General features: G+C 49.9%; 2 protein-coding genes across 8 annotated transcripts in view; both read right to left on the bottom strand.

The window, feature by feature from the left end:
- The window catches only part of RANBP3 (RAN binding protein 3), a 52598-nt gene extending 25061 nt beyond the window's left edge, over positions 1 to 27537 (bottom strand). For 2 of the 6 annotated variants that reach the window (XM_021705437.2, XM_021705438.2), the window contains exons 1-2: positions 27447 to 27484; positions 8084 to 8139 (exon numbers count right to left, since the gene is read on the bottom strand). In XM_021705437.2, coding sequence (XP_021561112.1) covers positions 8084 to 8139; positions 27447 to 27468 — 78 coding nt within the window. In that variant the 5' untranslated portion in view covers positions 27469 to 27484. Of the gene's footprint in view, positions 1 to 2594; positions 2784 to 8083; positions 8140 to 27446 lie in introns of all 6 variants that reach the window. The other 4 variants (XM_044916043.1, XM_021705434.1, XM_021705435.1 and 1 more) reach the window with 4 other exon arrangements.
- Positions 27538 to 39583: 12046 nt separating this feature from the next.
- On the bottom strand, positions 39584 to 129322 carry RFX2 (regulatory factor X2). 2 transcript variants are annotated; one of them, XM_021705569.2, is made up of 18 exons: positions 129170 to 129322; positions 80531 to 80643; positions 78717 to 78806; positions 76627 to 76697; positions 74842 to 75103; positions 62585 to 62659; positions 55471 to 55652; positions 53574 to 53693; positions 50985 to 51100; positions 49723 to 49841; positions 49207 to 49319; positions 48626 to 48780; positions 47293 to 47390; positions 46081 to 46230; positions 45014 to 45222; positions 43022 to 43175; positions 41930 to 41972; positions 39584 to 41374 (listed from the first exon to the last, which is right to left on the bottom strand). In XM_021705569.2, exons 2-18 carry the CDS (start codon positions 80633 to 80635, stop codon positions 41262 to 41264), a joined length of 2175 nt encoding a protein of 724 aa, XP_021561244.1. In that variant the 5' UTR covers positions 80636 to 80643; positions 129170 to 129322; the 3' UTR covers positions 39584 to 41261. The 2 variants fall into 2 exon arrangements, with proteins under 2 accessions (XP_021561244.1, XP_021561245.1); XM_021705570.1 differs by lacking the exon at positions 39584 to 41374 and adding an exon at positions 41465 to 41577.
- Positions 129323 to 143217: the final 13895 nt, after the last annotated feature.

Raw genomic sequence — 143217 nt, 5'->3', positions numbered from 1 at the left:
GAATGTTGGGTGGGAGCAGAATAAGGGTCAAATCCCGTGCAGACACTGGAAGATGAGGGAAGCTGTCCAGCCAGGGGTCTGGTTCCAGAACCTGTCTAAGCTTCCTGGTGGGTCTAATAAACACATTTCAGGCTCCACAGGGCTTTGGCTCTGAGCTTCAGTCCAGGGGACTTAAGCCAGGCTTGGAGTAAGCACTAAGGGCTGCCTGCTTTCTCCGGATCAGAGAACTTAATCTGGATGTGGTTTGGTCTTCTCCAAGCTGTCTTCTGAGAGCCAGTAAGTCTGATATATAGAGGCTTGTTCCCGGTACTGAGTCTTCGATGGCCAGAGTCTGGGGAGACTGAAAGACGAGCAGGCCCTTTGTAAGCAACAATTCAGCGAGCCACTATTTATTATAAAGAACTCGCAGCTTTACATACCCTCGAGGGATCATGCATTTAAGAACAGATTAAACGTGATGGGCGAGACTGGCTGGGTAAGGGTGGGCAGTTTCCTGAATTCCAGTGTGGTACCGGGAAAGATCCAAATCTGTTTGTCTGCAAAAGCAGTGAGTCCTAGCTAACCAAAGAACCACCTGAGCCCAAGAGGAAGCTGGGATCCATCTGCCTTGATTTATGCCCTAACTGACCTAAAAAAACGTTTACTTTGCCTTGAACACGCCCAATCACTAAAGAAAGCCAGGTAATGAATGGCAGCCAGAGGTGACAAGCTGGAGTCTTCTGTGCTAGCCCTGGTTGGCTCAGAGCTGTCACCAAATGATGCGACAGTGGCCCTGCTGGGACTTCTGATGGAACTAGGGATTCCTATAGTTACAAGTGCTAAAACGAAACGGCACATGTGTGTGTCACGTGCGTGGCCTTCGCTGTTCTGCTGGTACACTCATCAACGGCTCCCCCAAGTCTTGACTTCCTCCCACAGTGACCCACAACCCATCCTGAGGTTCCCTGCTGTTAACACTTGACCTTGCAGGGCCGGGCCGGGGATGGTTTGAATTTCTTGGGATTAGAGCCTCTGACCCAAAGTCCACAAGAACTGAGACATCAAGTCCCACTGGCCAGGCCTCAGAAATCCACATCTGGCCTGGCCACAAGCAGAAGGTGAGACCCCCCTAGGTGCCTCTGGAGGAGCAGCTGCTGTGCCTCAACCTCTGTGACCTACCCACTTGCTAGTCTCAACTGAAAACCCTCAGCCCCTTCAGTTAGAGGCTGCTCTGTAAGCTTGCTGTTCAAACCAGGCAGCCGCGAAAGGCCCTGGAGCCTCTTGGGCAGATCCACATGAAGGTCATCTTTACTGGGAACTCAGGGAACTGAGAGCATGATTTCCTGTGCTTGCGAAGGCTGAAGGCACAATAACTCATAATACCCGACTCAGAAGAAGGTTCCAGGAGCTGCTTGGCTCCCAACCGAAAAAGTGATCACATCCTCATTCTTACTCTGTCAGCTCTAGTGCTCTCATGAGGGCTGCGCCCCCAGAACACTTTGGTGTGAGTGCCTTCTGGCTGGAATCTTTACTGGGCCCACAAACCCACTTGTGTGCCATGAGGGACTGCCTCCTGTCACTCCCACCTGGCACGTGGTAAAGACTGTTCCTTCTTTTCCCACCACACACTGACTCCTCCCCAAATGTTAAAATTGGCCTCCAACCTCACCTTTGCTGAATATCACTTCTTCCTGTGTGTCCCAGGGTTTAGTGGCTGTAACTGAATTTTAATGATTTCCTTAAGAACACAGGGGCCTGGTGATGTGACACATGGGATCACTAAAGTCTGGGATTGTGACGCCCTGGATGGCTGCCCAGTGCTTGGTGTGCAGAGCAGGGTCCCTTGCTTCCTTGTTTGAGAGCCATTTTACCCTGCCACGAGAATGGGGGGGGGCTTAGGTACCCACATGGAGTTTTCAATCCTGAATGTAGGATGATGTTTACCTTTCCCATTTTATCAACCTCCAAACACTCAAGACATTCCTTGTTCTCGAGAGTTCACAATCTTCTCCACCTATAATCTTCAAAAGCCTTCTCAATACAAAGAGAAAGGGCTCAAGGGGTTCCCTCTGGATTCAAAGGAAGAGTCTTTTCTTCTTCCTGCTTTGATTGAAGACAAGCGGTTCACAGCCTAACCACAGTCCAAACACAATCGGTCTTGCAAGGCAGTCTGCCTTAGACACCTCCTCTTCCTCTGGACCAAGGAAATCGGGGCTTCTGGGTGTTTCTAAGACCCTGAGCCTGAATGCCCAATCAGGGAGAGGAGAAAGAAAAATGGAAGGACGGAGAGGGGGTCGAATTTGATTTGGAAGGTTCTACCCCATTCTTCAATCCCTCTTTTGACCCCTCATGTCTCTTCCAGGAAACAGGATTAGCTTCTCACTATGGGTGTATACAAATTCCCCCACTCAGAAAGTCTCAGTGTAAAAGGGGACTCAATCTTTCCTGACTTTTTGGCAGCAAGAATTAAAGGGAGCTGCAGAGATCATGAGCACCTTTTCAGTTCTCATCAGCTGCTTGTGGTTTAGGGTCTGAATCGGAGGCACCCGAAGGGAAAGGGGCCGATCTGGGTTGGGCCCCCCAGGCTGTGGAGTGCTGGGTAGAGGTGGACTTACCCCTGCCAGTTCTCGCGGGAAAGGAAGAAGCTGGGCTTCAGGAGTGCTGGCTGAAGCGCTAGCGGGGGCAGGAGGCTCTAGGGCATGCTCACCAGCTGACTCGGGGTGACCCGTGCCATGGTGGGGGGCCTCAGCCTCCCCCCGAGGCTCCTCTCCCGAATCCGACAAGTCTTTTTGCTCTGCAGAGGACTGGGAGCAAAAAAGACAATTTTCCTTCAATGTAAATAAAGGCTGCAACGTGGGACAGGGGGTGGGCAGGGATCAAAGGGCTGGAGACGCTCAGACTTCAGCCGCTCCCGCCTAGGAGGACGAGCCAAGAAAGCTGGTACATGCTTTTGTTTTGCTCAACAGAACTGGCCCTCCAGAATGAAAGAATGGAAAATGAACGTGGACTTGGCTGAGGTTTAATTTTGCAGGAGGCCTGGGCCCCCATTTTCAAAACAGGCAGCATGGAGCTATAGAGCTTATAGGCTGTGAGTGAGGAACAACACTCTTGGTGGCCAAAATGGGGGCAGAGCCTCTACTGGAGGGGAACAGGGGCGACTATGTCTGATCATCCCTAGAGGTTAATGACCCATCTCTGCAAGAATACTGATGAGGGAAGTTGGCCCTCAGCACCATTTCTGTCCACTACGGTGGGGAAGGCAGGCCTGGAATAGTATACAGCTACAAAACGGGGTGTAAGAGGGTTCACAGGCTTCTGCATTCTGCTAGAGTGCTTCCAGCACCTTTCAATTCGTTCTGCTTAAACCTGAGATCAAGGAAAGGCTTTCTCGCCTCAGTGAGTGCAGATGTGTGGTGACCAAACCAGCTGGCAGAGACACGGAGAGCTGGTTTTGTATCACATGGGTAGGAGTTCAGTTGGCCTAGGATTCTCCCATGTTCACCCCAAACACCTTGGCAAGGGTGTATTTAGAAAATAGCCAGGGCAAGAGAAAGCTGGTTCTGGAAGTCTTTGTCCTTAAAAGTACAACACCCCTGGCATCCTTCGAGGTGGTTCCTGGGACTCTAGAGGGGCTCCCGTGGACAAAGAGCTCTGTGGCCAAGACTCTCTTCTTGAGGAATGGGTTACAAAGCTGGTGTCATGGAACAGATGGGCTCTGGTCCCCAAATCTCCTGCTTGGCATTGTTCACAACACGGAGCCATTTTTATCGCTTTGTGAACTAAGTGGCTACCCTGTCTTTCCACAGACCTGGCCACGTTTCTTCTGAGTGTGAAGTGACTAAAATCTCTTTAGATAGGGCTTGGGGGCTAGTTCTTAAAGCCTGATGGATGAAAGGAACTCCGTAAAGAGAATTTAAGAGAACTTTCAAACATGCTGAGGAAGGCAAAAGAAACAAAATGTTAACTCATCCATACATCTAAAAAATCACCAAAATTGATTCTTCCTATCCAGGGGAGATCCACACACACACAAAGGCCTTCCTTCTCAAGCTGTTCCTCAAACCTGCTCAGGACATAAAGGTTGGTCCACGCGCCAACACCTGATAAGAGAAAATTAAACCCAGAGCTCTGTGGAAAATGGTCTATCTCCAATTGGAACCACATAGGACTTTCTTTTTTTAACCTCTGCTTTCAGAGCATAAGTGTTCAAGTGCCCTGGAGGCACTGAACTGGAAATGAAGCCTAAACTGAAGGACCAAAAAGAAACATATGCCATCCCAGTATTTTCTACTTGGGTCTGAGTGTTTTTGCTGGACAAGAAAAGTGAGCTCTAGAGAACCAAGATAGGACCTGTAGTTCTTCAACGTGTTTGTTAAAATTGGACATCAAGATTTTCGTAGCCTCTGACATCATCCTAAAATACACATGGCTGACAAAACCCAAAAACAAACACGTGCACACAGGATGGGCTTGTTACAGCAACAGTAAGCTTCAAAAGTAGGTCTGAACATACTGTGACAGCACTTTCAGGGACACTTTACTTCCTGCTCAACAGCATTTCTGCAACAGCTTTCTTTCTCCCAAACAGACATCACCCGGCAAGGGAGACCTCAAAGCCTCACCTGTTCAGATGAATAAACTTTTGGAAGATGAAGTATCTGAAAGAAACAGTCGTCAGAGTCAATGAGACCACCACCTTCTAAGAAGACTCGAAATCTCTTCACATCAAAAAGAAAAAAACTGTCTCCATGCAAGGCAGTTAAGAAAAAAAAGATTCATTTTTGCCACTAAAACCAGAAATGCGTAAATGCAAGCAATTTATGAGGAGCGCCCTCTTGAGGAAGTGTGAGAACATGGAAGGAAGGACAGACCACTGTCAGCCGGGCTCTGGCCTGGATTTTAGGCGTCAGGACTGGAGTTGAAGCCGACAACCGCTTTCTCCAACCGGAAACCCGGAACAACAAGGGGTTTGACAACATGTCCTGAGACCAAGCGATGCCACTGGTGGGCCACCGCCACCAATCTGTAGCCTGCTGTAAATGCCACTTGGGCCCTGGAGGGGAAGGACAGAAAACGCCATGTGGCTTTGCTACTGAACAAAACAAAACAAAAAACGCCTGGGCTAACAGCTTCATTTTTTTCTTTTCGATTTCAAATCTTTTTACCTCAATCATGATTCAGTAATAACAGCGGGGCCTGTGGAGTGCTCTCCTTGTCAGGGGGGACACGAGCTCTGAAGCGCAGCCCACTGGGTGGTTTAGAGATTGTTCACTGAAAGGGAAGTCAGTGGTCCCACAGCTGATGATGGGACTTCTTGATCCTCGTGGATCGAGAAATGGCTCAAAAAAGAGCTAGAAGGGACGTTTTGGTGACAGTTAAGACAACATAATTATGGACTATATATATATGTTGAAGGACATTTCTGACTTCGCGATCATTTTCACAGGAGTGACAATAGCAGTGGGGCCACAGAGAGGAATGGCCCTAGTCCCGGGTGCCGCCTACAGCAGGATCTAGGGGAGAAACATCAGATGGGCGCCACTTATAGTCGGGCACTTCTGGCATTTACGACAAAGATGTTGCTGGCGAAGCCAGGTGAGGGACACCGAAGTGTCCACGGTACCATTCTTTCAACTTCTCTGAGGACTTGAATGAAGTTGAAGAGAAAAGGAGCGACCGGCCGTAGCAACCCATGTAGCCTGTTCCCCACTCTGCCTCTGCAGTGTGAGGGGCAGCCGGGCAGGAGGTCGGTGAGAGAGACGGGACCTGAAAGAGGCTCAAACTCCCGTTTCTGTCCGAAGTACCACAGCTGCTCCCTGCAGCTCTGCCTGCCTGTCTCCCTTGAAATGGGAAGCCACGGACTTGGCTGTCTCAGCTACGCGGCTTGCTCCCTGCCTTCCTTCCGAACTGTCCTAAGCAGCAAAGAAAGGAAGATTCCATCTCCACCCGCAGCCCAGAAAGCTGCCCTCGCGGACAGTTACAGAGGCTCCTCCTTTGTAAACACACAGAGGTTCCCTGTGTCCTGCTGGTAATGTTGTCCCAGAGGCATGACAGGAACGGAGAGCTGAACCCTGAAGAGCTGGATATCAGTTATTTTTAGAAGCCCATTTAGAGTTGGCTCTGAGTCAATATTTTGATAAGAACTACATTTGCACATTTTAAGATGACGATGAGCAGTTTCCTAGCTACTCTTCTGATTCAACTTCACCCCAACCTTCTGGAGGTAATACATGCAAGTTAGCCTTTGAATTACAAGGCAACAGACAAGAACCACCTCAACTGTGAAAACAGTACTGAAAAATTCGGCCAAACAAATATTACATTTTAGTGTTTCATCCTGCTGGTCGTCCGAAAGTCTTAGGTTTAAAGAATTATCAATTCCTATTACTTGTTTTAAGTCTGGGGTTGGAAAACTTTTTCTGTGAAAGGTCAGCTACTAAATATTTTTGACTTTGTGGGCCATGTCTCCATCCAAATTACTTCACTCTGCTGTCACAGTGGGAAAGTAGCCTCAGCTACTGGGAACAGGGTGGGCAGGGCTGTGTGCCAATAAAACTTTATTTATAAAAACAGGTGGTGATGGCAGGTCTTAGTTTGCTGACCCCTTTAAAAGTGGTTCAAACGATAATAATAAAATTCAAAATTCTAGAAAATCCTGAATCAACTTTGATATCTAAAACAGAAATTGAACACAGGCATTTCTAAAAGCTAGCAGAAATGCATCAGCTCCTTCACAGTGACTGAAGCTCCAAAAGACAAATGATAAAAATACATGTAATTAAGTTACATGTATTGGTCAGGGCCCATGGAAGAGGAGACCGCAGAGGCTGATGTGTCCTGAAAATACCACCTGGAAAACCAAAACAAAATAGAAAGAATGTTTCCTTGGCTGTTGTGATTCTTTCTTTAGCAAAAGAATTAACAATGGGAAAGTTTAATGTGAGGGTAAGCCTAGGAGATCAGCCCCGGCTCACACAGAAGGTACGCTGAAAGGGGGTATGTGTTGGGCAGCCATTTCTTCCTCCTGACCTCCCCCCCCGGCTCCCCGCACACACACATGCTCTCTTCCTGGCACAGTACTGGAACGCAGTCCAGGACAGCGTGGGCCACACAGAAGTCTGGCCTCTTCTCTGACCGAGGGATGGGCTCTAGGAGCAGCAGTTGGGCTGCCAGGAGTCCCAAATTTGCCAGACCAGCAGCCCCCAACCTCAGAGCTGGCCACCCTGCCGGGGGACTGGGAATCTACCAGAGCATTCTCTCAAATGCTGTTCTTATCAACAAGATGCAAACGGATTTCAAAACACACCGAATCCAGCGCGGCACTTTGGTCCCTCACTCTGAAATCTTGCAATGGGTAAGATTGGGGCAGAGGTTGGAGAGACTGTCCATTTGTTGGACAAACAGAATCCTCATAAAAGCTTGGGAAGCATCAATCACAGAACATCAACTAACTTTGGACACAATCCCGACCTTCCACACTGATTTGTCAGGACAGACACAAAATCAACGACTTCTAGGTAAACGGCAGCACCTGACATCGGAATGTTACTGCCACACCGATCAGGGCTTGAACAAGCTGCCAGCTCACTGCTAGGAGTTAGGCAAAGTATTTCCAACGTCAGGGCAACCAAGACATTTAAAATCCAAGAGGGGGAAGCAACGAGTAACGAAGATGGATGGTAATACATAATGTAATCCAACTAGTAATTACTCTAAATGCATTTATGCCAAGTTGGTTGGGGGTCAGAATATCTCCCTAAAATCTTTAAAGATCCTGTCTTCCCTCTTAACCACCATTATTCTCCCTCCTTCCTTCTACCTTTTCTCTCCTACTCTTTCTAATGTACACTATTTCTAAAATGAAGCATTAGGAATTAGAAAGTATCTTTCTGCCACTGTTAAAAGCAAGGTTTCTGAGCCCTTTCCACACACACCCGTCTTAACCTCTCACCATGGTAACTTAAAGCCACAGGACCTTTTCTCTTCAAGCTCCGCGTGGAGGCTTAAAAGATAGAAGCACCCTTGGCCATGTAACCTGGGAGAGCCCTCTGGGAGAAAACAAATTAGAGTAAACATGTGAAGAGAGAACATACCGGCCCCTTACCTTTTGTCCTTTATCCTTCTGAAACACAAAGACGGGCGGAGCAATGGCAGGTTTTTCTGCAAAAAGAAAAACTGGTTTTTTTCCCCCAACATTATAGTCATACAGTAAACAAAGCTACTTTTGTTTGTAATAGGTTAAAAACAAAAAACAAACCCAATATAAAACTAGTAACTCCAAAGAACATCAAATCACTTAGAAAACGGTTTCTTGAAGTGGCTGCGTGGGCGTGTTGTTTGTGAAAATCTGACACCTAATGTTAGGGTATGTGCACTCTTCTGTGTGCATATTATACACCAAGAAAAAGGTTTCAAGACTCACTTAGAACAGCCATGTCCGTGACTGGGCGGGGAAGGGGGGGAGTGCGGGGGGCTGCGGGGCATCAAAGGCGCTGCCACCATTCGGATTCGGCACCACCAACTGTGGCCTTGCAGGAACGAGGCACAGAGATGTCAGATGGGGCATGTCCCCAATTTCAAACTCTGGAGACTAGTTTAGGTTTTTTGAACTTCTAGGCCAGCGGGGGCTTGGGGATAACCAGACTGCAACCTCTGCCCACAGAGCTCATGCTCTTTGGAGAGCTTACCCTGGTTGAGTCACCTGACATTCCACCTGGATCTCGAAGCGAGATTACCCATTAAAAAAAAAGAATTTAAGGAGTTGAGAAAAATCTGAGTCCATCTTACACAGTGGTTGTTGAAGAAACTCTTTGGAATGTTCTGTCACGTGACAAGCCCAGGGTGGTGCCACCTGTTATTCCCAGGCAGCCCCATTTGTCTCCTATCCAGGGGCAGCCAAATCTACAGCCCTCTGCCACTTGCCCCTGGGTGGAGGGCAGCTCGGGGAGCCCCTGCTGCCAGCTGGGGGATTCTGGAGGAGGATGACCTTCACCTGGGGGAAGGCCCAGATGCTGCCTGCCTCACTGCCTTGAGGTTGGGTGTGGTGGTTCTGGGTCCATGCATGAATCCTATGGGGTGCGCCCAGGGCCCCCTTCAGCATTCAAAGTCCTGAGAGCAGACAGTGGATGGGAAGCAAGGGGGATCACAAATTTGGGGAGCACTGCACCGCTCTGCTGTCATGGAGCCCTCAGTCCTGGGAAGCCAAGATTACCAGGAACCTGCACTTGCACACAGCTTTACCCAGCAGGACTGCTCCGTGGGAGGGGAGAGGATCTTTGGTTTGTGAGTGCACTCGTGTGGGGAGCTGGTCAGAGCGGCTAGTCTAGAGTCAGGGAAATGTCCCTGAGAAGAGGTGGCTGCTGAAGTCCAAAGAAAAGAGCCCAGAAGGGAGCGGCAGGTGTGAAAATACAGCTTGTAAAAGTGACAGGGATCCTGGGGGCAGATGATCACCATGCTAAGGATTCAGGGAAGTGCTGTAGAAGGAGCTGGGTTCAGGTTCAAAGAGAGAACAGCCTGGAGAAGGGGGCAATATGGACAGACCAGTTAGGAGGGAATGGCGATCACCCACAATAAAGCCGGGGAGGGGAGGAGGTCCGAGGAGAAAGAGGGCCAAGACTGAGACAATCAAAAGGACACGGTGCCACTCCCATCACACCAAATTCCCACTCCTTGGAGAAGTAGAACAGATACCGGTCTTGACTTTGGGGCAACAGCCCACTGATGGTAGCCATTCCCTCCGCTGTGCACACGGAAGCCATGCCGCACCTGAGTCCCTGAGTCTGATTCACTGTGATAGTCCTCACCACGCACAACCCAAGGCAAACACTGGGGTAAATGACCTGTATGAGACCAAAGCACTACAAGGGAGGAGGGTGGGGGGCGGAAGGCTTGCCGACGAGGCCTCCGTGGTTCCCTAAGCAGCCCTCTCCCCGCACCGGGGCTGGTGCTGTTTGTCACCCCCAGATGAAGGAGGGAATGAAAGTGCCTGTGCCAGACAATAAATGACAGCAAAGGGGTGCAGGAGGGACTCTGGACAGCAGCGGCTGATCCACACCATTTCTGCCTCGGGGAATCCCAGAGAGCTTCCAGCCCTACCCCTCACCCCATGAGCCCAGCATCCGGGGCTATAGATCCAGGCCTGAAGCTTACTTCTGTGTTCGACTCCCAGCCAGCTGCAAAGAGTGAAGGCACACGGGAAGGAGCTGGGAGTTTGGGCCAGCCCAGCATCCTTCCAGCCCCCCATTTCTTTAGGGGACCATCTCTCCTTTGCCCCTGGCTCTAGGTCTGAAAGGAGAGTACTTCGTACTCCTGCCCCAGGGGACACCATGGCATGTGAGTAAGGCCAGGCCGCTGACAGTGAATGAGACTCAGGTCTAGGACTTTCGTTGGAGCTCCTGGGGAAGAGGGTGCTCTGTTTCTGCTGGGGCAGCAGGGCTGGTGGGAGGTAACCCTGGGGTTGGGAGCAGTCACGTCACCAAAAGGGACCTTGGAGCAGAGTCAATCCAGTGGGAAGCAGAGCTGCAGATGGAGGAGGAAACTGAATCCTGGAGACACTGCTCAAAGCTAACCCCACCCCCACTGACTTTTCAGTTAAGCCAACAAATGCTGATTTTTGCTTAAGCCTGTCTTAACTGTTTCTGTCCTTTCTCGAACAAACTCCAGCTTGAGAGGTGAGGCCTAGCCACTGTAGACTTAATTAGACACACACTATACTCTGTAGAAGAAACCTTGCCTGGCCTCACAGTGAAGCAGAGACACTTTCTCTCACAGGAGGTACCACCACCAGATACACTAGGGATTTATGGGTTTATGCCGTCTCCCCTACTACGACATCAAATCCATGAGATCGGAGAACGCCTCGTTTCCCTGGCTGCCCCGTGGTCCAAGAACAGTACTTGGCATCAATAAATACTGGACGGAGGGAGGAGTAAGGGCAAGGAGGTATTGGAGAAATGGATGGAAGGCCACTGAAAAAGGACGAGAACAGAGGGAGAACCATTTGGATGGTAGGGGAACAGCTTTCTTGTGTCGGCTGATCTGCAGGCTCCCAGAAGGGGCTGCAGAGATTCGGGCAAACCTGAGAAGCCCGGGCTGCCTCTGGGTCCCTGGGGCAGGACAAAGACACAGGGCAGGGTCCAGGCCGGAGCTGGGAAAATCCCATCTGCTGGAAAAACAGTGACACTGCATGTGGGCACGGTGCTCAGCTGGGGGCAGACGGGAGGCCACGGAAGGGACATGGGGTCCGAGCTCTGAAAGCAGCTTCCCGAAGAACTGGAATTCTGGGTGAGACCCACGCAGAGACTCCCTCACTAACTCCTGCCTGTAGGCCACCACTACTGTAGTTAAGACCCTCCTTTCTCCACCTCTATTCTCATTCTCTTCAATCCAGCCTCCGCACAGCAGCCAGAACCATTGGTGTGAGACCCACACTTAAAACTCAGCACCGCTCCCCAAGACTAGGGTCGGAGCTCCTTCCAACAGGCCACCTTGGCCTGACCCCTATGGTGGCACCGAAAGGCCCGCTGCCCCCTGCACGCCCCGTGCTTCTGTCATACTTCTGGCCTTCTGCCCGGAACACATTCTCACCTTCTCTTCTGTGGCCAACACTCATTCAGGTACGGGCACCGTATCCTTCAGGAAGCTCCCAGTTTGAGCTACATACCTGCCCCCGGTGCCCCCAGGGCATGCTCTTGGCTTCCTCCCCACCATGGGTCACAACGAGGCTACCTGTCAGGGAGGCTGAGAGACCACGGATCCGGCATCAAAACAGCTCTGCGCCCCAGCCCAGCAGCCAGTGCACACCACAAAGAACCATCCAATAAATGTTTGAACTAAACCCCCTCTGCAGGTCCTCACACATGTACACTAGCTGCTGTGTACTCACATAAATATTTACTAAGCCCTTATTCTGTGCAAGGCTCTACAGGAAAAATGGGGAACAGGAGTCAGGGGCAGAAAACCTTGGGGTCAAACACCTGATAAAAAGCGATGGGTGTGTCTGTGCACATGGCCTGGAGCTTGTGGGGGGTTATTTGTTCATCTCCTTGCTGGCAGCATCTACCCCTGGATCATGAGCCCCAGAAGAGCGCAGCCTCTGTTATGTTGACCGTGGTACCTTCAGAGCCGCACACATAATGGACGCTCAACAAGAAGTCAGAGCCGATGAAATGTCGCTAGGACCGGTGAGGTCAGGACCCACCAGGACCCTCACTCATGGATGGTTTGGCGGTTATGACAAACCCAAACACCACACTAACTAAAATGTAGCAATGAGCTTCCGTCAGTTCTCCACCAAAGACACAAAGCACCAGGGTCACACAGATTTAATTTCCGCTGGGCTCCAGGAGGACCGAAGTTCATGAGCTGCAAATTAGCACTGACATTACAAAAGGACAACTCGAGCGCACCCCATTCCGAGGAGGATTGCTCCACACTCGCCCCAGAAGCCTTAGCCGGCGTTCTTAACTGGCTCCTATCAAACTGCTTCTGGTTGTCACTGGACAAGCAGACTTTGCTCAGCCAGCTGAAACCCAAGTTTGGGGAATGAGCAGGGGACAGAGCACTGAGGCTTCTGTAACTTGCCTGAATTCCCAGCCCAGTCTGTCTGTCACAAGTGAAGGGAAAACTACCACCAGAGATTTCTAGAGAGACCCCCAACTATTTGATCCAGATTCTGTCAACCACGTGTTTTGTTTTGTTCCTATAAAATGCTCTCTGATTGAATCAGTTTGTGAAAAAGCAGCCCTCCTGGGGCACTGGCTCAAGACATCTGCACAGTGAGGATTAAGAAAATCAACAATAAAGAAACCTGTTTAACCAAATGTTCTCCAAAGTTATTTGACTAGGGAACCCCTCTTTCCTCATCCCTGACATGAGGCCTGAGAACTGTATTCTGTGCAAGACGGTGGCCAACGCTGGTGTGTGATGTGGGGTGGGATTCAGAGCCAAGTGGCCTCAAACTACAACCGGCCTCTAGGTGGCTCGTGGGAGGTGCTTCACCCTCATCCCAGCTCTCCATGGTGCTGCACGCCAAGTCCAAGGTGGCTGCTGCTACATCCAAAGCCTCCCTCACCCTCCTCCACATGCCCCTGCTCAGCTCACACACTCCAGACAACACCTAGCCTGAGCCCCAGTGTGATCCCAGGTGCTGATCAGGCCGCAGGCAGGAAAAGTCCCCCAACCCTCAGGCAAATAGCAGGGGTGAGGACACTGGCCAGAGGCTGAAAGGAGTGAGCCCCCATGACATCTGGCCCACAGGGCCTGCTCTCCCTCCTGTCCCCTGCCACCCTCCACCCAACTGTGAGGTACAGATGCAAAATGGGACAGTCCAGCTGTAATCCCTAAGGCCAGGGACTGTCCTGGATCTCGTCTTTGCAGTCCTGATGATAACACAGATAGGCAAGCCCAGTCACAGAAAGGCTGCAGATTTCGGCTCTTGTTTCAAACCTCTGCCAGATGTCTGGGATTTCTCCACACATACCCCTTAACCCATCCTCATGCAGGCCCTGCTCCTGGAGGCACTGATGACACAGGCCTGACTGAAAGGCACTTTACACCCAGTGGAGCCTGGGAACCACTCTCCCAGCTGCCTATCTTGCTATGCTTATAGATTCAATCATAACATTAATTTGGCCCACTGTGTGCCAGGCCTCATGCTGGCCTCTCGGGTGTGGTGGTGACATGGAGAGACATGTCCCCTGCCTGCCAAGAGCTGACATTACTTTTTAGTTGGACGTTGCAACACGGGAGAAGTACAAGAGGGACTCAGAGTGCAGAGCAGGGGCGTCCAACCTGGTGAGGCAGTGGAAAAGGAGTGGATCCAGGAAGGCTTCTCGAGGGAGGTGCCACCTAAGCAGAAGGACAGCAGCATTTAGCCAGGTGACCAGGAATGGGAAGAACAGGCAGCAGAAAGCAAGGCGCCCTGGAAGAACTCAAAGATGGCCAAGGTGGCACCTGCTGTGTGCCTGCAACTTTACTAATGCTTGAACGTACCAGCTGACTCCAGACCCTCGAGGACAGGCAGGAAAACAGACCACCCAGGCCCAGGGCCATAGGAACAGAGTGCGCCCCCTCCCTTCGCTGGATCCAAGGTCTGTACATTTATACCTGCAAGGTCTAGTGTAGAAGCTCCTGGAAGGTAAGCACCAATCACTCAGGCAGTTCCTTTCTTGAGGAAATGAGTTAAAGATGGCTCCAAAGAAGGCAGGGGTCCCTGATATGCAGGCTCCCTCCTGACCCGAGGGACCACTTACATTCTCCCTATAGGGAACGTAAGTCTCTGGGCAGAAGCGGGGGGCTCCAAGGAGGAAGGCCCTTCTCCTAAAGCAGAACTGAGCTGGGGCCCCAGGACACAGAGAAAGTCCTCAGATGCCTTGGGTACAGGTGTGGGAAGTCCCAAAAAGGCCTCACCCAAAAGTAACATCCATAATTTGGTATATGATGTCTGTGTTAGGGGGAGAGCCCATAAAATACCTCCTTAAATAGTGGTAAGGAGGCTCAAAAGGAGAAGGAGAGTTTTAAACAGTCCCACACTTGAGAGAACTAAAACACTAGGCTTCCCGGACCACCCCTATAAGTAGGCCAGGGACGAGGACTCAGGGTTTTGTGTCTTTTTTGCCCTGAGACTGATTGGTGGCAAAATCCTAAAAAGCAAAGGACCTATGTGTCTATCTCTGAGGCAGCAAGAATGGAGGAAGGAAAGGGGCACTGCAAGAATGTTTTACACGGAAGCCAGTGTAAGAAGAACCCCTTGGGGGCAGGGTGGGTGATGGCAGCTGACCAGATGTGAGGACAGGAGGTGGAGTCCCTGCTGCAAGCAAGGGAAGGAGAGCAAGGAACTGGCCTGGACCCCAGAGGGGGCCCCGGGATAGAGGAGAATGCTTCTCGACCTCCAGGATAACAGAGGTCTTGGGATCCTGGCTTTAGACTCATCCCAGCCTGTGTCATGTGACTGACAGCAAGGACATTCCCAAATGGGGTTTCCCAAAACTGCCCGATGGTTTCTTACCTGGGCCAGCAGTCAGCGAGTATGTATTTATGGGCTGGGTAGGCACTCCATGCTTTATATGCCTCATCTCCCTGACTTTTCGCAATCACTTTTGGAGAGAGGTCATACCAACGTCCTTATTTTACAGAAAAGGAAACAAGAGACTCAGAGGGTGAGTGACTTGTCCAAGGTGGGGCCAGGTCTCCACTGCATCTGAGCTACGCTGCCATCCACGTACAAGTGCCAGAAGGGGAACTTAGGACTCCAGCTTGCTTCCTTCTCCCATTTTCTGCCCAGCTGGGCCTTGAAGCTAAGATCTAGACACTCTTTTCTTCTGAGAAGTAACATCAGGAAAAAAGCAGCTGTCAGTTATCATTCCAGAAAAGCACAAAGGACACTAGAGGGTGAATGATGATGAGTTTTGGGGTGGGCCTGAGGCTGTCAAGTCATGTGACCCTCTACCTCCGAGAAGGGTGCAATTAGGCCAACAGCGGATCCTTAGGATTGTCAAGGACAGAATGAAGACACATCCCAAGATGTGGACGTTCTATGGTGAAACAACATGTGTTGTCTCCATCTTTCAAAGTTTTAACCACACAATGTCCTGCAGAACATAATCAGAATCTAGGCTGAACACACACACATTCTCTCCACGCTGTGGAAGGAGTAAAAAGTACACAAATACTACGGGCAGGCCTGCCCTGCAACAAGCTCGGACACTCCCAGTGGCTGCCTCCAACCTTTGTCTCTCAGGATTGCCCGTTAAACTAAACAGAAGAAACTATGTAGGCTCAGGAAAACACACAGAGAAGCAAATCTGGAATATCTTGGCTTGTTCTGTTTATTCCCCTCCTAAATGATTACTCAAACACCTGCCAGGAAACAGCCCCCATCTGGAAAGCCACTTGGAATTCCTGACCAAAATGTCAGCAAGGTACTTGTGTAAAATGAGCTTTAATCCTGGGCTGATGTGTCTTAATCTTCTTATCTGTGCAAAAAGTATGGAAAGCATCTTGGCAACACAAATAACAGTCTGTTAAGACGTGACAACTGCTTTAATCCTACAACACTTACTATCTCAACCCTTCAAGTCATTTCTTTTCTCAGGAATTATTATAAACAGTTCTATGCAGCAACACAAAGGTGAATGTGTCATTGATGTGTCAAATGTATTCGCAAACTAATTCTCTGGTAAAGAATGGAAGTGATCTCAAACATGCTGTTGCTAGGTGATGCCTCTCTTGATCTTAGTGTCCTGAATGCTCAATGGACACCCAACCCCGCTAGTAGAGGTGGTGGGCCCCTTAATTCCTTTTTCGGTACTCGAGTATGTTTTCCCCCAGGCAACTCTCAACTGCTCTCAGGGAGATTATAGGGGGCATAGTTTTGGAGATGATGGTATCTTTTATTTTACGCACTTCTTTCTGGAATGCTCTTCATCCTGTCATTACCTTTACCTACTGAAATCCAAGCCACTTTTCAGTGCTCTAACTGCTGTGTCCCTATACCTCAAACAAGAGGAGCAACAAGCAACTCACATTTGCTGAATGGTCTTTACTAGAACCAGCGGTAGTTGCTTTGGACGCCCAGTCTCATCACATCCCTGTGACGTACATATTATTTATCATCTCTGATCTGTGAATCATGAAACGAGACAGAGAGGCCTTGGACAGATGGTGCTTTGCTTGAAGTCACAAAGCTGATAAGTGGCAGAGCTGGGACCAGGACCCTAAGTCTGACTTCTGAGCTGGGTGCCTCAGGTCCCCTGAGGTCCCACTAAAGGCCAAGTCCCATTCTGCCTTCTTTATTTCTACACAAATCGGCCCCACAGTCAAATCCTCCTATCCCTGCCCCCCCACCCCACCCTGGCTCCACTCGCCCAGACTATAAGCAGCTGTGACAGAACCTGCGCTTTGGGCACCTTTGTGCCTTGAATCCAAGAGAAACCCCACAAACTTGTTAAATAAATCCTACAAAGTCAGCAATTTCACCTGAAAGTAAGAAATTCACGGAGCCAGCTTTGCAGCACTTTTATGTTCTGCCACTAGGTGGCGCGACCTGGGCAGAGCCAAGAGGTGAAATCAAAGGGACTGACGACTGGGGGAAAGTTCCAGGAAAGACAACGGAAATCAACCCCCCCCCCCCCCCCCCCCCCCGCCCCAGGAAGGAAATCTCAAGGACCACAGAACTTCCGCTGAGGCAGCAGACCAAAACTGAGGAAACGTGGGCTCTGGTTTTTATGGGCATTCAAACTGGCCTCAAGCACTTATGGCTGGGATGCTGGGCGACTCAAGGAACCTTCCCTGTTCCCTGATAGTCCAACAGGAATGGTGCTACACCCCAGGCAGTTCTAGGGAGGATTAAATGAAATGATGCAAAGTGTTTGGGAGGTGGCTAGCACACAGCAGGAATTCCACCTGGGCATTATTATCATTATTATAATTGTACCCAGAAGACTGCAAAAATACTGATGCCACCTTAAAGCATCAGTCTTGGATTCAAGGACTATCTCCAACCCCTAGGTCCCCAACAATGGTAAGTGCCTCAAAATTTGGCCCCGTCTAAAGCTGCCCAGATGCCGGGACAACTCACATGCTCAGTTGCTCAGAATCCCTCAAGCCTGATCTGATGGAAGGCCAACCAGTTAAGCCCCGCTTGCAGATGCACGATTTACTGAGCACCTACCATGTGCCAGGCACTGTGTCTGGCACTGGAGACAGGATGAAAGATACACAGAGATAGGTGCCATAAGGAAGATAAAGCAGGGTGATGGGAAAGAGTACGGAGAGAAGGGCACTGCAGAGTGAGTGGGTGGGTATGGCCACTCTAAGGTGTCATTTGAATCTCAGACATAAAGGAGTAAGGCAGGTGAAGGCAGAGTATAGTGTGCAGAGAGAATCCCAAGTATGAAAGTCCTATGGACAGAAAGAACCTAGAGGCTAACATGGGGGAAAGCAGGAGGTGAGGTTGGGGCCGTGAAAGTCCATCTTACTCTCTCAGGGGCAGATGTGGTCAACTAAAACAAGTCCCGCTCGTCTGGCAATAAAAGCCCACAACAGCGGGGGACCTCCAAAGGTGCTGATAAGGACTGATCCAGGCCCTGGACTGTCAGACACCCAGTGGCCACCACCATCAATGCTACAAGACATCCTTTCCCTTCTGAGTAAAGAGTAGACTGTTTCCTCACACTCCCGACCTGAGAAAGCCAAACTCTCGAGAACCATGTGCCCCACTCTCGCTCTGCTATTTCAAACGTGACACAGGCCTTCATTCTGGGCCAGCGAATTCCCGAGATTCTGTGTGGCAAACCTGGGGGAGTTTAACTAAAGCAAAAGCACTTTAGACTTACTGCGCAAAGCAAGGCCTGCCTTCTACGTGTGCGCAGAGGCACCCCTACTGTCTCTGCAAATACCTATTTCTCTTTGAGAGTGACAGCCAGGTACAGGGCCCAACATGGGTCAGTTTTCCGGAGGAGAACGAGTGCCCATGAAGTCAGTGCTGCTGATCCACTAGAACGGATAAGCATGGGCTCCCAGGCTCTATGGCTGGAAGCAGGCGCACTGTACCAGTTGACTCCCTGCTTACGTGGCCTTTGGCTCCAGCCCCTGTGACATGGAATGGCCTGGACCCAGAGTTTCTCTGAAGGTCCTTACATTGAACCTGAGACAGTGCTGAAGGTCATGGAAACACTGTTCCTCCATCGCAGGGATATGAAGTCCACAATGCCTTCTTATCTGCCAAAAGGCCACAGTGGAAACAGGAGGCTGGGAGGGTGAGCCCTAAATTCCAGCTGGCAAATAATCTATTCCTGGATAGTTTTACTTAATCTCATAACCCAGTGCTTCTCCCCCAGGGGTGATTCTGCCCCTTGGGGACACTAGGCAATGTCTAGAGATATTTTCAGTGATCACAATGCAGAGGAACTGCTAATGGCATCTAGTGGATGGAGACCAGAGATGCTGATCAACATCCTACAGTGCACAGGAGGGTCCCCTAACCAACCTTAAATGTTAATGATGCTGCAGTTGAGAAACTCTGCATTAATTACTTGGAAAAAGACTGAGTTAGATGCCTTACTCACATTATACACCAAAATAAGTTCCCAGTGGGTCAGCCAGTACAAACTGGGGTGACCCCCTAGCTTCTGTGAGTCACCTCTTCTCTCCCTCCCCACACTTTGTGTATTTAAATGTGTGTAGCATCCTAGGACCACAGGTCAGATGATCAGGGAATGTAGTCTCTTGGGGGGTCAATGGACTCTCCTAACCCAGGGGTTCTTAAATTCAGGTGATTCCACCCCTGAGGGAACATCTGGCAATGCCTGGAGACATTTTTCCTTGTCATGACTGGGGGAGGGGGGTGGCACTGGTATCCTGTGGGTAGAGGCCAGGGATGCCACTAAACATCCTACGATGCACAGGACAGCCCCCACCAGCCCCGATGTCAGTAACGCTGAGGTGGAGAAACACAGCTATAATCCAGAAGAAGCTTTTTCTCCACTGAGACATCCAATCAGAAGAGTAACATCCACTAGTAACTGACAGTATATCTGCACATGCCAGTGGGTCAATTATCCGACAAATGTTCTCTCTGAACATGACTTTCAGACGTGATTAGCGTCCTCCCCATTCTACAGATGCAGGAACAGAGGTCCAACATCCTGCCCAAGATCCTGGACAAGTAAGTGGCAGAGGTAAGACACAAACCAAGGACAATCAATCCAGGCATTTCCAACTGCGCCCCAAGTAGTCAACCGGAGCCTGCCAGTCAGTCCCAGGTTAAAACTCCCGCAGGCTAGAGAGATGGGGATGAAACCCGCGCCGATCTCACTACAGGCTCCACTCAGGCTCCTCACAATGGGGCTCCACTATCACATGCCAGCAGTTCTCAAACTGCTTGGTCTCGAGACCGCTTTCCACACTTGTAAATTATTGAGACTCTCCAAGAGCTTTTGTAACTGTTGGCTACAGCTGTTGATACTTAGCAGGTTAGAAATTAAAACTAAGAAAATACCAAAATGTTAACTTATTTAGGATAATAATAGCAAAGGCTTAGCTAAACAATAAATTTTATGAAAAATAACTTTTTAAAAAACAAAAAAAATTAGTGAGAATAGTGGCATTATTTTGCATTTTGACAAATCTCTTTAATGTCTGGCTTAAAACAAGACAGCTAGAGTCACTTATCTGCTTCTGCAGTCCATCTGTTGCTATATCACACTATTACAACCTTTGGATAAAACTCCACTGTCCATTCACAAGAGAATGGGAGTGAAAAGGGCAAACAATGTCTTTGTATTGTTATGAAAACAGTTTTAAACTTGCAGTCTCCTTGAAAAGGTCTTGGGGACTCCCAGGGTCCCCTGGACCATCCTGGAGAACTGCTGCCCTATGCTGCTGAGGCCTAGCAGTCGGAGGACAGCGAATCCTGAATCCATTACAGACTGTCAGAAGCTTTTCGCTGAGGTTCTCTGCTAACGTGCAGAGACAGCTGCGTCTAAGAGGTGGTACAACAGGGCTGAAACCCAAATGCCAACCAAGGTCAGGCAGGCACTGGAAAAGAAGGAAGTGGGCCAGGTCCCAAACTACTCAGGGTGTCCTGGAGGGCACACAATCTATCTTTTTATTTTATTTTGAGCATTCCAAGTCTTTTTATTTATTTGCAGACACATCTTACATATTTGTGACCAGTATGTCTACAATTTCCATCTAATATTCTCTCTTATGCATTTCATGTGTTGGCTGTATCTTCAACATTATAATTTGGGGCACACAGTCTATCTTAAGGGCAGCAGCTGCTCCTCCATTCCTGGAGACTTGTTACTGCACAAGACCACTGGAAGAGGCTGGTTCCAGCTTTCCAAGAGAAATCAGAAACCTAGATTATTTCCCCCCCTGAAATCTCAGAATTCTTAAGTGTTGGTTCCTAATTAAAAACAAACAAAAATCCCTAAATGGGCCAAATTAAACACATCTGCTCGCCCCTGAAGCAAGTTTGCAACTTCGGCCTGTGGTTTTTGACTCTGGCTTCATGTCGTAAAACATCTGTGGAGCTTTTTAAAACTACAGACACTGGGGACCTCCTGCCACCATCACTGATGGGGTGGCCCAGGCGTCACTTTTTATTTTCCTCAACAGGCTCCTTAAACAAGTATGGAATGCATTCAGGGCTAAGACTCACGACAAGTACTAGGCAATAGCACCGAATGTCAAGATTGCCAAGGATGAAGCAAACTGTGGACAGGCAGGGGGCTTTTCTCTTGAGGCCCTATGCTATATGGTTTTCTACCAAGTCGTACAAAGTCCCACCGACCATGAACAAGACTCCATGGGACCCAGGAAGGATAATGTGCATAGGTGGCAAAAACAAATCCCCTTCAAACAAAACAAAGAACTCCTGCTGCTTGCTGCCACCTCCATCAGCTCCACTAGATCCTGAACAGATAACGCTGCAAACCCACCTGCCTCCAGATTGCTTCCAAGTACCATGGAGAGCTACCAAGGCTGGGCCAAGTTAACACCAGCCACCTCTGCTGCCTGCCTTAACTCGGGGTTTTCAGAACAGAAGGAAGGCCCTTCTCAGATCCCCCAAATGGCCCTCATCTCCCTCATCTTCATAATAGAAGAAAGGCCCTTCTCAGATCCCCCAAATGGCCCTCATCTCCTCTGAGGAGATGAGGCCTCTACCCTGGCCTATTCTCAGTGCCCGAACTCACTAACTAGGCTGGAATTGAATTGGTACCTAAAATGCCCCCTTTGCCACTCCTACACACTGTCAGTCTTCCAAATGCCATCTGAGCTCGGCTGCTCTAACCTCAATTCGTTCCTATTGCTTCCACTCACTCTCACTCCCCCACAGTATAGTATAAAGACACCAGATCCCCACTAGCCCTGACACCCAATGAATGTGCGACGGTAACAGGACTGCTGGGGTAATCCCATTTTCCAGTTAACCAAGAGGCAGGCCGAAGACATGGTCCAAAAGTTTTGCAGAACTACGACCTTTTCGGTCTACACAACAGAACCAAAACTTAAATTTTCTTCAAAATGTGTAAAGATTCTACAGCCTCGGAGGTAGCATGACACCACCCAGCTACCACCAGGCCCATCTGCTACAGATGTAAGAGGCACCACAGGGTCACATGTACACATTCTGATCTCAGAACAAATCCCAGAGTTAATGTTTACTGTAACTTCATGACAAATTTTAAAACAGTGGTCTCTCACTCATCCTAAAAATTAAGTTTATGGCAGGGGATGGTGAGAATTTAGTGATTTGAGGATTCCAACCAATTCATTTGTATCTCATTCTCTCAGGCATTAAGTTTTAAGTCAACAAGTAAGGTGAAAACTGAGAAAAGCCAAACCACCCTTGAAAATCTCTAGAGTGACATTTGGTCAGGCTAGATGGGAGGTTTTCAACTTTGGGTAACTTTGCGCTCCCCCCCCAACCCCAGGAACACTGGGCAATGTCTGTAGACATTCTTGCATTTTTTTACTTTATTTTTATTTTTTAAAGATTTTATTTATTCATTTGAGACACAGAGATACAGAGAGAGAGCATGAGCAGGGGGAGAGGCAGAGGGAGAGGGAGAAGCAGGCTTCCCGCTGAGCCAGGAGCCCGATGTGGGGCTGGATCCCAGGACCCTGGTATCATGCCCCGAGCCGAAGGCAGACGCTTAACCATCTGAGTCACCCAGGTGCCCCATGCAGACATTCTTGGTTGTCATGACTGGGGGAGGGAGGAGGGTGCTGTTGGCATCTAGAGGGAAGAGATCAGAGAAGCTGATCAACATCCTACAAGGCACGGGGCAGTACACATGCCGAAGAATTACCTGGCCACAAACGTCTATAGTGTCAAGGCTGAGAACCCTGGGCGAGGTTATCATGTGAAAGGCAAGACAGAACCCAGGAGGGCTGACAGCTCAGCTCCAGGCGGCTTCCCATCATGGCTCACCCCAGGGCCATCTCATCAGTGGGCTAGATTCACCTGCACTATGCATAATCATTTCTTGTGCTCTCTCTCTCCTGAACACTTAATGCCAAACCAGTCCACGATGAGTCCACCGTAGTAAAAAATAGCTACCATTTACTGACTGTTTATTACTGTGTGTGTAGATAGGTATTAAACAATTCATATGCATTAATTCATCCAATGCTCACAGCAGCCATGAAATACCCATGATTATCATGATTCTCATTTCACTGGTGAGGAAACCGAGGCTCAAAGGCATTAAGAAATTTGCTCATAGTCATTCAGAGAGTACATGACAGAGTCAAAACACAAACCCAGTTCTCTGCATGGCAAAGCCTGTGCCCTGCCATTACTTTACACCAGTGGGTCTTTCCCCAGGGGTGGTTCTCCTCACCCCCTGCCCCGGGACATGCTGCAACGTCTGAGGACATTTTTAGTTATCATGACCCCTGGGGTAGGGGTGCAGGGGAGGGTGTGTGCTGCTGGGATACAGTGGGTAGAGTTAGGGACAGTGCTACGCTGCTAACATCCTACAATGCATAGGACAGCCCTCACAACAGAATTATCTGGCTCAAAATGTCAGTAGGGCCAAAGCTGAGAACACTGCTTTATACCATGTCCACAGGCCAGCAAGGATTTATATGTACGTGGTTATCTTTAAACACTGGGATCTGGAATCCAAGATATCCTATAGCTCAAATACACTTTATCTTTTCCAGACACAAAACTCTGCATTCAAATCCTGACATCCATCTATGATGCAGAGTAACTTCAGGGATAGGATGATTAATGAATTAGAGATATATCAATAGCAAAATGCCAAGCAGAAGAGAATATCCCTGGACACAAGTGTAAAACACACACACACACACACACACTCTCTCTCTCTCTCTCTCCTAGAAGAGAAGCATTCCAACTGGACTTTAAAAGTCACAGACTATAGGAGTACCAAGAAAGGGCTGTGGGAGTTGCTGTCACCATCCCTGAAGAGATCACCATGGCAACGAAGGCCAACAAGATGCTGTATTAGATACACAATTGGAAACGTTTCTTTGTGAACAAGCACAGCACACCTAACCTGCACTACTCAAGCCAATGGTTCTCAATCCTGGCTGCACATCTGAATCGCCCATGCTGCTTTCTCACTGTACAGATGCCCAGGGCCCACTCGACATCTCACAGAATTGGAATGGGTAGGGTGTGGGGATTGAGCCTTTGTGGTTTTAAGAAAGCTCCCCTGGTGATTCTGATGCCCAGCCCAGGTGCACAGTCATTGCCTCAGACTCAGAGAGAGGTGGCAATGGCCCAGGGAAGGGAGACAAAAGGGTCGGAGGTGAAGATGGACCAGCTTGGAATACTACTTGGAATACCACTCTGGAAAAACAGAAGCTAAGAGGGCATTTGACTGGAGCTTAAACAGCAGGAGGAAAAGCACACATATGGGGCAGTCCCTAAAGCTTCAAAATGCATAGGCAAGAAAGCCCTAGTTTACATAGCAGATAATAAATTAAACATCTCAGCACGCTGTACAAGCCAAAAAGCCACTAAGATTTATGTCCTGAGGACAACTATGCCAGAACTAGTGTCAGAGGCAAAAGTACTGAGTGAGTGTGGCATTTATTAGGCAAAAACTTTAAGTATAAACCATTCCATTTCTCTATTTTATACTTACCGTTCAATTAAGCAATCAAAAGCTCATGTGTCAGCCCATATGGTAGAAATGGTATCCCTGGAAAACAGGAATCCATAATTTTCCCTTTGTGCTCAAAAGTATACCTCACAATAAGGGTCCTCAGTGATGAATTCATTCATTCATTCCACAAACATTTCTTGGATACCTACTCTGTGCCAGGCACTGCTTAGATGTAGGGAATCCATCAGTGATCATGACAGAAAGAAATCCTTGCCCTCATGGAGCTTATATTCTAGAGGGATAGTCAAACAAGTAAACTTCGCATGTCAGATGATGATATGTGCTGGGGAGGAAAATAAAGCAGGATAAAGGGGACAGGGAATGGGGATCCAATTTAAAATATGTGGCCAGAGAAGTGCTCCATAAATAATGTTTGAGTAAAAACCTGAAGAAGTGAAGGAGTGAGCCATAGGGATATCTGGGGGAAGACTATTTCAGGCAGGGGAACCGGAAGGTCCAAAGGCATAAAGGAGGGTGTGCAGAGTCCATTCAAGGGACACCAGGGAAACCAGAGTGGTTCAAGCAGAGCAAGTCAGGGAGAGAGTGGTGTGATGGGAGGAAAGGGAAGTAGAAGGGGGCCCTTCTAGGGCTGAGTTGTTAGATGGGTAAAGATGGAAGGGAGGCCCGAGTGGTGGAAACCAGCATTGGTGGTGAGAAGTGGTCACTTCCGGAGATATTTTAAGGTAGAACTGACAGGATTTGCTGTGACATGTGAGAGAGAGAGAGGAGTGAAGGGTAACCTCAAGGATTTTGACCTGGGCAATTCAAAGAATGGACTTGCCATTTACTACAAATGGGAGGAAGACTGTGGAGTGGGCAGGTGTTGAGGGCAAAGATTGGGATTTCGTTTGACGTGCCCATGAGACATTTAAATGCAAATATTGACTATGATGTTAGATATATTGAGTCTTGAGTTTGTGAAAATTAATAATGGGAAAAGCCTCACTAAAGCAGACTTGGGGGGGGGGCTAGAAAGGGAGGCCAAAAGGGGTTGCCTTACCACGCAACAGAAATTAGGGGGAGAACTGTCAGTTATAGCCCCCAAAAGAAGAAACATCAACAGGAAAGAAAGATCAATTACAGGCCCTGACAGAGGAGGTACATTGAATCTTCTATAAGAAATCCACTACCCCTGTAACTTAGCCAGTGAGAAACTGTCATCACCCTGAACTGCTGCTTTTCTCCAACAGACTTTCAATTCAAAACAAGTTCTCTAGCAACTTTCCCCCTCTCCCTAAGATAATGTTCCTGTCCTTCCTTGTGAGACTTGCCTATGGTTTTGTCAGTGCTTGCGTGTCTTAAATTGCGATTCTCTGTCACTCCTGAATAAGCCCATCTTGCTAGTAAAACAGCTGACAGTATTATTCTTAAGATCAACAAGTCCAGAAACCAAATGCGCCCAAGTTGTAAATACATACAGTATGTCACATTGATTCCCATTTATCCGCTCCCTCTCCTGCCTTGAACTGGATCTTATAAACTGGAATGCCTCATCCCTCGGTGGGCTCCTTTATCTTGTAAAAGAGATACAGCACAAAATGGCAGGCGGTGTGGGTGTGCGTATGGGGGACTGGGCTCTGAAGCCAGACTACCTAACTCACACATCTCTCCTGCTCAAGAGCTGGGTGACCTGCCTTGGACAAGTAACTTAACCGCTCTAACTCAGTTTCCTCACCAAGAGAACAGGCTAACAGTACCTACCTCACGGATCTTTTGTGAGGAGTGTTACAAGACAACAGGATGCAAGACTTTGAACGGTACACGGTACTACCCCCAAACGCTCGGCCAGGGTGGGGGCAGTTATTATTTCATTCATGCATTCTTACAGTTCGGTATGGAAACCTCAGGACACCCTCTGGTAGCAGGGAGCATGGTATGGGGGAAGAGGACCAGGCAGGTAGACAGCTTGCCAGAACTACAGTTGTGCACCTAGAAACGGAGGGAGCTAAAAATAGGCCTCGGAAGTCCTGAGGCTACCGCGATATCAACACCACTACTGATTTAAACAGACATCAGCTTATGGAGTGCTTTCTCAAGAGGATTTAGAACCCTAACCTTGTCAAAAACGCTCGGGTGGGATGTCAGCGCTCCAGGGAGGAGGGAATTCGCACAGCCTGTCTGTCTCCCTCTCTGGAAGTGCAGCGAAAAAGGGCCAAAAAGCAGCCGGGGCTTTCAGCAGTCCACATCCTGCGGCCAGGCCTAAATGCAGGGAGACGAGGCGCGACTCTCAGGTCGCCACTAAGGATCTGGGGGAACTGGCGGGAACTGGGGGCCGAGTTCGGGGGGGTGGAGAACAGACCAGGTGTCCTCCATCCTCGGCATGGAGCGGGCCCGCGTAGGATGAGAACCCCACAGGATTCGGGGGTGGGCTTCCTCGGCGCCAGGACGAGGAAAGGGACAAGCCCGGTCCCCGGGAACGAGGGGGCGCAGGAGGGAGCGTGGCGCGCTGGGCGACGACCAGGCCCGGAGGTCTATTTACATCTGAGGCCAAAGCGCTGAGGCCTCGCCTCCCGCCCCCTTCGGGCCTCGACCTGGCCCGGGGAGCAGAAGGGCCTCAGAGCCATGGCTCCAGCGGCCTCCCAGGCCCTCTGGCCCGACCGTGGCAGGGCCGAGGCTGCCGGGAGTGATGGGCCGGGCCGGTGAGTCCGGCCTGAGGGGACGCAATGGGGGGCGGCTGTGGGGCCCGTTGGGCCGCTGTCCCGGAACACACGGTCCCCCGCATTCCGGGGTGCTCACCCCTCAGGCTTGTGGCCCCTCGGCCTCCCGCCGCCCGTTCCCTGGCCGCCAGCTGGCCCCCGACGGCGCCTCCCCTACCTTCGTTCGCCAGGTCCGCCATTTTACTTCCTTAAGCCCTCCCACAAGGCCCCGCGCCGGCCCGGGCTCGCCTGCTTTCTGCCAGAAACTCCCGCGCGTGCGCACTTCGCGAGCTGACTCCGAGCGAGGCCGGGAGCTCGCGCCTGCGCGCTGAGACCGGCGCGGAGTCGCGCTCCGGCGGGCCGTCCCGGCCCAGCCAAGCTCCGAGCACGCGCCTGCGCACTAACTGCACCCTCCCCCGCCTCCTTTTCCCGCCGACCAAGGGGGCGTGGGCAGCGCAGGGCGCATGCGTAATGAGCCTGGCGCGCGTCAGCGGCGACGCGGGAACGATCGTTCGGTGAGACGGCGCGGAGGGGGCTGGGTTTCGACGCCCTGGATTTCTGCTCGTTTTCCAGGAGTTCCTTGAGGTGGGAGCGCGAGCCGCCGAGGGAGCCGCGACTGAAGCCTTCCCCGAGGTGAATCTCTGGATCTGTGTGGGGCGGGGGGGCTGTCCACATGCGCAGGCCTGACCAGAGGCCTTCGGGGCGCCCCGTCACCTGCGGCCTCAGTTTCCCCTTCCGAGGGCCCAGTTATTCAGGCCTGCGTTTTCCTCAGGCCACGTGGAGCGGTGGGGGAAGTTGGGGAGGGGCAGAGGTCGGAGAGCGCCGGCCGGAGGAGGGATCAGTCCGGGAGCGGCCCCTGTGGGCTGGGGGGCCACGGGGGTGGGAGCCCCGGGACGGCGCCTGGCGCGGAGCGGGGCCTCGAGCGTCTGGGTCTGAGAGCCGGGCTGGACCGGCCCGGGGGCTGAGGGAAGGTGTTCGCCCGCCCGCGCCTCCTCGCCGCCTCTGCTCACCTGCCCCGAGTCGGTCTGAACGCATTCCTGGCTCTGCTTTGTTGCCAGGACACAGGCCACGCGAGGCCAGCCTCGCCTCTCTCCTGGGGAGACCGCGCCGCCTCCTGGGGGGCTCCGCGCTCCGGTCGCGCACAGCGCCAGGCAGAGGAGTCTTTAAACAAATTAAATTAGATCAAGGGCCCATCTTTCCTCCGCGCGTCCAGAGAGCTTTCTCCTGAATTTGGAGTAAATTCTAAATCTCTCGTTAAGGCTCACGAAGCTCCCTACGCTGTGCTCTCATGCTCCCCTCTTGCTTAGTGCAGCTTAGTTAGCCACATGGGTCTTTCAGGCCTGGAGCATGCCGAACTCCTTCCAGCCTTCGGGTCTTTGCACCTGCTGAGCCCTTTGCCGGGGCTTTGTGTCCGGGTCTAACCCCTTGTGAGTCCCAGCTCCACTCCTCTTCCATTGTGATCTAGACAAAGAGGTCCCACAGCCTGTTGGCCGCATCTGGCCTGTGAGCTAAGAATGGTTTTACACTTTCAATTGTTGGAAAAAATCAAAAGAAGAATATCTCACGACATGTGAAAATTGGATGAAATTTAAATTTCAGTGTTCACAAATAAAATTTTATTTGAAAATAGTCACACTACGTATTGTTTGTGGCTGCATGACTCCTTTTTAACGGAGACTGGCCAACAAAACTTAAAATATTTGCCATTTGGAGGGCCCTGGGTGGCTCAGTAGATTAAGCATCTGCCTTGGGCTCAGTCATGATCCCAGGATCCTGGGGTTGAGTCCGCCTGGGGCCCCCTGCCGGGGAAGGAGTCTGCTTCTCCCTCTGCCTCTCCCCTCACTCTTGTCCCCCCCACCCCTAATTGACTAAATAAATCTTTAAAAAAATATTAGCCACTTGGGTCTTTACAGAAAAAGTTTGCCAACCCCTAATCTACATGGTTGCCCTGTATGCATCTCTACGAGAACTGAAAAATGGGACTTGACAAATGTTTAACAACTGCTTCTCTGGGGGAGATTGTATGTGTCAGTATGTGTGTATGTATATGTATTTATATGTGTGCTTGTGTGGTAGTTTATTGTAAATTTTATTTATATTTTCTTATCACTTAAGGGTAGAACATAATTAATAAAACAATGAAATGAACCCTGGTTTGTAGTGCTGATTTCCTTGGTGTAAATTCTTCAACCATGGCTAATTTCAGCCTACTAATGTGAACTTCACTAACTGCAGAGCTAGGAAGAGATGCTCAGAACACACTATATATGTTCCTAGAGCTTTCTTTTTTTTTTTTTTTAAAGATTTTATTTATTTATTTGACAGATAGCGAGAGCAGGAACACAAGCAGGGGGAGTGGGGAGAGGGAGAAGCAGGCCTCCTGCCGAGCAGGGAGCCCAATGTGGGGCTCGATCCCAGATCCCAGGACCCTGGGATCGTGACCTGAGCCGAAGGCAGACGCTTAACGACTGAGCCACCCAGGCACCCTAGAGCTTTCTTTTTTCTGTGTGGTCCCCAAATCAACAGCATCACCAGGAAGGTTCTTAGAAATACAGAATCCCAGGTCCTAAACCAGACCTTAATCAGAATCCACATTTTAACAAGATACCCTGGGGCTTCCTATGCATGTCAGACCTTGAGAAGCACTGTTCAGAAACTTTCATTTATTTTGGGGGGGGGTGAGAAATGGTTAATACTATTAAGAATTACACTTTTTTTTTTTTAAAGATTTTTATTTATTTATTGAGAGAGAGAGAATGATAGAGAGCATGAGAGGGAGGAGGGTCAGAGGGAGAAGGAGGCTCCCCGCTGAGCAGGGAGCCCGATGCGGTACTCGATCCCGGGACTCCAGGATCATGACCTGAGCTGAAGGCAGACGCTTAGCGACTGAGCCACCCAGGCGCCCCAAGAATTACACTAACGTTATTTAATAGATGCCTTGATTCTCCTGCCCTAGATTTTGCCACCAAAATATAAACACAGGCCACAGACCTTGAATTAGAAATTCTCTAGGGGGGCGCCTGGGTGGCTCAGTCGTTAAGCGTCTGCCTTCGGCTCAGGTCATGATCCCAGGGTCCTGGATCGAGTCCCGCATCGGGCTCCCTGCTAGGTGGGGAGCCTGCTTCTCCCTCTGCCTCTGCCTCTCTCTCTCTCTCTCTCTGACTCTCATGAATAAATAAATAAAACATTAAAAAAAAAAAAAGAAATTCTCTAGGAATAGCTAGAATATCAATGCTGCAAAGGATGATGGTGGTCATTGAGTCCATCTGGTTTGCCAGCAGTGTGTAGGCTTAGGTTTTCTCATTTCTAGTTTGTTGGTTTCATTATATTCATTATATTTCATTTTATACATATTTTCTCTTGGGTAGGTCTTCTTGGCTTTTGCCATGTGTCTAAACTGTATGACCCTTAACGAACTTAATACTTTTTTTTTTACAGGCCTTTTTATTGGTTTACATTTACATTAGAGTATATCACTATCCAAATATCACTAACCCATGAGTAGGAGATAATTGTAAAAATAAACATGAAAACAAGGTTTTTTAAATTCTGGGTTGATATTGTCTGCCAAGGTGCTAAGCCCAAGCCTGCTTTTTCTTTGATGTAAAGAGAGATTTGCACAGTATTAGAGGGTTAGTAGAGGCATATGATCACTCAGTGGAAACTCTCCTTGACAGTATGAGAAGTACCGAAAGAGAACTGAAAACGGGATAGGTGTAAATCATGTGATTCAGTGTCATCTGATGCTATGTCTGCCATGTCTCCTAAAGTCATTTCATAGACCACATTCATCCCACACTTGGGGCAACTCCCAGCAACATGTCATCGCTTGCTAAATATAATCCAGTTGTGGTTTTTCAAGGGACATAGAGAGATGCTAAACCTGTCAGTCTGATGAGCCAACGAAATTTCCACTGGTTTCACAGTTGTCTCCAAAGTGCCAATGGCTGCCAACAATCGCCCCTTAGTCCAGTTTTTGCTTTATCTGGTCTCCTCTAACGAGTTAACTTAGTCAATATTTATTTATTTATTAAATCAATATTTGTTTATCACTTTTTGGTGGTAGTTGGAAATAAGGTCCCAAATTCTTTGACCCTCTTCCATCAAAAAAGGTGAGGTCCCTCTTCCTTTCCCTTGCGTGGAGGTGGACTCGTTAGTGGTGGATGAATAGAGCACAGTGAAAATGACACTGTAACCTATGAGGCTAGGTCAGAACAGAGAGGATGCAACTTTCATCTGCTTTGCTGGAACAGTAAACCTGAAAATCTTCAGTCTTCATGTAAATAGTCCCATCTGCCCTGAGGCCTCCATGCTGTGAGGAAGCCAAAGATACACAAAACCCTCAGAGAATTGCCCAGCTAGCCCTTCCTGTTCTTCACACACAGAAACCATGAGAGATAAATTAAATGATGGTTGTTATTACAAGCCCTTAAGTCTAGGAGACAGGTGTTACACAGCAATATATATCCATGGCACTACTGTGCATTAGGCACTGTTCTGCATGTTGGGGCCCAGGCTGAAAAAGACAGACCCTGGCTTCATGGACCTTTGACTCTGCCTTCATGGAGTTTTGCATTCTTTTGTAAGGAGATTACAATAGACAGGCAAGGTAATATGAGATAGTGACTAGTGCTACAAAGAAAATAAAACAGCATACTGTGACAGTGATAGAAAAAGGGGATATTGGGGTGCCTGGGTGGCTCAGTTAAGTGTCCTACCCTTGATCTCAGCCCTGGTCTTGGTCTCAGGATCGTGAGTTCAAACCCCACGTTGTGGTCCATGCTGGGTAAGGAGCCTACTTAGAGAAAAAGAAAGGGAGGAAAGAAAGAAAAAGGGAATACTTCAGATTGGCTGGTCAGGGAAGTCCTCTCTGAGGAGGTGACACTTAGTAGAAGATCTGCGAGTACAAAGGTCCTGAGGCAGGAACCAGCTTGGTGAGCTGGAGGAGCCATGAGGAGTTCAGTGTGGCCAGGGCAGAGTGAGGAAACGAGGTCAGGGAGGGGGCATGTAGGACCTTGTAAGCCACAGCAATGAGTTTGGAGTTTTTCCTAATATAAAGGTTGGGAGTGGGAAATGGAAGGATCCAAATGATTTACCCTAAACTGCTGATCGACTGGCTTCTCAGCTGCCTGCTTCCTCCTTGGCTCACCAAGAGACAAGTTCGAGGACTGCCTGAGCCCTGGCTGTGCTCTGAGAACTGTGAACTTCCCTTCACAGCCATGTTCTTAATGGCTTCTGTAGTTGGTCTCCAGTAAAAAGGGCCTTCACAGCTGCAATTAGGTTCTCATCTTCCCATCATGGGCAGGTATTTGCTCTGTGCCCAGCCCCATGCTGAGATTGAGGCCCCATAGATTAATCAGCTACACAGTTCCCCACCCGCAGGGAGCTCAGAGTCAAGTGAGGGCAGGGGGAGTCATCCTGGGTTGCCTCCTCCACTCAGCACCCTTCCCCGTCCTCCCCCAGTCCACAGGTGGAGTTCATGACAGGAGGATGTCCGATGTGGCCGATGCTAATGCTGATGGGGGGGGCCTCTGACCCAAGCTGGGTGCATCAGCTTCCCTCACTCCCATATTCTTCAGCAGCTAAATATAGTATGGAATTGGGAGGAAATACTTATTCTATGTTACTTGTAATTTTTACAAATTTAACTTTTCAATTTAAAATATAGGTTTAAATGAAAAAGTTGCAAAAATAGCACAAAGAATTCCATATAGTCTTTGATGTGGTAAACAAAGGCAAAAGAAAATTACTAAATTTCCTTACTACTTACAGCCTATTGACAAGTCCTTGAAACAGGCAGGGTGACATTCCTCTAGGGACGCAACTGCCTCAATGTTAATACTTTGCTAAGGGCAAAAGGCAATCTTAGCCCGACCCCAGGATCTTGTATGTCTACTTTAACATATAAAAATTCCTTTCGGGACTCCTGGGGGGCTCATTCATTGTCTGCCTTCTGCTCAGGTCATGATCGCAGGGTCCTGGTATCGAGCCCCGCGTCGGGCTCCCTGCTCAGTGGGGAGCCTGCTTCGCCCTCTCCCACTCCCCCTGCTTGTGTTCCCTCTCTTGCTGTCTCTCTCTCTGTTAAATAAATAAATAAAATTAAAAAAAAATTCCTTTCAAAACTTCCTTTATCTCTACCCCACCCCAAGATACATGTTGGCAATCACTCCCCAAGCATATGACCCATCGATATACATCTGAAGGGTCTCATGACTAAGGTTTTATTAGACAGTAATAAATGACCTTTTCCTAACAATAGCTACCCCCCCAAGGTCCTGAAAACCTTGCTTCCAGAATTCTTTAGAGACTTAACGCTATCCCTAACCCCCTCCCGACTTGAAGTATATAATGCGCCACTCCTCATGACCCCTGTGCAGCTCTTTCTGCCCATGGGTCCTGTCCTTGTGTGCTTTAATAAAACCACCTTTTTGTACCAAAGGCATCTCAAGAATTCTTTCTTGGCTGTCAGCTTTGAACCCTAACGTCTTTCCTACTTGAGTCTTCATCAAGCTTCCCCAAATATTAACATCTTACATAACCACAGTGCAGTGACTGACCAAAACTAAGAAATTCACATTGATGCAATTCCATTCATTAATATACAAATCTTATCTAAATTTCAACCATTCATCACTAATGATTTCTTTTCCTGTCCCAGGATCCAGTCCAGGATCCCACGTTGCATTGAGATATCATTTCTCAGTCTCCTTCAGTCTGGATCAGTTCTTCAGTCTTTTTTCTTGACCGTGACACTGGTAGTGAGTACTCCCAGTTATTTGGTAGAATGCCCCTTAATTTTGGGTTTGATTCACGTTTCCTCATGATTAAACTCAGATTACCAATTTTGGGCAGGAATAGCACAGGAGTGATGTGTCTGTCTCAGTGCGTTTGTACCATTTGTGATGATAATTCAGATCACTTGGTTTAGATAGCCTCTGCCAAGTTACTACTTTTCCCATTGTAATTACTGAGTATCTCTTGGGGAGATACTCTGAATCTATGTAAATAAATAGGGAATATTTGAGGAAGAGAAGGGGAGGCAGAGGAGGGAAAGAAGGAAGCTAGCTCATTCAATCTGTTGCTTGTGGTCTTTCCTATCTTGCATTGTTGCAATTTAGTAAACAAAACTGCCTCCAGTTTAGGCAAAAATCCCAGCTCTGTGTCCCCCCAGGGGAAAAGGAAGAGGCCATGTCACAGAGTGACCACTGGGGGGCGGCAGAGGATTGGGAAGCTGTTCAGTTCTTTCTAAGTAACTGAACTTGTTGGGGACTCAGGCTCTGTGTCAGTTGGGGGGGGGGTCTCAGTTGGGGGTCTGGCATCTTCCATGAACCAGGTCTGGTAGGTGCTGGCTGCACCAGCGGAGACGGAGCCTGTCTTGGTTGCACTGCACCTATACTCCCAGTCGGCCTCTGAAACAGTGCCTCTCCATCCTGGGAGGACTTTGGGGAGGTCAGAGAATCCCTTCTGAATCTGACTGCAAAATTCATGGGTACTGAGGGTGTGTCGATTTGGTTGCAAACCCAAAAACACTTCTGGCAAATTTAAGCAAAGGGAGAATTTGTTGGAAAGTTATGAAGATGCTCCTAAGGGGGAAAAGAAGAAACTGGGCACGCTCCAGTGGGTCTTGACAGCCAGTTTAGCAGGGTGGGTGCGGCACCTCTCGGAGAACCCCCACACTTCTGTTGCTTTCAGTCTTACATGCAGCTCATAATTCAGACTAATAGGAGAAAGTGTTGGATGGGTCCAGCATGGTGGGGCACTTATTACCTTGTGCCCCCCACCCTGCTTTCCCCATCTATCCAGTTTATGACTATCCAGTTTATGCCTCCAACTATTTATTATCGACTCTTCTAGGTGCCCAGCTGCTGGTCTGAGATGCCATTTGCCATTCGAGATATCCAAGTGGAGGTGTTGGGTGGACAGTCATACATCTGAGAGCTGATGGAGGGGAGCTCTCAATCTATTTTGAGGTTATGGGCCTCTCACTCCTGGAATGAAACCCTAAGTCCTGGCTAGCATCTAGGAAGCCCTCCATGTCTCCCTCCTGCCCTGCTCACTCACCTTATAGCCAGCCATACTGGTCTCACTGCTCCCCACATATGCTAAGCCCATTCCCTCCAGTGCCCATGTAGAGGTGGTATTTAAATTCATGGGAGAAAGGTCATTCCTCAAAAGGAAATCAGGGTGTTATTCCAAAAGAAGGTGGAATGGATGCTGGATGGCAAAACCCCACAAACATCTATCACAGAGGATTCTAGAAGAGACCCATGACCGCAAAATAGGTTGAGAATTACCAGTTAGTACTTGTGGCTTTTGACACATAATACGTATCCAGTACATTTCATGAATCCAGTACATTGTACATTAGGCTTATGTGGCGGCCTAATGCCATCTGTGTATGTATATGCACGTAATACATAATACTGAAACAAAAACTTTACAAAGTTAGGTTTGTCTTTATCCCATCAATACTTCTCATGTTTTCTACTTCTATCCTGGTCCATTAAAAAAAAAAAAAGACTAAACTGGTCATAACCCATCAACTTGATTTCAAAACCCACTCGATCTGCTGTTAGGCACGGCGGCGGGGGGGGGGCTCTAGTGGACCTCTTGCTTCTGCCCACTCCCCTCCCCTGCTGTCTCCACCACCCCGTCTCCACTACCCCCACTCCCTACCCCTCACTTGTGCCATCTTCTCAAGTACCTAACTGGCCTCCTTGCTTCCCGCTTATGTATAATCCACTGTACCAGAATAAATTTTTCTAAAGTCCAGTTCTGATAAGGAAAAATAATTCTGGTGGTGGCCTCTTCTGAATGGATTTTTCTTTCGTTTGGCCATTCCTTAGTGTTCTTCCATGTGTTTTTTCTCCTCCTTTCCCCTACCTTCCCATGATTACCATGAATAGTACCTTCTCCCAGAAACCTTCACTCAGTCACTAAATGTTTGCTGAACCTACGTATACACTGTGTTAGATTTGGGGAGATACGGTATTGAGCAAGCAAGGCAGACGAGAGCTACTCACCCACAGTGCTTATGGGAAAGGCGGGGTATAAAGGATCCTAATCTAGTGGGAGAGCTTCCAGGAAGGCTTCCTGGAGGAGGTGTCAATCAAGAGAAGCACTAAAGAGGCAGGTGTGTGCGTGAAGGCGTGGAGGTTAGGTGGGAAGTCCAGTGAAGGTGAAAGAGCCCCAGATGAGATCGTGGGCTGAGTTCCAAGAGCAAGAAATAAGAGCATTGAGTGGGCAAAGGGTTTGTGTGGAGAGAGAAAGACAAGTGATAAGTGATGTGGTTGCCAAGGTACAAAAGATGCAGGGAGCTGGTCATCACGATAGTGCTCTCACCCAGTGGTTCTCACCCGGGGTCCGTTCTGCCCCACTCCAGGGGCCACTGGGTGATATCTGGAGACATCTGTGATTGTCATGACTGGGGGAGGGAAGGTGCGCTTGGCAGGGGGTGGGTGAGGCCGGGGATGCTGCTCCACATCCCACAGTGCCCAGCACGCCCCACCAGCAAGAATGGTCTGGTCCCAAGCGTCCACAGTGCCGAGGCCGAGACACAATTGTGGAACGCTTACTCCAGTACTAAGTATTAATTTATTTAAAGCTCACAAGGCTGTGAGGTAGGCCTTTTTATTACCTTTTTTTGCAGATGGAGAAACTGATTTAAGTACAGCTGACCCTTGAACACCATGGGTTTGAGCTGCGTGGGTCCACTTATATGCAGACTTATATCAATAAATTCAGTACAGTGCTGTAAATGTTATTTTCTCTTCCTTATGGTTTCCTTAATAACATTTTCTTTTCTCTGGCTTGCTTTGAGAATACAGTAGATAATACATATAATATACAAAACATGGGTTAATTGACTGTTTATTGGTAAGGCTTCCAGTCACTAGTAGGCCATTAGTTAAGTTGTTGGGGGGTCAAAAGTTATATGTGTGCACTTTCTGGCCGCAAGGAGCGTTGGCGCCTTTAACCCCCATGTTGTTGAAGGGTCATTTGTAATATACCTGAGGACACAGCCCGTGACCGTGGAGTTGGCACTCAAACCTGCATAGCCTAGCCCTATTTCCCCTACCATGCTTCCTTTCCCGGCCAGGAGGAGTTGGGGAGTGGCAAGGAGGAAGGAGAGAGTGACCGTGTTATGGGCATTTTGGGGAAGTAGGAGGGGTGTGGGCAATGAAGGTGGCCCTGGGTTTCTGGTCTGGGTGGTTGGATGGATGGTGGGCAGCGCCGTGATGGAGGCACGAGGAAGAGGCCCGAACGGTCAGATGCTGAGCTCCTATTTTGCTGTGTGGAGGGCGAGGCACCCACACACCTCTGAGCAGTTGTGGGCCGGGCCACTGTGGGGCAAGTCAGCAGCACGTGGAGGGGCATTTCCATTTGGGTATGGACCGGGTCACAGAAGGTGTGGAAGGATGAAGCTCTGGAGTGGGAGCTGGGAGCAGACGGCAACAGCCTGAGCTGTGGGAGGAAAAGTGGTGGAGGGGTGACACCCTCAGCTAGGGAGTCTCTCCCTTCTTAGCACACCCACAGCTGGAGTGTGTGTATGTGTATGTGTGTGTGGGGGGGTGTACCTCACAGCTTGCTTCAGAGTTCTTGCTACCAGAGAGTTCCCAGAGGCAGAACATCTGTGGGTTCCCCTGCCCCCCCCCCCCCCCCCGCGGCTTACTGAACTCTGCGGGTCATCAGGATTGTAATGCAGCTCCATGATCACCAGGGATCCAGGCTCCTTCTGTCTCATTGCTTTGCCATCCTTATTATAGGAGTCCACCTCAAGGTCTAAAATGGCTGTTGATGCTCCAGCCGTCATATCTGCATTCCAGCAGGTAGCTTCAGTTTTCCCATGTGTACAGTGTGGGTAACACCTACTATCAAAAAGAGGAGATTGGACAGAAGCATCTAGTGTGGAGCCATTGTGATTAGAACCTCCCAGAGGCTCTTGGTGGGACTAGGTTCCCTTTGTTGTTTGGCCCTCTGCCCTGAGGGACTTGATAGCCTGTGGGCCTTCAGCAGTCTGTCCTGCTCATCTCCTCTCTGGCTCCTGGGACGGTGGTCATGGAGGCATCACCTGTGCTCACTCCGTCACCAGCCACTCTGGCCCATGAGCAGGGCCTGGCTCTCCTTCTCCAGGGACCCTGCCACCCCAGCACCGGGCCTGGCTCTCAGACAGGGCGGGCTGGGGGTGGCTGCTGCTTGGTGCAAGGGCTGGCACTGCTCAGGGGTCTCAGGCTGGAGAGGGCCTGCAATCGTGAACCACGAGCGGCTGGGGCGAGTCGGGGTTCCGCTGGGTTCTCAGAGCCTGGCAGGGACTCGCCACAGAGACAGGGCCTGGCCGCCCAGCTGAAGGGGAGTCTGCATGGTTGTATCCTGGGAGTTTCCCAAGACTGGCCACAAAATTTGCACCGGGGCCCAGCGCAAAATGAAAGCGTGGGCCCTTTGTTCAAAAACTAGTAAGAATTTCAAGACTGTGATGGCAGAGCATTAAGCCGCATGCAGGCCCTTGGAGGTCCCAGCCCAGGGAAGTAGTAGACGATTTTAGTGTCACCGGGGGGCCTCAGGGCCTCTACTGGGGACAGATGGGCCTGGGCTGGGGCCAGGGCTGAGCATCTCTGGGGCACGTGGGGTGCTGGCCTGGCACGGAGGAGCAACTTTTTAGGGGTGGCTGACCAGGAATTGTGTCCCACATTTCTGGAACATCTTCCCATCCGTGGGCCGTTCCTGGTTCCTGAGCCTGTTGGTCTCCTCTGCAGGGTTTCTTCAAAGTCCTATAATCCCCTGTGTCAGAGCCCCTCCAACTCCTCCAGAGGGGAAGTCCAAACAACTCGGATTCCCCATGGTAATCCCACCAGGCAGCCTCTCTGTGGATGGGGCCCAGGACTTGGCCATTTTAGAACAAGCTCGTGCAGTGATTCGTCCCAAGTTTGGCCCCCCACCCATCTACCGAATAAGCCCTGGGAACAACTGGTGGGTTTCATCAGTGCCTGGAGCCGGGGTTTATTCTGCCATATCTGAGTAAGTCTAGTCTGCTTACAAATAGTCTTGACCATCCTGGGCTGAGAATTGTTTTCTTGTCATCTCTAGCCCAGAGCTGGCCTTGCCAAATGAAGCTCAGGGAATCTGCTCCTTCTGGAACACTCCCCAGAGTCAAGAACAAAGTGCTGGAGGCCACTGCTTCTCCTTGGAGCCTCGCAGGGCAGGAGCCCGGCCAGGTTGGCTGTCCAGGGCAGGGGACTGGCCTGAAGGGAGGCCTGCATCCTCCCAGGCCACCGTGTGTGTGTGTGTTTGTCGGGGAGAAGCTGGAGTGTGGATCGCGTGTGTTCAATGCCATGAAAAACAAGAACGGGCTTGGAAGGCGCGTGTCTTTACCGTCATTTGTATTGTCCCTTATGGAATCCTGCAAAGGCAGGAGCGTAAGGCGGAAACCCGGTTTGTACTGCTCACCCCCCGTGGAAGACAAGGCAGGCCATTACAATCCGAGAACTGTGAGCTTAAATGTCTCCCAGGAGAGGAGATATATATATTTTAAAGACATTCTTTCTGTCTGACTTCATCTAAGTCTTGAACTGTAAAACCAGAGAAACGTCGTGATGAGGATAGACTTCTGGTTTCTAAGACAAGCGCCTAGCTTTCCTGTCTTTCCCCTCCACACCGCCCTGCACACCTGGTGTGGGCCTAGGAGTGCCCAGCGCTCCTGCTTGTTGGGAAGTAAGCTTTTTAAAGGCCACGTGAGTTTACATTAGTACCTTCTGTGTGAATGAGAAAAAAAATATTGGGGACTGAATATACTGCAATATACATGTTCATAAGAAACGTTCTAATAACAATTAGAGCACAAAACTATTGGTATAAACATATTTCCAAAAGGAGAAACTATTGCATTTCATAAGATGGTGCTTCCTAGACCAGAGGTTTGTCTTTCTTCTTTGCAGTTGGTTTGGGGGCAGGACTCTTGCATGGAGCTAACCAAGTGCGATGTGTTACAGCGGATCTGGATCCGGAGTGTTCAAAGTTCAAGGGCTGTGCAAGTCCTCAGGATTCATTTAGCCCAGAGAAGAGTGTTGACTTTGAGCAGTTCAAGATGGGACTTGCCCCGGGTCAAAGTGCTCCAGGATTGCTAATTTAAAGGCAGGCATTCCAGAAGATTCTACACGGCAGGAGCCAGGCAGGCTTGGCCCGATGGCTGCTCTCTGAAGACACCACTGAAACACCAACCACCCAGCCTCCTTGGAACAAACTCATTCCAGACCTGGCAGTTTGGCTTGACATTGGCTGTGACCTTGGACAGAACCCAAATCCTTCCAGTTGCTGATAAAACTTCTGGTCTTGGTTCTTAAAGACACCACTATGTCTTGGCATGGGCGGCCCATTTCCGTGACTGGTTCTCTGGGCCACATGGGGCCATGGCGATTGACAGCTGCCTCTGGGGATGTTAGGTGTCTGCAGATGGGGCTCCTGTGGGCCTGTGGGCCGGCCTCCATGCCTCAGCACAGCCAGCAGGGCAGGAGGCCCTGGGCACAGCACGGAGAAGGTCCCTTCCCACCACAGGGCACCAAGGCAGGGGGCTCTGTGGACACCGGTCAGCTCAGGACTGCCCAACAGCTGCAGGACACCCCTTCCCTCCTGGGATCTGAGTTTTAAAAAATAATGGTGGAAGCTGGAAGCAGCTGATCCGAGGAGAAGCCCAATGTGGAGGTGCCCGCTCGTCCATCGTGGCCCCTTTCAGCTCTCAGGCGGGATGGGTAGACTTGGACCAAAGTTCATGGTCCGGCAGAGGAGAGAAGAACACTCAGAAGGAAAAGATGACCCAGGAGGCACCGGGTGAGCAGCTCAGGCACTCGGGAACCCAATGTGACCTTCTGTTGTGGTTCACGAGGGTTTTTCTTCTGGAGGGCGCCCCCGTGAGTCAGAGCAAAGGTCACGTCATCTAAGAGGCACTATTACAGTAGAGCTCGAGGGGCCCGGTCTGGAGCCTGGGGAAGGCACCGCAGAGCTAGATGCCCTGCAGGGAGTGGTTCGGGTCACTGCGCTCCCGCTTCACCAGGGGCTCGCCCAGGCTGCGGGCGTCAGAGTTGGCCTCACGGCCACGATCCTCGCGGAGGTCATCTGCAGGGTTAGCGTTGCGGATGAGGAGTGTGGGCGCAGGAAGGAGAGGGAGAGAGAAGCACATACTCAGAGAGGTGCACAGGTGTGGACACTGCCCTGCAGTGCCCAGGGAGGCCTTCTTCCTGGAGAGCTCCCTTGACCAGTGTCCATTTGCTGGGTCACATTCTTGGCAGGGTCCCCCTCAGCAGTTGGTGCCCCCTACCCTGTGGGGCAGGGAATGGGTTGGGGTAGGGGCAAGTGGATGCAGGCAGCCCAGGACTGTGGCCCTGCTCCTGGGCCTGATGTGGAGGTGCCTGGGGAGCAGGATTAGATGGCATCCCAAAGCACCCACCCAAGAAGGAGGTGCAGGGCTGCTCCTCTGAGCCCCAGCAGGGGCCAGGCCCGCATAAGCATCACTGGGACACCTGCTGCTGCCCAGGCCTCACCAGCCTGTCTGGATGCCAGCTCCTGAAGGCCCTCAAACCCACCCTGGGAGCTGCCTCGATGTCTACTAGGCCCAGGGTGGGAGGAATAGCCCCTGGGAGAGCCTCACGGAAAAGCCACGGACACACCCACCTTTATCGAGCAGTGTCAGCGATAGGGAAGCGAGATCGTTGAACTGAAAGAGAGAAGCCCAGAGTCAGGGGCCTCCACAGAGGGGCCTGGTCCTGGTGAATGTCAGCACTGTCCTCTATCTGTAGTTAACACAGGCTTCGCTTGTAAAGGAGAGTGGTTCCCCCATGAGAAGTGGCGCTGATGCTGGTGTGTCCCCTCTGGCACCTTCTGGGTCTTGCCTGGGAGCTGCTGGAGGGCTGAGTGGGTGCTGACTGCTCAGGCCACTGAAAGGACAGGGACTGTGGCCTCTAAAGGTGACAGGCTTATTATGTACTAAAAGCTCTCTAGGCATCACCTCATTTTTTCCTCAAAACAACCCCACATGACCCGGCAATTCTGCTCCTAGGAATGTACTCAAAAGAAGTGAACACAGGTATTCAAACAAGAATGTGTGCCCACAGCAGCGCAAAGCTGTAAACAACCCATGTGATCATCAGCATATGAACAGGTAAAGCCAAATGTGGACTGTCCGTGCAAGGAAATATTATCTGGCCACAGAAGCAGTGAGGCAATGATCCGCGCTACAGTGCGGCTGCATCTTGCAAAGATGATGTGGAGTGACAGATGCCAGATAAGAAAGGCCACACCCACGTATGATTCCACCCGGGTATGGCGCCCACAACAGGCAGATCCTGGCAGAAAGCAGGGTGGTGGGTGCCAGCGCCTGGGGAGAGGGATGGTGGTGACTGCTGATAGGGGTGGGGTTTGCCTTTGGGGTGATGGAATGTTCTGGACTTAGAAGTGGTGGCTGCACAACTCTTAGTGTACTAAATGCCACTGAATCGTTCACTTTAAAATGGCCAGAATGGTACATTTTATATGTCCGTTCCAACAGGAGACCTCCCACGGGCCGGGTGTTCCAGGTCTCATTTCAGGGGCAGGAACGCTCTAGGAGGCGGAGGGGCCAGGGCTGAACCCAGGCCAGTGGGCTCCAGCCTGCGAGCGCTTTCCCACCCACAGGCCTCCTGTGAGTGTTTTCTCTTTGGGCCGTCCACTGTGTCACACACACTGCCCATGGCGTGCCGGGGTCCCCAGGGCAGGAGGGGCCCTCACCTCTCCCATCACAGCAATGGGCGTCTCTCCGGTCGCCTCGGCGACACGGTGCTCCACCAGGTAGAACATGTACTCGTCATAGAGCAGGCGGATCAGGTGGAAGGAGCCAAAGCTGGCGGCGCTGCGTAGCGTGAGGTCGCGGATCACCATGGAGCTGGGGGGATGGACAGACAGAGGCTGGGGACTTCCGGGGAGCATGGACTCGCAGGCAGGCAGTCGGGCCAGGCTTTTTGGGGGGGGGGGGCCCATAGATCCCACGAGGGGCCTGCCAGCCACCCAGACCGCCCCTGTGTCCGTTGTGACAGGCAGGGGTGGAGGGGAGGCGGGCGGGGCGGTCAGCTCTAAGCAGGGGGCCGTGGAGACGGGACATTGTCTCTGTCTGACACAAGCCTTAGCCAATGGCCTGTGGTCAGTCGTAGTGCCCTTACGACTCGCCCACGGCGGGCAGCCTTTCCCGGCCTTCCCTCCTCCTGGGATTCCCTCCCATCCAGCCTTGGCTCCTCAGTCAGTGGTTTAGGTGCCTAAAACAAGACAGAACGTCAGGGAGCTTCCGCCTCTTTCATTTGCAGCAGGGGCTGGGGACGTATGGCCCCAAATCCAGACCAGATCCAGCCCACTGCCCACTCCTGTACATCCCGCGAACTAACAATGGGTTTTACAGGTTTAAATGGTCGGAGACACAGTCAAAAGAAGAATTATGTTTCACGACCCGTGAAAAGTACCTGAAATTCAGTTTGGTGTCCATAAATAAAGTTTTATTGGCACATTGGTCATGCCTGTTCATTTACATGTTGTGTGCCGATAAAAGTTTATTTATTTCTTGGAAATACTTACTATCTGATTCTTCACAGAAAAAGCGGCCCCTGATCTAAAGGGATGAGATCACTTGGCACCCGACCCCAAACACCCGACTGCCCCACCTCAGAGCTTCCCCACTCATCGCTGTGGTAGCAAAAGAACCATGAGGGGACAAGGCAGGAGGAGATGTGTGTGAGCCCCCGACAGAGTCACCAAGCAGGGGGCCCTGCACAGCAGTAGCTCTGACGCCGTGTGGCCCAAGCATCCCAGAACCAAGCTGGAGGTGACGTGTGCGATTCTGAGGGAACCCTCGAACCACCAGCCACGAAGGGCCAGGCTCCCCCCTCCACAGTGGCAGCAGCGAAGCTCAAGCTCAAGCCAATCACCTCATTTCCTTGCTTTGCTCCCGCAAATTCTCTGTAAACACCTCTCCCCTCGCTCACTGAGCACCTGCGGGTTGGGGCTGCTCCAATCAACTTTTGAAAATGTTAGCGTGCCCTGTTATTTTTTTTTTTAACAGGCTGACACTCTGTGCTTGTGTGGGAACGATGGGGTGTGCAGGTGAGTCGGTAAGAGCAGCTGATGACATTATACTTAAGGCTTCGCACGTCCTCCTGGGCCGGCGCGTAGATGCACTCTTAAGGCACTTGGTTTGGCAGTGGGGGAAAGAGAGGTGGCTTCAGCAGGCTGTGGATCTGAGACGGCTTAGCAAAGGCAGCCAAGGAGGGAAGCCAGGTGCTGACCACCACGTCCAGACCAGCATGTGGAAAGCAAAGGTCGCTTGAACGTGTGTGAACCCAAAGGCCGAGTCAGTGGACAGAGTGGAACGGCTTGGGATTTGGGCTGTTTTCTCCTCAGAAGCTCCTTGGCTCTGTATGGCCAAGCCCCCTAAAGGTAAACAAGCGAACTCGGATTTTGGGTCCCCAGCGGGGGGTGGGGGAGTGGAGGGGGATGTCTCTGCGTGCCCCTTCCCCCACCCGGGGAGCCGTGGCTTGGCCGTTAATGCTGCACCAGCCCTTCTCCCGAATGCCTCATGTCAGCCAGAGGAGAGCACAGGTCTGGAAAGAAAAGTTGCAGGCTGTCTCCGTCAGCACACGGTGCCTGCCCCGGGAGCCTGGTGAGCGGGCCGCTGGACCTTCGGAGCCCACCATGCCCGCCTTCCCTGGGTTCTCTCGGAAACCAAGCCGGACTTACCTGTAAAAGGACCATTTCAGAAGGAACTGGCGGGCAGCCTTGGGGAAGCTGGGGCTGCCGGCATGCTGCTTCAGGACCTGGGTGACCACGTTGTCCAGCCAGCTGGCCCACTGGTCCAGGGAGCTCTGCTGCTGCAGGGTCAGCTTGAAGTCCTGCTCCAGCCGCTGCACCATGCTCTCCTCACACTGGCACACCCACGAGGCCTGCTCCTGCGGGGCGTGGGCGGCAGGTCAGGGTGGCCCCCCACCCCCACCCCCGGCCCAGCGCCGTGTGGGGTGCGGGGGGAGCATGGGGGCCAGCACCCACTCTGGGCCTTTGCCGGCTGCCACTTGAGCCCCCGGGGTGGAGCCGGACAGACGGACAGCCAGAGGGGGAGCCTGCCCTGGTTCCAAACGCGGAAACCCATGTTTCCTGGGGCCAAAGCTCAGACCACACACCGTGTGTTTGTGGTGTTTTAAGTGCTCCTTTCTCTAAAGGTGTGTGTGTTTATTTAGCGGATGAATTCAGAGCCTGAACTCAGCGTGAGTATCACTGAGGCAGGACGCGCAGGAACACAGCCTGCACTTTTCTGAGCCCAGAGGAGAGAGCTGTGAAAATGGCAGCAGGAAGGTAGATTCTTTTTTTTTTTTTTTTTAAAGATTTTATTTATTTATTTGAGAGAGAGAGAATGAGAGACAGAGAGTTTGAGAGGGAGGAGGGTCAGAGGGAGAAGCAGACTCCCTGCCGAGCAGGGAGCCCGATGCGGGACTCGATCCCAGGACTCCAGGATCATGACCTGAGCCGAAGGCAGTCGCTTAACCAACTGAGCCACCCAGGCGCCCAGGAAGGTAGATTCTTAAGGAGGGTGACCCAAGGTGTGGGTCCCAGCACCTGGAGGCCTGGGGGGCTGCAGGGAGGGGGCTTCCGCCCTGACCCTGTTCTCATGCATACTGGGTTTTGCTGCGGGTTGCATTTTGTGGTTTTGAGCCTTTTTCTCGAGGCTAGAAGGCGGGGTGGGGGTCGCTGATCTGCAGCCCGGTCCCCACGCCCCATCCCAGGTCATGGGGAATTGCATTGGAGAAAGTCACCTGCACGTTGGCGAAGTCCACGCGGTTGAGGTCACTGAGCATCTGGTTGATCTGGGAGGTGTTCTGCAGCACAGCGCGCGCCGCCTGAGCGAGGTGGTTGAGCGACGTGTATCTGCGCAGGGTCTGGGCAAAGGCGCTGACCACGCCGACCTGTGGCCGGGGGAGGTGCAGACGGTGAGGTGCGGGGGAGAGCGCATTCTCTCCTCTCTGTGGAGGGGATCGTGGGCTCCGGGACAGTGCGGAGGGGAGGGAGGGGGGACCCACCCTTCCGACGGTCTCAAGGACCCGAAGAGTGAGAATAAGCGAAGGACACGAACCTCCTGAGGCATCTTGGCATCTAGAGCAGACGCCATAGCGTCGCTGAATTAGCACCCGGGACAGGGTGCTGACGCCGCTGTTTCTAGAATTCCTTCGGCTCTCTGGAGCGGCCGGGGCGGGGGAATACGGATCCCTGGGTGCCACTGGATCAAGCTTGGTGGGGCCGGGGCCTGGGAATCTGCGATTTTACCCACTTGGTTTTTTTTTAATAAGCATGGCTATGTTTCTTTTTTTTGTTGTTAAGATTTTATTTATTTATTAGAGAGGGAGCGCGTGCGTGCACAAGCAGGGGGAGCGGCAGGCAGAGGGAGAAGCAGGCTCTCCGCTGTGCAGGGAGCCCCACGCGGGGCTCGATCCCAGGACCCTGGGATCACGAGCTGAGCTGAAGGCAGACGCTCAGCCGACTGAGCCCCAGGCGCCCCGCACCCTGAGGTTTGAGTCACTGGTCGGACAGATTGTTCCAGACCGCGGTCAGGGCGGCCCGTCTTGGAGCGCGGCCTCACCTGTGCGCAGGTCTCTAAGCGGCGCTTGCGAGAGCAGCCGTCACTCTCTTCTGCGCATGGAGGCCCACTCTCCACATTTTAAATTCTGCTTTGCGGCCAAGACTATTGCAGTAAGGGTGACAGCAAGGAGTTTAAACCCTCCCGCCCGTGAGGTGCACAGAAACATTCTATCTGTTCTGAATCCACCCAAATGCATCACAGCAAATGACAGCTTCTGTTGGGCCCCTCCCTGCGAGTGTCCGTCCCACATTGCCAGCATCCTCGAGGCTTCGTGGGGGGCAGGGGACTCATGGTCCTCAGGACCCTCGGGAGCGGCCTGCTTTGCCTGGGCACAGGGCCAAGAGCCCCTCCCTGAGCCCTTCCCAGCTGCCCCCCAGAGCAGAGCGGTTACCTTGGTCTGGATGACCTGCTGTGGGAAGTCTCTCATGGCGTTCGTCAACCAGCCTTCCAAGCTCTTGGCAAAATTACGGATGGCCTGTGTCAAGGTACCTGGGGGACACAAGCCATGACACAGTGAGAAAGGCAGTCCTGATCCCCATCAGGATCAGCAGGAATGGAAGAGGCGCACATGCAATGAAGCTGTTGGAGCAAGAGAAAGGCGGCTGAGCACACATGGACGAGGGACCAGGGAGAACGTAGGGCATTTAGTGAGGGAGGCGCCGGGTGAGAATTGGGGCCACCCAGTGCCTTCATCTCTGTTCCTCTGCCTCCTTCCTTAGTGGTCCCCTCACCCAGCGCGACTCTGCCCCCGGGGACACTGGGGGGTGTGTACAGACATCTGTGGTCGTCCCAGTGGGGGAAGCTCCAGCATCGAGCGGGTGGGGGCTGGGCTCAACCCCCCCTTTAGTGCCCAGGACGGCCCAGCATTACAGAGAACAGTCCACAGTGCTGAGGAGAAGCCCTGACCCACACACATGCATGTACAGATCTTCCACCAACTTCCGAGTTTATTGTGAGGTGCTGGCAAATAAGAAACAAATCAGACTGTTTAAAAAGAAAAAACTTCAAAAATGTAAAAGCAAATATACCCCAACCCAAACCTGAACACGGAGACTCTAACTGCGCATTGCGGTGAACAGCTCCGGGGCGGGCAAGCCCAAAGGAGAAGCGCAGCGGTTTGGCTGTTTCCCATTTTGTGGCACAAAAGCAGCAGACCAGTTCATTAAGAAAGACCGAAGTTTCCGTCGTGCCAAAGGGCACAAAAACCGATAGGTCACCACCAGGTGTACCCATGCTCTGCCCCCCCCCCCCCCCCCCCGCAGTCATTCCTTAAGCGTGAGGCCTCAGGGCCCAGCATCCTCACTCCGGGGCTTCTACCCTCAGGACCCTGGGGGCTGCAAGGGAGAGCCTATAAGGGGCTGGCAGGGCATGCCTCCTGCGGGGAGGCCCTGGAGGCAGAGGGGCACAGCGGGTGGAGACCCTCCCAGGGCTTTCAGCAAACGTGCAGACAGGGAGGGGTAGGGCTATCCCGTGACCTCGGCCCCACTCTGGGGATCTCCTGGGGGGCATCCCGGGTCCCAGAGGAACTTGGAGACTGGAGTGTCACTGGGAGCCCCGCAGCACCGAGCACGCCAAAGCCCGGGCCAGTGCTGGCGGGCGGTGACCCAAGGGTGACAGGCCTCCCCAGAGCCACGAGCTGGCCCTCCGCTTGGCCTCGTTCTGGGGGCAGGGCAGGGAAAGCACAGGGGTGCCGGGGGGGCACAGCAGCCCACAGAGCTGCTTACTGGGCACCGGCCGCAGCACGTCGGGGATGAGGATCTCCACCAGGGCCTGGTACAGGATGTGGTCGCAGTTCCTCATCCACTTGAGAATGGGCTCGCATTTACACAGAGACACCAGCTTGTCCTTCGGGAGGACGGCGCCTTCAGGTTCCCCGTCGCTGTGGGGGACGGGACAGCCGGGGTGAGCCGCGGCCCGCAGGGTGTCAGAGGGCCCCCGGGACAGACCTCGCCCCACCTCTCATTCCCCAGTGGGCCCGCGCCGCCCCCTTCCCTGCCTGTGGCCGGGGGATGACATGTCCCCTATTTGGGCCGGCATGGGGTCCCCTCTACAGTGTCTCGTGCTGAAGCAAGGGAATGGGCAACACAGTCAGTGTGGAAACCACATACACACACACACACACACACACACACACACACACACACACACAGAAGGGGGCTCTGAGCGCCGATTCTTGGAAAGGGGACGCATTTGTCTGTGGGTCACAGTGTGGGTGTCCGCAGCCTGCAGGTTAGCGCCGGGGTCCTGGGAAATGAGCTGGTGGCTCCGTGGCCACTGGGGGCGGGGGCAGGGCGAGGGCAGTTACCTGGCAGGTAGAGAGGCAGGGCCATCGCCCGAGGAGGCTTTTGAGTTCCAGAAGGAAAGCCACAGCTTCTCAATGTAGTGAAACTGGAGGTTCACCACGACGTCTAAAGTTGCCTGCGAATAAACACAGCCGTCGACCTCACGGGTGTGCGTGTTAAAAAGTGTGCCTATCACGTGTTGTCGGGACATGCCAAGCGGGCAGCGTGGAGAGCTGCAGTGGGGTCCCCTGAAATCCAGAGAGAGACCCCAAGAGAGGACAGACAGACGTGCCACGGTTTAGAGGGGGGAGATTCTATCTACTTGGCGAGAGGAAGCAGGGGGCCGCTCCCGCCTCTTCCTCCTCCTCCAGGTCACCCAGGGACACCTGGTGATGTTGGAGAGTTTGGCAGTTCTGGCGACGCGGGAGGCTGACCGCCTCACCGGGTTGTGGGGGGAGGGCAGGCTCGCTCGGCTCTCCAACCCCGGCCCTGGGGGGACCCCAGGGTCTCCCCGGGCGGGGCAGGGGGAGGGCAGTCACCTCGCAGTGCCGCCGGTAGACCAGCTGCAGGGCCTTGACGTCGTGCGGCGTGATGCTCTCCTGCAGCAGGACGCTGCCCAGGTCGGGCGCTGGGAACTCCGGGAAGACGTGAGAGACATCTGGGAGGAAAACGGGCCTTAGCCGAGCTGCAGAAGGGCCACGTATAGGAGGCCCATGTGCTGGGGGATTAGGGTCAGGGTTAGGGTTGCCAGTGACTGCTCCACAGCCCTGGGTCTCACAACTTTTAAGCTTTGGTTTTCTCAGGGACGGAATGGGGAAAACACTGTCATCTCCCAGGGACAGTGAATATGCAGATGAGCCCTGAGCCCAGGCCCCGGCACTCAGCGGGCGCTCCCATCACCCCAGCGTGGGGGCCACCCCAGGCAGTGAATCTGGGGAGGGAGCCAGCCATGGCTGTCCCTAGTTACTTCCCTGAAGGGTTCTGTCTGGGCTCCAAAAACACACTAAACGTAGATGAAGGCCACTGACGCCTTCGGTGTGTGTGCCCATGGACGCTGACTGCAGCGAGCCTCCCTGGGCGCAACCCATGAGGCAGGCTGCGAGTCAGGCGCTCCCCGGGGCGGCCGTGGCACCAGCAGGGGAGGGGCTCTCACAGGGAAGGGCCAGGCAGCCGTGGGTCAGGCCAGCAGGAGGGGAGAGCCAGTTTTTTTTTTTTTAATTTTTTTTTTTTTTAAGATTTTATTTATTTGCGAGAGAGAGAATGAGAGACAGAGAGCATGAGAGGGAGGAGGGTCAGAGGGAGAAGCAGACCCCCTGCCGAGCAGGGAGCCCGATGTGGGACTCGATCCCGGGACTCCAGGATCATGACCTGAGCCGAAGGCAGTCGCTTAACCAACTGAGCCACCCAGGCGCCCCGGGAGAGCCAGTTTTAAGGAGTCCTGAGCATCGTAAATGCTCCAGGGAAGCAAGGAAGAGACCCGAGGAGGGTAGCCAAGTCCTGAGGCAACAGGTTTTAAAATACATCCAGTCTTCTTTCCGATGGGCATTTCCTTTTCTTTACTTCTTTTCCTGATGGTCACTTTACACACTCATTCTGGGGGCATCTGCTGACTATTCTAAAATCTTGGGGATGCCACAAAGGTTGATCTAGAACATTTCTACGTCAGGAGGTATTCTACAAGCCAACTGTTTCAAGCACCCCTGCAGATGCTGCAGGTGCTGAAACCCGCGAGCCCCAGAAGAGCTGAGTGGACACGGGAGCTTCCCCGGGAGGCCCTGCCCGCGGGGCGGGGGGCACTCACCTATGTACTGCTGGTGGTGCTGGCTCTGCGCGGCCATGGCCTGCTCTGGTGTGCTGTGCAGGCTGCCATGCGAACCACTGTCCCCGAGGCTGTCTGTCTTCTGGGCTGGCCGGTACCTGGGCAGGGGACACTGCGCCATCACGAGGCCCTAGCTGTACGGCCCGAAGGGGGCTCAAGGAGCACAGAACTGAGCAGGATTCAGTTTGGGGTGGGTGTGTGTGTGTGTGTAATGTTTAAAAACTTGTGGTAAAATACACACAACATGAAATTCACCATTGTAACTGTCTCTAAGTGCACAGCTCAGCGGCGTGAAGCACACTCACGCCGTCCTGAGACCACCCCATCCTGTGTCCCCAGAACGTTCCATCTCCTCACACAGAGACCCTGTCCCCACGAAGCATGGACTCCCCACCCCTTGCCCCAGCCCCCGCTCCCACCCTCTCCTCTCTGTCTCTGTGGACGGGACTCCTCTGGGGACCTCCTGGGAGTGGGGTCCTGTGGGATGTGTCCTTCTGGGTCTGGCTCTTCTCACTGAGCCCAGTGTCCTCAGGGTCCCTCCATGTCGTGGCAGGTGTCAGGCGTCCTTCCTTTTTAAGACTGAGTAACATTCCGTTGTCTGGATGGACACATTGGCGTATCCATTCATCTGCTGATGGATATTCAGGGTTGCTTGTGTGTGTGTGCGTGTGTGTGTGTATTTTTTTTCCCCCTAATACTTCTCCCTTAGAAGATAAGTGAACTTCTTTATATAGAATCACAAATATCTTACTATTATATGGTCTCAAAGGAAATTCTGGGACTTTTTTTTGCCTTGAGTCAGAAAGCAGTGGACAGCCTGTCCTGGCGGCAAACGGGAAACATTCCCCAAGAAGGGCTCCCCAGGGCCCGGCGTGCCTTGAGCCCAGCAGGCGGCTGCGAGGTGGTGATGGTGGTGCTGTGGGAAGAGCGGGGGGACCCAACTCCAGTGGGGAGCGCCTTTCCTTGTGGAAAGTGGGGCCAGGCTTCCCGTGAGGATGGAGAAAAGCCTCTCAGACACGTGTGGACTGCCTGACTCGGGCGGTGGTTCCAAGCGCAAATGGCACGAGCCTGTCGCCATGAGATGTACAGCTGCTCCTAAGATAATACTCTGCCTGGTGTCGTGATTCACGGGTGTTTGTAGGGGCCCAAACCCCAAACCAAACAACAACAAGAAGCTACAGAGTCCAGGTCTGGACAAATAGCTTCAGGATGGACTGTTGGTTCCACTCCTATCTGTTGGCTGCTGGAGAATGTCCTGGAGACTCTCTTCTGTGACCTCCAACTCCTGCGATTGGACATGTGGTTTAGAGTCCCTGGGATGGCCTTAGAGCCACTAAAGTGGGTTCTTAGCCACACACGGATGGGCCAAGTTATGAAGGTGCCACGTGGAGCAGTCTGGACTCTGGAGAGGAGCCAGGGACAGAGGGAAGCAGGAAAGGAGAGGTGACTGCAGGACTGCCAGGGAGGTGACATTTGAGTGGGGCCATGAACCAGGGGCCTGCAAATCCCAGCTGTGGAGGGCCAGTGCTGCTCCTTGTTTTGTGAATAAAGTTTTATTGGCACACAGCCACGCCCATTGGTCTCTGTATCACCTGTGTCGGCTTTCATGCTACCATGGAGGACTGAATAGTCTTGACAGAGTGGCCTGCAAAGCCTAAGATATTTGCTCTTTGGCCCTTTACAGAAAGGTTTGCTGACCCCTGCCTTAAAAGATGAGTCAGTGTGTGATGGATAGAGAAGAGAACATTCCAGAAAATGACCAGGCCTTTCCAGCCATTGGATCAGAATGTCAGGAAGAAGCAGCAACTTAAGTATATAAGCTTCTTTCTCCAGGCTTCTTGGGTTAGTTTCAGTGTTCTCTCTTTTTTTCCCCCCTATAGTTGAAAATTAAAGATCTAGGATTCCAGCTCTATGATATTCTGGAAAAGGCAAAACTATGGGGACAGTAGAAGGGTCAGTGGCTGCCGGAGGTTGAGGGGAGGGAAGGATGAATAGTCAGGACACAGAGCATTTTCAGGGCAGTGAAACTACTCTGTGTGATCCGTAATGCTGGATACATGTCATTATACATTTGTACAAACCCATTTGAATGGAGCACCCAGAGTGACCCCTAATGTCCAGTATGGACTTGAGGTGGTAATGATATGTCGATGTAGGTTTGCCAGTTGGCACAACACATAGCTCTGGTGCCACGTTGATGGGGGGGAGGCTGTGCATTGAGCACAGGGGACATATGGAAAACTGCACTTTCTACCCAATTTTGCTGGGAACCTAAAACTGTTCTAAAAAATAATGTCTATTTTTTTTTTAAAAAGAGAAAGATCCGAAGGCTCTGTTAGCTGGATGAGGTTGCATCCCCAGCTTCCTGTGCCTTGGCTCTCCCAGGACGTTGGAGACAGAGGTTCATAGGAATCTATTTTTTCCATCACAGTTTGGAGAGTTCCCTCCTCCCTATGTATTTAATGTTTGAGAGACACTTTTCTGTATGTTCTCCCAAGTGAAACTCAGACCCAACCCTTGCCTTGGGCAGGAAAGTCAGTCCTCAGGCTGGCTTTGGGCCAGGTCACCCACCTTGGCTTCTGATGCATGGGCTGTTGCCGCATGGCCATATACTGGGTGTCCTCCTGCAGCCGGTTCAAGGGTGAATCTGGTTTCAGGCGGATCCCATAGTAATGATACTTGGAGTTGCCCCTAGAAACCAAGCATCTCAGGGTCAGTTCTCCTTGCAGATGTTCTGAATGACAAGACAAGTGCTCTATCTTGGCCCTTCATTTTGGGTGCTCAGGTTCAGTGTTCCCTGGACCATGTGGGAAATGTTCACGGGCTGTTTCATGATCAGAGAGGGGTTTAGGAAATTCTGGACTGGGCATCCGCCTCTCGGAGATTTCCCCCCCTTGCATTTTAGTATTCTAAAGGCTCTGAGAAGTCCTGCAGTGGGAAAAGCAGTCCAGCTTTGTTTGACCTGGCATGGCCTCACCACCATCATCATCACCAGCATCACCGTCATTATCATCATCATCATACCATCGTCACCATCAACACAATCACCAGCATCATCACCAGCATCACCGCCATCACCATCATTATCACCATCACCACCATCATCATCATCACCACCACCATCACCATCATCACCAACATCACCACCATCATCATCATCTTTACCAACATCACCATCATTACCAATATCACCATCATCACCATCATCATCACCACCATAGCATCATCACCACCACCATCACCATCATCACCATCACCACCATCATCACTGTCATCACTATCCCATCATCATCATCTTCACCATCATCACTGTCATCATCACCATCATCAGCATCACCATCATCACCATCACCGTCATCACTATCCCATCATCATCTTCACCATCATCACTGTCATCATCACCATCACCACCATCATCATCACCACCGTCATCACTATCCCATCATCATCATCATCTTCACCATCATCACCATCACCACCATCAGCATCACCATCCTCACCCCCGACCCCTAGTCATCTGACAACATGATCTAGGAAATGGTAACGCTTTGGGAAACACTATCGTAGCTTATTATGTGAGAAATGAATGATCAGAGGGCTTTAGACAATTTGGTTAAGAAAACAGGCCAGAAGGGCTCCTCAGGAGAGAAGCAGTGAAGGATAGACATGCGTCTGGCAATAGGGACAAGTGGGCGGAGCATGGGTCCTTTCTGGATGAGGTAGCAGCTTGGCTGGTGCCAGGAGGAGTTGGAAAGCAGGGGGGAGAAAAGCCCCAATCCTGAGGCCAGCATCCAGGACACTCTGACGGTGGAGGCCATGCATGAGCTGTCTGGAGAGGCCCCAAAGGCAGTGGTGGCTGTGTCCCCAGAGACCAGGGGCTTCCTCTCCTTCTCCCCCGTCCTTCCCTCCTCTATCCATTGATGCTCTGTAAGGATGTTCTCTGTAAAGGATCAGAGGGTGGCAGAGAACATTCTCTTGGTCCCTTCTGTGTGCTCTAGGCCCCCCACTTTGAATAGAGTATGGCTGCTGTTTTCTAGTGGGAGGAGTGTTCGTTTCCTGCCTGGGTAAGTCTGCAGCATATGGCAGTCCCTGGCTGCTGCAGGCCAAGGGCGAGCTGCTGTGGTGGACTGGTCCAGGCAGAGCAGAAAGCACCAAGAAATCATAAATCCAACTCTACTTGATAATCCAGAGGCTGCTTTTTAAGAAAACCTGTTACTATGGAAAATTTTAAAGAAGCACTGAGTGCTGAAGCAAAGCCTTTGTTCTTGTCATCAGGAGAGAGATGGCCCATGGCCAACGCCTCGGGCTGGTCAGGCCCGTGCTGCCGCCAATTCAGAACAACTCCAAGTTCACCCAGAGGCATGCAGGCAGAAGGAGAAAGACCACATTCTCCAAAAGCTCAATATCTGTATAGAGGACGCAGGAGGACAGGTGGGCGTGGGGCTACCGGGCACCCCCATGTACCCACCTGGTGCCCAGCCGCCGCGTCCGCAGGCCCATGAACACGGAGCGGATCAGCTTCCCAAAGGAGGCGGCATTCACAGGGTCCAGCTTGTGCTCCTGGCAGTGCCGAAGGTAATGGTTGTAGAGAGAGCTTCTGGGGAGACTCACGCCTTCTGCGGTTTCATAGTTATCCAACAGCCACTGGAGCTGGATGAAGAAAGACACACTCACGTTCGTCAGGATCCCCCAAAATGCTGAAAGGCTAACATGGCCTCAAGAAGCACATGCTTTCTCTCCATTAACATGATGAGGAAGTTCATAGCCACTGTCGCTGATTTGGATTTGAGAGATTCCGGGCACATGAATTAACAGCTTCTCTCCACTCCTGTATTTATTCCTTCAACGTTCAGCCTGGTTTTCAGATTCCTTGACTTAATTTACAAAAGCCTGCAAGTGACTGAGACCTCTTGGGTGTCTCCTAATCATTTAGACACCATGTCTCCTAAACTTACAGGAATGTCAAGATGAAGAGGAAGATTGAAGAAAGCTCGGCGGACCCATCAGCACTGCCCCCGGCATTAAACAGGGCGACGTGGGCCTTTAGAGCTTGTCCACCTCCTGACATCTTGTGACTGAGGGACAAATCGTTCATCTAAGGATTAAGATGGCTGGGGCTCGGCCACCTGTCTCATCGCTGGTCACTGAAGAGGAAAGTCCTGCTTGAATTCTTGCCCTATTGCTTGTGCTACTATCCATGGCTCCAACCAGGAATTCTGCACCTTGGGGCAACCAGATTCTACTAGAACAGGCTGGGAAGGAAGGGAGGAGTGGAAGGTGGGATTCCCAGACACTCCTTCCCCCTGCCCCTCTTCTTAGCTCTCAGACCCGATGCGAGCGACTGCGCTTCCTCCCTGAGGTAGGACGTGTGTGCCTCCTGAGGGGTCTGTGTTCACAGCTGGGGGGCTGGCTGAGTGGCCCGGAAACCATACACTCTGGAATGTGTGGTGTATTTTCTCTCAGGAAAGCTTTTCCTTTTTCTTTCAGAAACAACAAAAGAAAACAAAAAACAGGACGACGGGCAGAGGCGGACTGACCTCTCCTCGTGTCTCAGAGAGAGGTTGTACGCAGAAACAGGACACAGTACTGAAGAGGCTTCCGCGCCAGGTTCTGGGCCCAGGCCGGAGGGCAGCCAAGTCGCTGCCCCCAGCAGCCCCCACCCCCGCCCCCCGGGCTCAGCATCGGGTCAGAAGGGCAGGAGCTGTCCCCACAGTCAAGCCCCCACACCGGGCAGCGGCCCAGAGGAGGCCTGCCCAGCAGAGTGCGTCTGTTCTCTGATCAAGGGAGGTCTGATGTGTGAATACTAAAGCCCTGAACATGCTGGGGATTTGGAGAAGGGCAGGAGCCGTGCCCGGGCCCCAGGCCTGAGGCAGGATCCTGCATGGGAAGGGTGAGGGGCTCCCGGCCCACCGCGGACCTGGGTGTGGGGGCCCCAGCACGTCGCACACCCTTTGCACCCTTCTAGACCCGAAGTGAGTGTCTGCCCAGGGAGAGCTCAGCCACAGCCGGCCCCGGGCCATTGTGGCCCTGCTCGGCCCCACACGCGCACGCTGGGGGGTCGGCTGGAGTCTCCCCTTTCAAAGATAGTTTTATTATGGAAAGGTTCTAACAGGCACAGAGGTAGAGAGACCAGTGTAACTGACCCCTGCTTCTACAGTCGTCAGCTCGGGGCCCCACCTGCCGCCTCCTGCCTCTGTTGGACCTCCCTGATCTAGCGCAGGGCCAAGTGGGAGGCAGGTGGTGGGCCGGCCGGGGGCAAGGAAAGGTTCAGAGGTTGAGGTGGGCACGGCTGCATGTGCGGGATGAAGGTGGGCCACAGGCCAAAGGTCCAAGTGAAGGGACACGTGGGGGACTGACAGAGCAGAGAGTCCTGTAACAGAAGGACAGACATCGGGCGTCAGGAAGGGCTGGGGTCGTGGGCTCTGCTTTGGAGAGGTCGGCTGACTGCTGGGCCGGCTTCAGGGCAGAGGTTGGGCGCAGGCGCGTTAACGGGGCACCAGGGCTGAGGACGGGGTCTCCGGGGGCATGCACAGAGAGGGTGTTCACTCACGTAGGGCCCGAGGAGGAGGAGGAAGAGTGGCCGGAAGGCCTAGCATTCAGGCCCAGTATATTTTGCTGCCCTGCCGCCCAGGGAGCCAGGAGAGGCTCCCTCCCCACAGGCTTCTGCAGAGAAGTCTCTGAGCTGCAGGAGCCTCCTCAGGGAGGGACCGGGCGCAGCTCCTGCTTCTCCCTGGGCCCTGGCACCATGGTCACTATGAAGCTGGCCTGCTCCCCGTGTGGCCTGCGTGGCCCTGTGCCCTCCCGCCCCAAGCTGAGGGCCTGCGTGGCTGACAGCTGGCCCCTCACCCACCCAGCGTCCCAGTGTTGGAGAACCCCAGGTGGCCTCCTCCCGGCCTCAGCAGCGGGGCCACTGAGGGGCAGTTAAGACAGCATACAGCAATGGGGGAGGAGGGTGGACGCAGCCCCCGGCAGAGGCCCTGGGGAACAGGACGGCACCCAGGAAGGACACCTGACCCCCCTCAGCCGCCCCTCTGCGAAAAGAACTTCCTGTCGCCTCACTCGATATTTAGTTTTCCGACTCTCCTTAAATGTGCTTTTTCTACCACCTTTTTCTCTCCAGAGTTTTGCTCTGGCCCAGGAGCCGCCTCCTTGGTCCTCCCTGGCCCCTGACCCCTCTCCCCTTGCTGCCGGAAGCTGTGACGGCAGCGTGGCAATGCCCTCTGACCCTCGGGGTGCACCTTCCTCCCCTCCCTGAGCACCCCTGCCCGCTTGGGCTCGGGGAGGCTGCGGGACGGTAGGCCTGGGGTATCTGGAAGGGGCAGGGGGTGAGCACAGCCCCATCGGCGTCAGGAAGCTGCCCCCCCCCCCCCAGCGACAAGGCACGGGGGCAGGGGTAACTGGGTTCCCCGGCTGCCACCCTCTCTTATTTTCAGTTTGGGATCCAGGTGAGGAAGGGCTGGTATTTGAGGGGGTCCTTTGAGCCCCGGGGTTTTCTTCAGAGAACTTTCCTCCTTTGAAGCTAGCAGGTGCATTTTATCTATTTATTGCTCGTCTCCCCCACTGGAATGAGAACCCCAGGCAGGTAGAGATGGAACCAGATCTGCCCATATTTGCACCCCCAGGAGGTGCAACGGACCAAGAGAAGGGGTCCTGAAATGCAGAGGGGCCCCCAGCATGCGGGAAGCCAACGGTCAGGGTGCAGAAGCTGGAGATTTTCTCTCTCTGCCCTCTCCCCCGCCCCCCGGCCCCGGGAGCACAGAGCACCGCTTGTTAGGGAATCCTCAGGGAGCAGGAGAGGAACACGGACTTTCAGGCGAGAAGGGTGAGGTCAGGTTCCATAGGTGGTGGGCTGGAGGGGGCCCTCGACAGGACCGGCTCACATGTATGAGGAAGTGCTCGGGAAGAATGATCGCTTCGGCTTACCACCATCCCCCAGCCCCATGTTGTTGAAATGAAAAATGGATCTCTTTACTTGGATAATTATGTTGGCATTGACAACAATGATGCATGGTTATCTCGACAAGTTCTTCCCAAGCAGAAGTAACTCCAGAGACAGCTGACACCTCTCGCAGCCCCCAGAACAATCAGTTACACCTTCTCCCCCTTTTGCAACAGAGGGGAAGCTGATTCAAGTGACCAATGAGTCAAGTCATGACGGAGCTGAGGGAGGGAGCCATGGGGAAGCATTCGAGGCAGAGGGAACAGCCCGTGCAAAGGCCCTGGGGTAGCACTGGGCCTAGCGTGTTGGAGGAACAGTGAGGGGGGACCTGTGTGGCTGGACCAGAGAGAAGGGGAAGGGGAGGGGAAGGAGGGGACAGGGCCAGTCGGGCAGGGCCCCAGAGGCTGTTTTGATGATGCTGGCTTCTACTTGGAGTGTGATGGGGGACCTGGAGGCTTCTGGACAGAGAGGTGCCATGATCTGACTTTGGTTTCAGGAGAATCACTGTGGCCGCTGCTGTGAGAAGGGCCTGGAAGCTGGGGGAGGGCAGCTGCCAAGGGCTCACTAGATGGTGGCCACGACACTCCACGGGAGAGATGGTGGGGGCTGTGGTGGTGGAGGAAGGGGAAGTGGTCTGCTTTGGGATGGTTCTGAAGATGAGGTCAAGAGCATCTGGCGGTGGGGTCTGGGAAGCGAGGGTGAGCAGCAGAGGATGGGAGGCTCAGGGGCTAGAGGGGCAGTCGGGGCTCGGCTTTGGACATGCCGTGTTGAGCTGCAGCTCCAAGCCAACAGGTGGGAGAGGCCAGCTGGTGGGGCCGCCTGGGAAACAGCCTTTCCACTGGGAGTCAGGGTGGGGTCAGCAAGGCGGTGAGGAGGCTTCGGGAAAGAAGCCCGGGTCTGACCACGACAACTGCTGGAGGCATTTGCCACGATAATTTGGAGCAACTTCTGGACAAGGAACCCATCCCAGGAAGCTGCCGATTCTAGCCAAGCCCCAACGCTGGTCTGCATGGCATACTTTGTCATCACACGGGCCTGCAGTCTGCCACCAACTGAAGACCACGTGATCTTTGGCAATTTGTGGTCCTCAATTAAAAAAAAAAGTCATAGAATCTAAATACAATTAATCTACAAGCAGGTCCTCCTCCCAGGGTTTGTTTATTACATAGACCACGCTGTCCCCATGTGACAGTGACCGTGAACCACTGGTGGGGGGGGTCCCTGCATGGGGGGGGTGTTGTTCTGTGCAGGGATCTGGGGGACGGCTGAGGGGCAGCCCTGGGAGGAGCCCAGGCCCCTCTCCTGCTCAAAGCGGGGGACCTTGACTGAAGTACCCCCAGACCAGGCACCACGGTGGTTGCATCTGTGGTGGGGGAAGGCGTTTTCCTGCCCAGGGCAAGCGCTTCGCCTCCTTCCCTGCAAGCAGCTATCCCTGGTTTTCACACCACCAAATCTGCCCATCCCCGTCTTCGAGACTGCTGAGCCTGTTTTGGCCCCAGGCTGGAAGGTTCCTTCCACCTGCAGACCCCCTGGGTCTCACTCAGCCCCTCGAGGGCAGCTGGGGAAATTCCCGGAGACCCCGACACCGGCTGGGTCTGGAAGGCACTGTCTCGCCTCCCAGGCTCAGGGCATCTCGCTAGCCCTGGACACCACCCCATGGTAGCCCGTCGCCATCACTGTCGTCGGGAAGCAAACTCCGCAGAGCACGAGAACCAGCTCCAGCGGAAAACCTGCACGGCTGGCTTCTGTGCCCACTTCGGTGTGACCTGGGTGCGCCTTCTCACAGCCGCTGGGCTACGGCCTGCGCATTCCCAGCTCCCGGGCGGGAGTTCTCCTTGTTCCTTCTGCCCCTGTGTTCAGCACAGCTCTGGTGTGGGTGGGATGCCGTGACCCTGGCTCTCGGAGAAGGGTCGGCTGGGAGGCCACCAGGAAAATGGGTCCGTGGGGCACAGCCCCCAGTCCGGCTCGTCTGCCCTAGGGCCGGGCTGGCAAAGGAGCCGGGACTCGGCCAGTGTCTCTCGGCACCGGAGCCCACTCAGCTGTGGGCGGCCAGGGTGACAAGCATCATGAGCGAGCATGGCCGGCTGCTGCAGGGACACAGGGCCCCACCTAGGGGCCAGGACCCATGCTCTCCCTCCCCTCCTGGCTCTCACATCGGCTGGACAAGCTCCAGGAGGCTTTCACCTGTGCGTGGGGTCGACTCTTCAGAAAGATAATTTCTCTTCTCTGATTCTGAGCCACCAAGCCCAGACCCTGCTGCTCACAGCTCCACGACACACGACACACGGCCAGGGAGAAACAGGCGCAGGGAGTGTTTCCCGCTCGCAAACGGAACCAGCAGGGAAGCAGTCAAAGGTGTCTCCTTCCAAAGGAAACATGTTAGAAACCAGAAGCACCCCTGCAGCCAGAGACAAGCGGCTCATGCGTTTCCCCACAGACATTTTAAGTTTCCTGCGGAGCCCTGCCTGCCTGGGGTTTGTGCCCCACACTCTGCCTTCCTCGGGGCTGACCCGGGGCCGGGGCTTGCTGGCCGTGTTGAGGCCACGCGTGTTTGCTTCAGGGCCCTGCTGAACAGAGCGGGCCACTGTGCAGACGTGCCCGCACAGTGGCCTGAGTTTAAGACTGAGCAAGCACACACTGCCGATTGTTCCCTCCCCAGATCGGCCATGGGGCTGACACTGTCTAGCAGTAACTGGAGACAGGGAGGCCATGAGCCACCTACTCTGAGGGGCGGGGGGGGGGGGGCACTCAGCAGGGGCCTGATGCTCTCTTATTTATTCATATATTTATTGCTTTGAGATGATGGGTGTGAGACTGCTCTCCCTTCCAGTGACTGGGCCTCTGAGGCCCAGGAGTGCACGGCCCTCGTTACGTGTACCTGGAGCAGCCCAGGACACCTGTGCCAATCCAGAAACCTAGAAGTTTCTGGACCTTCCCTAGCTGGGTTTCTGCCCCAACATCACTGCCCTTTGAGCCAACACCTCACTTGGCACGTCGGCCAGTACCAAAGTCTTGACAGGGCCCTAGTTAGGAAATAAAGACTCTTAGCTGGTCACCTCCTCCAGTCCCATCCTGCCCCACGAAGCTGCCCAGAGACAGGGACGTTTGCTGCCTCCTGGCACGGAAGCTACCATCAAGGTCTCCCCAGGAGGAGAGCGAAGGAGAAAGATCCTATACAGTTAAAATCAGTAGAAATATGTTGCTTTGCACTTTTCTCCTATTATTATTATTTTTTTTCCCCCAAAGAGCTGACCACAGACAGGAAAGGCAGCTGAGAGTCATTAAGGTGCCCCCAGTCCTGCCTTTTCTGTTGTGGTTGCTGCCTATCTCAGTATCACTTTATCTGTGATGCCCGTTGCCTTCCCGGGCCCTGCAGGGAGCACGCGTCTCGCTCTTCCCTCCGCGAGCACCGGGAGGGTACATGCTGTTACCAGCCACCTGCACGGATGCAGGACCCTTTCCCTCACGCTGCTGAAAGGTTGTTCTTTTTTTTGCTGGATGTAGCATCCTAGGTTGGCTCCCCCCGCCCCCCGCCACCTTTCAGCACCCGAGAGGCGTCATTTCATGGTCTTTGCTTGTTTTTAAGATGCCTACGAAGGTTACGAGTGCGGCAGGGCAGGCCGCCGGGTCGACACACACTTACATGGCTGTTGAGTAAACCGCTTTTGTGTGAAGTGATCCCTTCGCTTTTTTGGAGGTTTTCAATCGCCATTTCAAGCTAAAGAAAATGTGTGCAGAAACAAAACAAAACGGAAAAAAAAAAAAAGGAAATCAGATGGTTAGCATCAGCCAAGATTTGTTTTTATTAATATCCAAATAATGATTCAAGCGCCTACAAAATAAAAACAAGGCTTGACGCAGGTTGGGGGGGCGGGTGGCGCGGTTAGGCGGCGAGTAAAAGCTGTGGCTTGGGAGGGGAGCATGACTCCTGACATGCGGGTGAGCACGGGAGCGCCAACAGCACAAAGGAGCATCTGCAAACACCCGCTGTGGCATTTCACGTCTGCATAGCATGACTACTGAGCCGAGGCGCAAGTTCAGGTAGAAGCAAAGCCAGCAGAATAATCACCCCGCTGCTCCCCTGGACCCGTTATCAGTTGCTAGGGAGAACCAGGCCAATACCCTGGCCCTGCCATAGGGCGGCGTCAAACCCTGGGGCCACTGGACATGTCAAAGAGATACACTCCTGAGTGTTTATGAAGCGTGAGCTGGGCAAAGTCACAGGGAGCTAAGAGGGACGCCTTCCTGGGGGAAGGGGCTTCTGAACTGGGTTCCGAGGACCTCATGGAGGGAGGGAGCTAAGGTGGTCCAGCAGGCCGACGCACTGGAGCAAACACCCGGCTGTGTGCGGCTCCTGCCACATTCGTACGTGCCGCATTTGACGCCCACTTGTGCATATTAAACGGAAATGGGAAATCTGCTGGAGCCCACCACGACAGGCAGAGAACAGCAATGGAAGGAAATAACCCAATGCACACCCTGACCTTCCTCAAACACGCAGGGAAGGCAGACTTCAGCAATGTGTGTGCAAAAAGCAGGTGGAACACGGATTTTGGAAAGAACGGCTGGACGGGGCTCCTGGGCCCGAGTGCAGGAATGAGAGGGTTCTGCTTTGCCCATCACCTCTTCCGACTGCTCTGTGGGTGTCCACTGTCACCACTTTTACTCAACACTGTGCTGGAAGTTCTAGCCAGGGCAGTCAGGCAAGAGTGAGAAATAGAAGACATCCATATTGGAAAAGAAGAAGTAAAACTATATTTGTAGATAACATGATCTTAGACATAGAAAATCCTGAAGGAGCCACAAAAAAATAATGAATGCTCATAAACAAACCCGGCAGAGTTGTAGGATACAAGATGAACATACAGAAATCAGTTATATTTCTCAGCAATGAACAATAGGAAAATGAAATAAAGAAAACAATCCCATTTACGACAGCATCAAAGAAAATAAAATACCTAGGAATAAATTTAGCCAACGAGGTAAAATACTTACATTAAAAACTATAACGTTGCTGACTGAAATTAAAGAAGACCTACATAAACAGAAGATATTCTATGTTCATGGATCAGAAGACTTAATATTTAGATGGCAATACTCTCCAAGTTGATCAGTGCAATCCTTAGCCAAATTCTCTATTAAACTTCCAACTGCTTTTTCAGAAACGGACAAGTTGATCTTAAAATTCATATGGTATTAGGCCAAAACAACCTTGAAAAAGAACAAATCTGGAAGGCTCACATTTCCCGATTTCAAAACTTACTACAAAGTTACAGTAACCAAAACAGTGCAGTACTGGGATAAGGATAGACATAGATGTACACAGGTCAATGGAATGGAATTAAACATCCAGGAATAATCCCGTATGTCTGTGGTCAACTGATTTTTGACAGGGGTGTCAAGACCACTGAATGGAGAAAGAGTAAACTTTCCACCAAATGGTGCTGGGATAAATGGGTTTCCACATGCAAACGAACGGAGTTGGACCCCTACCTCACAATATATACAAAAATCAACTCAAAATGAATCAAAGAACTAAATGTAAGAGCTACAACTATAAAATGATTGGAAGAAAACATAAGGTAGTCATGTACAATAAGGTTATCTTCATGACCTTGGATTTGGCAATGGATTTTTAGATATGACACCAAAAGCACAAATAAAAGATAAAAGAAATCTTTACAAAGATACATCGGACTTCACCTGAACTAAAAACTTTTGTACGGCAAAGGACACTATCAGGAGAGTGAAAAGACAAGCCACAGAATGGGAGAACATATTTGCAAACTGTGTATCTGATAAGGGTCTTGTATCCAGAATATATAAAGACCTGTCACAACTCAACAGCCAAATGACCAACGACCCAATTGAAAAATGGGCAAAGGACTTGAACAGACGTGTCTGCAAGAAGCACATGATAAGATGCTTGGCATCATTAGTCATTAGGGAAATACAAACGAAAAGCACAGGGAGCTACCGCTTCACACACACTAGTACGGCTATTCAAAAATAAAGGAAAGAAAAAAAAAAAAAACCCACCAGTGTAGGCAAGGATGCGGAGACACTTGAACCCTCACACACAGCTGGCGGGATATAAAATGGTGCAGCTGCTGTGGAAAACAGGCCGGCAGTTCCTCCAAAAGTTACACATAAACTCAGTTAAACTGTTACGTCCGAGCAATTCCGCTCCTGGGTGTATTCAGAAAAACGTGTACGTGAATGTTCATAGCAGCGTGATTCACCGTGGCCAAACGCGGAAAAATCCAAGTGTCAGTCACGGATGACTGGATGAACACAATGCGGTGTATCTACACAATGGAATATTATTCATCCACCAAAAGGAAGGAAGTAGTGATACATGTTACAATGTGGATGAGCCTCAAGAGCATGATGCTCAGTGACAGAAGGCAAGCACAAAAGACCACAGGGTGTATGGTGCCATTTATATGAAATGTCCAGGACAGGAAAATCCGTGGAGACAGGAAGCAGAGTAGTTACCAGAGGCTGAAGGAGGAGGGACTGGCGGGAGGGGTGACTGCTAACTGGTCAGGGTTACCAGTTTACAGGGTGATGAGAATGTTCTGGAACTAAAGAAGGTAATGGTTGTACAACACTGAGAATGTACCGAATGCCGCTGAATCATATACTTTTAAGTCGTTAAAATGATGCATTTTATGTTATGTGAATTTGACCTTGATAAAAAATATACAACTAATTAAAAAACCCATTATTCTCCCTTGCGATTTGAATGGATCTTCTCCCCACATGCGTGGTTTTGTAACCTCCTGCACCAGTCACTTGGAAAATATTGGTTCACTGATTTTGCAGATGTTCCAAATGTTGACATGCTTTCATTATACAGTACTGAAAAATCACATTTGTTAGTATCACTACCAAGCTCAAAATTCTAATTCTTTTTTGGTTGAAAATGTATTGGCAACCAAATTAGTTGGCTGTTTTCCTGGATACATCCACCTCGCACCATTCATTTTTGAGAAAATGCCTGCCAATTCCCCAAGTCTGAATAATCATCATTTGTCTGTTACTCCTTCAAGCAAACAGCGTTTCGTGACAAAAATGGCTGGTTCAGCTCACAGTCATTTGCCGGCGGCTTTTCCTTAGGACAGTCATCATACGTTGGCAGGAGAAGTGCCTTTTCTCACACAGAATATTGGAAAGATGTGAATTCCAGGACTGAGATTTAATACAATTAATAGCAATTAACAGCTCCACCAAGGACCATAGGTTAACCTTAACTGGAAATTGCAGTACCCCATCCTCAGCTTCTCTTTTCTTTTTCACTGTGAGCGCAGGGTGGGGAAGACCACGGCGACGTCTGGGAGAGTCTGACGCCTCTGCCTCCCTCTGCACCTGCATTTGTGCCCTGGGGGCTCATCGATGTTGATTTTGCAGTCAGTGCAAATGTCAGCACAGGGAAAGTGGCGGCTGATGGCTTGGTATTATTATGAAAACAGTTTTGACCCTGTGGGGCCCCTGGGAGGGTCTTGGGGACACCCAGAGGAGGGCCAGACATATTTAGGACTGCCTGCTAAAAACTACTGTAGAGTATTGTGGAAAAGAACACAAATTAAGGCTTGCTGCATAAGATCATCCTGAAGAACCCATAGCTATTAAATAGGGTCCGATCAAGCCCATGGATGCAGAAAATTAATTTAATGCACAGTGGAACCTCCCAAGTTGTTCACTGTTTTAAAATTAAATCTTCGCGTAAACATCAGTAGGCGGTGAAGGTCAGGAAACCATCCCCCCACGTCGCCCAAGGCCAAATGGGGATGTTACCGCCCCGGAGTCAGCACTGACGGCGCAGTGCGCACGTCTGTCCAGCAGAGGGCGCCATGGCGCCACCTCCCAGCCCTGCATCCGTGGACAAGGAGCATCTTGCACTTGACTTCAAGTCCTAGTCTTCCTTACACACTTGCCAGAGCGATTCTCACTGCACAAGTACAAACGCTTTGTTCAGTCCCCTCAGTGGCTGGAGAAGTTAGTGTTTAAATATGTTTAAAATAAAAACTGATTTTATACTTGACCGGAGTTTAACTTTTTGCTATTTAAAGATACTTATCAGGGTGCTATCTCCACAGGCCCACATATCAAACAATAAGGAGGAGCCAAGGATGGACGTAGTGGTGCCCCACCCCACCCCAGGCCCAGGCAGCTTTCGCGAAAATCATTTCCGGTTTCTGAACTTCCGCAGTTTCCTTCCATCTTGGTATTGTGCATATGCTTATGCATCCGTTTCTTGACTTATCAAGAGCTTAATTTTTATTTTTGATTCGATGCCCTGCAGCAGTATTCCTTGTCATTTAATATCATCTGTTTCTGCTACATGAATTATTAACAGAATATGGGGGGGAACGGACACATATCGTGCTTTAAGGGCTTGTTCAGAAGGAGGGCAGAAAATATGTAAGGACTCGTGATCAAAGATATAGTGTCTCAAGAACCTAATGTAATAGCAGATAGCAGACAAGTTTTAGTAGCTCCCAAGTATATTAAAATAAGCCAACTATTTAGAAAGTTCCTCTCCTTTCATGTATAATCTAGCAAGATCCACCAAGATGTAAGGACTGTACTGGGGCCTCCTAATGGAGGGTGGAGGTTAGTTCTCTGAGTTCACGAGTGTATGCCCAAGTGGCCATTCCATTTATAACATAATAATCTCATTAAAAGGGCCCACCAGATAGGGGTCGCCCCTGCCAAGGGCCAGCAATGACCACTGTTGAAGCAACGGCGGCATCTCCAGACTGGGTCTGCCGCAATCTGACATCGGGACCATGCCTCCAGGAGCTAGCAGTGGGAAAGGAAGGGATGTCTCTGGAAAGGCCAGGGAGGAGTGGGAACAAGGACAGAAAGATGCTAGGGTTAACCCTGCATCCTCAGATCTAGCTTAGTTATGTGACCATAGAGAAAATACAAGTATAAATGCTTTATGAGCAACCCTTTTGGATCTTTAAAGAACATGGAGAGTAGTTTATTTTTTTTTTTTTATTTTTTTTAAAAGATTTTATTTATTTATTTGACAGAGAGAGAGATAGCTAGAGCAGGAACACAAGCAGGGGGAGTGGGAGAGGGAGAGGCAGGCTTCCTGCCGAGCAGGGAGCCCGATATGGGACTCGATCCCAGGACCCTGGGATCATGACCTGAGCCGAAGGCAGACGCTTAACGACTGAGCCACCCAGGCGCCCGAACATGGAGAGTAGTTTAAAAAGAAAGAAAGAGACACTGCTGGAACTTTGAGGGCAGGGATATAAATCACAGAATTCTGCATGCAGAAAGGAAACGGCCTGCAGTGAAGGGCCAGATGGGAAGATGGAGAGAATCTTGGGGCTCACCCCTGGGGACAGGGGGAGGCTGGCTTGAGAAAACAGGGCATTGTAAATCTGTTTGCCCACTTTTCTTTTGCTAATTAAACATTTTAAGAATATGTAAGTAATATTTTACATGCTTGCTGTAGGAAAATCTGATTACAACAGAGAACAGTCTCCACTGAGGGCCAGGACTGCGGTGGGGCCAACGAGGCACCCAGGGCTCCAGACTTAAGGAGGTGCTCATCCTCAAGATCGTGTCAGGGCAAGCTTGGCAGGTGGAGGTGAATACCTCCTTAAATTTGGTGCCCTGGGCACCTGGACCGGCACACCCCATTCAAGCCCTGCCTCAACTTCTCCCCAGCCCCACCCAACTCCCACATAGGAGGAGAAGCCTTTACCAGTAGCCTGGTGTGGGTCCTCTCAGGTGCATTTTATCAGATTTACATTGGCTTTCATGATTTTCTCTGCAGTTGGGGTTGTGCTACGTATTCAGTTCTGATACTTGTGTTTATCACTTAATCTTCTGTGATTATCTTTCTGAGCCCGTTCTTATAGCTCAAGGATTGGCAAACTTTTTTTGTAAAGGGCCAGATAGTAAATATTCTGGGCTCTGTGGGCCAGTCTCTGTCCACGACTACTCAACTCTGTCCTTGTAGTTGGAAAGCAGCCACAGACAAGTGAAGGAATGGGTGTGGCCGTGTGCCAATAAAACTTTATTTACAAAGCCAGGCAGCTGGCTGGATTTGGCTGCAGGGCTGTAGTTTGCTGCTCCCCACTGCCCCATAATTCTACCAAGAATTACACATTACGGATGTATTAGACCTTGTTGTTAAACCGATTTTTAAAAATGACATGGGTATAGATGGGCTGGCTGCACGATATTGTGAGTGTCCTAAGGGCTACTGGTAATCATTTTTAGCAGCTGACGTGCTCAGTTCTCGTAATTCCTAGAGCTTTAAACAATAGAGGTCTACTCAATTAAAAAAAATGTAAACTTTTCATTTGGAATAATTCCAGACTTACAAAAACATTGCAAAAATAGCACTGTATACTGTATACCCTAAGCCAGCCCTCCCAGATGTTAGCATCTCGCATGATCTCAGCACAAGGATCAAGACCCAGAAACCAACCCCCATTCACCACGATGAGTCAATGAAAGATCTCATTTGAATGTGATGACCACTGCACTGGTGTCCTTTTTCAGGACCGGGATCCAGTCCAGAGACAGACACTGTGGTCATTTTGCATACACAGCAATGAGAGAAAATACCAGAAAATGAGAAATGGGTGAAGAGTGGAAGAGGATTTTATCAGATCAATGAACGGCCCATTTGTCCACAGTCGCCCTTGACATTCTAAGCGGGTCTGTATTACCCCGCACAGGAACGACTTCCCTGGTAAATTATTTGCGACTTCTCCGAATAAGCGCCAAAGAGTGCTTTCTTTCCAGGATGACATTCTCCTTCTTTAGCTTTGTCACTGGAGGCGGAAGAGAGATGAAAACCTCAGATCTCTCTTTCAGAGCAGTGCTCCCGAGTAAACCCAGGTGCTGCTCCCACCTTCACAAAGAAACGTGCAAAACCAGCTTCAGAAGTGATGATATCACTGAATGTCTGTCAAAACCCAGAGAACGCATAGCACCAAGCGCGAACCCTAATGTTGACCAGGAGCTTTAGTTAATAGTAACCGTGTGTCCAGATTGGCTCATTGACGGTGACAAACATACCAAACTTCTGTGAAAGGCTAATGAGGGGAAGCGTGTGAGTGTGGGGGTGTTGGGGGGCTACGGGGATTCTCTGACTTCCCGCTCGATTTTCCTGTGAACCTAAAGTGGCGCTTAAAAAAAAGGGGGGGGTCTATTCAGTTAAAGAAAAAAGTGATAATACTTGAGTCAGAGAAAAAAGCAGATGCGCTATTGGCAAAATTCCTTTCTCAAACAATGTGCATATGCTTGCAAAGTTTTTGCTCTGACAGTTGGACAAAAGCTCTGATGTGCAGAGGATGAGGAAGCTTCTAGCAAATGCTTGGCACATGCATGAGGTCACAGTACAGTCGAGATATTCTGCATCTTCGCTGGAAATACAGGCTACAGAGAAGACATGTTTTGCGGTTAATGATCCATCGTGAACTCTGACCTGTGTGGGTGGCACGCCGCCCTGGGCCACCTGGAAGGGTGGCCGTGAGATTGGAAGGGCACGTGTGGGAAGCCAGGCCACACACAGGGAGCCACAGACGGTCCATTCACAGTCTCCCCGGCTTGACTCGGTGCTGATGAGCTGGATAGTGAATACAAGATTTGGCTTTTCTGAACCCACGTGTGCTGGTGGTCAGGGGCAAGATGCTCCTTACGTGTTGAAAGCAGGAGCTGAGTTTCTGATGACACCGGTAAAGAAATTCCTGTGATTTCAAGTCACATATTTCCGGGTTATATGTTGTAGAACTTGAATCCATCAGTCCAGAGCCCTATATTATGACTTTTAATATTGGGAACCAGATCTCGGGATTTTCGAAGAAGACTCAGTGTCCCAAGGGGCTGGGCTGCTGACACTCTGGCTTCTCAAACCCAACACATGAGGGTTTTTCTTTATTTGGCGGAGGAAGAAATCGATGGTGCAGTCCTAGGCATATTTGAAAGTCACATCAGGTGCCACGAAGCTGATGCAAGCTCTTTAGGTAGCGGAATGCAGCCCGAGAAAGCTCAGAACCCCCTCGCCGCTGTTCTCCGAGGTGACTTCACTCCTCACCCCTCTGGCTTCAGCGCAGCATGTGCTGATGGTGCGTGGCGATCCCAAGTGGAGTCGCCAGGGCAGACACCGTCCCGATCTCATGATCTGCGTAGCCAGGGCCACCACTACCGATGAGCTAGGACTCCGATTTCCTGGAAACAAAGAGTTCACAAAGACGCCACTCAGAGGGGGGACTTGACCCCTGGGTCAGCTTATCCTTCACTTGGGCTAGACCCTGAGGCCCTGATGAACCACTGCAATGGCATGTCTCCCCATGGGCAGGAATGCTGTATTTTTATTATTGTAAGAACTGGTTAGAACATTTGTCTTCCTCAGTCCCCGCTGTGTGGCCCGTGGGGGCCCCCTGTCTGCACAGCATGGCCTCCTGCAGCCCGGGGTGGCAGGATCTCTACCTGGTGCAGCCTGAGAGCCCCCAGCCTCCCCTCGACACGACCCAAACCGCAAGAGCAAGCCTCTGGGTTTAGAGCCTGTGCTCTGTGTGGTTAATAAAAGCACCACAGCAAAAGGTTTTATCCAAAACTCCTCATGTGGGCCATTCAGCTTTAAGATTTATGTAATACTGATGAAATAAAGACTCAAGAAAATCTGCCCCCAGAAGTCTGAAACCTCTTACTGAGGCTGTACGGGTGATTCCCTCTGGTCTTCACGCTCTGCTTTCAGAACCGACTTAAAGTCCCAAAACTCTTGATAGGAAAAGCTGGAGGCCTCAAGTGTTGGATGCTGGAGCCCTGTTTTAGTTCTGGGGCAGTCTCAAGGCTGTTCTTGTTCTCGGCTCCTGGAAAACCCCACAGATCTCTGCTGCATGTGTGGAGATGTTCTCATGCCAAAGCAAGTCGATAGACCACAGCGCGGGCAGGGTCGGGAATCAGACCGCCTTCTGAGATGATCACTCCCGGGCTTGCACAGAGAGGGCTGTAAACACAGCCCATTCATGGATTCCCAATGGATCTGAAAATACGATTCTTCTGAAGCAACTCAGATGACAAACCACAGTAGCCGGGTTGCCCGGGGTCTGGGCTGCACCTTTCTTTGCAACAGGATAGTGTGGACCATAGAGAACGCTGTAGTTTCTCAGGAGGTCTGTGACCTGTGATCCTAGTACATGCTGTTATTATGCACTGATGCAATTTGCTAACATTGAACCTGTCGTGTTTGTGACAGTTAATGTAGTCTATGAGGAATGCTTTCTCATCGATACCAGCTTGAAACTCATGTCCATTCGGCCAGTCGTCCAAGGAAGGACATGTGTGGTTGCCTGTGGGTGCCCAGGCCCTGGTGGGTTGCAGGGACTGAGTGAGGTGAGGTGCAGGCTGGTACACCAGGCACTGCCCCATGCGTTACGGCCTCTGGAGAGCAAGTGACTTCTCCCCATCCTGCCCACAGAACTGGGTCCTGCGGAGCACTCTGGACATAGAGGACAGCAAGACCCGGTGGGGGACGGGAAGCTCTCCGATGTCAGGTGACCCCAAAGCACATCAGGACCAAAAGGACAGGGATAAGGCAAGATCATCATCTTCTATTTCAGGAGATTATTAGCCCCACACCAAAAGACAAAATTATTTTCTAACTGACAATCAACCAATGTAATCCATCACAGTAACAGTCTACAAAAGAAAAAAATCTCATGATCATATCAATGAAGAAAAAGCATTTGATAAAAATTAATATTCATTTATGATAAAGACTTGAAGAAAACGAGGGATAGAGGGGAATTTCCTCAACCTGAAAAAGGGCATCTAAGAAAACCTACAGTCAACATCACACTTAGCAGTGAAAGACTGAAGATTTTCCCTTAAGATTGGGAACAAAGCACAGATGTCCACTCTTGCCACTCCTGTTCAACACTGTACTACAAGTCCTAGATAGTGCAAAAAGACAAGAAAAATGAATGAAAGTCATCCAGATTGGAAAGGGAAAAATAAAATTGTTCCTATTTGCAGAGAGCAAAAAACTCTTGCAGCTCTTACAAGTGAGTTCAGCAAGGCTACAGGATGCAAGGCCGACAGCCAAAAATCAACAGCTGGAAACTGAAGTTAAAAATCAATACCACTTATAATAGCTCCAGAAACATAAAATATTAAGGCATAAATCTAACAAAATACATACAGAATTTGCATGCTAAAAATTACAAAATGCTGATGATAGAAATCAAAGATCTAAATAAATGGGAAAAAAAATACTATGTTCATGGATGGGAAGACCCGACATAGGAAAGACGTCAGTTCTCCCCAAATTGATCTATAGGTCTAAGGCTGCTTAATCAAAATCTTACTATGAATTTTTTGTAGACATAGATAGAACGACCTAAAATTTATATAGAAAATTCTAAAATTATGTAAATCTTACTATGAATTTTTTGTAGACATAGATAGAACGAACTAAAATTTATATAGAAAATTCTAAAATTATATAAATCGCCAACACAATGGTGAAGTGAGAGGAAACACTCTACACAATTTTGGATGGAAAGACACTCTAAAGACTGGGTGAACATATTTGCAAGTCACATATCTGACAGGGGACTTGTATCCAGGATATATAAAGAACTCTCAAAACTCAACAGTAAGCAAACAAACAATCCAGTTAAAAAATTAGGCAAATTACTTGAACCAAGAGGTCACCAAAGAGCATATAATGAAAGGCAAACAAGCACATCATTAGCAATCAAGAAAACACCAATCACAACCACAGCGAGATACCACTACACGCCCATCAGAATGTCGAAAATGAAGAATGGTTGACAACACCAAGTGCTGGTGACGAGGTGGGACACAGGGACTCATACATCACTGGGGGGCGGGGGGAGACGCAAAACCATACAACCACTTGGGAAAACTGTTGGTGGTGTTCCATAACGTTAAACATACACTTACCGTGTGAACCAACAATCCTGCTTGTACGTATTGATCCAAAAGAAAGGAAAACATATGTCCATACAAAAACCTGTACATGAGTACTTATAGAGACTTTATTCATAATCACCAAAAACTGGAAGCTGCCCGAATGGCCCTCAAATGGTGACTGGATGGAGGAGCTGTGGTATGGCGGAACCCTACCCAGGAGCAAAGAAGAAGCAAGCACTGATTCACGTGACAACGTTAATGGGTCTCAAAGGCACCACCGCGAGTGAAAGAGGTGGCCTCAGACGGTCACCGACTGTATGTTCTGTGTATACGACACTCCCGAAAAGACAAAACTAGAGTGACAGACAACCGATCAGCATTGCCAGGGGCTGTGGGTCACGGGAGAACGGAGATTTTAGGGTGAGGAGCTGCTCTGCACCCTCACCGTGGCTGCAGTGACATGAGGTCGTTGCGTCAAACCTCAGGGCTGCATGCCAAAATGGGTCAGTTTTACTCTGTGTTAATTTTCCAAATGAAATAAAAGTAAGCATGGAAAATAGACTTTCAGAGCAGACACAGTTTTAAAGCAGGTCGGGAATTGTCTGGGGCAGGGGCATGGCGGCAACGAGTGGGTGCAGTTCCCAAGCGGGACTGCCCCGTGCCTAGTTCGCTCCAGCGGTCACACGGATGGATGGGCCCGGGGCCTCCGGGAGAGCGACGCCAACGGTGGGGGTACCCCCCAGCACGGTGATGCTGGGCTCAGACGCCATTTCCACAGCAGCCCAGGAGGGGCCTTCTGCCCTCTCTGTCTACCACAGAGTATCTGGTTCCCAGGGGTGGACACTTGCCTCGGATCACACGCCCTTCCAGGTGGCAGGGCTCCGGCTCCAGCACCCCAGGCTGCCTTCCACTCAGCATCCCTGCTGCTGAGTTGGGTCTATTCAGGGTCTACCCTGCTGCCCCCGAGAGCCTCGTACATACCGTAGCTGGCGATGAGCGGGAGGTGTGGGCCAGGGAGTGTCTGGTGCTGTCCATCCCCCCGTGGATGAGATAGGCTCCTGCGCTGGAGACAATAGGGCTCCCCCCGACATCCATGGTGATGCCCACCATGCTGTGCGAGGGGACCGTTGGCGGGGAGGAGCCTGCCACGGTCACCTGGGCGCCGCCCGGGGCCTCGAAGTAAGAAGCTGCGCTGCTGGGGGCATACATCTGAGGCTCGGGGTTGTAGGCATAGGCAGTCCGTCTGTCAGGAAGAGAGAAGGGCCTCGTCTGAGTCTCCACGGGAATCCAGCAAGACTTCACGTTAAAGCTGGAGCCCCTCGACACCAAGCACACGGGGTCATTCAGACATGAAATGTCAGGGCAGTGCAAAGTTCAAAGTGATCATTTCTGGAAATATTAAGGATCACAGGATGACTCATTGAAACTATCGCTGAAAAATTCTAAGTGTGTAAAGGCGTTGCATGGGGGAGCTCCTTTGAGGAGACGGAACGATTCTGCATCTTACTGCGGTTACGTGCCATCTGCACACGGGGTAAAATGGCCTAGACCACACACGCACGCACGCACGCACGCGATGGCATGTAGGCTGCTAAGTGTGAATTAGGCCCGCGGGCTAGCTGACAGTCCATCGCAATGCCAATCTCCTGGTATTGTGCTATGGTCACAGAAGATGTCACCACTGGGGGAAGCGGGGCAAAGGGCACACGGGACTTGGTCCTAAGTCTGTAACTGCCTGAGAGTCCGTGATTCTTTCAAAACAGAAAGTGTTTGCAAAATGAAATTGCCTAATAAAAAGAATTTCTAAGCGATACCAAGAATTCGTCTGATATTCCTTCACCGTTTGGATTAAATGATTCACCCTGTGGTTTGCGACTCAAATTTTTAGGTTCTGCTCGCTCGTGTAGAGCTGGCCCCAGTAAAAGGCGGTGCCTGAAGCTTAGTGGTGTGTCTCGAGAGCTTCCCTGTGGGTGGCATCGAGGCCCCTCCGACTGGCCTCCAGGAGGCCTGCACCCCGTCCCACCTCCCGGGGTGACAGCCGATTTATCTGTGGCACAAGATGAAGCTCAGGACGTTGATGCTGGGGCGACCTACAGACCTTGCTCAGATTTCCTGGGCTGTCCAGGCACTGACGTGCGTCTGCGTATGTCTGGCACCGCCTCGGGGCTGTGCTGCAGAGACTCGCACAGCTCCGGCCATCACCGTAGCCAACCCTCACGCCCCATCCCTGAACTTCTGGGAGGAGGTCGTGGAAATCAAATGAGCCAAAGGGCTCGCGTCTTGAGTGCAATGAGCTTCATGGGAAATGTATCATTTTCTGCCCCGAACACCACATAGTTCGAAGGCAGAATGCTCTAGAAGTCCTTGACAAATGGAAAATCAAGTTTTAGCAACATCATAAACAGCCAGAGGTGGACACAGGCAAGGATGAGAAGGTAGAGACAGAAATGGTGCCTGGATTGTGAAGACTGAATCTTCTGACTTAAAAGCTGGACTGGGGTTTTGTTTCACGTTCTGCTTTGTTGGAAAGGCTGCCTTTTCTGGCAGTGAGAACTACAAAGGCCTGTGATTTCTGAAATCTCCACAGGGCTCTGATGTCCTAGAACTGTTGTAACAGTTCCAACATCACCAGGAGGAGGAGGAGAAGTTTCCACACACACAGCCCCAAATGGGAAGGGGTGGGGGGAGTCGTGAGAGAAGGTTCCGGACGCGGCCCACGCTTGTCTGCGAGGAGGGCCCTTCCGAGCGGAGAGGCAACCCACGTACAAGGCTCCATTCGTGTAGACGGCGTCTCCGCCTTCCACGTACTGCACCTGCGGGGGGTACACGTGCTGCACCTGGAACGACAGCAGGTACCGGGCGTGAGGCAAGGCGGGCTCCTGGAGGGGCCGGCTGGGCGCGTCTTCTCGTGCCTTTTGCGAACAGTGACTCCTACGTGTCAGATTTCCCTCCCCAGCCGGCGCTTCAACCAAGAAACCAGGAGAACTGGTCACCAAAAGGCCCCACGGGAATGGAGCTGCTGCCGATCCACAGCTCTGCTGCATTTTCTGGGCGCGGCGGCTCGTTTCTGCTGCGGAGCCCGAGGGGAGCGAGGTGGGCGGCCCCCATTCTGTGGCGGGTCGGGGGGAACCCAGCTCGCAGCTCGGAGCAAAGCTGCAGAGCAGAGCTGGGTCGGTCGGTCCCTGCCACCCGCCAGCCACTGCACAGAGGTGTGGGTCCCGCTGGACAGGAGAAGCCAGAGCTGTGGACAGAACGTGACCTTGGGGGGGGTCAGACACCCCTTACCCCCCGCAGGGCAGAGGGCTTGAGCTGGTCATACTCTACATGGCCTCCCTGACGTCCCCTTTGGGTGGCCCTGGCACCCCTCCCCAGAGGGGCGGGGGTCCTGGGAGGCACACCAGGGAGACCTTCAGTCTGAGCAGAATGGAGTGGGAGATGGAGAGGGTCACTGGGAAGCCCCCAGCCTAGGCCCGCCGCACCCCTGCCTTCACCTGTGGCCACGTCAGTTCAGCATCTCAGCAGACAGGGGCGCTGGCCCGGGTGGTGGAAGCCCAAGCTCTGCGCGCAGAACCTTACACCCTCACCACAGAGGGAAACTTAACGGACGCCTCATCCAACCTCCTTTTGGGGTGAGAGAATCAGGGACTGGGTTTCTTCGTGGCCTCTCTCTAAGCCTTTTCGTGGAGCGGTAGGATGGGGCTGATTCCCACCTCCTAGGACAACCCAACGCGGTGCGCGATGCACACACACAAGCCCCTGGAATAGGGAGCATGCCCGAGAAGGTTCCGGGGGCTAACATGCTAGGGGTGGGCTATGCCTTAGGGGGCTGGGGGAGATGCAGAAGTCACTCTGCAAGTCCAAGCTGCCCAGAGAGAAAGGCTGGGGCAGGCCCGGCCCCACAGAGAGGAAGCTTCTGGAATCATGACACTGCTCGTGTCTCCCTCAAGGAGCTGAGACCGAACCGCTGGTTCCCTGCTGGGCCTGCCAGAAGCCTTTGCTTCTCTCCCATGGCCCCGAAACCTGCCCCAGTTGCCTCCAGACAAGCGCCTCTAAACACACCAGCAATCTAAGCCGGAACCCCCTGGGCAGAGGGGTGTGCCGTCTGTCCCGGTTCCAAGAGCCTGCAGTGATTTTAATTCAGCGTGTTACAGAGCTCAAGTCCGCAAACTCCAGCCCTCGGGCCAAATCTGGCCTGCCTCTTTCTGCAAATAAAGTTTTCCGGGCACACAGCCACGCCCCACCGCTTGCATCCACAGCCGCTTTCTCAAGACAGAGGCAGAGTTCAGCAGTGGTGTCGGGGGCCGCTAGCCCGCCAAGCCGAAACATGTGCTGTTTGGCCTCTTCCAGAAAAGGTCTGCCCCCCGCTGCTCTAGGTCACCCGGACTCTGTCGAGCTGCTGATCTGTGCAGCTGTGTGCCTGGGGAGCGCTCGCTCTGAAGCTCTGTTCCGGGATCACTGGATTTCACAAGAAGCACTTCCTGGGTCATGGCATTGGTCTGAGGGTACGGCACTTGCTTCCCCAGCAAGTTCCACATTCCTTCAACCCAGACACTGGGCTTCTCTGTCTGCGTGTCCACCTCGGTACCCCAGTGCTCTACCGAGGTGCTGGCTTGCACCCCGAATGCTGAATTTCTGGATGAATGAAAGATCATCAGCGTTCTTGGCCTGTTGCAAACTCTCTGCAGTAAAAGATTCTTTTTTTTTTTTTTAAACATAGCTTCCGAAAGAACCTTCTGGTCAAGAACTGAAGATATTAAAGACAAAGGAATGGCAACAAGAGGAAAGGATGCCTCGTTCAGAGAGGGCTCCAGATCGCTAAGGGCTAACGTGTCCCATGTCCCCTGTGCTGTGGTTACCTGCTGTGGCACCTGCTGGACCCTGGGGAGGGAGATTGGCTGCATCTGGGCCCCTTTGGGAGCCGAGCCCGCTGCCTGGACCAACACCCTCTAAAAGGGAAGGAGAGAAGGACGTTTAGACTTTAGTCAGAGTTTAGCCCTTAAAACAAACACAGATTACAACCAGAGCACTGCTACCTTCTCCACTGTCACCTTACAGACACATAAGCAGGACTGATAGGAGGACAGGACAGTGTGCGTGCACGCACACACACACACACACACTCGTTCACGTGCACCAGCACACGCACCTTCACCTGCCCCCAGCAGCTCTCCCTCCCTGGGGTCTGTTCTGCAAGGTGACGTGGGCTGTCCCTGGCACCAAGCTGAGAGGCTGGGTGAAAAGAAGGACCCTCTAGACAGCTGTCCACACCACCTTTCCCCGGCCCTGGCACCAAGCTGGGGCTGGTGGCAGAACATGGCCGCTGTGGTGGGAAGCTGGGCCGGAGGGCGCAGGGCGGGGAGGTGAAGCGGGAGGCGCACACCCGGCTAAGTGAGGCGGCAGGAATGCCTCTCTCTGGCAAGGAGCGAGGCACCCGCTGTTGAGGGAAGGCAGGGCGGCCTGTGAGCATGAGTGCTTGCAGCTTTCCAGAAAGGGAGAGCCCCGAGTAAGCAGCAGGAAGTCTCTGCTCGAGGAGCAGAGGAGACACCTGGGCGGACTGGATGCGTCTCTAGCAGGGATGGAAGGCCTGGAACTCGGGAGGGACACCGTGGCCATGGTGCGCCCCTGGAGGTGGGCCCCTGGCACCAGACAGCCAGGGGATGGGGGGCTGAAGGGTCAGCTTCAAGCGGGCAGGGAAACAAATCAATTAGGCTACCACTGAATCTGATCATGCCCCCTTGGCACCCCGGGAGGGGCTTGCAAGGCCCACGCAGGGGCTGCTGTATTTGCAGGAAATAGAAGCTAAACAAGTCTGATTGTCCTTTCTAAAATGAATAAACCTCTCTGAGGTCTGCCTTTTTGTTTTTGCTGAATGAAGGGGCGTTTTCAGCTTCATCAATTCTGTCATGCTTCTAACTTCTGGAATACGGCTCGTGGGGGGTCACACAGCCACAGTGGGCCTCTGCACACACCTCCAAGCTTCCACTCTGTTCCACTGCCCTCGGCTTTGTGTGATCTTATGTCACTAACTTTATGTTTGTGTCTATGATGTATTTCCATCCATGGCAGAAACCTGGAAGTCAGGAGCCTTCATGTGGAAAGTCTCTCTGCAAATTTTAGAGATTTTTTTTTAAAAGACTTTTTATTTATTTATTTGACACAGAGACAGATAGTGAGAGAGAGAGCACAAGCAGGGCGAGCGGCAGGCAGGCAGAGGGAGAGGGAGAAGCAGGCTCCCCGCTGGGCAGGGAGCCCGATGCGGGGCTCCATCCCAGGACCCTGGGATCATGACCTGAGCCGAAAGCAGCCGCTTAACTGACTGAGCCACCCAGGAGCCCCTCTCTCTGCAAATCTTAAAGAATATATCCATTCTAATGCTAGAATTCTAACTGATCTTTTGCCTTATCCCTAAAGTCTTCCTGGGTAACAGGGTTAATTCCCAGGTACGAGAAAACTTCCATTAAAAGAGAGGAAGAGACTAACTTGGTTTCTTTTCGTGTTTGTATCCTTGAGTCCTCGGTGGGACCTTTTCAACAAATAGCGACTGACATGTTAATTTGGGAAAGCTCTCTCTGCTGACCCGGGTGTTTTTCAAAACCTAAGAGGATGTGCCCCCCGCCCCTGCACCGGCCACGCAGGTTTTCCCCGAGCAGCAGGCGGGCTGGTCTGTTACCTGCGGGGAGGCTGGTACTGGCGGGGCCGCGGGGGCCTGGGCTGCCGCTGACGGACACAGAGTCACAGAAGCTGGCGAATCGGATCCACCCTCTGAATTCTGCATGCTCAGTTCTAAAGAAAGGTGGAGAGAGATTGAGTGGAGCAGGGTTGCCATCACGAAACCCCAAGAGGCAACATCAGACACGCACAAGATCGGCGAGTGGTTATTACCTACGGTCTTCAAAATTCAAATGTGTAAGGAGACAGGGAAACGGGGGCCCAGCTGCTCCTAGAAAGAGAGGGGGTGGGGCAGGAAATGTTTTTCCCAATATAAAACCAAAACTCAGCTCTGCAGGCACTTCTCAATGGCCGGCTGGGACGACTAACTGCTTCTCCCCTGGCCAGGCTGATCCGGCTGAACGACTTCCCAGGGCTCAGACAACTGTTTACTCATTTATCCAGCAAATCACAAGCTCTTGATGGATGCTTGCCATCTGGGGAGCTACTGTACCCCAAACAACAAGGGCATTCTCCTAGAGCAGGGTTTCTCTCCCTCAGCACTGGGGACCACCAGGGCCGGATCGTTCTTCATGTGGACCCCGGCATCCCTGACCTCTGCTCATCAGATGCCCGGAGCACCGCTCTCCCCGCCCCGCCCCGCCGTCATGACAACCAAAAATATTTCCAGACACTGTCCAAGGGAGGAAAAAGGTGATACACAGTGGAAGTAAAGAAGCATTTTATCTTGGGCTGGATAGAAGTGCTGCCTTCTGTTCCTAGAGATCCTTGCCGATGAGAAAGCATAAAAGTGTATTTCTTTGCAGCCAGATGCATATATCTTTCAAATAGGTAGTTTAAAAATTCTATACAGAAAGACTCATTTCATTTTTTTTAAAGATTTATTTATTTGAGAGAGAGAGAGAGAGAGCAAAAGCAGGGGGAGTGGCAGAGGGAGAGGGAGAAGCAGACTCCCTGCGGAGCAGGGAGCCTGACGCAGGGCTCCATCCGAGGACCCTGAGATCATGACCTGAGCGGAAGGCAGAAGCATAACCGACTGAGACACGCAGGCGCCCCCAAAAGACTCACTTCATACCAGGACAACGTGGCAGCTGATACAAAAAAATCATTCCATGAAAATGCTCAAGGGCAAACGGTTTTCACTCTTTAAGAACTGACTGCTCTTGGCATTTGAGAAGCTGTTAAATATGCGAACTGCAGAAAGGGGGTGACTCTGTGGGCAGGTGCACCCCCGTCCTGTGCACGTCCCCCCAGCTGTTAAGTGGAGTCTCCCCACTTCTGCTTCATGGGGAGCCCTGAGCAGCACGGCACACACCATGCCCCGCAGTGCCCAGGACGGACTGCCAGAACGTTACACATGCTTCCGCAGCCCAGGAACTCCCACCTCTAACAACGAAGGAAGAAAGCAGAGAGCAGTGTGTGGGTGTTTTTCTCTGAGTGTTGGCTTAACCCCATCTTCACTGACAAGGAATATTCTAGGACTCAGCCCATTCCCCTCCCAAAGCCCTTGGTACCCTAAGAGCCACGGGACGGATCCGTGGATGTGTTGCCTGCGCCTGTGGCAGGTTCCCGGGTCCCTGACTCAGTCCTTACCACTAGATGTCCTCAGAGGCATGCGGTGACTGGCATCCCCCACTTTCTTCTCTTTTAGGGAAGAAGGAGATGGAGAATTTCCAATGTGTATTTATTTTCTGGGTCTCCAACTCTCTGCCTTCCCGATAATTCCCTGACTTTTGGAATTATTCTGTAGGAAGTTGCTTAATCGAGGTCTTATTTACAATTTTCCCCAACATTGGAACCAGTCATCTGCACCCCACACACCACTTTGTTCCAGTCTGAAGCCAGGAAGTGGGTCACTTCAGTGGTAGTGGGAGGAAATCGCTGGACTAGGGCTCTTTGTGGAGAGAATCCACTGGTCACAGAGTGGGAAAGCTGACTCAGAGGCCAGTTCCTTGTTCACAGGCAGAAATAATAGTGCCCCAAAGTCTAAGTCTTATTAAAACCAGGGGAGCCCGTGAGAGCGTGAGGCTCGACAGTGAGCCCATGCTCGGCTCACTGTGGCCAGAACGCAACTTCCAGAATGCAAGTTATTCAAGATTGTGCCAGGTTTTCACACGAATGTGTTTCCTAGATTAACACACTGTTTGCCATGTGCTATTTGTCACAGTGTTTAGTGCATGGTGTTTAGACCAAGGGTCGCCAAAGCTTTTCTGCCAAGGACCAGAGACTTTTGGGTACATCTGGTCCTATTACAACTACTAGACTTTGCTGTCCTGGCACAAGAGTGGCCATTGCTCACACACACACACACACACACACACACACACACAGAATGATCCTGGTTGTGTTCTAATAAGACTTCATTTAGGAAAAAAAAAAGGTGACAGGCCAGGTTTGCTGGTCCTTGGTTCGTATAATTTGCATTTGCTGAAGTGATGTGGGTTTGGAAGATGGGTAGAAAAATGTTACTGTCTGGATCAAAACCTTGAGGTCCAGGGGCCCTGGATCTAGTGCGGAGTCCTTGTGTCCACATCTCCCCAACATGACAGAACGAGGGGCCACAAGGGATGACCCAAACTGTTAGGAGGATGAAGCTGCCGGCATTTAAAGACAAATGGAATTATCATCTGGTCTGAAATGACAGCAGTGCTCCTGAAGGTTATAATGTCACAAATAAAATCGCCAAATCCTGGAAACTCAGGAGCCAGGTACAGCCCTTGAAACTGAAGACAGGAGTTTGGGCACAAGGGACAAGTCACTCTGGGGAGTTGTAGTGGGTTGAACAGTGACCCCCACAACTCATGGCCACTCAGAAGCTCTGAATGTGACCTTCTCTGGAAAGAGTGTCTTCGCAGAGATAATCAAGGTAAGGATCAAGAAGAGGTCGTACTGGAGTAGGGTGGGCCCGAAATCCAAGGACTGTGTTCTTGTAACAGACAGAATGGGACACGCGGGGAAGAAGGCCACGTGATGATGGAGGCAGAAAGGGTGGCATGCAGCAACACGCCAAGGAAGCCAAGATGGCTGGGGCCACCAGAAACCGGAGGAGGCAGAAAGGATCCTTCCCTAGAGGGAGCACAGCCCGCCGACACCTTCTGGTCTCCAGAACCGTGAGAGGACAAGTTTCAGTTGTTCCAAGCCACCCAGTCTGTGGTACTTTGAATGGCAGCTCCAGGGACCTCATGCAGGGATCCATATGATGAGCAGCACAGCTGGGACAAAAGCATCCCGTGCAATGGCTTCTGGGTAGTGCTTCAGTGCACAACCCGGGCAGTTGATAAATATTTACCAAATGAATAAACACTTCAGTGTCTCCTTAGTATTACAGCCCATACCGAATTATACAAGATGATATATAGTGTTTCAGATAGTGAGAGTCTACATAAAGTTCCAGGACATTTACAATCTACCTCGTTATTTTAAGCATGTGTAGGACTATTCTGGGAAATGTAATGACCTTTTGAGACTGACTGTTCTACTCGCCCTGAACACATCCCTTAATGTTAGCATCAGAGACAGATGACAGATCCATGGGGGCCAGCCTGGCTGCTCCAATATGTCGAGGGCATGAAATCCTTCCCTACCCATCTAAGATAACCAAGGTCATACGTTGCATATAAGCTGGTCCAGTTTCCTGAATTTTGTTTCTCTGATTTTCTTTTTATTTGGGTCCGTTAATAAGGACTCCTAACACATCAAAGTTAAGGTTTTTAAAAAAATTGTTTATTAAGAGGTATGCAACAGCACTGGCTTTCAGTAATGGTGGAGCAGACTGGCTGGACCAACCCTCCTACAGATAACAGTTAAAAAATCTTGACAAAATATTAAAACACACAACACTTACACACACACACACACACACACACACACACCTATTTAAAGACATTGGGGGGGTGATCAAAGCAGGCAGACATTGCCCAGGAGTCCACCCTTGAAAGACCTCTGTCACAGTCAGACCAGTGATTCTGAATTTTTGCCAGGGGCATGCCCCAGTCCACGAATGCTTAGGTGGCAGAAAGCAGCAATCTGGTTGTCCTGAAGTGTGAGAGGAGACAGTTCAGAATATTAGGGGGAAGTCCTGGAAGAGAGAGAGCCACAGAGGGGGAAAGCCCCCAGATCTGCCTAGAGTCTATCCAAATCTTTGGCCAACTGACTAACCTACACTTGTGTGGGGAAGACATGAGGGGTTTGGGAGAAAAACCAGCAGCTCAAAGATGAACAAACTTAGAGGAGATTTCAGCTACTGCTGAAAAAGATATATTTGCATGAGGGGCAGAGTTTGAGTCCAGCCAAGATAAACACTAGCAGAGGGAACACAACAGAATCCAGAAATTCTACAACATAGCATTCATGATATCCAGGACCCAATAAAGACCATGAACTAGGAGAAGAAATAGCTACGACCCATACCCAAGAAAAAGAAGGGAGGAGTCAATTATAACCAAACCATGATAATTCAGGTGGTACAGATAAAGCAGCTACTAAAAATATGTCCAAGAACTTAAAGGAAGTTATATGCACAATAAATGAACATATAGGAATCCCAATGGGGGAGGACAAATTATTAAAAAAATTAGTAGAAATTCTGGAGCTGAAAAGTGCAATACCTAAAATGGAAATTTCACCGACTACACTTAACAGCTGATTAGAAATGGCAGAAGGAAGAGTTAGTGAACTTGAAGAGAGATCAATGGAAGCCAATCTGAAGAGCTGAGAGTGGAAAAATTGGAGAAAAATGAACAGAATATGCAATCTAACATATATGTAACTGAAGTCCCAGAAGAAAAGGAGAGAATGGGAGAGGAAAAAGATATATCTCTTAAATTTGGTGAAAGACATCAACTTACAGATCCAAGAATTTCAACAAAGCCCAAGAATGATAAATACAAAGGAAACTAACTTAGATGTGTCATATTTAAACTGCTAAAATTAAAAAAAGAAAAAGAAAATCTTGAAAGCAGCCAGAGAAAAACTACATATTATATTAAAAGGAACAATAGCATGAATGATAACTGACTTCCATCAGTGACAACGGTGACCAGAAGACAATGGGATGACATATTTAAAGTGCTGGGGGAAAGCTGTCAACCTAGAACTCTATATCCAGCAAAACTATTCTTAAAAGAAAGGTGGGACAAAGACATTTTATGATAAACAAAACTTGAGAAATTTTGTTGCCTACACTATGAGAAACACAAAAGCAAGTTCTTCAGGGTGAAGGGAAATAACACCAGATGGTACACTTGGATCTGCAAGAAGGAATAAAGATCACTTGAAATTATAAATATGTGGGTAATTACAAAATACTGTATTGTTTCCTTTCTCTTCTCTTAATTTCTTTAAAATACATCTATTTACAAAAAATTATAACACTCTATTGTGTGTTTTTATAACATATGTAGCAGTAATCTATACAACAATAATAGCACGAAGGAATGAGGAGGGGTAAATGGAATTAGACATGCAAGGTTCTTGTATTTTACAACATGTAGTAGTCTTATTTGTGATAAATTAAAGATACATTATGTAATCCCTAAGGTAATCTCTAAAAAAATAAATAAATAAATAAAACCCCAAAACATATAGCTTAAAAATTAATGAAGTTACAAGTAAATGAAATGCTAAACACATTTGTCCTCAAAAAAGGCAGCTAATGAAGAACAAAGGAACAAAATCCAGATGAAACAAATAGCAAAATGGCTTTCCTAAATTCAGATACATTAATTATTACATTAAGTGTAAAAAGATTAAACGTTTGAATGAAAAGACAGAAATGGTCAGCCTCAATTTAAAAAAAAAACAACCAAGATCCCATGATATGCTGCCTTTTTAAAAGAAACCCTCTTTTTATTTTTAATTTTTTGAAAGATTTTATTTATTTATTTGAAAGAGAGAGGGAGTGCATGCAAGCGGGGGGGGGGGGGGGGGGCATGGACAGGGCTGGGGTAGAGGGCAGAGAGAGAGGAAAGGGAGAATCCCAAGCGGACTCCACTCTGAGCACAGAGCCCCATGTGGGGCTCGATCCCATGACTCTGAAATCATGACCTGAACTGAAACCGAGAGTTGGATGCTCAACCGACTGAGCCACCAAGGCACCCTGAAACACTCATTAAATACAAAGGCACACATGGGTGGAAAGTAATAGAATGGAAAAGGATATACCATGCAAACTCTAATTAAGCTGGAGTGGCTGTAATAATGAGACAAAATTCCTTCAAGACAAGGAATACTACTAGAAATAATGAGGGAGGGACATTCCATCCTGATAAATTGATAATGACATAATCATTATAGAAGTGTATGCACCTAGTAGTATAGCTTCAAAATACACAAAGAAAAAATTAACAGAACTAAAGGAAAAAAGAGATAAAGAGTCACAGTTAGAGATTTTAGACACTCTTCTCTCAGTGATTTTGATAGAAACTAAACAAAAACACCAGGAAGGATTTATCTGGGTAACACTATCAACCACAGTGATCTGACATTTATAGAGCACAACAACCCAAACCTGCACGTTCTTTTCAAATGTACAAGGAATATTCACTAAGATGGGTCATATTCTGGGCCACAAAACAAGTCTTGATACGTTTCAAAAGATTGAATTATACAGAGCATATATGTATTTTGACAAGAGAATAAATTAGAGGTCAGTAAGATGTCTAGAAAAATGCTAAATACTTAGAAAATTTAAAATACACCTCTAAAATAACCCATAGGCAAAGAATAAACCATAAAAGAAATTAGAAAATATTTTGAACTGAATAATAATGAAAACACCATATATCAAAATTTAGGGATGTATCTAAAGCAGTGCTTAGAGGGAAATGTTTAGCTTTATAAACAAATAAGAAAGAATGGTTTAAAAATCAATCATTTGAGTTTTCAGCCTTAGGAAGCTATAAAAAGACAAGCAAACTAAACTTAAGCAGAAAAAAGGAAATAATAATAATAAAGAAGAAATAAAACTCCACAAACCATGGAGAAAATGAGCAGAACCAAAATTTCCCCCAAACTGAAATTTCTTTGAAAAAGAAATGAGCTATAAAAGCCATGAAAAGACATGGAGGAAACATAAATTCATCCTATTAAGTAAGAGTAAATCCATATGTGCTGTATGATTCTAACAATACAACAATTCTGGAAAAGGAAAAACTATGGAGAGGGTAAAAAGTGGTTGCCAGAGGTCTAAGGGGAAGGAGGGATGAATCAGTGGAGCACAGAGGATTTTTAGGGTAGAGAAATTACTTGGTGTGATACTGTAATGGTGGACACATGTCATTATACATCTGTCCAAACCCAGAGAATGTACAACATTAGGAGGGAACCCCGATGTCAATTATGGATTTTTGGTGATGAAGATGTGTCATGTTAGTGCAAGTCTCATCTACAAATGCACCACTCAGGTGGGGTATGTTGATAAAGGGGGAGGCTAGGCATGTGTGAGGGCAGAGAGTACACAGAAAATCTCTGTACATTCCTTTCAATTTTGCTGTGAGCCTAAAATTGCTCTAAAAAAGATAAAGTCTGGGGCGCCTGGGTGGCTCAGTTGTTCAGCGTCTGCCTTCGGCTCAGGTCATGATCCCGGGGTCCTGGGATTGGGTCCCACATCGGGCTCCTTGCTCAGCCAGGAGCCTGTTTCTCCCTCTGCCTGCTTGTGCTCTCTCTCTCTGTGTCAAATAAATAAATAAAATCTTAAAAAAATATAAAAATAAAAATAAAAAAGATAAAGTCTTAGAAAAAAGATTGGCAACTCCCTATAAAAGACTGGTAAGAGAAAGAAAAAAAACCCAAATTGCCAATATAAAAAATGAAATGAGATACACCATTACAAATCTTATAGAAACCAAAATCACAAGGAACTCTTATGAACAGCTTTAGCCAATAAATTCACCAACTTAGATCAAATGAACAGTTTTTGGGGAAAAACACAACATACAAAAACTGACACAAGATGAAATAGAAAATGTGAATGCCCTATTAGCAAAGAAATTGAATATGTTATTGAAAGCCTCCTTACAAAGAAAACTTCAGGCACAGAGCCTTTCACTGTTAAATGTATAAAACACTGAAAAAGGAATTAATACACAAATTTCATCAGAAAATACAGAAAGGAATACTTCACTCATTTTAGGAGGTCATCAAAACCCTGATGCCAAAACTTGATAAAGATATTACAAGAGAAGTATTTAGACCAATATCTCTCATGAACATGTATGCAAAAATGATACAAAATATTAATAAATCAAAGCGAGCAATATAAAACTAATAACCCATACTTACATTTTCAACCGCTTTTTTTCCCTAATGAAGCCCCAGCTCCTTTCCTCCTCAAATGATTTTTGACAAAGGTGTCAAAGCAACTCAACAGAGAAAGGAAAGTTGTTTAAATAAATGATATATCCACATGGGAAGAAGAAAACAAATGAACTTCAATCCCTATCCTATACCACACACAAAAATGATTTTAAATTAGATCATAGACTTACTCATAAAAACTAAAACTATAAAACTTCTAAGACAAAACATAGGGGCATAGGCAAGAGTTTCTTAGACAGAATGCAGAAAGTAGTAAGTATGACCAAAGAACTCGATAAGTTAGATTTGTGAAAACTAAAAACTTCTGTTCATTAAAAGACTTCAAGAACACAAATCAGGGGCTCCTGGCTGGCTTAGTTGGAGGAGCATGTGACTCTTGATCTTGGGGTCTTTAGTTTGAGCCCCATGTCAGGTATAGAGATTACTTTAAAAATAAATAAATAAGCTTTAAAAAAAGATTTTATTCATTTATTTGAGAGAGGGAGCAGAGCAAGAGAGAGAGAGAGCACAAGCAGGGGGAGAAGCAGAGGGAGAGGGAGATGCTGACTCCCTGCTGAGCACAGAGCCAGACTCGGGGCTCGATCCCAGAACTCTGGGATCACGACCTGAGCCAAAAGTAGATGCTTAACCGACTGAGCCACCCAGGAGCCCCTACATAAATAAACTTCTTAACAACATCACACAAATCAGTAAGCCCCAGTCTGGGCTTTGCAAAAAATATTTGCAAAACATGTATCTGACAAAAGGCTTTTATCCACAATATGTAAAAAGCTCCTACAATTTAATAATAAAAAGACAACCTAATGGGCAAAAGACTTTAACAGCCTCTTCACAAAGATACCCAGATGTCCAACAAGTATATGAAATGGTGCTCAACAGTGTTAGTCACTAGGGAAATGCAAATTAAAACCACAATGAGGTACCAGTAAACCCTCTCTAGAATGGCTAAAATAAAAGTCTCGCAACAACCAGTGTTGTGAGCACAGGGAGAAATCGTATCTCTCACACGCTTGTGGGAATGTAAAATGATACAATCATGTCAGAAAAAAGGTTTGACAGTTTTGTAGAAAGTTAAGCCCACCCTTTAGCCCAGAATTCCTCTCCGAGGTGTTCATCCAGGAAATACGGAAACACGTCTACAAAAAAAAAAAAAAATCCCTGTACACACAGGTTTACAGCAGTTTTATTCACAACAGCCAAAAAGTGCAAAAACCCAAATGCCCACATCAGGAGAGGAGATGAGAAATTGTAGATTTCTCTCCATAAGAACAGGGTGTGCATTCCATGGAATACCCATTTGTCAATATTAGACAGTAAAGATTTGTGCATCTACGGTATGTAAATTTTAACCTGAAAAACGGTGTAAAAATATAATCACGGAGTGGAGGGTGGGGGTGTGTGGGTGTAAGTGGCACAAGATGGCAGAGTGATGGTAAGTGTACAGCCTGGTGACAGCTGCACCCGGTTCATTATACTGTGTGTTGATTTTGTAGATGTTTGAATTTTCCATACCAAAGAGTTAAATAAAAAACCCACCTGGCAATCAGTTTTCAGCCCCAAAGGGTACGTGCCAGCATATTTTATCACTGCCTTCCTCCACAAGCTCTGGTTTGCTATGCTAGCAGCCCTTGGAGATGAAAAGAGTAGGTCAGGTGGTCCCTCTAGAAAGTGTGAGGCCGGATCTGAGCGACCCCTCCACCTGGCAGAACAGGGGCCAGCCAGGAGGGGAAGCGAGAGGGCTGGCCCCGCGGATAAGGGCACCAACCAGCCACATTCAGCGGGAAGTTTGGGAATCCCTAAATTCTGCTGGTCAGGCTCCTCATTGACGGCAGTCCCGAGACGCCCTAGACACACTCTCGTAGGTCTATGTGCGGGTCTGCGCTTCTGCTCTGAACTTGAACTTCAACAGGAACTGGGTGGGAATCATTCAGTGACTGTCTTTCCTGCTTGCTCGATCAGCTTCATTTGTCCTCTCTCCTGTTTCTCTGCACAAGGCTGGGGACTGAGCATTCTTTCCCTGACTCTCTTCATCTGTGGCCACTCTCGACTGGGTCCCAGGGGCCTCAGGATGGCCAATAAAAAGGAGAGAGGCCTCGATACGAGCCATTGCCCAGCTTGGCAAGGTTGGCCCCAAGCTCCCGGAGCTCAGAAACACACCCAGTGTGTTGTTTGTAAGCCTAGCACGTTTCATTGGCCATCTGGTCCCAAATGAAGACACACTTGAGGAATAAAGTGGGCAAGCGAGGCCTCACTGGATCGTGGAGAAGGCACAGTGGATCCGGGGACGCTGCTCGGGACACTCAGCAGGGGGAGCCTGTGCGAGGTTCCCCCCTCCCCCAGTGTAAGTGAGGGGCAACGGGCGGGGATCACACCCGATGAATGGATCTGCCCCGGGCACAAAGGGAAGAGGCTTCTGTTTACAGGAAAATACTCCGGTTGCCTAGTAACCAGTAATGACAGGAAAGGAAACGCAGAAAAAGCTGAGGGCAGTTCTGGGCCCTGCTCCTGGCCGGGCGCTGACTCACCGCGACCTGAAGCAATCTCATTTCTATTCCTGTTCCTCCATATGCCAAGCGGAGGGGTCACCTGCCTTACATAGGTCTCATGGTATTTAGAAAACATCTTGTCATCTTCTCTGTAAGGAGCAAGGAGCAAGCACAGCGGGTTTTAGTTCCCTTCGTTCTGATTGGCCAGTTAACTTCCGCTTTGGGGAGACACCTGGCCTTTTCCTTTTCCTTTGGGGAGAGACGCATGGCCTCCTCAAAGCTAGTGGTTCATGTTCTCCTGGCGCAGGGCAGCACCTGGATGGCACCAGGCTCCCTTGGCCTCCGAGAAAGCAATTCCTATTTTCCCCATGAGCAAGAAGCGACAAGTCCAGAACGCGCTCAGAGAGTACCCGTTGTCCCAAACCCCGGCGTCTGCCCGGATGCTTGCGCTGACATTCCAAGTGGCATTAAGGTGACCAGAAAAATCATGTCCATTTGCTTCTCTTGGATCCCCTTCCTTTGAGTGCAAGGTCTACGGAGCAGGTGATGTGAGCTTTAGATTCTGTCCGCACTGTGCCTGCTGGCCTGGGGCCCAGCTTGGCCCTCAGGATAGCCCTGCTCAGCACCAGGCACTGAGAGGAGACTCGTATGTTTGGAGAACTTAATGTCCATCTCCTCCTTGCCCCCACCCACCACACGCCAGGAACCTCCCTTTGCCCGGAGTCTCCAGACATTGGTGAATGTCCCCCGGGGGACAAGACTGCCCCAACTGAGAGCCCCCGCTCTGACTGGGGTGCAATGTCTGAGAAATGAGCTGGACAGACGGGCCTTGAGTGAAAGGGACGTGCAGGCAGGTGAGGAACAGGAAGGATAACAGAGGGCATTGCAGTCTGCCCGACGGGAGCTGGAATTAGAGGCTGAAAAGGCCGGGCCCTGGAAAGCCTACCCACCGTCTCTAGGAGCATCAAGTCTCAACTTCCAGCAAGGTCGGCCCATTATTCCCTCTTTGCCAAAGCCATCTGGGTGCCCTGTCATTCCTTAATTTTTCACTTTTTTTTTTTCTTTTGCAGCAATGGACTTGGAAGGATCGGAGCTGGATCCGAGCTACTCTGGAATAAAGTATCTACAGAATTCAAATTCCTTTTTCTGTTGGTAAGAACTGGGCTTCCGTTCCTGTTTTCTTCTCAGTGGCCAAGTGTTCACTTGCTCTCCAGCAGAGGAGCAGGCCTGAGCCCTGGAAGTTGGCCGTCTGCAGGGCTCCAGCCAGGACGTGGGGGGTGAGGTCCCCTGAAGCTGCAGGCTCCTGTCCTCCTCCTGTCTCCTCCGTGGGACAGGCTACTCTGATCTCAAAGGACAGCGGCCTTTCGCCCCATCGTAATGGGGCAACGCCCACTTACTTTCCTCTTAAAGAGACATGATTTGACTATTACTTTAAAAAACTGTCCAAACAAAGGTATGGTTACCTCGGCTCACGTGTGGTCTGATTTAGTTGCCACTCACAATGTCATGGATTCAGGAGGGAAACGGGAATTAAAAAACCACCCAGCCTTCACCAACATTTTCACCCAGCGAATATGCTTTTGGCAGGCAACCCCATTCCACTGCTTATCTGTAATCACTTAAACGCCACCAGACTTAGTCTCTAGCAAATCCAAACGGCAACTTCTTTCCCTCAAACTTGCTGCTTCTTCTGTGTTTCCTAAGCCACTGGACTAGTTCAAGTCACTGGGCATCTCCCTTGGCTGCCAGGCCACGTCTAAGTGGTGACCCAGCCCTGATGTCTCCTCTGAGGACTACCTCCCAGTGACCCAGGGCGACCCCTGCCTCCTCCTCGCATTCTGGAGCACTGCATGTTCTAAATCAAGGACTACCGGGAGTCTCACTACTGAGAGGGTGGGTGGTATGCGGAACATTCCGGTGACAAGGGTCTGGGGTCCTTGAGAAGGTTGAGTATGGTGCATCAGATGGTTCCAGGCGTGCCCTCCACACTCATGAGGCAGCTCAGCCTGCTCTGGATGATCCAGACCTTCTGACATGAAGGCTGTCTACTCAGAGCTAGTCTGAGAGCCCTGCTCTGTGGAGTGCATCCCAGGAACCGCCACCTGGCTCCCTTCCTATTTCCCTGCCCGCCATTGCATCTCCGCTCCATCACGGAAAAGACCCAGCAGCCTTCATCACATAAATACAGCAGACACAAGTTCGGAACAGATACTACGGTGGCCGGCACACCGAACGGGCACAGACTGTGGACTCGGACACAACTGAGTTCAGTTCTGTCACTCGCTGTGGCCATGGCTGTGGCCTCAGTTTCCTTATCTGACAAAGGGGTGGGGAGGATGAAGTGCAGTGATGGGTTGGACCCCAGCTCGTGCCTGATAAATAAAATACGACCTAGTGGGAAGGAGTGAGAGGAGCGAGAACCCCAAGGACATCTGCAGTGACAGAAGCCAGCAATGCAATTCAGCATTAATTGTACCCCAGACTCTGGGCAAAGCAGGCTACACGTGGGACCTTTCTTAACTCTTCAGGAAGCAAGTCCGTTATCATCCTCATTTTATTTTTATTTTTAAAAATGTTTTTATTTAGGTCATCTCTACCTCCAACATGGGGCTCGAACTCACAACCCCGAGATCAAGAGTCCCACACTCCACCGACTGAGACTATCACCCTCATTTTAGAAACAACAACAGACAGACTGAGACTCAGAGAGGTCAAAGTTTATGCCACTCACTAACCGGAAGGGACTTGTCGATAATGGCCCCGGCGACACTCTTCCCTCCATCTAGCCCCCCTGCCCAGCTGGGCATGTTCCCTGCCCCTGGAGACCGAGGCTATCTGCTGTCCATCTTGCTGTCCGCGTGCCTCTCAGCCCTCTTCCAACCTCACACGCTCCTCTGTCCACGCGCCCTGTCCCCTTGGGCACGCTCAGTCCTCTGAGCCCTCCCCACCCTGTCTCTGCTTTGTATACACTTCCGCAGGCACTCCATGGAGAAAGCCAGGCTTCCTCTCACTTTGGGGGCAGTGTTTAAATGGGATGGTTACCCAAGCCCTCGGGCACCCCCAGTTCGATCCAAGTGGAACGCTATGTGCTGGGCTCCGAGCCCAGGCCTGCGGGACCGAGGGCCTGAGTGCGGGCCACAGGGCTGTGCAGGCTGTGCCAAATACACGTCTCTGCAGAATCGAGGGTGGCCGGTGTGGTTACAGTGGTCCTGACCGGCAGTGAGAAGGTGGCTGGCGGCCATTCTGGCATGGAGGGCCACCGGAGGCTGGGACTGGTGTCCCCGCGATGGTGAGGACAGGGCCGAGGGCGCCTGCCAGGATGGGGTGGATGTGATGCTGCAGAACAGGGTGGCTGAGGCTAGCCTGGAGAGGGCCGAGGCCCTCAGAGAACCCCCCACCCCCATGATAGCTAGAGCAGGAGGATGGCTGGGTTAGGGAGCACGGGGCCGCCACCAGCAGCTTCAGACTGGACCCAAGTAGCACTGTGCACAGCGATTAAAACCTGCCATCCCCCTGCCATCCAGTCCCCCGGCATCTCGTGCAGGCTCCCCGGTCTCGGCCCTGTGGTCGCTGAAGCTGGGTCATTTTTGGCTGTGGGGGGCTGTCCAGGGCCCTGTGGGGGGTTGAGCAGCATCCTGGCTTCCACCTGCTTGATGCCAGGAGCACCCCCAGTTGTGAAAACCAAATGCCCCCGAAGGGACAAAGTCAGCAGGGGATGAGATGCATGGCTTTGCCTTTTCTGGAACTGCTCATAAACTATAACCTGCATTTCAACCCAAATTCCCAGGAGATTTGTATGCACACTAAAGTTTAAGAAGCCCTGCTCTGAACCACCATTTCTCCCCCTCCCCGGTCCAGACATTTGGGGCCCGACTGTTCTCTGTGGGGTGTCCCGGGGCACTGTGGGGAGGGGGGAGCAGCATCCCTGGCCCCACCTACTCCATGCCTGGAGCACCCGCTCCTCAGTCACAACAACCAAACATGACACCCCCCAGTGTTCCCTGAGGGTCAGAGTCACCCCCTTTGAGAACCACTGGTCTAACGCCACGTCCTCGCTAAACCTGGTATTTCTAGACTAACCAAGCCATCCTCCACGCTCGCTGCTCTGGGTTCTGCTTCCTCTCTCCCCGTTGTGCACGTTTGGCTCCTGGACCAGCCAGTCCTCAAGAAAACCAAGCCTTCGGAGCTCCCCCTACAACCTGAGGGAGAAGGAGCAAGGCGGGGCCCCGGGGCCAGCCAGGAGCTCCCTCCTCCAGGGCATCTGCCGGATTTTGAGCCTGCTGACCCCACCCTGCACTGGGCGGTCCTGCCTTGTGACAAGGGCACTTCCGGTTCCCGGGAATGGCCAATAAGCACAAGCAATGGGCAGGACCTCCACGGCTGACTCAGGCAAATTAGGCTGGCTTTTCTCCTGCTGCCAACATCATGCCCCGGGCCTTTCCAACTGACCCCCCGTTCCTCTCCGGTCACCCCTTACTCTGGAGTTTCAAAAGCAGAGAAAGGGCCGAGCTGAAATCAGGAGCTTCACCTAACATAGCAGCACTGAAGGGGCCCTTGCGGACCAGCCAGGCCCGCTGGGACCCAAAGATGTTAAGCGCTTTGTTCAAGCTGCAAGGCCTGATTGGGGGGGGGGGGGGGTAGGGTGGTATCTCTGTGGGGACATTTTTTAAATGATCCCCTTAAAGAAAATGTCTAAATGAGGCTACAATTCCTGAAAAATGACTTGCCTAAACTGGAACTGGGTATAAACTCATTTCCTGGAATGCAGAGTAGCATTTCTTTGGAGGGACTGAGCTTTCTCGGCACAAAACTGATCTCCTTCCTGCTGCTATTCCAGGTTACAGGAAGAATCCTGTGTTCTCCTTAATCTTCTGGGGAATCCTTGTGTAAGTCAGAACTTACTCATTTTGATTCCACGAACACTTGACGTAACTGAAGCTTAGTTATTATACCTCATAGGGCTGGTGGCTGACAAGCTTGCCATATATGTATATATATTATATATATATATATATGTATATGTATTATATATATATATGACTGGCTTTTATTTGCTCTAGAACACAAATGACATCTCATTATACGTTCTGGCTGCAAAAGAAAGTTGGGAAGCTTGTTCAGATACTTAACACCGTCCTGAGCCATTAGCTGGAATGCAGGCACGAAAGTGCCACGGACATTTTCGTGGGGCATTCGGCTACAGAGTGAACTGCGCTGGAAAAAACAAAAACCAAAAAACACCCAATTGGCACAACTAAAGCTAATCTCACCGCGGAGCTGTGTGACCGCGGGCGCTGTGTTCTGATACAGGCCGTACTGGTGCTGCTGCCTTAGTCAGATTGCATTCGAGAGAGACGAACAAGGCAGGATCAAGTCCCCGCCAAAAACCTGCACTGAGTAACACGCCCGGTTTATAGCCCCGGCGGGTGGGCGGGGCACGGAGGGCGGGGCAGAGAGCGCGGGGAAAGAAATGTGTCACTGGCTTTGAATGAAGTTCAGGGGCAGTGTTTACCCAAGCAACCAGCCCTGGTAAACAATCGCTATCTCTGGCCCGCTGAGGAGGAGGCGGGGAGTGACACTGTTTTGCCAGAATCCTCCCAGTGGCTGCAAAGTGCCCGTCGTCAGGGTGAGGGTGTCCCACTCCTGGCAGTGGGGACACACCTGCTTCCCCAAGAAGCGTAATATGCACGTTTCCCCTGAGGGTCACCTGCATTCCCAACTTCTTAACAGGAATAGCAAGGAACATTAAAAAACCAGAAGGCTCTGGGTCCCGTCTCCATCGCCAGCCAAGCTCATGCGTGGATGCTGTTTTCACGTGTGGCCCACTGGGTTCAAGTCCCGGCTTTTCTGATATTCTCCAGCGGCCGCAAGGAAAACGTCATGCGGGAAGGCACTCGAGAGCAGGCTGGCCAGGTAATGATCTTACAAACAAGAGGAATTCGATCAAAAAAGAAATTCCACTTAAGACTGGAATAAGTCTCCAGCGGAGAGCAGTCTACGACATAGTCAAACGGCTGAAAGTTGTTTTTTTTTTTTTTCCCCTTCCATCAGCTCCTCTTGCTTTATACAAGATGAGATGTCAAAATGACAGCATGCTTTCTGCCAAGGAGACCCCAGGTGGACCCAGGTCTACCTGTCGTGGCAAAGCAAACTCAAACATAATTTCATCAGAGAAAAATATATGCAGATGTTCAGTTAAAACCTGGAGCCCGCAGTCCTGGCGCTCTTTGCAGGCCCTCATTGTTTGCTGAGTAACAACGGTTGCCAGGGACAACGCAGTCCACTCCCGTCTCTAAGAGCCTGTTGCTGGGCAACAACAAGAATACTTCCCAAACCAAACAATGTCATCCCCGGAGCAATCCCCTCTATCTCACATTAACCAGATCTAAAAAAAACCCTCCCAAATATGTAATCTATTATTTTCAGAAGCCCTAAGAGAAAGGCAAATAATCTCTTCTCTATAGTAACCAACGGGGAAACAGTTTACCATATTTGTTCTGAAATAACAAAACCCAAGAAGGACCAACTCTCCGCATGGTCAGCATCGTAGCAGGGACTTCTACAGTCCTTCCTGGTGCCGGGAGGAGAAAGTGCCTTTTTCTCCAAGAGGAAAGAATTTATTTATCATCGGGCAAACAATGTGGGATATTCATAGCTGCACACGGGTTTTCTGGGCAGGGATTATACAAACTAAAACAAACTGGGGATTGAGCTATTTGAAAAAGATGTAAGAACAGAGGAGTAGATACCTAGGTTAAAAGACTTTTGAGAATGTCATATGTGCAGATAAACAGGTTGCAAACCAAATCGTTAGAAATGCCTCCTGGGACTTTGCGGGAAGGAACCCAGAGCATCTGGCGTCCCTGTGCCTACTCTTCCTGCCCACTCAGCAAGAGGAAGAGGAAGAGGAAGAGGAAGCCAGGCCTGGGAAGCACAGGGACATACAGCCCCGGAAAGAGGTGACAGGGAGGTCCCTAGTGTCGGCCAATCTTGTCCCACAGAGGAAAAAAAAAACAAGCTAACCTCAAAGCCAACCCAGCCTTGGCTGTGTCCAGAGCAGTTTGGGCTTTGGAACTTGGAAGGGAAGAGGACAGCACTCCATCTTACAAGGGGAGGGCAGAGTTCAAAGGGGATGGTCTTATTTGGGGGAGGGGAGCATGGCCAAGGATCTTAAAACATGTTGGAAGAATGGGAAGCACGTGGCTCTAGCCACAGTGGGTCCACATTTCAGGTTTTATTATAAAGGCACCCAGCACTAACAGGTTTGTGCGTGATTAAGGCATACTTTGTAACAAAACCCGGCCTTTGAGACAGACACGACTGACACAAAGAAACCTTGTTTTCATAAGACAGCATCCAGGAGATGCTCTTAGAATAAGCAGGTTGGAATGGATGTGTTTCCTTAAGAATAAGAGGAGGCAGATTCCACACTGTTAAAATCTGAACCTGGGCTCCAGTGAGATGTGGGATTTGAAGCCAGACTCTTGGGCCATTAATGTGTGGCAAAGTGGTAATGGTGATCTCCAGCCTGGAGATGAGACCACCAGTAGCCCTGCTCCCACCGCCTAGGGAACACTGTCAATTCGGCCTGGACACCCTATCTGAAGGGAGGCTCTGACACACAGCTGTAAGGGTCCCAAATGCCATTTCTGGAAAGAGGATTGACTCGGAAGGCAGTCCTATGTGCATTATTCATTGATCTCAGTAAAAAATATTGAGTGCCTAGCATGGGCCACGCTTGCCCAGTAATCAAAACAGACAAAATTCCCTTTCCTTATGGAACTTATATTCTAGAAGGTGGTGGGGGTGGGTGGGGAGTGATAGAAACTGTAAATAAAATAAGAAAAGCTATAGTATGTCAGATGGCGCCAGATGCCGGGGGGGAAACAAAGCAGAGACAGGGAGTATTGGGGTGAGGTGGGGTTGCAATTTTTAAAGGATTGCTGAATGCCTCCCTGAGAAGATTCATGAAGGACACAAGGAAAGTGAGGGACAAGCCATTCAGATGTCTGGGGAAAGAGCATTCCTGTGGAGGGAAGAGCCAGTGCAAAGGCCCTGAGGTGGGACCGTGCCTGGCTGGTGACCCGAGCTGAGCGAGCCAGGAGACAAGGAGGAGGGGAAAAGGCCCACCCAATCATACAGGCTTCAGCTTTTGCTTGGGGTTAAGTGGAAGGGATCAGAGGGTTTCAGCCTGGGGATGACCTGAACTGACTTGGTTTTAACCAGGTCCCTCTGGCTGCTGGGTTGAGGAGAGGCAAAGAAGGAAAAGGACGGAAATAGAGAGAGCAGTTAAGAGGGTAACGTGATGATCAGGTGAGAGATGGTGACGTGGCCGAGCCTGGATGACAGCAGCGGAGGGGTGCAGAGCAGTCAGAATCTGGATAAATACTGGGGGTGGAGTCAGTAGGAGTTACTAATGGGTTGGATGTGGAGCGGGAGAGAAAGGAGTCAAGAGTGGCTCAAAGATTTTTGGCAAGTGAAAGGATAAGAGCAGGAAACTTGCAGGAGAAGCAGGCCTGGGGAGCACTCAGAAGTGGAGTTTTAAAGGTGTGAGGTGTGAGAGGCTCTAAGACACTAAGTTGGGATGCTGAAAAAGTCAGCAGAAACATACGTGAGGGCCTGAGGGGCAAGGCCGGAGCCAGCAGTGTACAGATGACCTGGGCTAGAGTATTCCTATATAGATGTGTAGATGTGTAGGGTCTCAGGATGTGGACTGGAGCCAGCAGTGTATAGGTGACAAGGGCTGGAGCCATCAGTGTATAGATGGCCTAGTTAAGGCCATGAGCCTGGCTGAGCTCATCAAAGGAGAGCAAAGAAGAGGCCCAGGGCTGGGCTCTTTGGCTCCCCACAATTTAGAGATCCTCAAGACGAGGAAATCCAGCAAATGAGACTAAAAAGAAGTACGAGCAAGTGGTGTCATGAGCGTTGACTGAACTGGGGGCTGAGAATCGACCACTGGGTGGATCACTGTGGCATGATAGAGCAGTCCCAGGGGAGCCCTATAGGCAAAGTCCGCAGAGATTGACATGGATTCAAGAGTGACCAAGAGTTGTGGAACTGGAGACCCCAGGCACACATAGCTCTTGAGACAGTTGAGAGGATTTCTGAAAGGGAAGAAGTAACAGCAGGTGTGCATTGAGATGGACAGGACCCAGTGGGAGGGACTGGGTGCCCGAGAGAGAGGGGATGGAGAGATCTTGCAGAGAGGAGGGGTTGGCCAGAACTTGCACACGGACATTGGTCCATCAACCCAGGACAGAAGGCAGAGCCTCAACCCAGATGCATGGAGGTGCGGTGCCACCAAGTCATCTTCAGGAGCTCTCAGTCCCCAATCCCATCCCTCAGCCGAGGGATCCCCATGGGATGATGCCAGGGCCCTCCCCTGGAGAGCCAGAGCACCGGCCCCTGCAAGGCTGCTGGGAGGCCTCTAACCTCAGCGAGGAGGAAGGCTGGAAGCCTTGGAGTGGGAACTGGACATCGTGCAAGATGACTCGGGTCTGCAGATCTCACATCAGAGCCTCCAGCAGAGCCCAGGCTGACAAGGGCGAGCTGGACATGGGGATGAGCCCGTCTGACCATGCATGGGTCTCAAAGTTTGTGTTCCCCCAAAGTTCATATGTGGGAACACCTAAAGCCCAAGGTGTTAGGAGGAGGGGTTAGTGGCCTTATAACAGAGGTCCCAGGGAGCCCCCTCGACCCCCACCGCCCTTCCACCCCATGAGGCCACAGCGAGAAGTCTGTGACCCAGAAGAGGGTCCTCACTGATCATGCCGGCACCTCATCTCCCAACTGGGAACAGTACATTTCTGTGTTTTAGAAGCCAGCCAGTCTGTGGTATTGTTACAATGGACTGGGCCAGCCCCATGCTCACCCCCCACCCTGAGACTACTCCCCAAACAGCCTTATAGAACCCACCCTTGACGTTGCGCCCCCCACACAATTGGCTCTTTTCATTGCTTCCTTTAGGATGACTATACACCTCTTTTCAAATCCACCAAAATGTCTGATCTTTCCATGCCCCACCATTACTAGAGATTAGTTCTAATACACCAAATTTTTCTGCCATGTCAACGTACAAACATGCAAGTTTAAATAAGAAAAAGTCCTAGAGTCACACTGAAAAGCAAAAGTGTATTTCTTGCTAAGTCATGCTTGAACTATGCAAGATTACCCAAAAATTTAATGTAAGATAAACAAGCGCGGCCAGGAATCCTGCCGTGGGAGTTGCAAAAGCAGAGGCCTGCAGCTGGGGCCACGAGCGCACGCAGCACTGGGCCGGTGACATGGTGCGCTCTCGCCTGCTTGGGGGCACTGCCTGTTGCTGGTAGGGGCCCTAGGTCTCTGGGGAACAGCTGCTCCTCGAGGGGCCTGGGACCGAGAATCTAGTCCGAGATCCCATCAGCAGGACCCAGGGATCACTGAGGAAATGAAAATGAAGCAACGAAAGGCAGAATTGGAAATGTTTATCCAACCTGTCGTCTCCCTCCTCATCTAGTCTCTGCCATCCAATCCTACGAGAACAAAAGGACATTCTATTTCTGTCGCCGTGAAAGTATCAACCCCAATGCAAAACAACTTAAAAAAAAATGTTAAACTCATTATTCTAATTAAATCCAAAGAGAGAAATCTTGGAGGTATTTTAGGTTTTTAAACCTAATTAATTCTAAGAAGATACACTAAAATTGATTCCATTTTAGAAAGACATTCTAATGATAAGGTTGGGGGAAATTTTTTTTTTTTTTTAATTTAAAAAGGTGCCATAAAACCTTGAAAATATTTTAACTGGCTTTTCTCTTGCATAAAGATTTGCGACAGGCCCTCGTCTTCCTCAGGAGACGCTCTCGGCTGGTGCGAGGCTGGGGAGGACTGGGGGGCAGGAGACGAGGGAGCCGCTCACACTGTCCCGCACAAATGCCCGACTTTGTGAGCTGCTGGTTTGGGATCTCCATTCCCAGCTCTGTATCAAGTCAGTTCCCGAAGCAGAGCAAAAGATAATTTTGGAAAAAAGGGGAATAAAATGTTCTAGCTCTGCTTGGACGGTGGCAAGAGCGACACAGAGAGGAGTCCTCGGAAACGGAACTCAAGTAACAGTGAGCGGCCTCCCCTGGCCACTACTGCCTGCCACCGCCAGCCCCCTCTCAAGCCTTCCCAGGTCCAACACTGCTTCCAGTCCTCCTTGCTTCTTTCTAGACGTCTCAGGGGTTAAGGTCACCCAGCTGCTGGGTGATCCTGACCGTCGCTGCTTTTGAGAAGCATTCACTACTACTTCAGCGTGAGTTTTTAAAAGATACATGTATTTGAGAGATTTTCATCCAGATGAAATCTGAAACTATTGGGATAAAGAAAAAAGTCAGGTTGAACCAATAAAAAGCCCTCTAAAGGCTTACTACCGACTGGAAGAACGAAGACGCAGTGACATCCTGGGAAAGTCAAATCTCTCTCACGACGCAAATTTCATGCTTCAGATGCAGTTAAATGTGGATGGCTGACCTCAGTGGTGTGGGCTGAGTGGCCCTCTCTGGGGATCTGAGGCATCTACCCAGTCTCGCTCAGCGCGGGTTGATGAGGAGAGCATCTGTGGGGATGCAGGACACCAGCAGAGCTGCCAGATGCTTCTCTCTAGCAGACACCAAGTGTGCATTTTGTCCTCACTTGTGCGTGACCGTGGCCAACCACACGAGGACTTCCTGTGGCCTGTGAGACAGACCTCCCCAGGCCGTGGGGGCTCTGCGCAGCGCCCCAGTCAAGGTCAACACTCCAGCAGACAGAAGATGGAGGAGGGGCAGCCCCGCCCAAAGCAGGCCCCCCAAAACAGGGACTGCTGGGCCCAGGTGGGAGCAGCTGCGGAGCTGGGGGCAGGGCAGGATGCACCTAGGGCAGGGGTGCTTGCTGAGAGAGAGAAGCATCGAGGGGCCAGGGCCCTCCCTGACGCAGCTCCCCTCACTCCTCCTCTCCTCCCGGACCAGCACCTTCCTCCCCTTGAGTGCGCAACAGGGGAAACCGTCCAGGGCCTGCGTGTCTTCTACACTCCCACACCCTCCCCCTTTCTAGCTGGCCACAGGCAGCCAGTGGCTTAAGGCTTTCAGAGCTTCCATTTCTTTATTGGTAAATGGAGAAAAAGTCGGCCTGCCTCTGTGGGTCACTGTGCTAAAGAAAATGAAGCCTACAAAGCGTGGAGTTTCACTGCCAGTCGCACACACAGTAAGTGCTCGATAAACGTCAGTCAACGCCTGTTAACGCCGTTGCTGTAATTTGCTCCATTTTAAGGTGACCAAGAGCATCTGCCGATTTGTGCCTATTTTAAATGTCTGAAACTCTAAAAGCAGTGATGCGCCTTGCTATTTGTGATTTCAAAAACAAACAAGCATGATAAACTCCTCAGGGAATGCCTCATGCTGTGCGCTACGTTCATTCCAGGGCATATTTGTAGGGTTCGTCATTTTGGCCAATACTTCATACTCCTTTCTGTCCCAACATCAAGCCAATGGAGCAGCTCTCCTTCCAACTTAATATTGTTGCCTTACAGTTATAAAAATTACATTTTATCATTGCCCCCTTTCCCTTCTCAGGGATCCCGTCCTGCCGTGCAGACCTCAGACTGGCTGCAGGGGACGCGGAGGGGTCCTGCCCCAAAGCAGGGTCGGCCTCCAAGCACCCCTCAAAGCCTAGGTCACGTCTGAGACTGCGTAGTCAGAGGATGAGGAGCTAGCTGGAAGCCGTGTTTCATTTCTCCCTCAGAATTTATCTTGGAGAAACACACATGTCCAAAGGGGCGAATGGCCAAGCACGTTGGCGTACGCCAATGTTCCTAACAGCAGCATTCGTGGTAGCCCCCGAGTAGAAACAATGCAAATGTCCATCAGCTGGTTAAACAAAATGTGGTCTACCCATACAATAGAATATTATTCGGCCATAAGGAGTGAAGCTCTGACTCATACCATAGTGTGTGGACCTTGAAAACACGATGCTCAGTGAGAGATCCAGACACAAAAGGCCACATAGCGTATGATTGCATTCATGTGAAATGTCCAGAACAGGAAAATCCACAGACAGAAAGTGGGTTAGCGGGTACCAGGGCCTGGGGCAGGGGGCCGTGGGGTGACTGCTAATGGGGATGGGGCTTCTTTTTGGAATGATGGAAATGTTCTGGAGTTAGACAGTTGTGATGGTTACATAACCCTGAAGATATGCTAAAACCCACTGACTTACACACTTTATTTTTTGTTAAGACTTTATTTATTTATTTGAGAGAGAGAGCATGAAGATGGGGGAGGGCCAGAGGGAGAAGCAGACTCCGCACTGAGCAGGGAGCCCGATGTGGGACTCGAACCTGGGACTCCCAGATCATGACCCGAGCCGAAGGCAGACGCTTAACCGACTGAGCCACCCAGGCGCCCTGACTTGTACACTTTAAATGGGCCAACTTTATGGTAAGTAAAATATATCTCAATAAAGCTGTAAAAATAAGATATACAGGTAACATATCCCTGGTGGTATCACTTGAAGGCACAAAAAATTGCAAATCACTTCAATGTTCATCAACAGTGATATTGTTAAATAAATTATGGTAATCCTTGCTATGAGGCTATCATGCCATCAGAAAGAATGAAGTGCATTCTCTAAGGAAGATCTCCAAGATATGTAATGCCTGGCACACAGCAGGCTCTCAAATACTTCAAGAATAAATTTATGTAAAAAAGATACAGCTATACATGTTATAAAATAGGTAAATTCATTAAAAAGGTCTAGAAGGACACAAATCATATTACTAACAGTGCTTTCCTCATGGGAGGTGAAGGAGACAGGAAGATCAAAGAGAAACTTTTGGGGCGCCTGGGTGGCTCAGTCAGTTAAGCGTCTGACTCTTGATTTTTTGGCTCAGGTCATGATCTCAGGGAAGTGAGACTGAGCCCTGCATCGAGCCTGCACAGGGCTCTGCACTCAGCGAGGAGTCTGCTTCTCCCTCTCCCTCTGCCACTCTCCCTGCTCACGCTCTCTCTCTCTCAAATAAATAAATAAATAAATAAATAAATAAATAAATAAATATAATATTTAAAAAAAATTTCATTTCTTAATTGACTTCTGTAGATGATGGTCCTTTTTAGGAATACAACTCATATTACTTATGTATCATTTTAAAAATTGTGGTAACATTTGTAAGCACTGGAAAGCCAATCAGTTCTTATAAATTTGCACACTGTACCTAGTGAATGCAGTGTGTACAGGGAATACCACTGTTGTTCAACTCACTTGATCTATATACACTATGCTGCCATTCTTATGGCCAGAGGCTTTAATATGAATTCAACACTGAACACCAAGAGGAAATTTCCTGGACAAACCAACAGTGGTGCATTCGTACAATGGACTACAACGCAGAGATACAAAGAACAAGCTATCGATCATGCAAAAGCACGATGAATCTCAAAGGCATCAGGCTGAGTGACGGGATGGGGAGCGGAGCATGGTGGCTAGGGGTCAAGGGTGGAATGAGGGTCCAGCTGCGGAGGGACAGCTCAAGAGAATTCACTGGGGTGTTGGAACTGCTCTGTGCCCTCTTGATGGTGGGTGGTGGTTACATAGATATCTATGTGTGTGTGAAAACTTACAGAGCAGTACACCCCAAAAGGTAAATATGACTGTATATAAATGTAAACTATAAATACACAAAAAGGAACAAAGTGTACCAGGCACTATTCCAGGTTCTGTGAACAAGCCAGATCTTGGGGTGCTGACATCCTCATGCAGGGGAGTCAGACAGGAAGCCAATCACCAGATATACAAGGTTATTTCAGAGAGATCTGGGCCAGGACAAAAGGACACAGCAGAGGGACAGAGCTGGTGGGGAGAGGTGATGGAAAGGGGCTCCCAAGCTTTCGCCAGGCCAGTTAAGGGTGTTGTGAAGGATGGCACTGAGCTGAGACCCGGCCAGACATGGGAAGATGGAAGAGAGCATTCCCAGCACAGGGAATAGTCGGTGCAAAGGCCCTGTGGCAGGGGAGGGCAGGGGGCTGGAGGCAGCAGCAGAGACCCTGAGGGCCTAGTCAAAAGTCTGGATTTTATTCCAGTTCCCGAGAGAAGCCCCAGAGCAATACATTCTGGTTTATGTTCTTCAAAGAGCACTCTTCTTAGACTACTAGGAGAAGGACTGAAAGCAGGAAAACCAGGGAGGAAGCTCCCATGGCATTTACTATTTTAAGATTTTAATAATAATTAATGCTTAAGTTCTTAATTGAGCTTATTAAGACCTATATATGGAAGCTGGACAGGAAATACATCATTTTATAAAGAAGCCAAGTAACATTATAGCCCAGTAAATGAAGGGTTAACTAATTAAGTATTTAGTCACCACGAAAGGAAATGATGGCCTCTACAATTTTAATGCAGGTAATTATACACTTAGTCAATCATCACAGCCCACAACCATCAGCTTGCTTATTAATTCAGTGTTAATTGTCCCTATTGACTTATGGATGCCATTATCCAAAAATTAAATAATTTACAAGTGTACACTCATTTTTTAAAAAGGCACATAAAAAATAGACGGAGGACATGGAAAGGCGTTGAGTTTATAGTTTGGTTATAGTTACGCACTGGTAGGGATTAATACAGTACACTGATTTCAATCAGCGTTGACCAACTTTTTCTTTAAAGGGCCAGAGAAGGTTTTTGGTTTCGCAGGCCATAAGGTCTCTGTCAAAACTACTCAACCCTCACGGTTTCTAGAAAGCTGCCAGTGCCCTTATGAAAGGAATGAGCATGGTTGCATTCAGAGCCTTACTGGAGCCGGGGGCAAAGGAAATCAGCAATCCTGATCCTGTTTTTAAAATGTTGATATTTTGCTCATCAGGGATTTTTCTGTGTGTGTGGCATTTGTTTTGATTTTTTAAATACCCCATTAAAATATTACCTATCTTGATGACTGAGTTTTTGGGGTGCCTGAAATTTTGTGCCCAAGGTGAGTGCCTCACTTGCCTCACCCTAGTCCTGGCCCTCGGTCTGGTCCGATAAAACTTTATTTATGGACATTGAAATTTGATTTTCATGTAATTGTCACGGGTCATGAAATATTCTTTTGATTTTTCTTCAACCATTTGAAAATGCAGATGATATTCTCAGCTTGCAGGACTTAGGAAAAAAAAAAGAAGGTAGTGTGTCCCATGTGGCCCCGGGGGCATAGTGTGCTGACCTCTGTTTGGAAGGCCGGTTTATGAAGCATGTCTGTTCAACCTCCTATTCTTAGAAAAATACCTGCTATCCAGTTGGCACTCAGATGACTCTGAACAAATGAGCCCTATTTTCTCCCTTCTGAAGTTCCTGCTTAGATTACTTATCATTCTCTTCTCACCCACCAGGTGCCCCAAACACATCAGCACCCAGACCCAGAACACCAGACATCCGTATTTGGGGCAGAACCCATGTGAGTGTGCTGCAGAATCGGTCCTCGTGCTTTCCTTTCTAGTTAGGACCACTGGCTCAGAAGTGTAATTCTCCCAAGTGAGGGTGTGCGAGTCAAAGGAGTTAACTATGTATTCATCGTCCAACGAGCATACAAGCACAAGATAAATTCGTAGGGTCTTTACTAAAGCTATGATCCTAGGATTCAGCAGGTGAGGTGGGACTCCCGAAATATGAACTATGGAAGAATGTGCCTCCTTTAACATAATCCCGGAAAATACAACTGGAGTGTCTACTATTATTCTTTTTAATTGTGGTAAAATATAGAACAAAATTCATCCTTTGAGCCGTTTTGTAAGTGTGCAGTTCGGTAGCACTAGGCACATTCACGTTGTTGTGCAAACATCCCCACCATCACCTTGCAAAAACTGAGACTCTGTCCCCATTAAACAGTAGCCCCCCCACCCCCTGACTCCCACCATCTACTTTCTGTCTCTATGAATCTGGCTTCTCTAGGGCCCCCACAGAGGGAGAATCATACAGTGTTTGGTCCTTTTGTGACTGGCTTAATTCACTGAGCATAATGTCCTCAAGGTTCATCCACGTTGTAGCAGGTATTGGATTTCCTTCCTTTTTACGCTGAATAGTATCCACCCAACCACACTGTGTTTGTCCATTCACCTGTGGATGGATGCCTGGGAGGTTTCCACCTCTGGGCTAATCGGGAAGCCTGCTGCTCTGAATGTGGGTGTACAAATATCTGTTCAAGCCTCTGTTTTCAATTCTTTGGGTATACACCCAGAAGTGGAATTGCTGGGTTACATGGTAATTCTATGTTTAATTTTTTTGAGGAGCCGCCTTACTGTTTTCCACAGCAGTTGCATAGTTGACGTTCCTGCTAGCAGTTCACAAGGGTTTCGATTTCTCCAAATCTTTGCCAACACTTGTAATTTTCTGTTTGTTTGGGGTTTTTAAAATGATAGCCGTCCTAAGGGTACAAAGTGGTCTCCTTGTGGTTTTGATTTGTGTTTCCCTAATGACGAGTGATGAACATCCTTTCATGTGATTAGTGATGTTGAACATCCTTTCATGTGATTGTTGGCTATTTCTATGCCTTCTCTGGAGAGATGTCTACTCAAGTCCTTTGCCCACTTTTTAATTGGGTTGTTTGTTTCTTTGTTGTTGTGAAATTGTAGGAGTTCTTTATATATTCTGAATATTAACCCCTTATCAGATATACAAATTTGCAAATATTTTTTCCCATTCTGTGGGTTGCCTTTTCACTCTAATAGTGCCCTCTGATGCACAAAAGTTTTTAAGTTTCATGAATCCCTATTTATTTTTTCCCTTTTGGAAGTGGCTTAAACTCTGCAATGTGCCTGTTCAAAGAGCTACAGCAGGATCTTATAATTCCGTCTGTGGATTCACAAGGATCACACTTCGGAGGGTCCATGAACTTGAACTTGAATATGAAATTGAAGTGCTGGCACATGTGTTTACACCTGTTCTCCTGGGGAGAAATCCCCAACTTTCAACAGACTCCGAAAGAGGTCCAGACTGAGGAAAGACTGGGCTGTCATGATACGTGGATTTGTCTTTTTTTTAACTTAAGTTTATAAACTCGAGGACTCCAGTTCAGACGAGCCTCGTTGTATAATCCAGGCAGGTCGGTGGTCTTTAGAGGAAAGTGACACAATTCTCTTCCTGGAGGAGGGGCGCGATGGTGGCCCTGGGTCCCAATCACGTACGGCAGAAACATGGGGCCAGGTGACCGCCACAGGAGCCGAGTGAGTCACACGCCCGGTCTCTAGCGGGAAGCCGCAGTCTGAAGGCAGCTAGTCTTCTTTCCCACCACCCCACATTTAGGAACTCAAACAGTCCAGGAATGGGTTGTGCTGATAAGTAGCTACAGCTTCAATGACCACCTTGGCAATAATTAACCCACAGGCCACCAAGCCCAGGAGTGCCACAGATTTGGAACCTGAGAGAGAAACATCTGCCACTGCGGAATAGAGAGGAGAAGGAAGAAGTCACAGTTTTTGACAGTGTCTACCCCAGCTGAACCAAGGAAACGGACCTAATTTACCGTCTTTGCTAGCCAACACTGACCAGCCCCGCGGCAAGGAGAATAAGGCGAGGGTCCCCCTTACTCTTATCCCAGAGAAGCCTGACACCAGTCCTGGCTCTCGCAGTGATTTCTAGAATGTCTCAATTCTTAAAAACTTGGCTACAACAGAAGAGATCATGCAGAATCCATTTTAGGTGGGATTTTAGCTCAATCTGAAATGGCTGAAATGTCGAAATAGCTTTTTTTGATCTCTAAACACTGATTTTCCTCCTTACTGATTAGCCACCACACATTTTTATTCTTATGAGTCACTGTTACAGTGCGTTCCAATACAAAGACAACTGCTTAGACATCAGTTTCTCCCACACGGGAGCCCACCTCCTTGCACCTGCAGCAGTAACTCATTTCAGAAATCACTCCTGGGTGCCATGATTGCACACCAAATCCCCCCTGAGGTGGGGCGACCTGCGGAAAGAGAGCATTCGAGTGTTGCAGAGCCCAAAGACCGGAAGAGAAACTGATGCTTCCCAACTGCTAAGCACCTTCCCACTCTGGAGCGTTGGTCTAAACCTGACCCAGGCTCTCCGGGGCCTGAAAGACAAGGAGGAATGCCATGGAGAAAAAGGCCAGGGTGCTGTGGAATTAAAAAAAAAAAAGGCACAGCCTCAGAGACATAAAAAGGCAAAGGGGACGCAGCCTGTAAGATGGATGTGGCCAGACGAAGACTCTTCTTAATTACAGCAAACAGGAGAAGATAATAAAGTAAATATCATTCCTCTTGCCATTAGAGGAAGCAAAAAAAAATAATAATAATAATGTTAATCACTACTGAAGAGTCTAAGGTGTTCGTGAATCTCCAAATCACCATCGTCTTTACATATGCATGATGTTATACTAGTACTAGTTCTAGTCAAATATAACCAGACTGTTTGTTAGACCAGCTCTTGGTAAATTTTTTCTATAAAGGGCCCAATAGCAAATATTTTAGGCTTTGCAGGTCAGATGGTCTCTGTTGAGACTTGCTCAACGCCTCCATTGTAGGGTAAAGGCCGCCACCAACAATATGTACCCTAATGAGCATGGCCATCTGCCCATAGAACTCCATTTATGGATACTGAAAAGTAAATTTCACATAACGTCATGTGTTCCAAAATATATTATTCTTCTGGAGGTTTATTTTTTGCAACCATTTAAACATAAAAAGTCATTATTAGCTCTTGGCCATCCAAAATCAGGTGGTGGGTTGGATTTAGCCCATGAGCTGGTTTTTTGAACCTGTCCCAGACTCAAATGTTTCGACTCGTGTCTCCAAAAGAGAGCCTAAAATAATTCTGGATAAACAGACAGGTATCAAACAGCACATTTAATTTACAAATAACATTCTAGAAATCTCAGTGCCCAAATGGTCAGGGACACTCAGAGGGTAACAGCTGACATCCTTGTCATGTCTCCCTCCTAAAGCATGAGGATGCAGGAGCGTGGGAAGTCTCTGAAAAGGGCACGTCCACAGGTGAGAGCTGGAGCCATGTCTCGAGTGTGCGAGAGGACAGCCCTCACGTCCTGTTGATTCTGACCCACCTCCCCTCCGCTGTCTGCTGTAGTTCTGACATGTGCCCTGCACCTTCATGATTCAGGGTCTTTGGGCATTTCACAGAGGAAGAGAAATGTGTGGATGCCAGAAAACTGTGAGCGATGACACCTTTGAAGAGACATTTCTCCAAAGAAGATATACAAATGGCCCCTGAGCACACGAAAAGATGCTCAACACCATTAGGCATTTGGAAAATGAAAGTAGAAAACCACAAGTACCACCGCATACCTACTAGGTTGGCTATAATAAAAACAAGGGAAAGTGACGTGTGTTGGTGAGGAGGAACTGGAACCCGCCTACATGGCTGGTGGGAATGGAAATGGTGCAGCACCACGGAAAACACTTGGCAGTTCCTCAAGAAGTTGAATACGAGTGACCATATGACCCAGCACCTCCACTCCTGAGTATCCACCCAAGAGAAACGAAAACCTACGTTCACACAAAAGCTTGTCCACACATGTTCACAACAGCATCACTTGTAACAGCCAGAAAGTAGAAGCAATCAATGGATGACTGTGGCCAATCCATACACTGGAATACTATTCAGCCCCAAGCAGGAGCGAGGTGCCCACACGCGCTGCCCCAGGGACGGACCCTGAGCCCACGATGCTCAGGGAGGGAACCAGACAGAGAAGGCCACACGGGGTGTAAGTCCACGTGTGTGACGACACATCCAAAACAGGCTCATCCATGGACAGGAAGGGGGTCCGTGGGGGCCAGGATCTGGGGGGGGGGGGGTGACTGCTTAATGGAATAGGTTTTTTTGGGGGGTCATGGAAATGTTCTAGAGTTAGAGGGTGGTGTGAGGATGGTTGTGTAACATTTCAGATATCTTAAAAACCACTGAATTGTCCTCTAAAAAGGTCAAATTTTTAAAAAGATTTATTTATTTATTTTAGAGAAAGAGAAAGAGAGCGCAAAGCTGGGGGGAGGGGTGAAGGGAGAGGGAGAGAGAGACTCTGAAGCAGACTCCCCGCTGTGTGCAGAGCCTGAATGAGGGGCTCGATCTCACCACCCCTAGATCATGACCTGAACTGAAATCAAGAGTCAGGCACTTAACCGACTAAGCCACCCAGGTGCCCCCCAAGAAAGGTTGATTTTATGTTACGTGAATTTTAAAGAAAGGTGACACAGCAAATGGGTTGGCAAATGCCAGACAAGCAGAAAAACAGAAGATATATAAACTAAAACTGTCCCTATATTCTTTACTTTAGAAGAAGTGAAATGTGATACAACTCAAAACAACAAGAAAATTAGGCCTGAGAACTTATAAGTTCAAAATCCCTTTTTTTAATTAAAGATTTTATTTTTAAGTAATCTCTACACCCAACTCACGACCCCAAGATCAAGAATGAGCCCGCCAGGTGCCCCAGGTCAAAATCCTTCTTAAAATTTTCAGAAACAAACTTTGTAAACAAGCAAAACACCTCTTGCACGCAATCCCTAAGAGACTTTCTGTCTGGAAACCTCCAGTGACAGGGAGCCAAAGGTGTAAGGAAGTCTGTTTTGGAAATGCCAAAACATTTGGTTAGAGAGGTGGCATACACAGACCCAGCGGAGGGGCACAAGGGAGAAATGGGCAGCTGGAGGCAGGCGCTTCGCCACCAGGACTCGAAGTGAGAATAGGGCCCAGTTTTGGAGTGGAGAGAATCACAGATTTCTGGCCAGGCCCTATGTGAACATTACCACTGGAGAAAGGGTGGGTAGTTTCTAGAACATTCTACACTCATGAAGCATGAAGAAAGAGAAATCAGATTAGGTTAGTGTCTCAGAATCTTAAAGGATTTTTTAAAAAAGATGGGGCGCCTGGGTGGCTCAGTCGGTTAAGTGTCTGACTCTTGGTCTCAGCTCAGGTCTTGATCTCAGGGTTGTGAGTTCAAGCCCTGCATTGGGCTCCACACTGGGTGTGGAGCATACTTAAAAAATATATAAGGCAGGCAGGCAGGCAGGCAGGCAGGAAGGTAGGTAAAAAGAAAAATATGACCCATCGCCTTTCAAGTGGGAGGAAAGCTCAGATGAAGGATGGATAACCTCCGTGATTAGGGTGTTGGATTTCTGGTTTCAAGCTGCACGGCATCAAGGAGGAAGTGTCCGCACTACAGCAAAAAGCGCAAGGTGTGAGCACAGGCTCCGGAGGCTGCAGGAGCCAGCTTCCCACTTGAGCTGGAAGAGCAGCACCGCAGCAGGGCTCGATCCCGGCTGGCATGCGGAGGGCAGGACCCGATGTGCAGGTCATGGATGGAGGGGGGCGGGGGGGGGGGGCGCTGGACCTCGGGGACAGGTCTGCTGGGAGGGCAGCAGAATGAACGCTTTGCTGGAGTATCAAGGTGGCAAGGACTTGGAACCGTGGGTCAGCGGGGAACTCAAAGGCGCCGGGAAGTGCCGTTGCTGTGGGAGAGACAGCTCTGAGCCAGGGCAACAAGCGTGAACTTGTGTGGGCACAAACCGGCCGGGCAGCTGGGCCTCCCGCAGAGGCACACGCGGGCATGTGCAGCTCATGGTGCCAGGCTGGGGCTGAGTCAGCCACCTGTGGGCTGGGAACTGGGCAGAGCTGAACTGATGCACAACAAGTTTCGGAAGTAGGGGCTGGTCCAGAGAGAGGCAACAAGGGGTGTGAGGACCTCCCAAATGGCAGACAGAATTCGATGGGTGTGTTCACTGTGCATATGCCGGGGGTGGGGGGGCACACGTCCCCACCGGATTGCCACAAGTTCTGTGACCCGCTATTCTCCGGATGGGACGGGGAGTTGCGGGGAAAGGACAGGCATCTTGTCGAGGCGCCCACGGCGTGGGTGGCAGCGGGAGGAGGTGGTGCAGTGGACATGCTGGGGACCGTGTCGCGAGGCAAGGACACAGTGCAAAGTAACCGTCCCTGCAGGGATGGCGCATGAACGTGAGTGAAAGAGATCTAATGCAAAGGGAAGGAAGTCCCTTCCACCCAGCAAGTCGCCTTCCGGGAATTTGCAAACATCCCACACATGTGCACAAATACATTGGACAAGGATGTTGACTGCAGCATTGTTGGTAAAGTGAAAAAGGATAAAGCCGATGCCCCTTCATAAGGCACTAAATAAGCACCTCGGGGCAGAGCGGTACAGTGGGATCTCACGCAGTTACAGAAGGAATGAAGCCGACACATGGAGAGTGATAAGGAAAGATATAGACTAAGTATTAGATGAGAGAGAAGGTGCAGAAAAGTGGGCATAATGTGATCCTTTTTTTTATAAAAACAAGAAATATCAGCCATAAAAGGAGCGAGGTGCCAACACTCGCAGCCCCGTGGAGGGAGCCTGAGCCCACGACGCTCAGGGTGGGAACCAGACACAGAAGGCCACATGGTATGTGATTCCACGTGTGCGAAACGACCAGAATAGGCTCATCCATGGATGGAAAGGGGGCTCGTGGGTGCGGGGGGCTGGGGAGGGAACGGGGGAGGACTGCTGATGGGGAAAGCGTTTCGTTTTGGGGTGATGGAATGTTTTGGAACTGGAGAGTGGTACTGATTGTATAACCTCGTGAATATACTAAAAACCACTAAACTATACACTATAAAAGGGGGAGTTTTATGGCATATGAATTACATCTCAATTAAAAAATAATAAAGCGTCAGTGTGTACGTTTCATATGCATACAAAATATCTGAAAGAATCCACACCGAACTGTGTTAGTGGTGGCAGGGGCAGAGGAAGAGAGGAGAAGGAAGCCAGGGACTCTTTTTTTCCTTTATATTTTTGGGTACTCTTTGGAGGCTTTACAATGAAAAGATTTCCCTGACGTAAAAGAGGAAGGAAACAGACTTATTGGGGACTGCCAGAAGGATCCCAAAGTCCTGAAAGGGTCACTGCAGAATTCTGGGGTCAAACCGCTCAGTGGCCTGGGGGGGACACCCGCGTGCAAAGCCCAACCACAACCACTTTACAAAATGGAAAACTCTGGAGTCAGGTGGACCTGTGCTCCTCACGCCTTGGGAGTGACCTGAGACTGAGGGAGCTGGGAAGGATCCGAGTGCTGGTTTGTAGCTCAAACAGCGGGCACCTTTTAAAAAGAACAGTGATGACCCGAGCGTTGTGCCGGTCTTCGTTTCGACACCTCGGGCCATCTGTGGCCACTGTGCACCTGACATGTAGCTCGTCCAAACTGAGATGTGCTGTGAGTGCAACACAGACACTGGATTTCAAAGACTTGGCGTGCAAGACTGCGAAACGTCTCAATAAAAATGTGTTCCCATAGATCCCATGTTAAAATAACAATATTTTGTTGGATATACTGGATTAAATAAAATACGTTATTCCAATTAACTTCACCTGTTCTTACCTTTTCACTGTGGCTACAGCGGGAGGGGCAGGACCTACCCTGGCAGCGGTGGGGTGGGGCAAACGGAGGAGGGAGAAGGGACTAGTTCAAGAATAGGAGCTGGGCACAGCAGGGTGTGTGTGCCCCCGCAGGGACGGGAGAAGGGCAAAGACACTGAGCTGGCTGGAGCAGAGGGCACAGGCTGGGGGCTCTTGGGGAAACAGGCTGGGCCACCCAGCCAAAGGCTGAGAATGGTGGAGCTCCTGGACTCCATCCCACAGGGCAGAGGTCAGCAAACCATGGCCCACGCCCCAGCCAAGTCCCGCCCAGTCCAGAGCCTGCTTTTGCATGGTCCACAAGCTAAGAATGGTCTTTATATGCGTAAATGGCTATGAAAAAAAAAAAAATCAGAGTCAAAATATTTTGTGACATGTGAATATCGTATGAAATTCACATTTCAGTGCCCGTAAATAAAGTTTTATGGGCACGTGACCACACCCAATCATTTACATGTTGTCGTCAGCAGAGTGAGTAGCCGTAAATAGAGACCCGGCTGGCCCACAAAGCCTAAAATATTTACTATCTGGTCCTTTATAGAGAATGTTTGCCAAACCCCTCCTCCGCCCCACTCTTCTTGGAATCCTAAAAGATTCTGTGGGCTTCCTCTGCTCAAATAAAGTAATGGCACTTTTGCTGATTTGCAGAAAAATACGTAATGGATATATTTCTCCAATTAAAGACAGTTTGCCTTCCAAATATTTCTTGAGCCCTTGGTACAGGATTCCTCTTATCTGCTAGTGACCCGCAGGAAACAACACAACAAATTCTCTACAAGTAGAACAGGGTCAGCCTGTTGTGCCAGACTTGGCAACAGAAGTTTTAAAGGACATATGTCTTTGGCAGCTCCTGTGCACCACTATCCTATTTTATAATTTAATCATGTTTTATTTAATAAAAACATTGCAAGTGTATGTCATTTAATTTAATGCACTGATGTTCCATGGTGTCACACAAAGACGTCATGCGTCACCCCCCCATCACCACCACCACCACCAGCAGCAGCTTAAGGCCACTGCTGAAGGCAGTGGGAGCATCAAAGGTTGGGAAGAAGGCAGAACAGTGGGTCTGCGCCACACCCCGGACGAGGGCAGCAGTCGGAAGCTCCACTAGAGGATCTGAACTAGAACAGCCTGAGCAGGAATGGGAAGGACGCGAGCTAAAGGAGACACGCGGGCAGTGGTTAGTGGGGTGCGGGAGAGGGGGAGAAGGCAGGGGGACCCCAGCCTTCAAAGCTGACCCCTGAGGTGACGGTACCAGGATAATCATTTCTCCTTCACTTGCAGCCTTGCTGTCCTCGCCGGCCCTGGGCCCAGGCCTCTCTAAAGCTACAAAGAAGAGGAGTCTTGACTGAGCTCAACTGAGCTCACACTGCGGCCGAAAAGCAAGTGGAGCTGGGTTTAGCAGGAGGAAGGATTCCTCCGCTACCCGCCCAAGGGACCGGGAAGCACAGGAGGCATTTCTCCCCTTGTCCGGGCCTGCTGATCCGACTGACCCTGCTGGGGCCGTGCCAGGGTTAGAAGGAATGTGTGTAAAACGCCAAGCATATGGTAGGTGCTCAGGGCGTGAGGCCGTGGCAACCCTTTATTTTTTAAAACATAACCTTGGGATCTAACGGTTACGACTTCTGAAGCCTGGCTGCTCACTCCGGAGGGCTGCTCTCTCTTCCCTGCCCCAACCACCACCCTCTGCCTTTCTTGAAAAGCCCTCCTTCCTGGGGCTGAAGCACAGGCATTTGTCAGAAGTGCTGGGCTGCCCGGCTCCCCACCCCCGCTGCAGAAGACAGTCTCTCCACTCGAAACTCTCAGGATCCACGGAAGCACACGAACCATGGCCACTTGAAAATACGTTCCCGCATCCAAAGGTCTCCAACGCCCTCGGACAAGAACCCCTACAGCACTGGAAGGTCTCACACAGCTCTGAGAGGGTGAAAGGCACGCTAAAGGATGGCATGTGTCGTTTTAGCTAAGAGCTTTGGAACAGGACAAGTGAACGTACAGTTATCTGGGGGTCTCTACCGGCAAACAACAAGGGGACCTTGCTCTCCGTGAAGTGCATCCCAGTCTGGTAACTGGTTTCTATTTTGACCAGCGTTAACAGTTACTTCTCTTCCCAGCAAGAAAGGTGACGATCTAACTAGAATCTGGAGCTCCGCGGCAGAAATTTAGAAGCGGGGGCTCTCCCCAGCCTGGGCAGTGTGGTGGGTACTTGGCTCATGTTCACCCTTTCAAAAGAGAAAAGGGAAAGGGGGCCACAGGAAAGGGAGTGCCTTCGGTCACACTCACCCCACACATGTCCACCACTGCAGCCACGGCCACCGGGGGCCATGACCTTGAACCAGCACCTCCTGATGGGAACAGCTCCTGAGCTGGGGAACAGCGCTGGTGAAATGGATCTTTCAAGAAGCGAGCCAGGGTCAGACATATTTACCTACAAAGTGAGTCAACTTTATGCAACCCTACTGATCCTCAGTAAGTACTTCCTCTAGCAGAGCAGGGCAGGCTTTCAAACCTGCACAAATTGTGAGTGCCACCTTTTGTGGATGAAACAATTCTGATGGGCATAATGACCAGATTTGTTTCACATCAACTTTTTAACCAAGTGAAATCTTTGAAAAGTTCCAAAGCAAAACAAGTATGAATCAAGATGCTGTGATCGGCTTAGATGCAGAATGAGACATTTAATATTCTCCACTGTGTACATGGCTCCTGGCAAGCGGACCCAGCTATGGTTGGGTTCTAGGGCTCCATTTCCTCCTAAGACCCCTGCACTTTCTGGAAAAGAACGTGACTTGCAATTTTAGCTGAGCAAAGAGGGGAGTCAATGAATGGTAGGGGCCTTCGATTAAGATTTCTGTGGGGAGGGGCGCCTGGGTGGCTTAGTCGTTAAGCGTCTGCCTTCGGCTCAGTTCATGACCCCAGGGTCCTGGGATCAAGCCCCACATCGGGCTCCCTGCTCAGCGGGAAGCCTGCTTCTCCCTCTCCCACTCCCCCTGCTTGTGTTCCCTCTCTCGCTGTCTCTCTCTCTGTCAAATTAAAAAATATATATATTTCTTTGGGGATTTGGTAAAGGAAAGCTATGTGTCGAAAGGACTGGAATGTTAATCTCAACTGAATCAAAAACATGGCATTTTTAAGGTTATCGGATCTCAGGCAAGGGTTTCATGATGTTTGCTTTTGGCTAAAACCAAAGGCTGCCATTACTTGATGTAGGCCTCACTCTCAGAAGAACGCTCTGGGCTCCGGCGTCTGAGTCACTCACGCACTGAATGTGAAGCCCCGTGGGAAGTGTGGCAGGCACCACTGCCCCTGTCCTCCAGGAGCTTACGGCCGAGAACATTCCATAAATCACTACTACGTGTCCAAGGAGACTTGGGCTGTGGCAATTCAGCAGTCATGCCCCTTCTGGCCGATGAATCCCATGGTCCTGAACTAGGGGATAACTCTGCCCCCGGAGGGGACATTCGAGGACATGCCTGAAGACACAGCTGTTGTCATGACCTGGGGGGAAGGGGTGAGCGCCACCAGTAGACGGAGGCCAGTGGAGGCTCAGCATCCTGCAATGCGCAAAGGCAACAGTGGTGAGATTGGAGAAACCCAGCCCTAGTCCTAACATTTGCCCCCTGGGCTTGCTACGCCAGGTCTTGGGCTTCCCTGGTAAGAGAGCCCCGGAGAAGGGTCCTGAGAGAAAAGATTTTCATGAGTAGAAATGACAGTTCAGAGAGAGGGCAGACAGAAGCGTGAGGCCTGTGTTAAGCCGTGGCGAGTCCATTCTGAGGACTGAAAGACGAGGCGACAAAAAGGAGCTGAGGCCGGAAACGGCCTTGAACGCAGACCTGAGCACCACGTGGTTACAGCAAAGGCCAGGGGGTTTGGCCTTTGGGAGCAGAACGTGCCCATGCGACCTTCCCACGCAGCTGGGAAGGCAGGTGGGAGGAGAGACCAGGCTGGGAGAATCGGAGGCCAGGGAGCCCGGCTGTGTGCACGGACAGGAGTGACAGCGGAGCGCGCGCCTTGCTCCTTGGCGCTGGAGCAATACTGCTTCCAGAGCTGGGGGGGGACAGGGGTGCTGCCCGTGGCAAGGGGAGGAACGAGGACTCCGGTCACCCCTGCAGCTAGAAGGAGGACAGACACCAGGCTTGTGCAGACCACCTAGGCGGGAGGAAGGTGGGCACCTGCCCCCACTGGGGGAGGTGGGGGGCGCCATGTCGCTGCCCTGCCATGCTTCTAACCCCCCATCCTGCAGTCTGTTACGTTAAATCACCGCCAATTAAGGAACCTTTGCTTTCCCCCCTCCCCACCCCCCAGTGTCCCTGAAGGGCACCGTCAGGCTGACAGATGCAAGCCCAGGTGTGAAGTAAGACCAGCAAGAACCGGGGTGCCTGGGTGGCTCAGTTGTTAAGCGTCTGCCTTCGGCTCAGGTCATGGTCCCAGGGTCCTGGGATCGAGCCCCGCATCGGGCTCCCTGCTCCGCGGGAAGCCTGCTTCTCCCTCTCCCACTCCCCCTGCTTGTGTTCCCTCTCTCGCTGTGTCTCTGTCAAATAAATAAATAAAATCTTAAAAAAAAAAAAAAAAAAAGACCGGCAAGAACCCGGGGCTTCCAGAAATACTTCCTATGTACTCCTGTGGGGCATTTTAAGAGCTACCAGTACAACCAGGCCATGATTCACACAACGGAGAAGCTCCTGAAAGGTCTCCCCTTCATGCTTCAACCACAGCTCAGCTGCCAATGGCCGCTGACCATTTCAAATTTCTGTAGCATCTTCAACTGTCTTAACTTCGCCTGGGAGGCTACGTTAACACACTTAAGTACTCAACCGAGCACGAGCTCCTCAGATGCTTGCTATTTGGGGGCCCGCACGTATTTGCTGAATGAACCGAGACCCCCAGAGATCAACTCACATACAGAAGTCCCCACGAAAGTGAATTCATCTAGAAAATGAAGAATTCTTTTAAAAATCAGAAGCACAGGGCGCCTGGGTGGCTCAGTTGGTTAAGCGACTGCCTTCGGCTCAGGTCATGATCCTGGAGTCCCGGGATCGAGTCCCGCATCGGGCTCCCTGCTCGGCAGGGAGTCTGCTTCTCCCTCTGACCCTCCCCCCTCTCATGCTCTCTCTATCTCATTCTCTCTCAAATGAATAAATGAAATCTTAAAAAAAAAAAATCAGAAGCACAAACTTGACGCTATTTTCCCTTGAGTCTGGGGTTCCAAATCTATTTTTTCCTCAAAGCAGGCTACATCTGTGTGTGTTCTGAGGCTGGGGGGGCAGCACAACCTGGCCCTCTCCTTGAGTTCTCACCGGCTGGGGTAGAGCAGGAGCACCCATCTGGGGGCTGGTAATGCTGGGGGCTGCTGCCTTACCCCACGGACCACCGTTTCGACAGAAACGTATCCTGGAAACATGGCCCCGTTTCTAAAAGATAAACACTTTGCACTGTAAAAATATAAGCATAATTAGGTGTGACCGCAACTTTAGGAGTGGACTCTATCACTAGTACGATTTCAACAGTGTGGGGGGGAGATAGGCGCTCGTGAGCCGGGCCTTCTGTCTGTTGCTAGGGACTGGCCCTTTTCCTTTCTTTCCACGGGCTGTCCTTGTCTAATCCTCCTGGTCTCCATGAGCCTTGCTCTCCCTGGGGTGCGCGGTCCTTGCCTTGCTCCCCGTTCCGCCTCAGAATCCCTTCAAAATCTCCTCTGTCTGGCATTTGTCACAGTAGCCAAATGTCACAGTGTCCGCTGATGGACGAGTGGGTGGACACGGTGTGGCCCATCCACACCCTGGAATATCACTCATCCATAAAGAGGAACACCACTCTAGCACACACTGCAATGTGGATAAACCTGGCGGGCGTTGTGCGCAGCGAGAAAAGCCAGACACAAAAGGACACAAGTTCTATATGATTCGGCGAAACATCTAGAAGAGGTAAATTCAGAGGGACAGAAAGTAGATCAAAGATTACTAGGGGCCTGGGAGGGTGGGAGAGGGAGCTGGGGGTTTCTGCTACTGGGACCAGAGCTTCTATTTGGGGTGACAAAGAAGTTTTGGAACAAGTGGGGATGGCCGCACGCCATCGGAATGCACTCAATACCGCCGAATTGCACACCTAACTGGGTGAAATGGCAAATTGCCCGTCACAGTATGTTGCCACAATTTAAAAAAACCACTTTCCTCTGCTGACTCTTTGTTGGCTCCTGCTTCTGTTCTCACTCTGCACTGTCTCCCTGGATGGTCTCCTCCATCTGCTCCATCCACGAAATGACCACCTATATGCTGATGGCTCCTAGAGGCTAACCCTTAGCCTGGAGGGGTGCTGGGCGGCTCCCGACCCTGCAATCCAGCTGCCCACTGGAAAGCAGTCCCCACCCGGATGTCCCACAGACACCTCAAGGCAGCCAAGCCCACAGCTGAACTCATTACTTCCCCTGCCCGACACCAGCTTCTCCCGTGGTCCCTGACTCACCGCAGTGACACATTCCGCCGGCTCCCCAACGTCAGGCACCTGGGAATCGCCCTCCCCACCCCTTGGCCCAGCGAGTCCACAAGTCCCCGCATGGCCCGTGCTGTCGGGCAGGCCCCTGTTGCCCTTCACCTGGACTATGACTCCAGACTCGACTCCAAGCCTCCTGACACACCCTCCAAAATCATGCCCGATCATAGAGCCACTTCCCCACTGTCTCAGCCCAGCACCAGAGACAAGCCCTACTCGGCTTAGCCAGAGCTCAGCACACTTTTCCTATAAAGGCCCAAACAGTAAATATTTTAGGTTTTGCTGGTCACCTTTTGCTTTGGTCACAAATACTCGACTCTGCGGTTGTCTTGCAGAAGCAGCCAGAGGTGGTATGTAAATGAACGAGCATGGCTGAGTTCCAATAAAGCTTTACCCACAGACATAGGCCGCAGCACAGGCTAGAACTGACCTGAGGGCCATAGTCTGCTGACACTTGCTCTTCTCTCTCACCTAATCTCCCTGTACCCTGTTCCCCGGCTGGGAGGAGCTGTTTGCAGGTTCCTGAAAACACAGCCACGCCACCACTGTCCCCACCCAACTGCCTGCCCCAGTCTAGCACAACCACTTTTGAGACTGTCCCCCTCTCCTAGTTGCTCTTGGTCTTTGTAGCCTCAGAGGTTCATGCTTGACTCCAAAGAAGGAATGAATGAATGAATGAATGAATGAACAGATGTCAGAGGTCCAGTAAACAGCTGGCCACCACCGATCTGATTTGTACTTAGATCATCTAAATAATCAGAATAGCATCCAGACTCTTCCCCCATGGCCTTTGGGGACCTCTGCCTCCCTCCTTTTGCTCACCAGGCATCAACCTCATGGCTGCCTTTGTCTGCCTTGACCAGGCCCAGCTGTGTTCTCCAGCCACAGGGCCTTTGCACCTGACCCCCACCCCATGCCTGGAAGGTTCTTCCCTCTGACCTCCACAGGGCTGCTCTTCCTTCTCATTTCAGTCTCAGCGCAAATGTCACCTCCTGCAGGGCAATCCTGGGCCCAATGGCCTAGTTCTTACACACACGCACATGCTCAAAGTTAACTACAGAGACCTTAGTCTTATAGGCTTACTGCCGATAGCATGTCTGGGCTGCATTACACAGTAAGTGAAAATAACCACTGTACCAGGCCTTCCATGAAGTACGACATATTTTTAATGGCTGTATGATTTTTTTTTTTCATTTTTTTTTCAACGCGGACTATGGCAGGTGTGGTCTGATTCACAGCATCTGATACCCCCTTGCTGTATGTACCACCTACAGGTTTGGGAAGTCAACTCCACTTCCCAGAAAGTCATCGGATTCAAGAAAACTGAAAATAAGAAAAAGGAGCTGCCAGGGCGTACAGCAAGGTTTTCAAACACATGAAACCTGTGTATCATAAGGCAGGAATGCGTTTCGGGGAGAGCGAAGGGAAGCTCAGCCAGGAGCCGGGCCAGCCTATAGGCTCCTGAGGGCCTGACTCGAGTCCTGGCACGAAGAGTGGGCTGGGTCTCACCTCTGAGTGGCCGATTTCCAGACTCCGACCAGGAAGGCACCCACGAGCCAGTGATAACAGAGAAGGGAAACCAGTTTCTAAGTGTTCTCGTGTGTCAGTCCTGCCGGCAGAGCTGGCCACTTGCCAGAGCCCACCCGAGGAGGTGATGTGTGGGGACTGGGTGCAGACGGGCCCTGGCCACAACCAGCACGGGGGACTTCCAGCCACTTGGTGTTTTTGCCGAGCGCTTACCCTTGAGGAATGATATCTTTGTCCCAGGGAATTTCTACACTCACGGAAGGGCATTTCCCCCGCCTCAGACAGACAGTGGAGGCTCATCGGCTCCATCAGGCAAAACAGTTCCCGAATGCCTCCTCGATGCTTGCATGGGTTGGAAAACCCAAATAAGAACACGATCCCAGGCCGCTACTGCTCATTTGCTCCCGAATAGTAACAATGGTGATAGAAGAGTAAACAGCCAGTCTTTGTGGAGCACCGACTCCGGGCCAGGCCCAGTGCCACACGATGATAAATAGTATTTCTTGGGGCGCCTGGGTGGCTCAGTCGTTAAGCGTCTGCCTTCGGCTCAGGTCATGATCCCAGAGTCCTGGGATCGAGCCCCGCATTGGGCTCCTTGCTCAGCGGGGAGTCTGCTTCTCCCTCTCCCTCTGCCTGCTGTTCTGCCTACCTGTGCTCTCTCTCTCTGTCAAATAAATAAATAAAATCTTAAAAAAAAAATAGTATTTCTTAATACAGCAGCCATGCCAGTATGATTACCTAGTACACGGACACCGCACCTTACCTGGAGCCCCCTGAGCTAAGCAGCAGAGACACGGCACGCGAGCCCTTCTCTGTCCAACGACACATAGGCGGCGACATATGGCAGGTAAGGAGCGACTCTCCATTTCTAGATGGGCCTCCCCCATAGGTGGGCAGGAAACGGTTTATTTATTCATTTAACAAATACTGATTGAGAGCCTCCTCAGCGTCAGAATTGTGCTCAGCCCAGAGGAAAGAGAAGTTAATAAAACACACAGTGCTTCCTCCCCTTAAGGAGCTGACCTTCTAATGAGGGGCCGGATGGTGGTAATAAAGTAAACGCGCATTATGTCATTATGTGCGCATGTGAGTGATAAATGCAGAGGAAAGAGTGGGGAAGGAGGCTAAGTGTGTGTCACTTTTGAGTAGGAGGCCTGGGAAGGTGACATCTGAGAAAAGGCCTGAAGACAGAGTGGGACCAGCCCCCCATTACTTGGGTGAAGAGATTTCTAGGCAGAAACCTTGAGGAACTCCCAAAAGGCCTGCAGGCTTGACGTGGAGTGAGGAACAAGATCAGCGGCAGAGATGAGGCCAGAGTATTGGGGTGGAGAGGCCCAGGGTGGGAAGAGGCTTTCGCCTTTGTTCCAGGCAAGATGGGAGCCGTGGTGGGTTCTGAGCTGAGGGAGACATGACAGAAGGTATTATGCCCCTCACCCCCACCCCCACCAGGTTAACAAACAGGCTGGGATCATCCGGGCAAGAGGGGCTGGTGGCCTGGAGCGGGGGCTGGCCGTGGAGGTGGTGGATGAGGCATGGTCAGAGCCTACGTCTCCACTGATGCGGTGGAGTTGGAGCTTCTGCCCATGGCTTGCAAGAAAGTTCTGGCCTGATCAACAAGGAGAAGCCAGCTGATACTCACAAAGGGGGTGCAGGGCCTGGAGGAGCAGACTGTGGGGCCCACTGGGAGCTCAGTTTGGCCACTTTGTGTTTAGGTTGCCTGTCAGAGTCCACCTGGACGCGTCCAGCGAGTAGCCATACAGACTTCTCTGCTAGAAAGACCCTCCTCATCCTCTTGGGCAGGCCCACACCTCCCAGGCCCCAGTGATCCCACAGACCTGTCAGGCTCTCTCCCTGTCTCTTCTGCCCATCCTCCGTCACCTACTCCTTATCCCACACACCCTTGATTCTGGGTCTTCCTCTCTTCAAGGAAGAGTCTGGGTCTTCCTTCTCTTCCCCCTCCCACCCCCCACCCCGTAAGAATTCCTCTGCTGCTCTTGCGGTCTCTAAGAAGCATGTAGGTGGTTTTCAGTTTCCTCTCTAATTCCCAATGCATATTCCACTCATTCACCCATTCAGCAAATTAAGTACACCCTCTGTGCCAGGCACGTGTCTAGAGAACTTGGTCTGTGACGGAGCTACTCATCCTTTAAATAACAGAAAGAGTCAAAAGGCCTTTTTAAATACGGAAGTCCACGATCCCTTATAACAATGCTGATATCCAAAAAAGCTCTAAAAACTGGAAATTTTTTTGTAAATGTGGCACAGACAAAATCTGACCTGAACTGGCTTGAGGTTGTTTCTGGTCCTTATCTACCCATTTGGTGGGAATACTCATGCAGCCTGGTGCGGAAATATGGATGTCTTTGCTGGGTGCACCTGAAACCCCTGGCTTCAGCCACAGGGTCAGGATTTACACCTTCCTGCCCCCAAGTTTGGCGAGGGTCCCAACTAGCAAGATGATTTCTCTGGGAACTTTCCTTGCCTTTTAAATAGTTCACATTTTACAAGTAAGTAGGTGTCGGGGGAGGGGGGCACATTATTTAAATAAGTGGTCACCTTGCAGTTAATTAAAAAGAGTCAAATAGATTATGGTAAGATATGGTTCCTACTGGCCTTGGAATTTTACGAGCAAACCAACCACAAGTGCCTATAAAAATCCCACCGGTACATTCAAGATTTTGACTCTGTAATAATAACTAAAGTTCAATTAATTAAATATTGACAAATAAAAATTAACTGTAACTCAAATCTGGAACTACAAATTAGCTCAAAGGAATGAGATCCAGATAAACAATTTCCCAGCATCTGCATTTCTGGTGAATGGCTCCATCCCAGACATGCTTCGGTGATAAACATGGCTAAAAGACGAATATTAAGGTAATGTATGTCCTGGGGCACCTGGGTGGCTCAGTAGGTGAAGTGGCTGCCTTTGGCTCAGGTCATGATCTCAGGGTCCTGGGATCTAGCCCCATGGCGGGCTCCCCACTCAGCGGGGAGTTTGCTTCTCCCTCTCCCTCTGTCCCTCCCTTGCTCCATGCTCTCTCTCAAATAAATAAAATCTTAAAAAAAAAAAAAAGGTAATGTATGTCCTTCACCCAGAATGCAAATATCAACAGAATTTCAAAGAACTCATTCTGTTGCCTTGGTGTAATTAATAACTCTGTCCCCCTGCTCCCAGATGCCCCTTTGGAGTGTCTGGGCAGTTTATCTAGCACAAAAGAGGAATGTACCTAAAGGCTAAATAATTCAGTTTTGCTTTTACTGCAGAAGCAAACTGTTTCTGAACTCATTCCCAGCCTAAATCAGCCAAATATCACAGGATCACAGAAGCTGTCAGCTTGTCCATCATGTATAGGAAATCTTTTTTAAAAATGACCAATTCCCCTCTGATACTTTACCAGGCCCTTTGGCTGGTGAAGTTAGCAGTGATCAGTGACTAAGGAAAATGGATTCTGGGGGGTTGGGGGGCGGGGAGGGGAGAAGGAGGGGAAGGTGCTCACCATACACTCTCACTTCTCTGGCAAGGGCAGGTGAGAAGCCATCTCTAAGGTTATTCTGGAGTGGGTTCACATTTTTAAACTTGAGTGGGAGAAAGAACAGGTAGCCAGGTCTGATACTCCCAGGATGCAGGGTAAGGGTCTTTATAGAAGCACACAAATAATGTTTCAGAGCATGAAGCCAAAGGATAAAAACATGTTGACAATATGTGCAGGAAAAAAATTAAGGTTTTGTTGTTGCTGTTTGGGTCATTATTATTAGCATAATTATTTAGTTGGGGGAGTCTTAGTTGAAACCGAGAGTCTTGTATAAGGTTTGATATTTTGGATTTGCAGAGATAAAGCTGACTGGGAGGGGAAAAAACTCAGGAAAGTCTGCACTGCGGGTCAATTGCACACGGCAAGAAACAGTTGAGTACAGGCCTGTGTGTTGGGGGGCCGCATAATGAAAACACCCAGAAGCAGGCAGGAGGTCTATGGGGAACGCAGACCTGGACTCCCTCCCTCATTCCTGCAGGGCAACCAGGAGGTTAAAATTAGGACGGTGAACCACCCCCGCCTCCGCTGGAATGGCAGGGGCACTTGGCCCCAGGGGCCCTTGAAATAGCCACTAGGATCGGGAAACCTAGTGCAGCAGTGAGAACAGCCAACGGGGACCGAGCCCGAGGGAGCCCCTGGCTTCTCAGGACAGGAAAGAAACAGAGTGGGGGGGGGGGGATCTGTGTGTGTGTGTGTGTGTGCCGGAGTGCGCTTTGGAGGGGGCTGGGGTTCAGGGGTGGGGTTTACATTCACATACACGCACTCACACAATTTCAGGAGAAAATGTCACCGAGCAGTTTTGGGTCACAAGTTAGGCTCTTTAAACAAAATAAATAACATTAAAAAACCCCCCAAAACACAACTTCTGGTGAAACTCTTCTCGCTTGGAAATCAGTCCAAATGGGGGAGCTGCGGCTGTGCGAAGGGGCTTCCTGAGCGGGGAGGAAACACTGGCGGACCCAGGATCCCCCAAACTCAGGAATGTGGGGTTCAAAGGGAGAGAGGGGAGGAGTGTCCGAAGAGCCTTAACCACGAGGATTTTTGGTAAAGAGGTGAGAAACGGGTCCCTGGGAAGTCCGATTCTCGGTGAGTTTGTGGCGAAAAAGTGTGTGGGGGGATGTTTTTCCCAAGACAAGCGCATCGACTTTCGGGTAAACAGTGAGAAAAGGGTTCCAGGGGAGCCCTCAAACTCACAATTCTGGGGGGGGTCAGAACGAGAAGACGGTCTCCAAGACACCCCAAATCCAGGAAATTGGGGCAAAGGTGAAAACGAGTCTTCCAGGCCCTCCTGATTCAGAAGTCTGAGGTTAGGAGTGAGAGTAGAGCCCCCGGGAACCCCAATTGCAGAGATTTGGGGAGTAAAAGAGAAGAGGGGTTCGCAGGAGCCCCCAATTCTGGGAGTTTAAGGCAAGGGTTTGAGATGGTTTCAAGAAGTTGAGAGAAAGTGAGAGAGGGGTCTCTGGGCGCCCCAACTTAAGGATTTAGGGGGGAAGTAAAAGAGGTTCCCAGGAGCCCCAGTTCAGGGAGTTTGAAGATAAAAGTTTGAGGGGTCCCGGGGCACACCCAATTCGGGGGCTTTTAGGGTAAGAGTGAGACAGGGATCTCGGGGGCACCCAACTCAGGAAGTTTTCTGAAAAGTGAGGCGATGGGTTCCCACCTGCCCCCGAGTTTGGGTAAAGGGTCGGGGGGTGGTTCCCAGACTCCCCCAAACTCGGCCACGCCTGCGGAACTGGGGTGAAGAGACGGGTCCCGCGGGCGCGCCATCCCGGACGTTTGGGGTGACCGGCGAGGACTGTGCCGCCCGCCTCCCGACCCCCCGATCCGGATCCCCGCCGCCCCCCGCACTCCCGGGCCGGGCCCGGGGCGGTCGCATCGGTCACCTGGAGTTCGGGCCGGGAGTTCGGGCAGCGGCTCCCGCGGCGGCAGCAGCGGCTGCTGCGTGTTGGTCCCCGTTGGTAAGTAACAGTCTCCACGGCTACAGTCTCTATGGCGGCGGCGGTGGCGGCGGCGGCCGCTCCTCCTCCCGCTCCCGCCGCCCGCCCGCCTCGCGCGCCCGCCTCGCGCGCCCGCCCGCTCGCTCGCCCGCCCGCCGCGATGGGGCGGGGCGTTGTTACCGGCAACGGTTACCAGGCTCCACGAGCCCCACCCCTCAACGGCCCGCCTACGCCCGCCTCCAACGGGCGCGAGGAGGGCCGGGTGTAAGGCCCTGCGATACTCCATTGGCTGCCCGCAGCGTCCGTCAGAGGGGGCGTCCCCTGGCGAGGATGAGGGAGAGGCTTGACCAATCGCCGCGAAGGAGGGCGTGGCTTGACGGGAGGCACTCGCGGCTCGGAGGGTTGGCGAGCGGGAAGCGCGCGCGGCTCCCGGTGGGTGGCGCTGCTCCGGGAAGGCTAAATTTCGGCGACTCTATGGGGCCTTCGTTTATTCCACGAACGATTACCGGACGTCCAGGCATAGTCTGAGTCTGGGGTCAGCAAACTCCGACCTGCGGGCCCAGTCCTGCCCGCTTCCTGTTTTTCATGGACCACAAGCTGAGAGTTTTAAAATATCTTTTAAGTGGTTTAAAACAATCAAAAGAAGAATCTTCAGTGGCATGTGAAAACTATGTGAAACTCTTGTATTACTGAATCCAGTATTTTCAGTATCTTTAAAGGTTGGCCGACTACACCCTTGGGCCAAATTATGTCTGCCTGTGTTTGTAAATAAAGTTTTATTGGAACACAGCCAGGCCCATCCTTTAAGAGATTGTGGAAGGCTGTTTTCACACTACACAGGCAGAGTTGAGTAGTGAAGAGTTAATTCGTTGCACAAAGATGGAATGGCATAAACAGAGCCTAGAATATTTACTATCCAGACTTTCACAGAAAATGTTTGCCAACCCTCTTCCCTCCCCCCACCCCCAGATGGTAGGTTCAACTATAGGTAGGACAAACAACCCACACTCTTCTGGAGCTTTTATTCTAATGCCGGGACACTGACAATAAACAGAATAAATAACATATATAGTTATTCAGGAGAAGGGGCTGGAGAGAAAACTTGTTCTGGGAAGAAACAGGCAGGGCAGTTTCACGGAAGATTAGACCTCAGCCCTATTCATTCATTCATTCAGTCAGTCATCCATTCATTCATTCACTCAACAAGTAATCATATTAGTAAGCACCGATTAAATTGTTCTTAGGTGCCAGAAACTGATCTAAGCATTTTTTTGTATGCTAACTCAGTTGAATCTCACACTCATATCCTGAGAAATGTGCTATGCAGTATCCCTATATAACAGATCAAGAAACTGAGGTCTGGAAAGAATGAGTGAATTTGCACAGTGCCAAAGAGTTTGTAAGGGCTACCCCAGCAGTCTGGGGACCAAAGCCTGTGCATTTGACCAGTAAGTAGATGAGTGGTTTTCAAACATTTTTTACCACAACACCACAGCAAAAAATACATTTGACCCAAAGGCCCAGTCCACACAAACACAAAATAACTAAAATAAAATTTTCATAACATGATACTTTAGGCAAGTATGCTTGATCTTTTCTATTCTATTCATTTTAATGAAAATGCTGATGGTCATCTGCTGAATTGATTTTGCAACTTTCTAACAGGTTGCTTCTTTCAGGTTTTTATGTGATGGAGTCTTAAGCTTAGGACTGCAGGAATCAGTTCCTTTCCTTCAATTATTAATTTAGTCAAAAATATTTATCGAGTGCCTACTATTTGTCAGACACCATTCTAGGTGCTAGGGACACAATTCACATGCTTATAGGAAAAGTGATATAATAGCAACTCGGGGGATGACTGGGTTGGACTTATTTTGGATAGAGTAGCCAGGGATGGTCTCTCAAGGGTGACCAACCACCCTCAGTGGCTTGATATTATGGGGTTTCCCAGGACTTGAGGCTTTCAGTGCTATATATGGGAAGTTTCTGGACCACGGAGGAAGAGCTGGTCACTCGAGGCCTCTCTGAGAGGGTGACATTTGGGCCAACGTTGGAATAATGAGGACAGGGAAGAAAATATCAAGAATTCAAAATCTCTGGGATGGAAACTCATTTTATTTATTTATTTTTAAATTTATTTTGATGGAAACTCATTTTAAAGAAACAGCAGGGTCACTGGATATGGCTGGAGCAGAAAGAATGGGGAGGTCATAAATCAGTGGGGGGTAGTGAGTCAGGGGATGGAGGGGATGATTTCATTTCAAGTCTGATAGGCCATGGGAAGGGTTTCTCATCAGATTGGGAAGCCATTGGAAGGTTTTAAACAGGAGGGAGATGTAATCAGATTGGTGATTTGTGATTTTCAAAAAGCTCATTGCATGGGGAACAGACTGTAGGAGGCAAGAAAAACAGAGCGAGAACTCAGGAGACTTTTACAGTTCTCCTGGACTGACAAGTATAGTGGCTTGGTTTAGGGACCTGGGGGTGGGGATGAGAGGGTGGCCTGAAGGTACATCTTGAAGAACATTCTGATGGACAGGATGTAGGGAGTTGAGTGATAAAATTTTAGGGCATGATGGGAGGTGACTTGTGGCCATGTTGTACAGCCCATTCTGCTATAACTCTTGTTTTGAAAATGCAAATTTGTCCCAACTTGATGCCATATTTACAGTAATCTTTATGTATTTCTTAACCCTTTAACACATGTAAAACTCTGCTACCTCAAAGAAGAAATGGTGAGAAAATAGAAAATACTTTGGAATTAGAAATATTCAAAATTAGGGACACCTGGGTGGCTCAGTCAGTGAAGCAACTGCCTTTGGCTCAGGTCATGATCCCAGGGTCCTGGGATCGAGTCCCGCATGGGGCTCCTTCCTCGGCAAGGAGCCTTCTGCTCCCCCTCCTTGTGCTCTCTCTCACTCTCTCTCTCTCTCTGACAAATAAATAAATAAAATCTTAAAAAAATATATTTGAAATTAGAAAATTAAGAAGGGCACCCGGATGGCTCAGTCAGTTAAGCACCTGATTCTTGATTTCGGCTCAGGTCATGATCTCAGGGTCCTGGGATCAAGCCCTGAGTTGGGCTCTGCACTCAGCGCAGAGTCTACTTATCCCTCTCTCTCTGCTCCCACCCCTGTTCTTGCTCTCTCACTCTCTCAAATAAAGAAACAAATAAAATATTTTTAAAAAGAAATTAGAAATTAGAAAATACTTGGAGATGAATGAAAATGAAACACAACATACCAGAATTTGTGGGGTTCAGCTAAAGTGGAGGAATATTTATAGCTGTAATCACCTGTGTTAAAAAAGAAAGAAAGACCTCAATTCAATAATTGAATCTTCCACCTTAAGATCTGGAAAATAAAAGTAAACCAAGCCCAGAGCTGGCAGAAGGAAGGAAATAATAAAGATTAGAGTGGGAATAAATGAAATAGAGATTAGAAAATCAATAAAGAGAATTAAGAAGATCACAAGTTAGTTCCTTGAAAAGATCAGGAAAGCTGACAAATCTTTAACTAGACTGACCAGGATAAAAAGAGAAAAGACTCAAATCAGGAATCAAAGAGGGGACATCACAAACAACTTTACATAAATAGAAAAGATGGTAAAGCAATGCTATGTACAATTGTATGCCAATAAATCAGATATCCCAGATGAAATGGGCAAATTCCTAGAAAATGACTCAAGAAGAAATAGAAAATCTGAGTGAACCTATGAAAGGAGAAAAACTGCATTAGTAATCCAAAAACGTCCCACAAAGAAAAGCCTAGGACCAGATGGCATCACTGGTGAATTCTACCAAATGTTTAAAGAAGAACTAACACAAATCCCTCAGACTATTCTTAAAGATAGAAGAGTAGGGAATACTCTGTGAGGCCATTCTAACATTCTATGAAACCAATATTATCCTATCCTGATACCAAAACCAGACAAAGACATCACAAAAAGAGAAAACTACAGACCATTATCCCTTATGAAGACAAATGCAAAAATTCTCAGCAAAATAGTAGCAAACCAAATCTAGCAATATATAAAAAGATTTACCCACCATGGCCAAGTGGAATTTATCCAGTAATGCAAAGTTGGTTGTTTGGACTTAAAAAAAAAAAAAAGTTTAATCATTTTAATAGAACAGAGGACAAAAACTATATGATCATCTTAACAGAAAAAAAGCATTTGATAAAATCCAAAACTCTTTCATGATTGAAACAAAGCAACACTCAACTAACTAGGAATAGAGGACTTCCCCAGCCTGATAAAGGGTATCTACAAATGCACCAAAGACAATGATACTTAATGGTGAAAAACTGAATGCTTTCCCCCATGTAGGTTCCCCAATATGTAGGTTCCTAAGAAAGTTGAAAATAGAGCTACCCTATGACCCAGAAATTGCACTACTGGATATTTACCTCAAAAATACAAATGCAGTGATCAAAAGGGCACCTGCACCCCAGTGTTTATAACAGCAATGTTCACAATAGCCAAACTATGGAAAAAGTCAGATGTCCATAGACAGATGAATGGATGAAAAAGATGTAGTGTATATATATACAAGGCAGAGATGTCTGCTCTTGCCACTTCTATTTAGCATTGTACTAGATGTTCTAGCCAGGGTAATTAGATATAAAAAATAAATAAAAGGCACCCAGATTGGAAAGGAAGCAGGAAAACTATGTTTGCAGATGACATGATCTTGTATGTCAAAAATCCTAAGGAACCCATTAAAAAGCTATTAGAACTAATAAATGAGTTCAGCAAGGTTGCAGAGTATAAGATCAATATGCAAAATTCAATTGTTTTTCTATACATTAGCAATGAACAATCTGAAAATGAAATTTAAAAAAGAATTCCATTTACAATAACACCAAAAAAAAATAAAAGACAGAGAAATGAACTTAATAAAAGAAGCCAAGATTTGTACAATGAAAACTAAAAAACATCATTGAAAGAAATTAGAGAAGACCCAAGTAAATCGAAAGATATCCCATGTTCATGGATCAGATTTAACATTATTAAGATAATCCTCCCCAAACTGATCTATAGACTATTTCTATCAAAATCCAGCTGTTTTTTCCCACAGAAATTGACAATGTCACAGAAATTGACTGTAAACTTCACATAGAAACTCAATGAACCAGAATAGCCCAAACAGAATACTGCAAAAGAAGAACAAAATTAGAAGACCCACACTACCAGATTTTAAAACATACTACAAAACTATATTGTGGAAATGGCATAAGGCTAGACATACAGATAAATGGAATAGTGTTGAGAACCCAGAAATAAATCTGCATATTTACAGTCAATTTTTGACAAGGGTGTCAAGACCACTCAATGAGGAAAAAACAGTCTCTTAAACAAACGGTGCTGGGACAACTGGATAGCCACATGCAAAAGGATAAACATTGACCCCTACCTCACACCATATACAAAATTAACTTAAAATAGATCATAGACTTGGGCAACCCTCTCAGGTCCCTTCCCTCTTCTGGAGCTTTGTACTCTATCACTCAATAAACTCTGTACTATCGCTCAAAAAAAAAAAAATAGATCATAGACTTCAATGTGAGAACTAAAACTATAAAGCTCTTGGGAAAAAATATAGGAGTAAATCTTCATGACCTTGGTTTGGCAATGGTTTCTTATATGTGATTGTAAAAGCACAAGTGAAAAAAAGAAAATTAATTAATTAAACTTCATCAAAATTAAAAACTTTTGTGCTTCAAAAGACACCATCACTAAAGTGAAAAGACAACCCACAGAATGGGAGAAAATATTTGCTCATCATATATCTGATAAGGGACTTGTATCTAAAATATATAAAGAGCTCTTACAGCTCAACAATAAAAAGACAAATAACCCAATTTAAAAATGGGCAAATATTTCTTCAAAGAAGATATACAAATGGTCAATAAGCCATGAAAAGATGCTCAAAACCGTTAGTCATCAGGGAAATACAAATCAAAACCACAATGAAATACTGCTTCATATCCAATAAGATGGCAATAATAAAAAAGACAGATAATAACAAGCATTGGCAAGTACGTGGAGAAATCATAACACTCATACAATGCTAGCAGAAATGTAAAATGATATAGCCACTTGGGAAAACAGTATGTTGATTCCTTAAAAAGTTAAACATAGAATTGCCATACAAGCTAGCAATTTCACTCCTAAGTATATATACCCAACAGAAATGAAAACATATGTCCACACAAAAACTTGTACATGGATTTTCATAGTGCCATTATCCAAAACAGGCAAAAGCAAAGATAATCCAAATAACCATCAATGGATGGACAAATAAATGAAATATGGTAAACCCGTACAATGGAATATTATTCTGCAATAAAAAGGAGTGAAGCGGGCGCCTGGGTGGCTCAGTTGGTTAAGCGACTGCCTTCAGCTCAGGTCATGATCCTGGAGTCCCGGGATCGAGTCCCGCATCGGGCTCCCTGCTCGGCAGGGAGTCTGCTTCTCCCTCTGACCCTCCCAACCCTCCCCCCTCTCATGTGCTCTCTCTCTCAGTCTCTCTCTCTCAAATAAATAAATAAAATCTTTAAAAAAAAAAAAAAAAAAAAAAAAAAAAGGAGTGAAGCACGGACTCATGCTACCACGTAGATGAACCTTGAAAACATGATGCTCAGTGAGAAAAGTCAGACACTAAAGGGCCACACAGTGTGTGCCTCCATTTGTATGAAATTTCCAGAATAAGCAAATCTACAGAGACAGAAACCAGGGTTAGAGGTTGTCACGGGCTGGGGGAGGGGGATGGGGGAGTAACTGCTAATTGGGATGCAGTTTTTTTGGAGTGACAAAAATGTTCTAAAATTGATTGTGGTGATGGCTGTACAACTCTGTGCATATTCTCAAGCCCCCAAATTACATGCTTTAAAAAGACGAATTTTATGGTATATGAGTTGTAGCTCAATAAAGTTATTGTAAAATTTGGCTACCATATTGATTAGTTCTTTTTTAAGCGTGTAACTCAATGATGAAGTGTTTGGGTATTGATGTCCTTATCCAATTTTACCACGGACCTGTGGTTTTTGCTGGGCGATTCTGCCCAGGGCAATGATTTTTAGGAAGGTCTATATTGCCTTATAGCAGAACAGCTGTACGTAGTAAGTTACTTCAGTCTGATGTGAGGAAGCAGGAGGTTTAGGCTTGCCACATGACAGCTGTCCTCTATAGAGATGGGACAAAGTGGGGACCCTGCCCCATCATATTTCAAGAAAATCCAATTAATTGCCCTTGGCCCTGCGGTGAAGGAGAACATCCTCAGAAGTTGAGCAGCAACCTGCAATGTCATGGCTGTCCCACGCAAAGGTCTGCACTTCGCTGATGTCTAACTCTACCACACATTCCTCTTCTTGCTTCTCCCCCGGAAGAAGGAGAAAACTAAAGTCCCTGGAGACGAAATGCTGAGTTGCACCCTGCCTGTGTCAGCCTGGGGAGAAAAAGGCTCCTTGTTTGACAATTATTTAGGGTTTCAAGACTGCGACAGCAGAGTATGAAATGAAGCACAGGGGATCTCGTGGGGTTGGCCCTGGATACACAACCCCCTCCCCCAACCACCACCTCGGCGGGCTGTCACCTGCAGCTCCTTTTACCTGGCCCATCTCACTCTCTCCCTGGTCCCTAGGAATTCGGGAACGACCACTGGCTCATCTGCGGAAGGAAGTCAGCACAGGTTTCAGGAGAACATCGAAGATGCCTCCACGCCAGCTCTCTTGTTCATGAGCACCTCTTCCCAGACAGACCCATCCTGATTTAGCAGCAGGTTGCCTCCCTCGGCTGCCCAAACAGACATCGCTGGACCTTCAGTTTCTGGCATGCCTCCCCGCAGTGGCTTCAGCACACAGACCCCGCCCTAGGTGTGCCCTTGGGGTGCCCTCAGCAGGCCCTCCCCGGACCCAGCACTCAGCACCCCGGAAGCTCCCTGCCCAGATGCCCTTTGAACAAGTTCCCTCCTGCCCTCACCCTTCTGCACCCTCAGCGTAGGTGTGCAGACAAAGGGTTGGGACCCTCTTTCTCAGAGATTTCCTCTGAAAACCTGAAGTCCGGCTAGCATCTCACTGGGGAGTTCATGATCTTTGTGTCTTGTCACCGGTGGAAATTCCAGTTTCATACCCTGTTTCCATCTGCTTTTCTGAGGACTGCCTCTCCCCCACCCCATCCAGGCTAAGTAGGTTCCATTAGGGCAGGGACCTTTTCCACCTCCTCTCCGGGATCCTCATCACCTAGAGCAGAGGTTCTTAACCAAGAGCAATTCTGCCCCACAGGGGACACCTGGCAATGTCTGGGGAGACATTTGTGATTGTCACAACCAAGAGGGGCTCCTGGCACGGAGTGGGGAGAGACCAGGGATGTTGCACAATACCCTACAACGCACAGGATGGTCCCAACCCAGAGAATAATCCAGCCCTAATGTCAAGTGTCAAGGCTAAGAAACCCTGGTCTAGAATCAAGCTTGAAGCTCAGCTGTTCCTCACTAAATCACTGTTGAATAAATGGTTGTTAGGTCACCAAGCCTGCAGGTGCAAACTTGCTCAAATCTATCTTTTTAAAAAGTTTTTAAAATCTGAGATAAAATATACATAAAATTTTCTAGTTTAACCATTTTTGTGCAAAACTCAGTGGCATGAAGCACACTCCCATTGTCGTGCAGCCACCCCCACCCTCCATCTCCAGAACTTTTCATCTCCTCACACGGAGACTCTGTCCCCATGAAGCACGGACTCCCCACCCCTGCCCCAGCCCTGGCTCCCACCCTCTCCTCTCTGGCTCTGTGGACGGGACTCCCGCAAGGACCTCCGGGGAGTGGGATCCTGCGGGATGTGTCCTTCTGTGTCTGGCTCCTCTTGCTGAGCACAGTGTCCTCAGGGTCCCTCCACATCATGGCAGGTGTCAGGGTCCCTTCCTTCCTAAGGCTGGATCGTATTCCTGCATGTGGATGGACTGCACTGTGTTTATCCGTTCATCCATCAATGGACACTTGCATTGTTTCCACTTCCTTGCCATTGTGAATAATGCTGCTAGCAAAGTGGGTGTGGAAACATCTCCCAGAGACCCTGCTTTCAAATTTTCATTGCCCAGGGGCACCTGGGTGGCTCAGTCGGTTAAGCGTCTGCCTTCAGCTCAGATCATGATCCCAGGGTCCTGGGATCGAGCCCCGCATCGGGCTCTCCGCTCAGCGGGAGGCCTGCTTCTCCCTCTCCCACTCCCCCTGCTTGTGTTCCCTCTCTCCCTGTCTCTCTCTCTGTGTCAAATAAATAAATAAAATCTTAAAAAAAAAAAAATTTTCATTGCCCAAATCCCTCAAGGTTAGATGGGGCAGAAACTTTGAGGAAGCTTGTCCAGTCCATGAGGGGAACGAAGAGGAAGAGAGTGCAATTCTGTGTTTATCAGAAGGGTTTTAAGCCTCTGACTCGAATCCACGAAAGACAGACAAGACCACGAAAGACAGACAAGAGTTGCTCCAAGATCGTCCGCAGCTTTCCATCGCGATCCCACAATCTCCGGCTCAAGAAGTGGTTATAGATCACATTAGGGCAGGGGACGGGTGTGAATTTCCTGCAGGAAAATTCAGCTCAGGACTTACCTTCTGTTTGTCACTCTTTGCTTCCCAGGATCCCAATGCAAGTCCAGGTCCAAGTAATCCCTCATCAAAGAAGCACCAGGTCCCTGTTGGTCCTGGGCTCGGGGCAGCCGAGGAGAGGCTGACATTTCCCCTAGTGCCCTCTGCTTACAGTCTGTTCCCAAAAGAGTTTTGCCTGCTTAAAGAAGCTACTCGAACCACACACTGCTCTTGAGGATCACATAAGGGAACAGTTTAGGGAAAATGGCAGAGCTAGGGTCTATGGTACAGGAAGCCATAGGAGCAGAAACGTTGGTAGTGGTGGAGGGAATGGGGTGTATGGAAGGCAGCATTTTGCTTGCTTCGCCCTCTTAACTAAGGCTCCAGGCCCGTGACATCAAGGAGGAATCATTCACATGGTGTGGCCAATGCATCCAGGCTTCCCTGGGACTTTGCCATGTGAACTGAAAACCCCTAGTTCCTCAAAAAGTGAAACAGAGTTATCGTATGACCCAGCAATCCAACTAGGTAAACATCCAGAGGGATTGGGAACATTCGTCCACACAAAAACCTGTCTACGAAGGTCTGCGGCAGCATTAGTCACAATAACCAAAATGTGGAAAGGACCCAAATGTCCATCAAGGGCTGCATGGATAAGCGACATGTGATAGGGTTACAGAATGGGCTATTAGGCAGCCATCAAGAGTGAAGCATGGACACCTGCCACAGCACGGATGAACCTGACATGCATGATGCTCAGTGACAGGAACCGGACCAAAAGGGCCACGTGGTGTGGGATTCCATGTCAGTGAAACGTCTGGAACAGGGAAGTCCACAGACAGGAAGTGGATTAGTGGCTGTCAGGGGGCCGGGGGAATTGAGAGGGGCCTGTTTAATGGGGACAGAGGCTGGGTTTTCTTTCTGGGGTAGTGAAAATGTTCTGGAATTAAATAATGGGGATGGTCGCACAATACTTCATTTTTTTAAAGATTTTTATTTATTTGTTTGTTTGTTTATTTGACACAGAGAGAGAGAACAGCAGGCAGAGCGGCAGGCAGAGGGAGAGGGAGAAGCAGACTCCCCGCTGAGCAGGAAACCCACTGCGGGGCTCGATCCCAGGATTCTGGGATCATGACCTGAGCCGAAGGCAGATGCTCAACCGACTGAGCCACCCAGACGCCCCCACACAACACTTTAAATATACTAAAACCACCGAATTACACGCTTTGATACGATGAAGTTTATGTTATGTGAATTGTATCTGAATAATAATCTCTAAATTTTTTTTTAAACCCTGAAAGTTCCATGTCCCAGGGAACGCTCCGGCTACTGCAACTCATGGGCTGGGTTGTAGACTGATATGGATACTGAGTCCCTGCTACCTTTGCGGACCCACAGTCTTGCTGACTGCAGCCAGATGTTCCTTGCAGAAAGCTCACAGAGCTATCTAATGAGCTGCAGAGCTGGGGTGTGAACCAAGCATGCACCTGACCTCTACCCAGGACTACCTCTCCCCGCTGCTCCTCTACAGCATGCTTGCGTATGGAGAGAATATCCCTGGAAAGGAGTAAACATAAGCTGGGAATAGACACACCAGGAGAAAGGTTAAGCTTTTCTCTATAGATCCTGTTGTACTGTCGATGCTGTCTGTCTGCATGTCTGTGTGTCTTTGTATTTACCAAGCCCAAAGATTACTTCTCCCATCAGATTCTGGGGTGGGGGGGGGTGTCAAAAAACCCCAAAGGCATAATAAAATGAAAAGATATTTTCTGCTAAAATACAAAATAAAAATCAAACAACACAAAAGGTTTAACCACATGTTTACAAGCAAAGAATTAGCCAATAAAACCACAGGACCACTAAAAATGAGTTCGAGTACAGAATGGTACGAAACACATCTCTCTGGGAGCTTTCCAAATCTCCTTGAAAGGATTTCCCTTCAGTGGTTGTTAAAACTTTTTTTTCTCCCAGACGGGCTTCTTCCTAATTGACTGTTTTTAATTTAACTAATGACTGTTAATTAACCAGCGCCATTAGAACTTTAAAGGCTATTTATGCATTGGGGGAGGTGGTTTTAAGGGCCACTTTTTTTGGCGCAGACCTGAGCGTGAGCATCTGATCCTTTCAAGGGTGCCATAAAGGGACAATTTCCATAATCATGCAGCTTCAGAAGAGTGGATTTTGTGTGGAGAGCACCTGTGTGCCACCAAGATCTCTATTTTTCTCAGGGCTTTTTGGCTGTCGGCCGTCACATTTCTCCGCGATACTGAATCATTTCCATAGCAAACTGCTGTGACCTCGAACAGCCTTCGAAAGGGCGGGCAGAATACACTTCAACCACATTTTTTTCTTCAGTCCCATTTTTTTTTTTTTCAGCCAACTGTCTTAACCACTTCTAGGCAATGGGGGAGGGGGGCAGGGGTATAGGATGGCCGTGCCACCCAAGGTTCCACATGGCCTGCCAATCAGAGGGGCAAGGCGAGAAGAGAGGAAAAAAACATGGGAGCGGTTTTAAAAAGGAGGGTAATTAAAACAATTCAATGACCAAAGCTGTCGAGAATTCTTACTGCCCGCTTTGGAAACATGAAACGAAGAATGTTTGCCTCTTGGCTTACTTGTGACCTCACCAGTTGTGATGTTAACAGTGGGGTGACTCCTCTAGCTTCCATGCACGGAAATAAAGGACTTTTAAGAAATGCTATAAGGGGGGCGCCTGGGTGGCTCAGTTGGTTAAGCGACTGCCTTCGGCTCAGGTCATGATCCTGGAGTCCCTGGATCGAGTCCCTGGATCGAGTCCCGCATCGGGCTCCCTGCTCGGCGGGGAGTCTGCTTCTCCCTCTGACCCTCCTCCCTCTCATGCTCTCTGTCTCTCATTCTCTCTCTCGCAAATAAATAAAATCTTGAAAAAAAATTTTTTTTCAAGATTTTATTTATTTATTTGAGACATTTTCTTGTGGACGTCTTCATGGTTTTTTTTTTTTTTCCAGACCACTATTGTTTCTGAATATTTACTTCTCTCTTTTTTTTTTTAAAGATTTTATTTATTTATTTGACAGAGAGACATAGCCAGAGAGGGACACAAGCAGGGGGAGTGGGAGAGGGAGAAGCAGGCCTCCCACGGAGCAGGGAGCCTGATGCAGGGCTTGATCCCAGGACCCTGGGATCATGACCTGAGCCGAAGGCAACGCCTAACGACTGAGCCACCCAGGCGCCCCTGAATATTTACTTTTCACTTGAAGAGTAGTCTGCCCTGCAGGGGTGAAGCTGAGACACACTTCTTCCCCCCCCACACCCCACTGCCTGGCCACCGTAAGTTTCACAGACCCATTTTAGGGACTTTGAACACAGGCATTGGGCTTTAAGCACAGATGGAACAAAGCTCCTTACATTGTTAAAGTTACGGTGGAGTCTGGTCTTATCGTACATTTTCGGTATATGAAGTGGCGGGTAGCGGGGGAAAGAAGCTGTTCTTTCGATTCATATCAGGATATATTTATTTTATCTTGTTGTGAGCACAGGCCAAAATGATATTAAGAAATGTAAAGATACAGACAAAAATGTGCAACTCTTGAAAAACTCCAAATTGTAAAAGAACTCCCTTTTGTTATCCCTTAGGTATCTCAATCTTTGCGAATGTACTCTCTTGGGTCTGACTTCTTTGTGTAAAATTATATCTGAGAGATTCATTCCTATTGTTGAGTGCATCACTCATTCACCTTTTTAAAAACATTGTTAGTAGTATTCTTTTTTTTTTTTTTTTTAGTTTTTTGTATTTTTTTTTTTTTTAAGATTCATTTATTCAGGGGCGCCTGGGTGGCTCAGTTGGTTAAGCGACTGCCTTCGGCTCAGGTCATGATCCTGGAGTCCCGGGATCGAGTCCCGCATCGGGCTCCCTGCTGGGCAGGGAGTCTGCTTCTCCCTCTGACCCTCCTCCCTCTCATGCTCTCTGTCTCTCATTCTCTCTGTCTCAAAAAAAAAAAAATCTTAAAAAAAAAAAAGATTTATTTATTCATTTGAGAGAGCGAGAATGAGAGAGAGTACATGAGAGGGGGGACGGTCAGAGGGAGAAGCAGGCTCCTCGCTGAGCAGGGAGCCCGATGCGGGACTCGATCCCGGGACTCCAGGATCATGACCTGAGCCGAAGGCAGTTGCTTAACCAACTGAGCCACCCAGGCGCCCTGTTAATAGTATTCTAATGTATGAAAACACCAGGATTTAGCTACCCATTTGTTGGGTTGACAGACATTTGGTTGGTTTCCAATTTCCTCCAATTTTGATAGACACAATTGGCAAGAAACTTTGTGTGCACAGTTGATAAGAAATGAAAAACAACTTTTGCAAATCGTGCAACAGGTGAAATTATAGTTGACAGGTGATAGGAAATTATAAACCACTTTTTACAAGCCATTCACAA

This window comes from Neomonachus schauinslandi, chromosome 1 (assembly GCF_002201575.2).
Source record: "Neomonachus schauinslandi chromosome 1, ASM220157v2, whole genome shotgun sequence".
NCBI classification, from domain to species: Eukaryota; Metazoa; Chordata; class Mammalia; order Carnivora; family Phocidae; genus Neomonachus; species Neomonachus schauinslandi.
Note: the sequence above shows the minus strand (reverse complement) of the source record. Positions and strands in the feature narration are given on the sequence as shown.

Bases quoted from the DNA above. Each gene is read 5' to 3' on its own strand.
- RFX2 (XM_021705569.2), bottom strand. From the start codon at position 80,635: ATGCAGAATTCAGAGGGTGGATCCGATTCGCCAGCTTCTGTGACTCTG. The intron at 75,104-76,626 runs GTACGTGGGTTG...TCTTCCTGACAG, and splicing joins GTCTACACGAATGGAGCCTT to ACGGACTGCCTATGCCTACA. The intron at 41,375-41,929 runs GTGGGTGTGTCC...CTAACCCTGCAG, and splicing joins GCTGACACTGCTCGATAAAG to ATGACCTCCGCGAGGATCGT.